Source organism: Miniopterus natalensis, chromosome 15 (genome assembly GCF_054644295.1).
Source record: "Miniopterus natalensis isolate mMinNat1 chromosome 15, mMinNat1.hap1, whole genome shotgun sequence".
In the NCBI taxonomy this organism is placed as follows: Eukaryota; Metazoa; Chordata; class Mammalia; order Chiroptera; family Miniopteridae; genus Miniopterus; species Miniopterus natalensis.
This window is the reverse complement of record NC_142095.1, coordinates 295910-438007: the sequence shown is the minus strand read 5'-3', so window position 1 is coordinate 438007 and position 142098 is coordinate 295910. Positions and strand designations below refer to the sequence as shown.

General features: G+C 52.1%; 1 protein-coding gene across 1 annotated transcript; it reads left to right on the top strand.

The window, feature by feature from the left end:
- Positions 1-47428: 47428 nt before the first annotated feature.
- CNTN3 (contactin 3) lies at positions 47429-117009 on the top strand. Its single transcript, XM_016202452.2, has 22 exons — positions 47429-47557; positions 50229-50355; positions 57603-57778; positions 69740-69835; positions 82196-82399; positions 84003-84105; positions 84581-84765; positions 87771-87907; positions 88879-89008; positions 89431-89581; positions 96798-96925; positions 97608-97783; positions 100620-100737; positions 101646-101804; positions 101904-102053; positions 103708-103778; positions 104708-104942; positions 108368-108483; positions 110634-110817; positions 113733-113845; positions 114829-114997; positions 115089-117009. The coding sequence occupies exons 1-22, from the start codon at positions 47503-47505 to the stop codon at positions 115187-115189; spliced, it is 3084 nt and encodes a 1027-aa protein (XP_016057938.2). The 5' UTR covers positions 47429-47502; the 3' UTR covers positions 115190-117009.
- The last annotated feature ends 25089 nt before the right edge of the window (positions 117010-142098 follow it).

Genomic DNA, 142098 nt, shown 5'->3' with positions numbered 1-142098 from the left:
TTTTTTAAAAAATACATTTTTTTATTGATTTTTAGAGAGAGAGGGAGGGAGAGAGATAGAGGGAAACATCGATGAGAGAGAATCATCCCTGATCGTCTGCCTCCCTCACGCCCCTGCTGGGGTCGGGGCCCACGGCCGGGAGGCGTCCCGACCCGGAATCAAACGGTGACCTCCCGGTTCACGGATCGACGCTCACCCACTGCGCCACGCCGGCAGGGTAAATTTAATAAGTAAATTGAATAAGTAAGTAAATAATAAGGAAGTCAATTTATGCCGCAATGAATAACGCCCCATAATGTAGTGACCACGTCGGGTCAGAGTTACGTCCCTACGATTTACCAAGGGCCAAGACTGCAGAGTTTTCTCCAGCATCCGAGGGAACCGCTGTGTGAATGTGAAGATGCCAGGCAGCCGTAGAACCATAGTCCTTCCTCGGCCCCTGTAAGTGTAAACAGGCCCCGTAACCCCCGGGCCTGGGTCTCCCCCCGGCGCCTGCTAATCGCCACCTCTGTGACCTCAATCAACAGCCTGGACCCCACGGAGCCCTCCTGCTCCATCTGTAAGACAAGTTACCCCAAAAGACACTGACGGTCACCAGCAAGCCCGAGTTTCTAAAAGTTGCTCTTTAATTATAACTATCACCTGAGCGCCGAGAAGGGCCAACACAGGGAAGCAATGAAGGGGGGGTTGTGAAGTCACTGAGGACGCCGACGTGGAACCGCGTGGCCACCAGACACGATTCAGCCTGTCCACCAGCCGTGGCCTCTGACCCTGACCTGGCTCCTTCACAGCCGTTGTTTGTGAAAAGCTGGTGTGATGAAGATTAAGTGATTTCAGTAGGGAAGAGACCGGGCGTGACACCTGGCACACGGCCACTGTTGTTACTGCCGTCAGCGTGAAATGGCGTCCGCCCGTCCGGTTGTCTGCTCACTCAAACACCCATCTCTTCCAGGAACACCCTCAGGCACGCCCAAAGTCCCGTGGCCTCTCGGTGACACGTAAATGAACCATCTTAGTAGGAATACGCTCCTGGGCCCTCCTGACGCTGCAGAAGTGACGTGGGTTGTCCCTCAGCCTAAGCAGTGTCCTCACCTGCTCCCCAGGGATTCACAGGGAACTAATTGAATGTTCATAGTTTAAGAGGTCCCAGTGGTGGGTCCCTGATGAACAGCCACGTGACCAGCAGGGACAACCATCGGCCACAGTAACGGTGGTGCCACGAGCTGTGCCCTGGCTCCGGGGCAGCAGGATGCTCGGGCCTGGACCATGCCTGTATTCAGTCCCCGGGGCGGCCCTGCGGTCATCCCGGGAGTCAGGAAACGGCTGCGAGGCTGCAGGGGGCCGACCAGACCAAACTCAATTCTCCCTGACGTCGGAGCCTCCGTTTCTAGTCGCTCCCCTCCCTTCCCCCCAAAATAGAGACTTGACAACCAAACTGTAACGACACCCCACTGACCTCCGCTTCTACGTGGGATGTAAAATTTTTTGAAATTTTTTTCGCGCTTTTCCGTGCTGATTCTGTAATTAACGACTTCAACCTATTGATGTGTTTCTAAGGTTGGATCCTCCTTGGATTTTCACGGAAGCCCACGATTGATTGAGAATCAATATTTGAAAACCAAATTACTTCAGTGCCCGTAGTCACAGTGAAAAGTTTTGGGCAGAGTGGGAAATAATGAACCCCTCCAGGCTCCACGGGGAATGCTGTTATCTATTTAAAGATACTCAAAGCTGGTGACATTCAGATTTCTATCTGCCACCAGTTTCAGTTAACTTCCAATAGTTAAAAATAAAATTCCAGGGGGAAAACACTATAGAACGTGCCCCAGAGAAGCACATTCAAGTTCTGTCTCAGCGACAGTGCAAGCGTCCACCTCCGACTTCTGTTCTCAGATCAGCTCAGTGCTGTATTCAATATCAGTGAAAACAATTAACTATCTTGCTGGAGACTTACCACAAAAATTATCGCTAGGAAAATAATAAACACACAATCAATTGTAAAGATTAAAATGTGAAAAAATTATAATATGGAAGAAACTAATCTGCCTGCAGTGCTCACAGCCAGTGAAAACTTGGGCGATCTTACTATACAGAATATTCTATCTGGTAAAGCAAATGTAGAAATATCACCTAAAAGAAGTTCTTACAAACTGCGGGGAAGTATGGTGCCATTAATATTACATAATGTCATCTTCTCAAAAAAATTAGAATCAATACATATATTCGTTTTGAAGAAAATTACACTCTTAATGAGTAAATATAGTAATGAAATTACTTTCCATATTAATCGGACAACCGTCTGTAGGTAAATATGGAAACGATTAAATTCGAAACGTTTCTTAGAAAACACTGTAAGAATTCAATAGTATTAAATTGAAAAATAACGGACAGTAGTTTATTTTAAAACCATAAGAGACATTGTATTATAACATAGTTTTCACTGTTACACTCTGTATCCTAATATCTACGAACATACAAGAAATTCAATATATTTTCATTCTATCAAATTCCCTCATTTACTGAAAGCACATTTTTATATCTAGTTTCAAAAGCTCTTCAATCTTCCTTGTATATTATTCTAATCAGATTTTGTTTTTATTTAAGAAGATTCAGCCTAAACACTGTTTTTAATCTCTTCCACATATCCCGCCTCTTATCAGAGCAACGCTGTATTGCTGAGGAAGGACCCGGAGAGAGACGGGAAAATCCTAACAGAATAGGAACCTGGTTGAAATCGATCCCATCTCACTTAGGCAACATCTAGAAAAATCAGTTGTGGTGGGACTAACCATGCTGATATGTCTTCCTACAGAATATAGCAGATAAAGTAGGCTTTATTGGATGAATATACTCACTTTGTAAAACACACATCCAATGTCTACTTCAAAACGACAGTGGGTTTCAGAAAACATTCCTCTAACACACCAGCAAAAACGTGTTGCAACCAGACTCTGGTTAAATCTCATCCAAAATACTCAAAGGGGACCCTCCATAAAGTAATGGGAAAATACATAAAGATGTTTCCAGAAAATAAAAACCCTCTGTCTATGTATTGCACCAATTGTTGCAATATGTTGTTGGAGAGAGTTTACATTTTTCTTTATGGCCGTTCTTTTCATCTTATCCTAAAATATTGCTTTGCAGTGAAAGTAAAAATGATCGCTTTTGTCAAGTACATGCCACATAAAAAGTTTATGGCCGTAACAGTGGCACGTGGCCCTCACCATGGAGCCAGCGAGTGTGGTGCAGACACTGGGGAAGGGGCCACCCCCCACATTCCTGACGCTGTGCTGGGGAGCTTCACTCCCAATTCGTTTTTTTTGTTTCCTTCTGCTTTTTATACTCTCTGTGTTTTCAGGTGAGGTTTTTTTTTTTTTTTTTAATGATTTGAAATCTATTTCTAAACTAAAACAGTCTGGCACAGAAAATAAAGAAATATTGGGGGTTTTTGGAGGAAAAGGAATTCATCACTAGAAAGCTATCATTAGTCTTGATTCTGATATAAAGAAATATTCACTTCTGATGCCTCCCCCAAAACAGTGTAACAGTGTGTGTGTGTGAACTCATTGTGTGTGAACTCATTGTGTGTGAACTCATTGTGGGTGTGTGAACCCATTGTGGGTGTGTGAACCCATTGTGGGTGTGTGAACCCATTGTGGGTGTGTGAACTTACTGTGTGTGTGAACCCATTGTGGGTGTGTGCTTACACAATGCAGCAAGTAAGTTTAAGATGTTTCAAATGAATAGGTTCAGATTATTTCCCACTTTATCTCTCAGTAATATCCTATCTTCCTAAAGATCTGACCACCTACATGTTTGCTCTCTTCTCCCAAAGCTCTCTGCACTCCTAGGATACAGAACATACACGCCCTCCCCGAGTGGCTTCCATTATTCTGTTAATCTCCTTGATTACCACCCCTCCTCCTGCCAAAATCAATTTGTCTCCCAGACCTCTCCAACTTTTAGATTCTTTCTAATTAACTCTTACATTGGACCTTCGACCAAATGTAATTTCTTTTCTTACTAGATGTGTTGCTCAATTATGGGAAGCAAAACTATGTCTCAGTCCTTTGGCTTTCCCTTTCTGTGGGGAACCCATGCCCTCGCTCCCTATATATACAATCATCGCACTCTGTCGTGACCTCAGGGCGGACCTAGTCTCTCCCTTCAACCAAGAGCAAGAGATCCGCGTCTGCCTAGGGCTCTGCTGTCAGACAGCCCTAAACTCCTGGCTGAAGCCCTAATCTTGGGAAATCAGAATATAGCCCTGATGTCATGACTGATTTCTCAGTATTCTCTGGATGTTTTCACCCTTGGATTATTCTCAGGACCACTGCCTTACTTCTACTATAAAACAATGCATTGGGTGCATTTTTAAACCATCACAATTCATTTCCAGAGTGAGATGCAATGAAAACAATGACACAAATTTAAAACAGAGGCCTGTGTCTTCCTCGCAGGCTCCCACAACGACTAAGCAGGACCACGTACAAGAATGGAAAACACAGAGCACGACATAAATAGTATGAAAATAGTCATATTCGTTCCCTCTTTCTAGAAAAGATGTGTAATTCCCCACTTTTCATAGCAGGCCCCCATCTACTCAATTGATCGATGAGGCTCATTTTGCCAAATGAATGATCTTGTTCACGTCGAATTTCTTTCAAACCACATGAGTTAGGAGAAGGGTATCGTATTTTACTGGCACAGTAAAGCACCCATCTGTGAAAAGCACACACACACACACACACACATGCACACACACACCAGCTTACATTCACTCTCATTCTGTCGTGGGCTGAAATCTATCCCCCAAAACTCCTAGGTTGAAGCCCAACCCCAGGAAACCAGAATATAACTCTATTTGGAAACAGGGTCTTTTAAAGGTAATTAAGTTACGTGAGGTACCTAGGGTGGCCCTAATGCAATAACACTGGAGTGTTTGTGAGAAGAGGAGACCTGGGCACAGACATGCCCACCGGGAATGGCCCTGGAGAAACCAGCCCCCTGCAGCCGGCACTGGACTCCTCTCAGAACCCTGGGAAAGCGCGTTGCTGGCTTTGAAGCTGCCCAGGAGGTGGTATCTGTTATTAATGCAGATCACCTGCTGTGCTTCAAGAACAGTGTCTCTTTGAAATCTCAGAGCAGGACTTTTGAAGTAGTCACACTAATTCCACCCTTTTTACAGAGGCCGAGACTCAAGTGTGGAGTGAGAGACCCCTGGTGCCAGGCAGGCTGTCTGACCCATCGACTCCTACTGACCTTGTACGTGTAGCTATCCACAGACCGACAAATACCCATTTGGCTTTCCAAAGGAAATTGTGGCAAACGACACATAAAATAAAACTGACAATCTTCATTCTTTCTGCGCACAGCTCAGGGGCGTTAAGTACATTCATGTTGCTTGAAGGCTGAGCAATACCCCCTTGCATGTGTATCTGCCTCTGCTTGTCCACCCTCTGTCCGTGGACACTGGGCTTCTCCCCCTCCGCTGCTGCGTGTAATGTGCGATGACCCTGGGTGTGCCGATATCCCTTTGAGACCCTGCTTTCAATTATTTTGGGTCTATGCCCAGAAGAGGGATTGCTGGATCCCCTGTTAATTCTGCCTTTAATTTCCGAGGAGCCCCCACACTGTTTTCCACAGCAGCTGCACCACTTTGCATCCCCACGCACGGTGCGCGAAGGCTCCGGTCTCTCCACCTCGTCTCCAACACCGATTCCTCCCTGTGGGCTTTAAGCCACCGTCCCAGTGTGTGTGAGGCACCGAGTTTGCACTTTAAAAATTAACATGATCAGAAGCTAAAACATATTTAAAATAGTAAAGTTAGTGAATAACTAATACAGAGTTACAAATTATTTACTTTGAAAGCAAACAATAAAGCCCTCCAAACTGCATCGTATCTTTACCAGCCATTTACAACCCCAGCTATTAAAAATGACAACTGTTAAAAGAAATGCGGTATCATAATCTCCAACCTTTCACATTAATGAAATAGAGTCCTTAGATATCTGTGTATTTTAATATATTATTATTATGAAAAATAAAAACTACAGACATTGTAGTGTCTTAGAAAGAAACCGATTTATGGTACAGCTACTTAAGCAAAAGAGAGAGACTGCCCGTAGGATATAACAAACTAGGGTGTTTATTTGTATTTCCACGTTATAAATTCAAGATGAAGTCCCCTAACACAGAACAGAAATTTTTTTTCCTAAAAGTGATGTATTATTACCCCTATGAAAGTAATCCAATGATATTTTTGCACCTCCTCACAGATGGTAGCCAAATATTAATAAATTTCTCATATGTTCTTAGTCATTAAAAATCACACTGAAAGTTAATTGTCTGCACTCAGGCAAATCTCTGGCTTAAACGCTTTCAGAGGCAAAGTCCTATCTTTCTGTCCCTCCCCCCATATTGTTGAGAAGTTAACAAACATATTTGCAGGTTGGGATTTGATTTTCACACTACTTGCCCCCCGGGTGACCTGTCACTGTGCCTGGGTGCTGAGGGAGACACGAGACTCCAGGGTCAGAGACACGTGACTACATCACTCGCAGCCCAGCCAACAGGACAAGCGTGTCTGCATTAGTTCTCCTGGTTTCCAGGTCCTCCTGGGGCCAACGTGCTGGGTGCCACCCACACAGCAGGGCTGTGTCACAGCTGAGGACACCGAGCTCGGAAAATCCAGCATTTTTTCAAACTGCTTTTTAAATTTTTTAAATTGATTTGAGAGAGAGAAAGGGAGAGGAGACAGAGATAGCAACGTCGATCGGCTGCCTCCTACACGCCCCCTAAATTTCACTCATGGGTTAATAGCTCGAACCATACGAAACTGCCACTCCGGTCAGTCAAACACAGGTAGATATCGGCATCTCCAAAGTCCAGTCATAAGTAACTGCATTCAAGTGGTGTAAAGCTGTTATTGACCTGCACCCTTCAAACTTACAAAGCCCGGGGGAGCTGTGTCAGTCTCACGCTTGGGCTGTTCAGGAGGCTTTTGAAATGCCTCCCGTTTTATAGGATCCTATAAATAAGCCCACACCTTCCAATACAGAGTAATGGCTTTGAACATGGGCACAGGACGCGTTTCAGGACGTGGTTCTCAGTGACTTGAGAACTGGGAAGAACTGCTATGCCTGTTATGGGATTCAGCACAGGAAACATGACAATTAAGAAGAGTAAAATCCACTTTAGTAAAAGAAAGAAATATATAAAACTGTCTCTGTGGCTCTAGTTAGAATGACTGGAACCGTTCAGGTGTTTAGAAGTAGAACCTGAGGTTTGAAAAGACCAGGTTTGTGTATTTTCATGACTTTAGTCTTCATACAATAAAGACCATATTATCGCCTTAAGTTACCGACAAGCACAGCGCTCTGAGGAGCCCGGGGAGGCACAGGCTCTAACCCGGGGCCTGCTCTGAAAGGCGGGCGAGAAAGTCGTGAAGGAAGCGGGATGCACGGGGCTCGCAGCACCGCCTGCCGGGCCTGCCGCTGAGGGAACCCGGCTCCGTCCCCTGCATCCGTCCACGGCAAGGTTCGGGCGGTCTGCACAGGCCACTTAAAGACCAGCAACAAAACAGTGATGTGCAATTTATCTACATTCCTATTTTATTTTTTAAAAATGTTTTTATTAATTTTTAGAGAGAGAGAAACAGGGATGAGAGAGAAACACTGATCAGCTGCCTCCTGCAAGCCCCCTTCTGGGGATCGAGCCCACAGCCCCAGCACGTGCCCGACCCGGAATCGAGCCGAGACCTCCTGCTGCACAGGATGACACCCAACCAACTGAGCCGTACCAACCAGGGCCGTATTGTTATTTTAATATATGGTTTTAATCATTTCTGTATGCGGCTTTAGGAGACAGAGAGGGGGAGAGCTATCAGAATTTACCATTTTGGCCTCCAGGCCCCCTCCCTGGGGGTAAACCATTCGCTTTTTCATTCAGCATCTGAGGATTCCCATTTTACTTATCAAACGACGTCAGACCAGCTTAGTGAGGGCTGGCAGATGGGATTCAGAGAGCAGCAGACAAGGTCTGCGGGAGCTGCTCCTGAACGGGGTGCTAGTCGCGGAGAAAATTGAAGTCGTAAAGATAGTGATCGATAGATGTGCCACCGTTCTAATTAACGACACCGGGGTCTGTCAGATGTTTGGAAATAGAATTGATGACCTGAAAAATAACCTCAGATTAGAAAACATCAGGCTTGGTGGCTGCGGAGGCGACCGGACAGCCTGGGGCTGACGTACACGTTCAGCAGGGGGGTTGCCAGTGTGGGGCTCGGAGAAGCCGACCGTGCTCCACACACACCCACCAGCACCGTCACCCGGCGCCCGGGCGTGCGTGAGCTGCTGGCAACGAGATTTGTTTCAGTCAAATACTCTTCCATTTAAAATGAAAACGTGTCACTCTCAGCGATGACTCCACGCTAAGGGAAGCGTCACCTGCTACGACTAAGAGAGGGAGAGTGTTATGAAAGCTACTTTCTTCCCCTGCGCAGACAGTCTGGGGACCAGATGTCGGTGACTCCTAAGGTCGCTTCACGCCGGGTTCTAGAGTCACGTGACCTTCGGTTGCTGGGGCCACCTGTGGTCACCGCCCATGACAGCCCGTGCCCGTGGGCACTGCCGGGCATGCTGTTTTTCTATGTTAATTCTCACCCAAGGATATTGTTTCCATTGCGTGTGTGTGGGAGGGAGGGAGGGAGGGAGGGAGAGAAACGTTGGTGTGAGAGACACACATCGATTGGTCGCCTCCCGCATGCGTCCCGACCGGGGCCGGGGATCAAACCTGCAACCCGGGTACATGCCCTCGACGGTCAGTCGAACCCGCGACCCTTTGGTGCACAGGCAGACACTCCAACCGCTGGGCCACACGGGCCAGGGCTGCCGGGGCACTCGCCACTCCCTGGAAGACGCTACGGCACTTACACTTACTGTTTAAACAAAAATACATTTGTTTTCTCACAATTCAAGCACCCACTGGGACGGCCTGAGAGGAATTTTTCAGACCTCCGCTCCCCATAACCGGTAGCCTGGGTATTGTTAGGTTAATGTGCGTGAATTTAAATTTCATAGTGGGTCGTCGATGCAGGAGTCACAGAAACGCTTTCTCACGATAACTGCGGAAGGAAAGACTTTGCGAGCCCAGTGCTCTTCCGCCTGAGGCTGTCCCAGGTCTCCCCCATCCCTCGGGCCGCGGCGTCTGCGGGAAGGTTCTGCGTTTCCCCCAGCAGAGGGCACAGGACATTAAACCTGGGACTGCGTGAGCTCCTATTAAAACCCTGCTCATTTACTAATTCAGAAAGCAGGCTTCCCGGCCTCCTGGAGTCGGGCTTGATTACGAGGAACGGGGCCCATAAGAGGACACGGCCTCTGCACGGGGGTCTCGGTCGTGGGTAATTATCGAGGACGAGGCTTCACCAGGAGGGTTTGCAGAGCCAGGGTCGCAGGGTGGACGATCTGGTCACGAAAGATTCAGCAGGCTTAGCACAGCAGCCTCTGACAGCCATAATGCGTGCAGCTTACATGGATAGATTGTTCATCTTGACCTGAGGATTTTTTTCCATTGCTTTTCAGAGAGAGTGGGGGGGGAAACGTCGACGTGAGGGAGACACATCGACTGGTGGCCTCCCTCATGGGCCCTGACAGGGTAGGGGGAGCGAACCCGCGACCCAGGTACGTGTCCTTGATCAGGAATTGAACCCGAGACCCTTCTGCGCACAGGCCGATGGTCTAACCACTGAGCGACACTGGCCAGGGCATAATTTACATTTTAAATGAGTAAAAAGACAACTCTGTGAGCATCCACTCAGGAGACCTTCCAATATGATTTAATGGACAGTTGCCCTTAGATGCCTCAGATGAAGAACGCAAGTTACAGGACAGCGACGCCTAATTCAACTCCCCGACTCCAGGGAGCTGCGTCTTTCCACATCCTCACTATCACCTGGCAGGGAGGGTCTCTCCACCCGTCTGCCGAGAGTTTTCCTCCTCACAGGCCCCTGACACTGAGAAGGAGACTGTTCTAAGACGGGGTTTTGGACTAAGGTCCGGTACAAAGATTCCCTGAGCATCCCGTGTGTCCATCAGCAGTGTCCCGGGGCGAGGTCTCTATCCCCCCAAACCATGGCTGAGACTCGCGAGCTGCCGTTCGGCACAGCACCCCCACCCCCATGCGGTGGCTGATCGCCCAGGGGGCCCCAACAGCAGGTTGTCCTAGGGGAACAGGAGAGAAGACGAGACGTGTAGACGGGCTTCTGCTGTCTCCTGCCCAGACTCGGCTCCATTCTGTGGGCTGCGGGCCCTTCCTCTCCTACGAGGATCACAGTCCACGCCGTTCGGGGGCTGACTCGAGGCCGCGCTCCAAGCTGGGAGTAGGACTCAGGTCTGTGGGTCACAGCCTCCCCACGTGGGTCCAGGTCCTGGCTCAGGGGTGAGCGGGGAGGCCGGGGAGCGCAGTGGGACTTCACCCTGGGACTTCTGCTGGAGCCATCGGGGGTAAGAGCAGGCTCACTGGGGCAGAGCCTGGAGCCGCCAGGGGTCACAGATGGTGAGAATGCGTCCGACACTGAGGTCAGCGTGAGGGGCCGCAGAGGCCGGAGGGAGGAGAGGCTGAGCGCTCCCGAGGCGACCGAGGCCTGCGCCCCGTGTGCCCGAGCCAGCGCCTGAGCAATCGCACTTCCCTCTGTTTGGGTGTCTGTCGTCAGGTCCCCAGCCCACCCCGACTCCGGTGGAGTCCTAACGGGCACACGAGAACGGAAAGCTGAGGAACCCGTGTTCCGTGTCAGAGGCTGTGGCACGTCCTGAGCTGGAGGAAGGGAGCGGGTCACAGGGAGGCGACAGGCTGTGAAATGAATTTGCTGCAAGTCAACTACAATCTCCTTCAAAAAAACAGGGAGGGACGCCAGCCGGTGCGGCTCAGCGGCTGAGCGTCGCCCTAGGGTCCAGAAGGTCAAGGTTCGATTCCCGGTCAGGCACAGGCCCGGGTTGTGGGCTCGATCCCCAGCAGGGGGCGCGCAGGAGGCAGCCGGCCAATGTCTCGCTCATCACTGATGTTTCTCTCTCTCCCTCTCCCTTCCTCTCTCTGAAATCCATAAAAACATATTAAAAAAAAAAAACAAGGAGGGGCGGGTAGAAGAGTTTTAAGTGGGTAAGTGGTGAGGTTCCCTGTGAACTATTCCGGGTACACATGCAAACACTTGGGGGTCCCCTGGTCTCTGCTCTGGGCGGTTCAATCCCGCAGGCGAGGGTGGGTGTGACGGGGCAGGCTGACGGCACCAGCGAGGCGTCCTGCTCAGAGCACAAACCTAAGATCATGTTTAATTGCATGGGTTTAGCACGGGTTTAGAGCCGAGCACATTGAAGACAGATTCAGAAAGACAAGGGCGCCTTCCAAATATCTCATCTGCGAATCGCTGCGACAGATGCGGGGGCCGGAGGCTTTTGCGGCTCCGCTCAGCGAGCAGTAAAGGCAGAAATAAGGCAGGAGAGGCGCGTCTCCTCCGCGTGCCCAGATTTCACGCCCAGAACGCTTCCTGACTCATTGGAGCCCATATGCCTCTACCCACTTTATGTTTAAGCCCAAATATTTTATTCTCAAGTGGGGGGTAATCCAATGAAGTGGTTTTCCAGCTGAAACGTTCCAGCACAAGCCACAGAACATTTCAGAATCACCGCCTGCCTCCCCACGAGTTCTGCGAGCACACATATGTGCCGTCGGGGAAAACGCACGGATCTTATCGCCTCGGTGGGCGTGAGCACAGCATCCAAGCAGAACCGGAGGCATATCAGGGAAGCCGGGCTATAAAACAGACGTGTCTGAAAACCCACAGGCCATCCGGGAGGAAGAGAAATGAGACGTGGGGCGTAAGGGAAACATTTCCGAAGCGAAATGACGTTCTCGCCATGCTCCCCTCCGCCTGCGTTTCACGGTTTCCTGTCGGAAATGGGTCCTGTTTTGGCATCGACGAGCCTCAGGCAGCGATGGGGCCCCTGTGACGATTCCCTGCTCGTCCAGCCAAGTCTCGGGCGAGGCGTGACCGTCCACGGCACTGCTCCCCCTGTGCCTGGCTCTGACCCTGGTGGCCTCACTAAGGACGGGGGCTTCGGGGGATCCGCGCTCCGGGAAGCGGGCCACACACCAAACCCGGGGCAGAGCTGCCTCGTTTTCGATCAGAGCGGCCCCTGAGAGGGTTAGGACTTGGAAGCGTGTGTAGCCCGGCTCTTCCCATACCGTATGCCAGTTTTGAGATTCTGCCATTTCTTGTTTAAAGTTGATCTAAATTTTACAGGCAAGTACCCTCTAAAAAAAGAGCGATGGGAAAAGCAGAGGAACCGTGGGGAAGGGGCATGCGTGAGCCACAAGGCCGTTTGTCTGAGAACCCTGACATCCCTCCTTGAACACATAAGAGTTACGCTCTAAGACAAAGACACCACAATACATGCGAACACTAATTAAAAACAAAAAACAAAAACAAAAACCCTAAATGCATAGAAATGTCTGCAAAAGAGGCAGGTTGTGACCCCTGTCAAGTCTCACTGTTCCGTAGTAAATCCTAATTGCCCATCGCACGTGAGCCACCTTTGGGATCTGGACTATAGACTGTGAGTGGTTTCCAATAGTGGATTTATAGCAGGAATCAAAGAAAGAACAGTGGGAAAGGACAATATAAAAATATACTCAGGGACACTGTGCTCATCCATTTCATATAAGAAAAAAAATCGATTTTACTGAGTCAAAATTGGAATAGGATATCTAAAAAATGTAAGCACCATTTTTAAAATATGTGTCAAGTAAACTATTAGATTTACTGTCTAGGTATCGCCCGAAAATGTGCATCGAAGCCCGGAATGTTGTGCGTTGGTGGAAAGGCAGACTTACAGGTGAAAATAATAATTATAGGCTTGTAAGGGCTCTGCCCAGGGCGGCACCGTGACCTGCGCGGTCACCCAGGTCTGGGTTTAACGCTACAGAGTCACGGTCCAGCAGGCGGCTCGGTGCCGCCCTCGGTAGACTATCCCGTTGACCTGTCCGAAGGCCACTGAACGTATAATCCTGCTGAGCAGCCAGTCCCCCAATAGAAAGTGGGGTACAAAGACCTGCCCTTGACCTAGAAGGATCCCCGAAGCCGCCGGTGCCTGCCTCCCAGCAGCCATGGCCTCGGGGGAGACAGGCTCTGGTGTCCGTGAGGCTGACAGGCCGCCCGCCTCTTCTAGAAATGGGGACTTGGCGACAGACATCCCAATCCACTCTCTTACCTGAGAAGGTGAGTCTGCGGGCTCGGCAGGTGTTTGTCTTCATTCCTCAGCTGCCCCATAAACAGGCCAACAGACACCAGCCGCCTGCTGTCGGCCGCAGGAAATAACTCGGGTGTTAACACACAGGTGGGGCATCTCAGGGCCGGGAGGGTGATCGCACACTTTAAGTGCTTTCGTATAAAAGGTGCCACATAAAAGGGAAGTTATTATTCTTAGTTGTAATACCCTAAAAGGAGGGCTTGCCATCTAAACGGTCGCTGAACCTTGATTGCAGAGCGGCTTATAATGCTTGTCAGCTGAGGCCAGATTCAATAAAACTCCATCCAGCATCCACGCTGAGGAGACCCACTTGTGCCTTTAATTTTTTTTTTTTTTTTTTAATTTCCTGGGCTTCTGGCCCAGAAATTGAATGGAAATTTTATTTAAACCTGCTCTTGTGTATCAACTTTTGGTAAATATCAGGTTTTCAGCTGACTCAAATTATGTTCTCTGTTCTGAGCAGAGGGAGGAAATAAAATGATGCCTTTCTCTCTCTCTATATATATATACATCTATTTACACAGCTCTCACCTGTTTTATCTGTTCTGATGATGAAGCTGTGGCTCACACTAAATGCCCATCTCCACGCCTACAAATTTAGGGTGTTCCCTCCCCCCATCACCCCACTGCAACCACAGACTCAAAGTCCGTTAAATCCCTTCCCAGCACTAATCAGCTTTCACCAGCCCAGGCAACGCAATATGAGTTTGGAAATGACTGATGACTTGGCGGGGGTGCCGGGGGTGGGGGGTGGCCGGGGGTCGGTCTAGGTTTTTCTCGAATGCGAAGCCGCGTCTGTCCTGTCTTTCCCTGTAGTTCTGCTGCCCGAGGCCAGCTTCCCGCCTTGATGAAAAGGCTCTTCCTTCCCACCAGACAGGGCATGGATGGATGTCTTGGAAGAAAATGCATGGCGACCTGGTCCTGGGAACACTGGGGAGACGCACCTGTGATGGATGTGGGCAGGGCTGTAATTGCAGCCTCGAGGTGCAGGCACCGCAGGTGCATAATTTGCATGTAGTCCCCTCAGCTCCTTCCAGAATTCACCAGTTCTGCCCAATAAAACATCCTGTCACCCTGGGGGGGGGGGTGCCAACACATTCCCAGGCGGCAAGCAAAGGATTATTTACAGTAACCAATAACTAGGGAAACGACCATAAACAACCTCCGTACCTATCCCTGTGTTTCCTTTGGCTCAGTACAGGGACCTTAAGGAGCCCAAATTTACTGCAATTTAATTCTGATGGGAAAAAGCACTTTATTTTTATTTATAGCAGCGAGCTCTACCTATCCTTGTTCCCCCCTTAAAACCTAAATCACCCCAGCTATTTTTTTAATGCAGCCATTCTTTCTTCAAGGAAGAACAGTTTCTTGACAAAGCGAGAGGACAGGACATAAGTGGCCAACGTGGGACAAAGTTGCCCCCAGTGTATCCCAGGCCGGGCCACCTGCTCACGGGACAGATTGATCGCTGCCCGGTGACACCCCGGCCCTCGCAGCTAGACCTTCCCGCCAGCAGGGGGCCTGGCCTGTCCCTGCAGCGCCCCCTGCAGCAGGGGCGGAGCACCCTGCAACCCTCCGGCCTGGGCTCTGCCTCTTGTCTTTTAACCCCCCCAGGAGAAAACTCCAGGTCGCTCCTAGTTGCAGGAACGCGACAGGAGCCCGAGTTCCGGCAGCTGTGACAAAGAGAAGGGACGGTGGAAACGGCCGGTTCCCTTCCCCGCCCTCTGGGTGCCCTGTGCGGGGGTTGCTGCCCGCTGGGGGCTGTGTCCCTCCTGCCCGAGGACTCCGAGGGAGGAGAGGGCACAGGGCTGGAAACTCCCTCTTGGTCTAATTAAACCAGCGAGTAGACTTCTGCTATGAATTGATGATCGGCTTTAAAAGGTGGGCCCCAGAGCCCGGCTGGTGCGGCGCAGCGGTGAGCGGCGGCCTAGGATGCAGGAGACGCGGCTGGAATCGGGGTCAGGGCCCAGGCCCGGCCGCGGGCTCGGTGCCCGCAGGGGCCGCAGGAGGCCCGGATCCATGACTATTGTCATCGACGTTTCTCTCCCTCTCCCTCCCTCTCTCTGAAATCAATAGAAACATTAAAAACGTGGACCCTGAGAAAGAATGTACCTGCCCAGGTGGGCTCCTCGTGGTTCCCTGGCCCAGACCCCGGCGCAGAGTCCAGCGCCCCCTGCTGACCAGACCTCCCGCGCCCTGCGCCAGCCTCCTGCTGGTCCCGGGCTGAGCGACCCTCACCAAGGCGGGTCTCGGGCAGCGTCTCAGCCGCGGGTCCGAGGCCCGCGGGTCCAGCCACATCCTCGTTGGCACCTTTACCGCGCGATCGGAGCAGGTGCATAGCGACCAATCAGAACCTGCGACCCCGATCAGGACGGTGCTGTTTGGGCCCCTCCGTGCAAATTCGGATCCCTCATTTGCATAATGGACCAATTGGGGGGGGGCGCGCTCTCTCCGTGCCAGAGATCTCCCCTCTGCCTCCAGAGGCTGGCCCCCTGCTGGCACGCTGTCCCCCCGAACAGTTTCTCCCTTTACCGCACCCCGGGGGGGACTTGCGTTCTCACCGGATCGGGGTAGTCACCTTTGTTGACCAAAAGCACCGTCGGAGTGATGACGCTCAGCTCCAGTTTGGGTTTTACTTACAAGGACCATTGTTAGGCCCTGCGCCGCCCTTCTAGAAGCGGAGAGCGCAGGAGTGCAGACGCGCACAGGCCTGGGCACAGGCCCTGCCTCCCCCGGCCGGCCCCCTCCTCGGACCGAGACCCCTGAAGGTCACCTCCGGCCCGTGCCAGTCCCTGCGTCTGCCTGGCCGCCCCTAACATCCCAGTGCCCGTCTCCAGGGCGCTTTAATTCCCCCCCAGTGCCGGACAGACAGCCCGTCTCCTGTGGAGGCTCCGTCACCGCGAACGCCTTGGCACAGGCGCCCTTAGGCCCTCGATGCTCAAAGCCAGGCCCGAGCCTCCGCAGGTCAGGCTCGGCCACCAGCCCCACCTGGAGGTGCGGCGGCGAATGAAGGTGGAAACCCTACCGCACCGCCCAGGGTCCTGGAAGGAAGAACCCCACTGTGCTTGGTCTCCTAAGGGGCTCCTGGAAGCCGGAGGCAGGTTAACTTCCTCCTCGCTAAATCGGGGAGCGGCTCCCCGGGGAGCAGCCCAGGACGGGTCCGCGAGCCGGTGCCCAGCGCACCCGCGGCAGCGCCCGGCCGTCGCCCACCCTGCGGCCCGGGACGCAGGGGGCGCAGCTCCAGCCTTCGCTCCGCGCCCCCGATGCGCGCACAGGAGGCCCCGGCGCCCCGCGCTCTCCCCGCGCTCCCGCGCCACCCGGGCCTGCGGGCCGGACCCGCCTGGGCGCGCAGAGCGTGGGCGAGGCGGGGCGCGGGGCGAGGCGGGGCGCGGGCGCGGGCCGTGCCTGGGGAGTGGGCGCACGGGGGCGGGGCGTGGGCACGGGGTCCGGTTGGCTGCTCGTCAGCGGCTCCGCGCCCGCCCTGCGCGCCCCGCCCCGGTCCCGCCCCCAGCCGCGCGGAGCGGCGGAGGCGCCGGCAGTAGGACCGCGGCGGCCGCGGACGCACAGCCGGGCTGGCGGGTGGCGCTGCGGGCCCGGGACGGCGCGCACCGGGCAGGCTCGCGGAGGCCGCGGGACCAGGTAGGTCCGGATGTGCCTGCTCGAGGCGCTGGCTGCATGGCGCCTGGGCTCCAAAGTTTGGGGAAATCGAGGCTTGTCTGGCCGGTGTGCTTTGGGGCGCTTGTGCTCCGTTCCAGGCGAGGGCTGTTTCGGGGCTGAAAGACTGGCACCGGGCTCCAGCGGGGAACATGCCCCCCGCCCCTTAGCGCTGAAAGTTGAGGGGGAAAGTTGCGAACCCTTGGGACGCAGAGGGGGAGCCCCGGGTCCCTGGTCAGGGTGGCAGCGTGACGGCCCATAAGCCCCAAAGCCCCTCCCGCCGGGCCCCGGGGACGCCAGGCGCAGGTTGCTCCCTAGGGATCAAGTTTTCCGAGCGGCCTCTCCAGTTCCAGGTCTGCGGCGGGGGACGGAACCCCTGTCCCATTCATTCGCCAGGTTTTCGCTGACGGACTTGTGGTCTGGGTTTTCTGAGCTGGGACCCGGGGGTCTCGGCTGCTTCTCTTTCTCTAAGGAAACCCCGCAAAGCCCCCCAAGCGCGCAGGTCACCGAATCCCAGCCAGGGGCGGCCGGGCCCCGGTCACAGCGCCCGGGGACTGGCTGCGGTGCCGGCGACGCACGGACAGGTTCGGGCATCGCCCGTGCGGAGCCCCGCAGGGCCGCGGGTCCCGTGCCCTTCCAGTATTGCGTTGGCTTAGTGCTCTGCATTCGGGAGATGCGCCCACAGCGATGATTTAATAATAAATGGTGCCGCTCCGGCCAGGAGAGCCAGTCCCTCTTCTGAGCCCCGGGAAGGGTGGCCATTCTGGTCACCCGCACCCGAGATTGGGGAAAACAAGCAGGAGAAAGGCAGACAGGGAATATCTGAGGCGCAGGAGAGGTCAGAAACCCGGCTCATGGGGCCAGTGGGTAAATCTAGAAATCAGTTAAAATGATTAACCGAGAAAAACTAAAAATAATAGGAGGGCTGTGCCTGCCGTGGCTTCTGTCTGCCCCCACAGAGATGAATATCGCACTTGCTGCAAAGACTCCTGATCTGTAAATAGATTAAAACCAGGAATTAATGAGAACAGTGAGTCAGAGCCCTTCAGAGATTGAAAGGAGGGATAATTGCCTTTGAAAGAGCTATTATGTCTCAATATCAAGTCAAATGTGTTGCCTCTGCTTTGCTAGCTGTTTGGTAACAGTAGCGACTCTGGCTCAGAGAGCCTGGCGCATGAGTTTGTGGTTTTAACCCTTCTCCGGTCATGGGACCAGGGAGGAAGTCGCAGGTGAATCGTCAAAACCATGGGAGCAACATTTGCAAAATGCCTAATGCGTGCCAGGGACTGGTGGCAGTGGGACAGGTTCTCTGCCTGCTGGTGAAGGTCGGCCAGTGCGGCTCAGCCTCGCTAATGGGAAGGTGCTTGTGTGCAAGTTATGAAAATAGTGGCTTCAGGAACTGCTGTTTGAAGTCAGTTGAGAGTGGACGTGTGGTTTGAGGCCCCCTGAACCGTTCAGTACCCACTAGGGACCTAGAGCACGTGGCTGCTCTGTTTCCAGGTGAAGGCCAGGTGACTGCATGTGTGTGGGCCTCCTGCCTGGAGCTGGGATGACTGAGTCTTTGATTTGCAGGCGGATGGATTCCCGCAGCCGGGACCTCAGAATCATCCTGTCGCATGTCCCCTTCGCTGTCTGGTGTCCTTAACGTCAGCCTCAACACACGGAGGCTTTAAGTTCACTTCTCAGAGAAGTCTAACTTTTAAATACTCTTCATAACGCAACCCCAGAGCCTGAGTGGTCCTTAAAATTGCCACAAAACTGGCCCAGCCAGTGTGGCACAGTGGTTGAGCATCGACCCATGAACCAGGAGGTCACTGGTTTGATTCCCAGTCAGGGCACATGCCTGGGTTTCCAGTTTGACCCCCAGTAGGGGGCGTGCAGGAGAGAGCCGATCAATGACTCTCATGATTGATGTTTCTCTCTCTTCCTCTCTATGGAATCAATAAAAACATATTTTAAAAAATATATATGTATTATATATATTTCTAAATGTCCACAAAACCCTTAATAGGACTGAAGTGCTGAGCAGTTCCAGCTGGAGCCAGGACTGGCGGTGGACCACGAGCTGTAGCCTTCCCATGGCTGATTCGTGCTCGATTTTATCACCGACACATCTCATCACGCTCCTTGTTGCAGACTAAAAGCCTCTTCTCTTTGCTGGCAAAATAGGTCCTTCTCACTTATAGGTTCCCAGCTCCGTCTCCCACATTCGCTGCACATCTTTCAGCGTCATTCTCTCTGTGTATTCTAAGCGTCCAACTTGAAGTTTGCATCAGCTGCTAATATGCTTTGCACTGAAATCGTGCAGAGATATAATCGCACCTTTTCAAGCCGCCCTGTCTGTGTGTCACTGTGTTGCAGCAATGCCACTAGGCAGAGCAGCAACAATCTGTTTTCCTCTCCCCCGTTTAGTAAGTTATTAGTAGTGAAACAATGTTGCTTTTTGCTCTGGGAGATAATCAGAGGGCGGGGTATTTAATGATGCTGTGGGTGTGGCCTGCCTTCTGGCTCAGTCATCCCAGGGGCCCACCTTGAAGCCCTCTGATTGAAGGGAGTTACTTTCTCTTTATTTTATTTTATTATTTTTTTTAATTGATTTCAGAGAGAGGAAGGGAGAGGGAGAAAGAGATGGAAACGTTAATGATGAGAGAGAAACATGGATCGGCTGCCTCCTGCACGCCCCCTACTGGGGATCGAGCCTGCAACCCCGGCATGTGCCCCGACCCGGAATTGAACCACGATCTCCTGGTCTGTGGCTTGACACTCAACCACTGAGCCACACCGGCCGGGTGTACTTTGTCTCTTTGACGGTAAGCATTTCTGAGGGACTCCCTGGTTTTAATACGCACATTTAAGTCACTTAATGCTGGCGGGCCATTCCCTTTCTTAGGCTTGATAATGATGCATCTGGCAGCATCCGTTTTTGCAGAGACGTTTGGCAGTGATGGGTGTGTTGGGCCACCGTAGAGCTGACGGTACCAGATTTCTTTGAAATGAAGGGGTAACATCTCAGTTTCAGATCTGATTGGAATAAAAATTTCAGAGATTATCAAGGGTGCTAAGCTGGTTTTGGGTTTTGGTCCTTACTCTACCCCCTACCCCCACCCCCTGCGGCATTGTCTCCTACGCACAGTGGCGCATGTCTTCTGAAAATTTGCTGCAGGAGATGCGCACCCCCTGGTTGAGACTCTGCGGGCCAAGGCTGAGCCCATAGTTCCTTTTATCCCCTCTTTCATGTGCATGGAGTAAACAAGACATAGGGGTCTGTAACGGAACTGCTGGCAGGGCCTGACGGCATCTCAACAGCTCTGCCACTTGGAATGTAAATATTTGTGGAATCTTTACTGAGCAAGAGGCTGCCTTGCAGAAAGTGAGGGGAAAAAACGACTGTTTTATTAAGTAGGATAAAATAATTCCTACCGTATGCCTATTCCTCATCGCGGACACTGGCGTTGTGAGAAATCGGTTCTGTATGTCACGGTGATCCCCCAGCGGCCTCTCAGGTGCCTCTGATTCAGAGTGTAAATCTGTGGACTGAAACAGGAGAACAGATTTGCCCCATTTGTTTTCCTAACTCGCCTGACTTGAATTGCCTCTCGAATGTCAAGACGAGATCTGTAATTCAGAAACAACTTTGATTGCATTGCTGATCAGTGAGCCTGTCCCTGCCCTGTTTTCACTGGGATAACGAATTCTGGGGCTCATTGCAATACTTCAGATGCTCTTATTTGGGGAACTAGAACAGTCAGATCTCGTGTGTCGTTTCGAGTCTAAGTCTGAAATATTCTCAAAGTTGCCCACTTTCCTCCATCTGTCTCCACTCACATCCCCCCTCTCAGAGTTGCCACCCTCTCGCCCGGCCCATGTGCTGGCTCCCTGCCTTTCCTCTGGCTTCCTCCCCCGGGCTATTCTCTGATAGCAGTCACTGCGGATAATTTTTTTAAATGTAAGTTAAATGAATGCCGCCTCGCTGGTGTGGCTCAGTGGTTGTGCATCAGCCCATGAGCCAGGAGGCCGCTGGTTCAATTCCCGGTCAGGGCACTGCCCGGGTTTCCGGCTCGATCCCCAGTCGGGGGCGTGCGGGAGGCAGCCGATCGATGACTCTCATCATTGATGTTTCTATTTCTCTCCCTCTCCCTTCCTCTCTCTGAAATCAATAAAAACATATTTTAAAGTCTGACTTTTGTTTAAATTTTACCAGCACTTTGTCCCATGTGAATATCAATGGATATTGAATTTAACTCAACAAGTTGATTAAAAATAACTTTAGTTGGGGTAGAAAAGAAAAAACAGCCATAGAAAAGGAGACGTATCACATGGGCCAAATCACACACCCCCATCGCCCCTCATCGCCCCCATCGCCCCTCGGCCCACCTCCCCTCAGCTCATGGCTACTTCTGCCAGGAAAGCTCCTTCCTTCCAGTGCTGCCGTTTGTCCCGTGACCCGGCCTCCGGGCTCCTCCCAGTCCCGGCCTGAGCCCTGTGCCGTCTGCTCTGGGCTATCTTAACCTTTCCTCCGTCGGGGGAGCATGGGTTGGATTTAATTAACGGTGTTCGGTTGTCAGTCCCTGCCTCTGCTGATAGCCTGTGGGTGGAGTGGCACACACAGGTCAGGGTTTTGTTAAATATCAGTAGAAAGAAAGATGTTCTAATCTCTTCTATTCACGTGAGATTCCACTGTAGTTATGTTACTGCTTAAAATTATTTTAGTGTCTAATTGGAAGATTTTATTTTGTTTTGCACACTTTCTGGGTGACATATTCCTTGAAAACAGATAATTATCTTGATATTGTCCGAGTCTAGACAGTCCTGTGACAGACACAGGTGCCCTGAAGGTGGTCGGTATGGAGGACCAGTCCTTGATGTAACTCGCTTACTTGAGCACTAAGGGGGTTATTTGGAATTCTCAAAATTCACTATTTTATTAGCGTAAAACAGTGGCATGTAGGAAATGTAACGAAATGACTGAAAAGCAACAAACCGAAGCACATCTTCCTAAACGATAATTTCCTATAAACGGCACCTTGTGAGCATTGCAGTCTCACGTCACCCCAAACACAGAGCCCCTCTGAAGGCCCCCAGAACGCTCATTTCCCTCCCACGCCCCCCCCCCCAATTTATGAACTTTCTAGGACCATCCACTGACCTGTTGAAATAATGGACACTCCTGGGCCCTCACAGGACTTTCTGAGTTATCTCGGGGGTCAGACTTGGTAAGTTCCATTGTTAAACTTTTTATTTTAAAATAGTGACACAGGAAGTCACAAAAATAGGGTGGCGAGTTCTGTGTGCCCTTCCCCCGCTGCCCGCGGTGACCGCCTGTGGTCATAGCATCACCTCTGAGCCAAGAGTGACCTTGGCAAGTTACTGCCAGCCAGACGCAGGCTTCTTCACGTGTCGCCGTTTTATAACCCGGCTGTGTGTATAGCTCCACGTGGGTTTAGTCCATGCACAGATTCAGGTATCTAGGGCTTAATGTAAAGAATAAATGCCCCGGAGCTGGAGTTTCCGTGCCGACGGACGCTGATGCTGTATTTATGCAGGTGTCTTCCAGGCTTCAGGATGCCACGCCGTAGGCCTTTCTCCATGCAGATATTTGCCGGTGGTTCCTGAGCAGTGCCGTCCACTCCTCCTTGGACGTGCCCGCGTGGACGTTGCCATGGAGATGGGAGTGTGGCATTTTACAAACCAGATGTGACATTTGGGTGCTCTCTGGCCGTCGGGAGTTGGTGCTGACTTTCCGAACTGCCTTTTAAAGGTTCTGCAGGGACGTGTGTTTATCTTTTAGTCGGACCCGGTTGGGGATTTCATGCCGCTCAGGCGAAGACCCAACTGAGCGCTTCTCATGCAGTCTCACTGACCCGCAGCCCAGCCCTGTTTCTTACGTGGAAACAGTCGCTCTTTAAAATACCTTCACGTGCTGCGGGAGGTGGTAATGACTCTTTTCAGGCAACTAAAACCAGCCGGAACCGTCGAGCTGCGGCCCAGGCCTTGCTGCTCCTGGCCGGGAGGCGGCCTCGGCGCACGGGGAGAGTGGGGCCACTGGTCCCAGAGCTGCGGTGAATTCGTGAGCATCTGAAGGCTCCGGAACACAGGCGGGCGCAGCTCCCCAGGCAGGCGGGGCCGCGGGGACGGTGCCCCCCGGCACCCCCATTGGCTTCACCCGCAGGAGCATCCACATCAGCCTGTGCCGGGCAGCTTGTCATTTTCTGTCACTCTTTTTTGTCGTTAATCTTCACCTGAGGATGTTTTCTCCATTGATGTTTAGAGAGAAACAATGATGTGAGAGGGAGACACCCTATCAAACCTGCAACCCAGGTACATGCCCTTGACCGGGAATTGAACCCACGACTCCTAAGTGCCTGGGCCGGTGCTCTAACCACTGAGCCACCGGCCAGGCCTCACTTGTCCGTAGTAAAGCTTTACTGATGCTTTTTATGTTGCTGAGTAGGGCCGACCAGGACCTGTGTGCACCGGTTGTGCAATTTTCAAATTTGAGCCTCACGGGTCAAAGGTTTTCCCTTTTTCTCACTTTCTCCTACCATTAAGTGAATTTTTTTCTCCTACACAATGAAAGAATGCACATGTTTACATTTAAACAACATTATTGGACTGTTCCATGAATATAAACAGGGATCCACCCTGTGGAGCTGGATCTCTGGGGCTGGGGAGCATTTAGTTTCTGAAAACAGTGAAGGGTCTCAGTCTGTGGTTTTGGGCCATCAGGGAACCAACCGCGTAGTCTGGGAGGCGCGTGTAAGTGGACGGCGTTTCCACGTAGACTCGGGCATAGAATTAACACCAAATCGTGCAGCGTGGAAGGTAAGGCGCGCAGACGCTTCGTAAGCCTTCAAGCAAGAGAATAAAAGTGGGGGGGGCACTTCGGGGTGCCCGTGGGACCCATGTTCCCGTGTCATTTAAAGCCAGCTTTTCCCTCCTCTCTCCTCCGGTCCTGAGTTTTCTTTCTGAGTCAGAGTCCTCTGTACTGACCCCTAGTGGGTAAGTGTTTTCCGTCGTGTCTAATCGAAAAGATGACATATCTTTGTTTGCAGGATGATTTGGGGGGTCAGGGGAGGCAGCTGTACAATTTATCAAGTTTGACCTTCAGAAAAGAATAACTTTAGAAGAAGACGAAGCTCCGGTCAGCCCTGCGGGAGACAGTTTGCAGAGGCGGCTGCAGCAGCCCCTTCCTGGCTCAGCCTGGTGACTTCCCTTCCCTTTAAGCCTGGCTCTCTCGCCGGCCTTGCGCCCACGGTCACAGGCCAGCAGGGCTCGGGGCCGCTGGGCTGGCTGGTCAGGCGCCTCCAGGTCCTCTGGGGTGCAGGCCGAGGGGAGCTCCTGGTAGGAGCTGTCCTCACCCACATTGTAGGGGTGCAAAGCAGGTGGAAACTACAGGCTGGAATCCTATCGCATCTGCAGGGTTCTATAGGCCATAGCATCAGACACGGCCAAGCTCAAAGTCCCCGGCGGAGAGCCAGCCGCTGCCCCTTTAACGGGAGGAATGCGGAGCCACGTGGCCAAGGGCACAGAGGCAAGAGGAGTGACGCACAGATCAACCACGAAACCTCATGTCCATTAAGTGCTATAAGTGCCCTCTGGATTTTAGGTGCCTTTCGAATTAGAAACAGGAAATGCAAAATGTCACCGTGATGCCCATGAATGAATTATGACTCTAATTGCCGCCTGAGTGAAGGGGTCCCGTGTCAGGCCCGTGGACTCAGAGGCACTGACTAAAGAAAGCGCTTGAAGGAGGTTCCGTCCACTGCAGGATCCCACGTGTGTTCAGAATCTAGTGAGTGGTGCCGGGGAGCCATGGTGAGGATGCTACTTAATGTCGGAAAACCTGCAACTTTGTAACTGGCGACCTCGGACTCATTCAGAGTTGCAGTATTGGTTCCTACTGTAGAGATTTGCTGTAATAAACACATGAGGTAAGGCCAGGCCCTCAGGAGAACTTGCAGGAAAGTGAAACACTCGCTACATGTTGGTGTTTGTGGTTGTGCTAGTGCTGGTGTAGCTTATTCCTCCTATACAATATAGGATGATTAATATAATAATATATAATATAATATAATATAATATAATATAATATAATATATAATATTATATTATAATATAAAATATAATAAATATAATATAATATATAATATAATATAATATAATATAATATAATATAATATAATATAATATAAATATACATAATAGCCTCTGGTGATAACAGATAAGAGTTAGGAGGAATTGAAAGAACAGAGGAGACCCATGTGAACCTAAGGTCGAGCAGGACCCTCGAGGTCCTGGCTGGAGGAGGGAGCTCAGGGTGTCTGGTGGATGGACGCTGGCCTGGAAAGTCCTGGAACCAGGGAGTCCTGCCCATGCTGGTTGTAGTGGGGTCTGTCTAAGGGGGTACGTGTGCCTTGTAAGTTGCAGTAGTGGACGACCTTGCTCTGGGCTGAGGTGGCTACTGGGATGTTCTCAGAGCGTGGCCATAGCTCTGAGCCACACCCTGCTGTGCGTCTAAGGTACAGGAGACGGGCCTGGATCTAGGCAAAATCTGTCAACAGCTTTTATCTTTTGCGCCTAAATTATTATAAAGCACAGCATGTTACAATATATTTTACAGGGAGGTCGAACACATTCGTAGAGGCCTCAAGTCAGATAATAGGTTAATGGCCCGACTGGAAATGTGACCCACGTTCCCATGTCCGGAAGCAAAGGTTTTTCATCCCAGAACAGGCTCCACTTTGAAGAAGGATTTGTGTCGCTGTGAACGGAACTATCGCCTGCTCCTCCATAGTGGTTGGGGTGAACTTTTCTACTCATCTCAGACCCCAGGTGCACCCGCTTGTCTCTGTCTGGATTTCATCTCTGGGCCCAAGTTGGGTCACCTTCCCTGTCCAGCTTCCCTGTCCCCCCCTCCTTGAGGCTGCCCCCTGCGCTCTTGGTCCTGGAGGCTTTGGAGGAGCAGCACCACGGACAGAGGCAGAGGCCCGGCTGCCATGGTCACCGCAGGCCTCCGCTCTAAGGGAGCGCCCTACCAGTGGCTAAATTTTCTTCTAGAGGTTTCCCAGGAACCCTGAATGAGTTTGGGGTGTAGAAAGTCTAACCTGCTCAGTCCAGTGCCTTGTGATTTGGGAAAGGTTAGTCTGGTACTTTGTAGCCCTGAAGTCATTCCTGAGGCTCACACATGACTCACGCATCCTGTGTTCCTCTCACGTAGATTTTTCATTTCACTAGTTATCTCATTTCTGTGATTAAAAACAATGAACAGAATTAATCTTGATGAGTGAATTAGGATCCAAAGTGTCACCTGAGAAGATGGCTTTGAACCGGGTAAGCTCGTCTTAAATATGTTCTGATGGTACTTGGTTGGTTTCTAAATTTATGTGCAGAGTGAGAAAGGAAGGCCGGGCCCACGGAAAGGCTGGGCCGCGAGAGGCCCTCTCCCATGTGCTGCTCTAACTCGGTCTGTTCTTAAAAATAAATATGCTGGTCGATATCCTGAATAATTGAGTGAAGGCAGCTGTGGGACTCGGGCTGTTTTCTTCTTAGTAATTGCACCTTCCATTTCACGGAGCCCCGGCTCACCAGCTGGGAGGAACAAAGATGGGCTACTCCCCATTCATTAAAAAATCTGCCTGATGAATTGTGGTTCTAGCCGGGTTTTTGCTCAGAGTGTAGAGATTTTTCATGTCTGGTATTAAATCATGTGGAGAGGTTTATCTATCTAATGAAATCATTATTCCAAGAGTAATGATCAGCATTTCCCGAAATGGTTACAGAGCGTCGTTCTCTGGTTCGGGACCAAGCCTAGAATCTGTGTGATTTAGGGAACCTTGTGCACAGTCACCTCTGACCCTGAGGGACAGTGAACGGAGCCCCCCCATTCCTGGGCCTTAGAGTACTGTGTGTGGGAACATTGACTCAGTTTTCACCTTCATTTACAGTTTAGGAAGCTACGTTTATTTTAAAGCTATATTTGGGCCTAAAACATACTCGCCACTCAGTAGCTGCTAGTTTTATGAAGTAACTAAAGGTCACAATTGTTGACTTAGTAAATGGCCCCCATTTGTATTCTGTAACGTTACCCAAAAAAGAGATTTCCTAGAGAGAATTTATGGTCACTGAGACATGTAAACCCAGCGTCTTGCCTAAGCTCTTTAAAAAATAAGTTTGTTAAGAATATTCAAGGGAACTGCGGTCAGATGTGACTCAGTCATTTGCTGAGAAGGAAATTGCTGGTGAGAAGCTTTACCCTCATTTGCCTCTGGGAAACGTGGCCAGAACACCAGCCCCATGGCCATGTCATGTGGCCAAGCCACGTGGGGCAACCACGTCCTGCAGGCTGAGGGCTCGGACAGGGCTGGACAGTAAGAGTCGCTGGATACAGTTTATCTATATACTTTGTTTCTCACTCTCGCTAAGTGATATTTTGGGGTGGGTGCCTTTTCCCACGGTTCCTGATTCTGGTGTGAAATCAACTGCGCTTTTCTGTTCTTCATGGAAACAGGGCCTTGACCTGAGGTTGCTCTGTTTCCCTCTCCCCCACGGAGCTTCCAGAAGGGGGCCTCTTAGCCCCCGATTTCCTTTCCTCCCTTCCTTTAGATGGTCTTCCATCCACTCTCCGATCCCCCCCAGACGTGGCCTCCCTGAGGTCACAGGCAGCTGTTCAGTGTGGCGTTCAGGGACCACGTCCCAGTCGGTTCTCCTCTCCAAGCTCAGCGCCCCCCGCACTGCCCCCCCCGACTGCCACACCTCGGAGCCCGGGCTCTTCTCTGTAAGACTCTCATCCTCTCTGGGCTCGACTGCAGGGGTCTGAGCTTCAGCCGGGGACCCGCTTTCCCTGGGCCCTTCCAGGGAGCCGTCCGTCACCTCCACGCTGTCACTCCTGGTCCCGCTCAGTGTCCGCAGCCTGCGATCCTCCCTCGCGCTGAGTCCCAGGTTCACAGCCGCACTTTCCATCTGAATGTCTTGCTGTCGATTTGAACTCCAGGTGTTTGGGAGCCCATCTCTCTCCCCAGATGAGGCTGATCTCTCTCCCCTGACGTGGCTCATCTCTCTCTCCCCTGACGTGGCTGGTCTTTCTCCCCTGACGTGGCTGGTCTTTCTCCCCTGACGTGGCTCATCTCTCTCCCCAGACGTGGCTGGTCTTTCTACCCTGACGTGGCTGGTCTTTCTTCCCTGACGTGGCTGGTCTTTCTCTCCTGACGTGGCTCATCTCTCTCCCCTGATGTGGCTCATCTCTCTCCCCTGACGTGGCTCATCTCTCTCCCCAGACGTGGCTGGTCTTTCTACCCTGACGTGGCTGGTCTTTCTCTCCTGACATGGCTCTCGTCTCACGCTCCCCGTGTCTGTCTTGGGACCATTCATCTTGCTTCAGGGAAACCACGGCCCTGGGGTTCCCACCACTCGATATAGTTTCTTAACACATTTTGCCTCTCACTTTGCGGTGTGGCCACCACCGTTCATGCACCTGGAGGAAAGAGAGGGTGCCTGGGATCGGGTGAAAATGTCCTGGTCACTGCAGGTGAGGATATTACGGTGGACGTAGATGTTAGCATTCTCCCTCAGCTTTCCATTTTATTAATGATGTTCAGGGGTTTTCGTGATGAGATATTGATCACGCTGATCAGCTGGAAACCTTCTCTGTCGTCACAGAGGGACCGAAGTCTGACCGGTGGTGGTCTCGGGCCGGGAGTCTGTCCAGGGGAGCTGGTGCCCGAGGCTCGTGCCCCGCTGTCCATCCTGTGCCAGCCCAGATGAGAATATTTAGCTTCTCTTTGTACCTTGGAGACATCCAGCAGCTTGTCACAGCTTCAGAAATCTCTGAGGAAATGAAGTCTGAGTGCCAGGGCAGTGATTTCACCATTATCCCAGCAGGGCTGATTCCTGCTGGATGCACTGTCGTGCTAACAAGGAAGTTACAAGGAAAGGGCCCCCACGGTGCCTCTGACAAAGGTGAAACACAACAGAGCGAGGCCCCCATCTGCTCCGGCAGCTCGTTCCGACAGCCGGGGAAACCCTGCCACGGGTAGACCCCTTTTAATCTGTGCTTATCCGACATCACAATTACATTTTCAGTTGTGTCTGTTTGAAATGGAAAAATCATTAGACTTTAAGACAGCCGTTCAAGATGATAGAAATAAAGGGTTCCAGATTGCAGTGAGAGCTTTAATTTCATAGGGGACCTTAATGTGGACTTGTTTTTAACATACTTAATATTTAATGATGAAGTCAGTGTGCCGTTTCTTAGGTATGTCCTACAAAAGGTCGAGAGTTGTCGGGTGATGTGCAAATATAAAATCTAAGTCGGCTCATTACTATCTGTAGGGATGGCCACTGATTTATTTGGCCCTGTGGTTAACGGATGCCAGACAGGTTCCAGAATAAGAAAGTGAATGCAGTCTGAGCCACAAAGGTCCGTGCACAGTTAATTCAGAAGTAGGTTCCGTTGTCTGCATTTTTAGGGGACAAAGCTGAGGCTTGGAAAGGAAGGTGCCTTGGTGAAAAAGTCACAGATTTGGGCACGAGAAGCAGGGACAGGAGCTGGGACTCACGCCAAGGCTGTGTCTACAAAGCCCGTTTGCAGAGACGGCGTTTAACCGCGTCTCGGGCTCTGAGTGGCTGGTAAACCTGGAAAGTAAGCAGAAAAGACTGAGCGATCCTGTGCTTCGTGGGTATAATCTCCCCTAACAGTGGTTTTCCATTTAGAGAATTGAAGCCTAATTACTATACAATCACGTGCTCAGATCCTAGGTGCTGACTTGATGCCTGTGAGGGTTGTTGACACGGGGCGGCCGCAGACGGGCCGCACCAGGTGTGAGACACTTCTCCTGCCCAGACAGCCCGTGGCCCTTTCGGGCCAGTCCCACCCGGGCCCCTGGGGCAGCCGCTTCTCACTCACACAACACAACACGCTTCGTGCACCTGGGAACACGCGTGTTCTCCAGAGTCTGCCTGTTTGCGCTGGGCCTTGCTTTGCAGATTCAGGTTCGTGATGTTACGTCTGTAAGTCTTTCTAGCTTCTGGGCCACTTGCTGCTGTGGGGACCCACCGCACACGGTGTGTTTCACGCTGACGCACACCGGTTTGTCTTCCCTCCCCGGGCTCTCCTGGTCCTAACTGTGATCTCTTAGATTCTGGGTTTGTCTGTCTCGCATCCATCAATCACAGGGCCAGTGGCCAGAGTCCTCTGTGTCTCCCTGGGATCAGACCCCATGGTCTTGTTGTGGGTGGAGGGAACGGCACCAGGTGTTAGGCCCCTGGGGTTGGACCAGACCTGGGTTCAGCAACCTGGGTACTTGGGTTCTGGCTGGGAAAGAACTCAGAGCCAAGACCCAAACTGCAAGAGGACATTTATTTGGTAAATCACAGAGGTAGAAGAAGTGATTCCTGGAAGAAATGGGCTTAGGAAACAAGTTATAGAGGCAGAGGAAGGGCCTTTGGGGATTGGGGTGAGTGAGGTAATGCTAACATGCCTGGGAGGGGGGGAGCGCTGGGTCCTGGCCTGATGGTTTTCTCTTAGGGGAGGTCCCAGGGAAAGGCCTCATTGTAATAGTCAGCAGCTCTCCAGGTGAGTCCTTTCAGGGTCTCCCCTGAGTGATTGGTCGGCCCCAGGGCAGGGCCATCACTGGGTGCAGCTGGTTTGAGGTCAGCTGTGGCTGGTTTTGCTGCCTCTCTGGGCCGGGCCCATCACCCTTGCTCGGCTCATGTCCATCTGGCTGCGGGTCACAGTCTGACCCAGGTCCTAGACAGCTGGGCGCACACAGCCTCGGGCCTAAAGCCCCAACGATCCTTCAGACTAGCTGGTGACAGCTCCACCCCTGCCCACCCGCCCCAGGGACGGCCGTGCCTGTCCCTCTGCTTCCTTCCACAGCCCTCCCTTCCCCACGTGGCCCCGGGGCCGTGGCATGCCCCTCGTCTGGGGAAGTCAGTCATACATCTCCCAGTGGCACGAACCTCTCTGGTCACTCAGTCATCTCCATCCATTAAAATCCCATGGCTACAAGTGAGATTTGTAAACACAGGCCTTGTAAACACTGAGCACCTTCATTCTGTGGACGCCTTTGTCTCTGGGGTAAATGGCTGGGAGTAGGAGTCTGTGTCTCGGTCACATGCACACGGTACAGGAGCATCAGTTGGGGTCCCTGCTCCCACCTTCCTGCCAGCGTTCGCCAGTCTTTATTGCAGCGGTTATTAAATGAGGGAGTATATCCTACTGTGGCTTTAATTTGCATGACTAATGCTGTTAAACATCTTTTCATATGCTAATTTATCACTTTTATGTCTTCTTCTGGGGAGTGTTTGTTCAAGTCTATTGCCCATTTTTATTGGGCTTTTTATCTTTTCACCATTTACTTGTATATTCAGTGTACAAGTGAGCAGCTCATTCTGTCCTAGACTATTAATTAATTTTCTTAATGATTAATTTCCTTAATGATATTAATTTTTTTAAATTCTCACCCGAGGATATTTTTTTCCATTGCTGTTCAGAGAGAGTGGAAGGAGAGAGAGGGAGAGAAACTCTGCTGTAAGAGAGGCACATAGATTGGTTGCCTCCCACACAGGCCCTGCCCCCCTCACTGGGGCCTGGGGTCTAGCCCGAAACCAAGGTACATGCCCTCGGTCAGAATTGAACACAGGACTCTTCAGTCCTCAGGGTGATGCTCTAACCGCTGAGCAAACCCAGCTCAGGCAATGATATTAATTTTTAATGATACTATTTATGGCAAGACATTTTTAATCTTAAAGAAATCCAGTTTATCATTTTTTGGAATTGCAGATGGTGTGTGTCCGGGGCACGGTCACAGAGCTGCCTTCCGGAAGCTTCCTGGTTTGCTGTTTCACCTGAGACCCGTGTCCACGTCAGCTGTGTGGTGCGGATGGAGGCTGGGGATTGCATTATATAGATTCTCACTTTTGCAGGGACACTTGTTAAACACACTTCCCTACATGAACAGCCTTGGTGCCTTGATTTAAAAACAGAAAATATCCACCTAATACTTGGGGCCTGTTTCTGAGCTATGTTCCCTCCATGGATTTATCTGCAAATTCAATACTGAATCATCTCAGGTGGAGGTCGGTCTGTGTTACATCTTTTACATTTGTTGTTCTCTCCAGTCTGTGTTGTCTTTTCTGGATCCCGTGTGGCTCCACGTAAATTTCAGTTTCCTCTGTTTCATCCGAGGGGCCTGACTCTGTGAGGTAACTTAGGGAGGAAGGACGTCAGCAGAGCCAAGTCTTTCAGGCAGCGCACATCCCTTCTCTCCCCTTCACTTGCCTCGTCTTTAATTCCTCTCAGCCGCGTTTGTGGTTTTCGTGTACCGTGTTGTGCACACTTGTCAGATTTCTTCTTGGATATTTGATGTTTTTATAGGACACTAAAAATGACCTTTAAACTTTCACTTTCCAGTTTTTCATGGTCACATTTAGAAATGCAGTTGATTTTAGTATATTGGCCTTGCATTCTGCAACATTGCTGGATCACATTGTAATTCCAGGCGGGTTTTTGCTTTCATACATTTTATGGGCTTTTCTTATATATCGTCTGTGAATAATGAGCTTTATATTTTTCCCATCCGCACGCCTTTTATTTTCCTTGCCTGCCTTATTGCATTGTCCACCATCTCCGGTGCATGTGTGAACACATGGAGGGACGACCGCCTTGTCTTTTTTATGCAGTTGGATAGTCTCAGCTGTTGATTTCAGCAAGAGGTCTGTTTGCACTTGGTAAGACTGTTGACATTTTAGGTCCAGGTGTCAGGTATCGGTAAAAATGAGTTCACGCTCGACCCCTGTTGAAGAAGAGGGCACATTCACAGGGTTTTAATTTTTATTTATTTTTTTCCAGCTGTAGGGAGACATGATTGACAAAGAACTTATAATGAACAAAAATCAAAGATAGTTAAAGCTTTTAGATCTTTTGCAGCTAGGGATGGAAACCCCATGGTTCCAGCCCCTTCCCTGGGTCCTTTCCAAGCCCATGGAAAATGCCACGTGAGCCCACTATCCTCCTGATTTCTGGATGGACTCACCCAGGTTCCTGACTGTGCTGTGATCGGGTCTGCAGAACAGGCTGTGGCATGGAGATGTCCACGCTGCGGGACTGGGAAGGGCAGCCTGTCCTTGCCCTCAGCTAGCCTGGCCGTGCTCACAGTGGGGGTGATGCACTGGAGGCTCCTCGAGTCGCTGGCTATTTGTAAGTTTTTACATTAATTTCCAACAGTGGGAAACTCGGACTTGGGCATCTGCTAATAAATTGCTGGATTTTAGTTTATGTCTTCTTTCCTGTAGTAACTTTATAGTTTTAACTTTTTCTCTTAAAATTTATAACCAGAGTTTGGTCAAGTGGTTGTTTAATATTCTTCCCTGTTGATAACTTGCTGAACAAAAATGTGGATTTTAAGTTTTACAATCATTTAGGCTTTGCTTAACAGGGAGTTAATAAGTGACATTACCTTCACTTTATAAGGATGTGGGTATTTTCAGTATTTACTTTGCAGATTGGTAAGGATTTATTGGACATTAATTATAATGAAAATGTGGAACATTTAAAATAAGAGTATTATGCTGAGTGAAATAAGCCGGTCAGAGAAAGACAAGTATCACATGATCTCACTCATATGTGGAATTTAAAGAACAAAAAAAACTGATGAACAAAATAGATCCAGAGACATAGATCCAGAAGCAGGGAGCAGGCTGAGGGACCTCAGGGAGGGTGGGGAAGGGTTTAGCCAAAGGTCTTACATGCTCATCAGCATAGTCCACGGACACGAACGATGGTGTGGAGAAGGCCTGGGGAGGGGGGACCAGTGGAGGGGCCCATGGGGAGAAAAGGGGGCATCTGTAATACTTTCAACAATAAAGATAAATTTAAAACAAAAAAATAAAATGCCTTTTCTTTAAATTTAAACTTCCATAAGTTAGGCATTCACTTGTTCATTCAAAAACCACTGTGCCAGCATGCTTCAGGATTCTGCAAACGCGTGTCTGTCAGGAATATAATTAATATTAAAACATCTAATCATGGATTTCTGTCAGTCACATCCATCACTGGTCCAGGATAACACTTTCGGCTGAAATGAATGCTGCTGTGCGACCGAGTCTTTGGCTTTTTCCGGTGTTATAATGATGAGGTTTTGCGATGGCCTCTCTCCCTCGTGGAAGGAGAGGCGGCTGGGAAGGAGGGATCCTGGCAGGAAAAATGACGTGTGTGCTGGTTCATGGGGGAGGGCGCTGCTGTTTGGGTTCGAGGTCATTTCAGTGACGTGCGGGTGCTGTAATTCTTCCTCCTCCACCCTGGGCAACGTGTAACAGCCTAAGTAATGCTGGAGGCCAGGCGCACTTTAGTGCAATCACCGGGAAGGTGGGGCGGTTGGAACTCACAGCTTCTAACAAAGAAACTGCCCACGTCACGTGGATTAACCATCTGGTTCAGTCAAGTATCTTTATTTTTTATGCGCAGGGAAGCAGTGATACTCCCTGGATACAGTGTATCCATTCACCTGAGACATCCCGAGTTTGGGCGGCGATGCCTCCACGTTGTTCCAGGTGTGGCACCTGGGCTCTCCCTGGGGAGGGGACACAGGACACTCGGGGGTGTTTGCTCAGGTCACCCCGAGGCTCAGTGAGAGGCCTCTGCTACGGCTGCAAGGCTGCCTCTCCTCAGAAGGTCAGGGGCCCGCACTAGATTCTGCAGGAATCAGGGATTAAGCCGAGAAAGAAAATAAGCTTAAAATTGGGAGTTTGAGCCCAAACAATAAACACTACTTGTTTCCAGTAGGAAATCAGGATTTAAGGTTTTACTTGAATGCTTTTTTAAAAACATGTGCTTTATAAAAAGAAGTATAGAGTGATACTTTTTCTTTCCTAAATAGAAAAATAAACATCAGGGCATGTGTTTTCCCCCTTTTTCTTTCACTTAGTAAAAATTACAACTCAATGACCAAAAAACAATCCAATTAAAAAACATGGGCAGAGGACCTGAATAGACACTTCTCCAAAGAGGACACACAGATGGCCAGAGACCTGAAAACATGCTCAGCGTCCCTAATCGTCAGAGATGCAGATTAGAACCACAACGAGGTCTCACCTCACACCTGTCAGAACGGCTCCATCAACACATCAACGAGCAACACGCGCTGGCGAGGGTGCGGGAAAGGGGGGAAAGGGGGGCCTGGTGCGCGGCTGGGGGGATGCAGACCGGGGCAGCCACTGTGGGAAACAGTGTGCAGGTTCCTCAAAAAATCAAAAGGGGAGCTGCGTTCTGACCCAGTGAACCCACTTCTAGGAATGTACCCTAAGAATCCTGAGACACTCATCAGAAAGGATCTGTGCGCCCCGATGTTCACAGCAGCGCAGTTTACAGTAGCCAAGATCTGCAACAGCCCCAGTGCCCATCAGTGGCTGAGTGGATACAAAGCTGTGGGACAGTCACACCGTGGACACTACGCAGCTGTGAAGAAGGAAACCTCACCTTTTTCAACAGCGTGGATGCATATGGGGAGCGGGATGCTGAGTGAAATAAGCCAGGCAGGGGAGACAAACGTCCCGTGATCTCACCCGTATGTGGAATCGAGTGAACAAACAGACTCAGACACAGACACAGAGAACAGACTGAGAGCTGTCGAGGGGAGGGTTTCGGGGGGGGGGTGAAAAAGGTGAAGGGATTAAGCAAAAAAACCCCCCAAAACTCATAGACACAACAGTGTGGTGATGACCAGAGGGAAGGGGTGGGAGGTGGGAGGGTGAAGGGGGGCAAATGGTGCCCAAAGGAGACTCGACTTGGGGTGGGGAGCACACAACACAATATACAGATGATGTTTCATAGAGTTGTAGCCCTGACACCTATATAATTTTATTAACCAATGTCACCCCAGTAAATTCAGTAAAAAAGAAAAAAATATATAATGTGAGAAACACAAGCTTTTCTGAAGAATAGGTACAATTTAAGGGCATTTTAATAGAATAATGTACTGTGACTGGTTTTTATCTGGGCCATAAAAAGAACTTTCTGCTTTACATATAAATGATTAATGTAATTTCAGTTTTCATCGATTTATGAAATTGTTTCCTCCTTGCTTGTGGCGAGGTTAAGAATTATTTTTTCTGCACTCGGAGACGGTGTGCAGTCTGGTCTGGTTTGGGGAGTGAGCTTCTCTTGTTCCATTTCAAGGAGACATTATGTATGCTGTTGATTTTGAATTTTTTAAGTGGAGAGGAAGAAGCTGTGCAGACTCGCTGTCCGGCTTGTCTGGTCTGTTGGTGAGAAGGTGGGAATTTATTGGAGAGGCTCTGACCGGAGAGCCGAGTGTGTGCCACACGCGGGTGGGGCTGGGGCCTTTCTGAGGCACAAATCTGCGTGATTTCCCACTGTGTCCCTTTGCACGGTCTCCCAGGAGAAGACGGGGGCTGTGGGCCTGAGGGAGGCGACGGAGGGATGGGGAGAGGAGAGGAAGGGGGCTGTGAGTGTTGGGCGGAGGCAGGCGGGCCTGGTGCTGGGGGGGCCTGGTGGCCGCAGTGTGGGGGTGGGACCTTGGGGGCTGCGCGGGGAGCGGGAGGTGCCCCGGGCCCAGGGGGTCGGGCTCTGGGCACCGTGATGTTCCGGCCCAGGAGGTCACCTGGCGTCCCGGCTCTGAGAGTCGAGGCCCTGGACTCCCAGGAACCCTGGGAGGGGACGCTGGGCCTGTGCCCAGCCCCTGCCGGCGGAGAAGCCTCCCGGGAAGATCGAAGGTGTCGGCAGGAGCCCAAGGGGAAGCCCGGTGTTGACAAGTTCTCCCCTGAATCGGAGACCGCAGACGACAACCGGAAGCAATGAATGTCAACCGAGAATCTCAAAAACTACCTAATGCCTTATGTTTAATGGCCAGAAAATGCCTCTGACAGAAGCGTGGGAGTCCGTCGCCGCGAGCCCTTCGCTCTGACATCACGGTGCCCTGCACCAGCCACGCTGGCTCTCTCAGGGAGGCCACAGGGTCCGCGGAGGGAACCCGCACCCTCCGGAACCGGCCCGATGGACCGGAGCTCAGGTTCACGCGGCCTAGTGACACCCGAGTCCTGCGCCGTCGGGGCCACTGGAGGGGCTGAAACTCAGGTGACGCTGGAAAGGAGGCGAAGGTTGTCAGAGGGAAAGAACCGGACTCCGTGAAAGCGACCCTCCGTGGCTTCGGCAGAGTCACTGAGCCCGACCAGGAGTTTCAGAGGTGAGATTTCAGTTTCCAGAAATGTTCTAAGTCATTTTTCTCTTGAAATATAAATCGCACGTCGTTTCATTCACCATTTAAAGGTGTTCAGTGGGTTTGGATATAATCTCGGGGTTGTGCAGCTATAACCACTGTCTGATCGTGGAACATGGGAGCCCCTGGCGGAGCCCTGTGACCATTAGCGGTCCCCCCGCCCTCCTGGAAGCTCAGCGCCGGCCCCGTGTCCCCACGGCTCTCGGTTGCACCGAGACTCAAGTGATCGGCTCTAAGGGCAAAGACTGTACTTTTTCCCTTCTGCTTGGAAGGCAAGGATTGGAGAAGCTGACCATCCAGGAGGGACAGTGCCTCTGGCTTGAGTGACAGCCGGGGCGTGGCCGGGCAGGGAAGGGCGCGGCCGGGCAGGGAAGGGCATGGCCAGGCAGGGAAGGGCAGGGAAGGGCATGGCCAGGCAGGGAAGGGCAGGGAAGGGCATGGCCAGGCAGGGAAGGGCAGGGAAGGGCATGGCCAGGCAGGGAAGGTCACGGCCGGGCAGGGAAGGGCGCGGCCGGGCAGGGAAGGGCACAGCAGCTCCCCAGGAGCACAGCCACCTGCCCAGGCCCCGGGGACTCACCCTGGAGCAGGACTCACCCTCAGGGCCGGCGACCGCCCTCGGAGTTGATTGCCTGAGGGGTCTGTGTCCGTGCCTAAGGCCTAATTATTTCCAGTCCTCCTTTTCTGGACGCTGTTTCCATAGCACCCGATTCTTTGGCAAACAGAAGAACCAGCAGCGACCTGTGTTTCGTGTGCTTTTTCTTTAAGTTTTTCAAGCAGATTCCAAAAGGGATATTTTAAAAAGGAAGAAAACGATTCAGAATGAGAAGTTTAAAACGGAGGAGAGCCGGGTATTTGGGAGATCGTGAGAACAGCGCCGGCCGCGGCGGGCGCAGGCACGGGCGGGCCCTTCCTCGGACCTGCTGCGAGTGCGCAGCCCGGCACCTGCCCTCTGCTCGGTCGCTGTTCCCCCCGCGCGCGAGAATTGGAAACGGCTCGTGTGGCGCAGACACGGGGAAGTGCCCAGAGCTTCGGGACCTGGGTCGCGGGATTCGGGTGAGTTCCTGGCCTGGACGCGTCGGGTTCGTGAGGCCCACTCACCTCCCGTCTCCTGGAATTGCCTTTGAAGTCACGGACATCTGCACTTGGAGGCTAACCCCACCTCAGCCTTTCTAGTCTGGAAAATAGGTGGTCACTCGGAAGAAAAATACAACATATAACGAACCGTGACCTCTGGGTCACAGGTCGGCGCTCAACCACTGAGCCACACCGGCCGGGCTAGAAAGTCTTTTCAATCTCAAAGGTTTTCAAAGTCAGGCGTGTTGGGCTCTGAGCTGTTCAGCGTCTGTCGTCTTATCAGGAGGTCGTGCGTTCACGTCATTTGTCGAGAAGGAATCCCCACAGTGCCGTCCCCCCAGCGCCACCCTGACCTCGTCCCCGCCACCCCCGTTGTGTCTGCCGTGGTCTCTGATCGCTGCAGAAGCACCAGCCTTCGTTCTTTCTCAGCCTTCCCGCAGTTTCTGACGAATTTATCCTCAACGACTACAAACTCCGCCGTGGCGAAGAGAGAGTTTAACTTGAACTTGCCGGTCAAACATGATTAAAAACGATTTGCAGAGAAATAATAAAGATGTTCTGTGTTCGTTTAGCTTCTCTAACCCTGGTCGCCAGTGGCTGCTCTGCTCCGTCCGGCCTCTTCTCCCCGGTGGTCTCGGGCTCTCCCCCGCCGCCGGCACCTGTGAGCTTCGCGTTGGAAAAGCGGGGCCCTGAGATCTTGGTCCAGTTAACCCCAGGCCCCTGCCGGCCCGCTCGTGCGCCGCCGTGGCTGTGATGATAGTGTCCCTTAGGGAGGGGAGGGAGATACGAGATTAATATCTGTACGTAAAATACGAATAGTAAGAACGTCTTGAGGGTAAAATTAGAAAAACAGTATTGAAGGTCTAATGTGAGGTCCTTTTTATGTCTGATTTTTCAGATATAATCTAATTCCATGTGTATCTGGAACGTATTTTGGCTCCTACACATTTATTCCTGTTTCCCCTGAATGCATGTCTTTATCCATGTGAATCTCACGGCATTTTCACCTTAATACCCTTTTTGTAGAAAAACAGTGACAAGTGTTAAAACCAGCTCTTTGCCTGGAGCAGTAAATCTCAGAGCTGTAGCTGGGCTCCGTCCTCCCAGAGACGGTCACCCCCGAGCAGCACGTTATATGCTCCCCCTAGACCTTACTTTCCTGGCCTTGCTGTCGTAGTAAATGCCTGTGTTCACTTGCACGTGCACTGTCTGCCTGTTGGGAGCCCTGTAACTAAACGCACTGTTTAACTGTGAGGTCACTGGGCTGGCAGGTATTTTTTTCTTTAAAGAAGAAAAACTGAAAATTTACTCTTTTAATCAGTACTTTTTAAGTTATAAAGAAAATAGAAACTCATACCTTTTTCAGTCGCAAACGTTGGAAGACGTGGCCCTGGGCGGCGGGCTCAGTGGGTTGAGCTTCGCCTGGGCCTGTGGACACTTGGAGAGAAACATTTCTCAGCACCACCCGGTTCTCAGTAGTCGTAATACATCGAATCCCTAAATTTCCACATGACCTTCCAGAAGAGCACATTACACAGCTGGATCTGTTTGTCACCATCCATCCTGGGCTAGATATGGGCCCATTTGGTCAGACCCATGTCCATGGGGAACTAGCTCAGCTCACACTGAAATCTCCTTTTATTAGAAGAAGACCATTTACATGCCCCTCTGCCCTGGAAAAACCCACTGGAGTGTTTGTTACGCGCCAAGGGCGACACTGAAACACTCACGGGGGTGCATGGACCCGCCCGCTGAGAATGAGGGCAGGGGGCCTCCTGCGCCTGACCTGCGTGGAGCCCGAGCCTGACCTGCGCGGAGCCCGAGCCTGACCTGCGCGGAGCCGGAGCCTGACCTGCACGGAGCCCGAGCCTGACCTGCGCGGAGCCCGAGCTGGCAGAGACGGGCTGGGTCGGGCCACAGATACAGCAGGCTCCTGACTTTGAGACACTTTTAAAGTCAGCAGCTTCGTTGTTTACTCATTTCTTCCATTCCTGCCTCAGGGAAGCTCATTTCGCAGAAAAACACGCCACCTGCCAGCCTAGCCGGTGTGGCCCAGTGGGTTGGGCTTTGTCTTGTGCACCAAAGGGCACCGGCCGGGTTGTGGGCTCGACGCCCAGCAGGGGGCGTGCAGGAGGCAGCGTGCCCCGTGTTCTGCTCTCGCATGGATGTTTCTCTCTCGCTCTCCCTCTAAAAATCAATAAAAATACTTAAAAAACAAAAACAAAAAGAAACACCACCTACCAAGGACTCGAATGCCACACCCCTTTAAGCCCTTCATATCCTGAAACGTCTGGGATTTCCCAGTGCCCAGGCGATAGCAAGCGTCCCGTGCTCCTGTGCCCACGCCAGGGACCTGCCGCATCTACAACTCCAACAGGAAGATTTTCATGACAGTAAGTGAGGATCCATCTCTTCGTTGGTCCCTGAAAATACGCTTTAAAGCACCGGATTTGCTAAATGAAATAATGGTCGACTAACCTGCAGATAACTGGGCTCGGGAGGAGCTGGTGGGCAGAGTGTTAACTGGAGACCTGAGTTCTCAGCTTTTTTGGCTGCGATGAAACCTCAGTCACTCTGCTTCCAAACTGGAAAATCAGCAATTATACAACCAGAGTGAGAAGCTTTTTTTTTTTTTTTTGCACTGACCACAGTGTTTCACAAACAGTTGCTAATTAATCTGCCCAAAATCTTTCAAGTAAGAATTACCCCATAGCTCCCATCCAAAGCCTTACCGTGGACGGTGTGAGGGCTGCGAGCTCACCCCACGCTCTGAGGCGCGTGAGACCCGCTTCCTGTATTTCTGTGACTCAGTTCGGGTTGTTTTTCATGGCAAACTCCTCACTCTGGCTCCCTGGCTTTCCTGCTGTGGTTCCTGAGTCTTCATGGAGCCAGAACTGTGAAATGTAAGGACGAGCAGTGTTTGGAAAGAGGGGTCTCCGTCGGCCCTGTCCTTCCACGGGTCCCTTCCTGCCAGGCGAGGGCCTCCTCTGTCCACCTGTGTACTCCCAGAGCCCCGGGCCCGCAACTGGGGAATCTCTTCCGTCTGGAGGGAGATTCTTCCTCTCTGTTAACGTGTTTCCAGCTGAGTCCTTTGTTGAATCTTCTCAGTGGGGTTTGGAAGCATCTCCTGCTCTTGGAATCAACTCATCTGAGCACAACTTGAGCTCTCCCTTCCGCCCCCAACTCCTGGCGAGAAGGGATCTCAGAGCCCACAGGCAAGCCCAAGTGGAGAGGGCGGGACAGCGGGGGGTGGGGGGGAGGCCGAGCGGTCGCCCACTGACAGCCGGGCTGGATTTGGAAGCTCGGCCGCGTCCTGGGAGCACCGAGCCCCTGCAGCAGGATTCCTTAGGGAAGTTTTAAAAGCAGCAACAACAGTTCTAGGCCCGATGCCTGGAGATGGCAAGGCAGCGAGACCAGGGGACCAGCGTCTTTGCGCAGCTCCCCAGATGGTCTGATTCAGGGCCAACTCCAGCCCTAAGCCTGACGTCGGTTAACTCCGTACATATTGTGTGAGTGTCCACTTTGGGCCCAGCTCAGGATGGGCTGCAGGCCGATGGTGGGTGCCAGGGAAATGGCCATTGGGAAGTGAGCACAGCTGGCTCATCATCATTTGAACAAGTCTCCAAAGAGTTTTTTTAAAAATATGTTTTTATTGATTTTAGAGAGGAAGGGAGAGGAATAGAGAGAGAGAAACATCAATGATGAGAGACAGTCATTGATCGGCTGCCTCCCGCACGCCCCCGACTGGGGATGGCGCCCGCGACCCGGGCATGTGCCCTGACCTGGAATTGAACTGTGACCTCCTGGTTAATAGGCTGATGCTCAACCACGGAGCTATGCCAGCCGGGCTCCAAAGAGGGTTTCATTACTGTTGCTGATTTTTGGTTTCTCCCCCTATCCCTATGTGTTTAGAAACCACAAACTCCTGGCCTGCAGGCCACATCCTGTCTAGTTGTGTTAGGCCAGCCCTGTGTTAAAAAAAAAAAAAAAAAATTGCCAAGATGAAAAATGAAAGACAAGGGAGCAGCTGCTGTCTGAAACTGCAAGGCAGCTGCCCTGTGTTCTGCCGGCACCTGCTGCTCCCGGCCTCCCCACCTGGCACTTCCCACAAACTTACCATGTCTGCCGGTTCTTCAGTGTCCTCACGTTCCGAATGCATCTGGGAAATGGGATGTGTGTTTGTGGCCACTGTCGCTTGTCTTTGTTTTTCTGAAATGGGGAGGCACCGGGGTCTGATTCTACAGAATGAAGCTCGTGTGTGTGTTCAGATGTGCCCGTATCGGTACATCATCTGGAGGCTCTGGGGAAGTGCGGAGAGGTAGGATCTGTGTCCTGGACATGCCAGCATCCAGAGTCCGTTCCAGACACACATTTATCATCAAATTATTCCCTGGGTGGAGTCAAGGGGCTGGAGAAGCCGCTGCTCTTCAGAGCTGGGCCTGGCCCTGCAGGTCTGCAGGTTGCATTGTTTCGGTAAATGAGTGTTCATGACTGTGGGGCGATGAGGCCCTACTGATGCTGTTTTGTGAACTGAGATGTGAAGCCTCTTTGCCTCTTCGTTACCCCTCCAATCTTTATTCAGGTCTTGACTTTTCCTGCCAGTACCTACAAATGCTTTCCTCACCTTTCCCATGGGCAGGTTGAGATGTCTGTATCTGTATGGCTCCTGGGGGCGAGGGTGGCTCCTGCGGCTGAGGCAGCCTGTGTACAGAGCCCAGCGAATTCCCATCTGGGCACAGTCCTTGGGACCCGCTGAACTTGGGCTGCAGAGCTTTGGTTCTTAGATCTGAGCTCATCAGAGGGTGAATGAGAACCACCTCGTTGAGAGAAATGCGTTCCTTTCTACGTCACAGATGTCCTCCATGGTCACACTTCACTACAGAAGTGATTTAAATTGTATTCCTGATTGGAAACAATGTTGCAGTGATTGTAATACTTAGTGTTAAACAATGTTGCAGTGTTTGTAATGCTTGGTGTTAAACAATGTTGCAGTGTTTCTCTTACACACTGTGGTGTATTTGTCCAGGGGCTTGCAGGGTGATCAGTTACAGGGCTCAGACTTTTTTAAGCAGGAAAATGCATTTGGTCAGATGCTTCAAGATGGATGGCGTCTGGGTTGCAGACATACTTTGTTTGGTCTACACACATGTTTTGAAGCTGTGGTTTAACTGGGTTGCTTGCTAACATTTGAAAACTGGGACGTCTCATACGAAACTCTGCGTGTCTGGGGTCTTCTGAAAAGCTGGAGTGTCCGGCGGCCCTGGGCTCCCTGGGCTCCCTGGGCTCCCTGGGCTCCCAGTGCTCCCAGGGGACAACCCGAGGTGGAGTTAAGTGGACACACCTGTCTGTTCTCATTCCCCCCCTGTGGTTTTGTGTCTCTGCCTTGTTCCAGGTCACTCCACCCAGACAGGCAGTTTGCCCCCCCCCCCATGTGGTTTAGAGGTTTATCTGAACCATTGCTTGTTTGCATGAAAACAGTCAGAGGTGTGTTGCTGTGTGTGTGTGTGTGTGTGTGGGGGGGGGGGTGATGTTATACTTTTCCCCTCTCGATCTCCTCCCCTGAAATCCGTACTGAGTATAAACTCACAGTTTGCCTCAATTTAGATTCACGCTTCTGCTTCTGTGTTGATGGAGTGGATGTTTTATACACCTAGATGCAGCTCCTAATAGGTGTGAATTCCAAGCAGATTAGCATTTCTAAAGGTGTCAAAATCACTCCATTCATTGTGATAAAAAGCAACTTTTAAAAACACAGTTAAGCAGGAGGAGTGTTGTGTTCCCTCCGCTGATGTCTCTTTAAGATGAGAGATCCACATTCAAGTTCCTATTTCATTTAAGTCTTTGATTTATCCCCAGCCGGGGTGCCAGTCATATTTAATTTCTGTGTAATAGTGGTGGTAACTGTCAGGTGCTGAGTACCAGCGCACAGGCGCAGTCCTACCTCTCACATTAAACCAGTTACTGAGGGCAAAAGAGGCCTAGGTAACAAGTAACTTGCCCGAGGTTATACAGCTGTGCGTGTACATCTATATTTATGCCACATGTACATGTACACACATATACATGTATGTACCATGCTTGACTGCAATTTATTCTGCCTCTCTTGGTTTTTATACTGCTTTTTTTTTTTTAAGAGTACAAGTTATTTTTTATTAAAATTCTCACCCTGGGATATGTTTTTTTATTGATTTTTAGAGAAAGGAGGAGAGACATTGATTTGAGAGAGACGCTGGCAAAGCAGGGAGCCCCGGCGTGTGGGCGTAGGAACAGTGTATATTCAGAAGTGGAATTTCTTTCTCAGATACGGAAGTTGGAGGTGACTTTCTGGGGTGTGGGACATGTTTAGCAACCCTTCTGAAGGGAGGTGCTATAGTTAGTGTTTGTCTCTGAAAAGGAGACTCTCCCTAGGTGCCTGTCAGTCTGATAGAAATGAAGCCAAACTCAGGGGAAGTTCTGAACCAAGCCCCCCATCCCGCAGAGGAGGCTGCCCTGGGCGTGGGCCAAGGCTGCATCCAGCGTTGTCTACGCACGTTTAATGTTACAAATGCATATCAATATTTCATGACCGATAATCTTAGCAGCATTTTATAATGCATGGGACAAAAGCCGCAAATGGTCTCTCAGAGCAAAACCCAGGAACTATTTAGAGCATTTTTTTCGTTTGGGGGTCTAAGGTCTAACATTTCTTTGAGCTCAGCTGACTGATATTAAGAATAAATAATACAATTGTCAATAGGCACTGTATTTGGGAGCTATTTAAAGACAGCTGTGAGAAGCGTGCTGTGAATATATTAAGCTTTGTCCGTTAGCAGAGAAAATTCGGAGGGTTATCTGTTTTTCCTTTGCTTTAGAGCACTCCCGTCAGTACGAGACTGTTCTCTCTGAGCAGGTGGCATTTCAGTTCGTGTTTGTCCTGCTTCCGGGGCTTCCTTTGTAGTTTGTTTAGTTCGGTGATTTCCAGAAGTGGGACGAGTTGTCACGCTTCCCTCTCTCAGTCCTCGGCAACTCGGAGACGTCAGGTCCTGATTGTATTAATTGCCTTCGTTATTTATAAAGTCAGTGCCCTACTTAGCACTGATGAAAATGAGCAACATAATTTAATTTTTAAATATAACATTCCTGAATGAGTTATTTTTTGTCTTCAGATCTCATGCAGTGCATGCCTACGTGAGCACAGGTGGGAATTTAGAATATACGTATTTCTCATATCAGACAGTTTGCCTAATATTTTCTTTTTTTTTTAAATATATCTTTATTGATTTCAGAGAGAGGAGAGGAGAGGGAGAGAGAGAGATAGAAACATCAATGATGAGAGAGTCATTGATCGAGCCCGCAACCTGGGCCTGTGTCCTGACCGGGAATCGAACCCCGATCACCTGGATCCCAGGTCGACGCTCAACCGCTGAGCCAAGCCCGGCCAGGCAATATTTTCTAGCCTGTGATTCTGTGAACTTGAAGGGAAGGGTGAGAGGGGGGTACTGGACGTGTTTTCTTTTTACCCTTTTAAGCCTGAATCGCATTAGAGCATGTCTGATTTGAACGCCCATTGCAAATCGATCGTGTCAACTCCTGCTTAGAACTGCTCCCCCCTTCCAAGGCCCGTTCCCTGTGCCCGCGCCCCACTCGCGTCCCCTGCCTTAGTCCCTTCAGTGGCCACCCTGGGCGTCTTTACCTAAAGTCACTGTGTGGCTTCTGGGCCACCTGCCGCCCGTGGACGGCCGAATGTGCCGGGCAGTGAGTGCCCCCGAGCAGCCTGCCAACTGAGACTAACGGGAGTGGCCGGTGACTCCCCGGCCCCTTGCCCCTGGACAATGGTAACACTGGGCCGCTCCAGGACAACCGTGGGCGACTGGACCAAGCCGGAGCCACACAGTTTGGCAGCTTTCTGTCTCACCCAGATCGGCCGCCTTCCTCCCCTCACCTCCCTGACCCTGCTTGTCCTTCACCTGCCGAGTCAACGCCTTGCACTTGAATTCATTTCGCGGCGTTTGCATGAACAGGAACCCAAACTAAGACGCGGGCTCTTTGCCATAGCGGGTGGGGAGGAGTGGCCTCGGATCCCAGTTCCAGGGACAGGGGTTGTCACTCACCTGCGGTTCCAGGTTCGTGGGCGGAGTCAGAGCTGCGCCGTCCTGGCGTTGCGGCCGCAGCGACGCCTCCGACCTGCCCGAGATCGCAGTGAACAAACAGCATCACTGCAGGAACGGCTCGCTTAGCGTATTAGTTCGAGAACGTCACTTGGCTGTTGTCCCACTTTCACTTTTGAAATGATCGCTTGGGACCCGGCTCTGATTGGCCACATTGCATCGTGTGTCAGATCCCAAGTGAAGCTGAGATTTCTCTCCCTGGCTCAGCAACAGCAGGTCCAGCCCAGTCCACAGCCACTGCCCAGTCCGCGTGGTGCGTCTTCCCGCGACGTGTGGACCCCGCTGGTCAGCGACTGGAACCGGCCTCCCGGTTTCCGTGTGCGGTCGGTCTGCTTGACCACTAGCCGCACAGGGTAACGAGTGGCCTTGGCCACTGAAAATGATGCAGGATGTTCACATAAGTATTTCCTCTCAACCAGCTCCTTTAATTTGGTGAAAATTAAAGAAAATAAAACAAAATTGTTTCACTTGCAAGACCCTCAGACTGAGCAGTTTCCACCATGAGCATTTTTTGTCTGTTTTGGGCAGCTGTGTGGTTGGGAGATCTCTGCCCTCGTCTCTGAAAACACTAAGCTGGGGGTGAGCCTTGGTCCTGCCGTTTATAATCGATGCCCCTTGTCAGGGGCTCAGGGACCAGAGAGCTGGTGCTTCAAGACGTCTGCTCATGGGACTCTTAGTTTTACCAAAATGTCATCATTAGAGAAAACGAGAGAAGTTAGAATGCCAGAGTTGTCATTTACTTGCTGTAATTATTGTCTAGCCAAAGTTTTTATTAATATTTAATATTTCTGTTTTATTGAACATTTCTTTCTGACTTTGTGAAGCCACTTCCATCTGCTCTCAGTTACACAGAGTGTTTTTAAGTATCGACACTTCACACGTCTTCTCTTTTGCATCCAAAAGGATTCATTTCATTTGGGGATTTTGAGTAGCATCCAATTTTAGGAAAGGAAGAAAATCTATTTTTTAAGGCGACTCATTTTTTCAAGCCTAACTTCTCCGTGCGTGTGTTTTACAGATTAAGGATTTACCTGGAGACAAAGCATCCTGCTCACCAGAGACTGGACCGGAGTTCCTGGCGCTGGGCCACTGAAGATGCTGTTGTCATGGGAACGGCTGATCCTGCTGCCTTTCATTGGCTGCCTGGGAGGTAAAAACACGCTGCATTTTCCAAGTTGAGGTTAGAGCTACATGTGAGTCAGATATTCAGTGGTTTGGGATGTTGGAGCTATACTCCTCCAGTAGCAAAGAAAACAGTTTTATTTTGTTTTTTCCAGAAAGAAAACCTGAATTCTCTCTTCTGACTGTGAGCCTCATTTCAGCCCCTAATTTGGGGGCACAGTTTTGTTTCCATATCAAGCACAAGGGCTGCTTTTTCTAATCATCACCTGAGGACATTTTTTGCCACTGCTTTTCAGAGAGTGGGAGGGAGACGCACACATTGGTTGGTTGCCTCCCGCACGCATCCCGGCCGGGGCAGGGCATCGAGCCTGCAACCCAGGGACCTGTCCTTGGCCGGGATCAAACCCGGGACCCTCAGTCCACAGACCGACGCTCTAACCACTGAGAAAACCCACTAGGGCACAATAGCGTCTTATGTCACAGGTCTCCTGCAGCAGATGAAACAACAGTTAATCATAATTTGAGGACGTTAGTTCATGACTGTTTTTTCCCAAACGGGGCTAAAAGTTCGAATCCCGACTGTGGAGAGAGGATCTAAACTGTAAAGGGTGTCGGTATTTTCATATCTTATCTTGAAAACAACACTGTTTTCCTTTTAGCAAATAAATTATTTAAAGGAGCAAAAAAAAAAAAAAAACCCATAGGCTTTTTATATGTTAATTTGGAAAATTTGAAGTTTAGAACAAAATAGAAGGAAAAAGGAATCACTTTCCAGATGTCTACCAGACAGAAGCAGCGCTTGTAGGTCGCTCGATGTGTTTCCTTCTGTTCACGTAGCTTTGTTTTCTGGAGGAGTGGATAAGTAAGAGGAGGGTTATTAAAAATAAAGTCGTATGTGCACAACACTTAGGTTTTTGTTTATTTTACTTTTCTTCTTTTTATTGCAAAAATTCTCCAGCCTAAAAAGTTGAAGGAATCATATAACGAACACCCACACGTGCACCGTTTAGATTGAGCTGTTTCACTGTCTTTCTTCTATTTGTGTACATAGTGGATGTAGTTTCCCCATTGATCGATTCACTGATGGATTGGCTAAGCCATTTAAAAGTAAGCTTGTTTGCTTCAGCGGTTGAGCATCGCCCCAAGAACCAAGAGGTCCCCGGTTCGATTCCTGGTCAGGGCACACGCCTGGGTTTCAGGCTCAGTCCCCAGCAGGGGGCGTGCAGGAGGCAACTGATCAATGACTCTGTCATCATTGATGTTTCTACCTCTCCCTCTTCCTTCCTCTCTCTGAAATCAATAATAAAAAATAAATAGGCTGTCTTGTTAATGTGATATTCTGATAACCAATATTGGGTCATTTTTTATGTATTAAATTTAAAAATCTGTCCATAATGTAGGGATAGTGTCATCATAAATGGCAAGTGAAATGTGTTGTGTAAATCCATTTGTTTGTAGAGTTTAGCCAAAGCTATAAACTCTGTAAATGCAGCAAATGCTTGATAATTTGTGTTTTACCTTCTCGGATGTAAGCTTTGTTTTCCATTACTCACTGCATTTTTCTCTTCCATTTTCTTCTGTTGTTCTGTCTCTGCACTTTCCTCCCTGCAGCTGAGGCAAATCGTAATTTCTGGCCAGGAATTTTCCCTGAGATGAACCCCAGTGAGCTTTTTCTCAGAAGTGCTAGGCTAGGCTCCCTTTATTCTTAAACAAACAGGTGACAAGCATCTGTTACGCAGGACACATTGTTTCTGGTGGAGAAAGTGGAGGGAGATCCTTGTGCCCGTGGGGTTTACATTGTATCACGTTGGGGTAGGAAAGGACCTTGAATGAGACATAGTTGCTGCCTGAGATGAAAAGCAAGTTAGGGTGCGAGTGTGGGGTTGGGAGGTGGCTCCCGTTTTAAGGGTGACCATCAGGTTGGGCCTCACGGAGAGGAGGCCATTGAGCAAAGACTTGGAGGTGAGCAAGGTGACCCTGTGGACGTTCAGAGACAGGAGCCCGGCAGAGCCAGCAGCCCCTGGAGGTTTCTGTCCATGATGCGTTGGGTGTTCTAGAGACAGGGCAGCTCTGTGGTCGGAGCAGGCGAGCTGCGGGGAGGAAGCAGGAGCCCAGAGCCGAGAGGTAGAGGGGTGATCGGTGCTGCAGAAGGTGGGGGACCTTGTCAGTCATGGAAGATATCCCGGCTTTTACTCTGAATGCCCTCAGGAGCCTCGGTGTGGTCTGAGCAGAGACATGATGGGAACAGGCTTATTTTCATAAGGCTCTCGCTGGGCGTTGTGCTGTCTCACGGGGTGGCCGGGCTGCTAGTGGTCAAGGACGCCCTTGACCAGAGCTGCACCTGCAGAGGGTGTTGGTCTGTGGGCAGCAAGTGTCTTTGCTTTTTTGATTATTTGTTTGTTTGTTAAAAAATTTATTATTTAAGGTCTTTATAGAGCATCATCCAGACTCCAGATCCGGCTGCCAAGGAGACCCTGTCATGCTGTGGGCACTGGCTGGGTGTGGCAGGGGCTCTGGCTTCCCCCTTTCTGCTCTGAGATGGGGGCGGTGGGCAGTGTGTCATCTCGGGGCCCACGGTGCTCACATGGTCAGCCAGGGGCTTCTCAGGGCAGACGAGAGTCCCCGGCTTCTCTTCGGTTCTGAACGCAGCTTTCACCACCTCCCACTACCACGGTTCCTCTCGATGTCTCCACCCGCAGGCGAGCTTCTCTTCCACGGCCCCGTGTTCGTCAGTGAGCCCAGCAACAGCATGGTCCCCGTCGGCTCCGAGGACAAAAGAGTCACTTTAAGTTGTGAAGCGAGAGGCAACCCTGCACCTCGTTACAGGTACGGGGCAAAGTCTGACACTCGCGTTGAGAGAGGAGGAGGTGGCGACGGGGAATTTTTTGAGTCAGTGTGTTTACGCCGTCGGGAAGAAATACGCGTGGAGCTGTGGTTGCACCTGGTGCTCAGCAGGCCCGATGTCTGAACGCTGGGCCCAGCGGCTTCTTTTTTTTTTTAATTTATCTCAATTGTTGAAAGTATTACAGATGCCCCCCTCTCCACCCATTGACCCTCCTCCCCACTTCGTCCCCTCCCCAGGCCTTCAACACACTCCTCTCTGTGCCCATGGGTTATGCACATACATGTATAGCCCCCACCTTCCCTCTGAGACCCCTCAGTCTGCTCCCTGCTTCCATGTCTCTGGATCTATTTTGTTCAAAAGTTTATTTTGTTTATTAGATTCCACATATGAGTGAGACCGTGTGTTTCTTGCCTTTCTCTGCCTGGCTTATTCCGCTCAGCATGATACTCCCCAGGCCTCCTCCATGCCGCGTCACGGGGTAAAGGGTCCTTTTCCACAGCTGCGTCGTGCTCCGCGGTGTAAACGGACTCAGCTTACTGACGTGCAGTCCAGTTAACGTGCAAACCTGCATGGACATGCCGACCCTGGGGTCACATCCTCTGTGGGGACGGAACTAACTGTGTCCAAGGCGTCGGACGTCCTAGAAGAGAACCTTCAGCCTCTGACCTTCCTTTACCGTTTTCCTGGGGTGCGTTTGAAGGCTCATTAAGTACGGAATAAAATACATTCTTACTACAATCACTTATTCTGGAAGAGAAATACATATTTATTAGATTTTTTTTCCTCTGAAAGTCTATATTTTCCAGATTATAGGAATGACACCTGTTCACTGAAAAACTTCAAACACCACAGAAAGGTACAAGGAGAGAAAATAAAAACCTGATCTCCAGTCACCTTAAGATAAAAATATACATGAGCACTGGGGGGACGACAGTGGCTGGCTTGGACCGGGGGGGTGTTTACTTTATTAAATAACAGAGATTAGCATTTTTACTCCTAGGGGTGCTTAGGGGACCCAGTTTCATGCAGAAGCGAATTATTTATAAACAGCATATGCTGCTTCTGTGAGGGGCTGCGAGAAAGTGCCGGAGGCTCCGTGAAAACACGGTTTTTAGTACTGAGAGCGTTTGTCTCCAGAACTCTGTTTACAGAATCAGTCTGCTTGGCAGACCTTTCCCGAGACCCACAGAGCAAGTAGACTTCAGCCCATATTAACAAACCCCTCACTGTGTCGATCCCCGAGCATCTGCTGTTTGTTTAAACCATGGAGCCGTCGACGTCGGCCGCCATAGGCCACCAGTCGGCGCGGGGTCGGGGGCCGACCTCTGTATTTTTGCATCTGGAAGCTTTGCAAGGCCAGTGATTCCAGCAGCCTGTTTGTTGAGCACCGACTGTGGACTCTCCCCAGCACAAGTCCAGGTTCCTGGTCAGAACTGGCAGAGGGGACAAACTTTCCCCTCTGCCTCTTCCTCTCCCTATAGAAATACGAAAAGTATAATACAGGGCGTCCCAAAAAATGTGCACACACTTTCTCAGCTGATCACTCACTTAACTTTCACTCCTTTTCTGGTTTAACTGATTTGAAATAGTGGGTGAAGGCAGACTAAGCTTTGAACAAAGAAAATTCATCCTAAAGTACCATTCGACTTTTTTTTTATGGGGACACATGAAAGATAAAGTTTTCAGTACAAAACCGGTGACAGTCAAGGCATTAGAGGTGCACAAATGCCGCACAAAATGATCCCCAATGTTGGCGATTCCATTGCTTCGCGTTATCAGCAGGGCCTGGAACAGAAAGGTCGTCGGTTTGAAAACAGGCGTCGGCAAAAAAATTATTCATTTCTGTAGATTCTTTTGAATTTTGAAAATGAACCTATGTTAATAAACACTGACTTCATAATCATTCAAAGTGTGTATACTTTTTGGGGGGACACCCTATGTATGATTAAAATACAAAGAACTGCCCGGCCGGGCGTGGCTCAGCGGTTGAGCGTCGACCTAGGATCCAGGCGATCGGGGTTCAATTCCCGGTCAGGGCACAGGCCCGGTTGCGGGCTTGATCAGTGACTCTCTCATCATTGATGTTTCTGTCTCTCTCTCTCCCTCTCCTTTCCTCTCTCTGAAATCAATAAAGATATATTAAAAAAATAAAAAATAATAAAATACAAGGAACTGCATTTTACAAGCTGGATTCATTATCCAGACTTCTGCAAGTATTTTCTCCTCTCGGGGAAAGATGAACATATCCACTTAACAAGACTTGATTCTGGAATAAATTTTTCCAGCATTTTCATAGGACGTTCTAATCCATTTAAAACACCCCCTTTTGCGTCTCCCGGAGATGGAGAAGATGCTGTTAGGCTGTGAACATGAGAAAGACTCCGGGACAGGCTGGCTCGTGGGTGGGCTGTTTCTCTATTGTCAGTTAAGTTTTATTTCCTGGCATTTACCTTCTGAATAATTTGATGATAAATGTGTTCAGCTGAAAAATTGTCAAGATAAGAGATTTAGTCATACAGGAGTGTGTTTCTAAATGGATAGATTAGTTAGGTTTGTAAAGTTTTATCAAACAGCAAGAAGTATTGAGTCAAAAATTCAGACATAGCCTGTTGTCATTATTTCTTTGTAGACCAGATATTTATTGCAATACCAGAAAGCAAGCTTTTAAATATATTGATATTGTGTATAAATGTTTGTGAAAAGTTTCTGCCATTTGCAAAGTATTTCTTATATTTTATTATGTGGCCTGGGATGTTATATGTTGAAGTGTAAACAAAATTCATAACTGAGGCTGGGGACGTGTGACTTAAATTGGTTTATCGGTTTTACGTCTTATGTGGAAGGAATTTAAAGTGCAGGTGTTGTTGAACCAGCAGGTATTGTTTATTTTTTAAATTTATCTAATTTATTTTTTTCATTATACGGTTTAAATTCTTGGTTAGTAGACAGAGAGAGCCAACGCTTTAATTGTAGCTGTAAGGTTTTCTAAAGTTAAGACTTCTAACCAGTATACAATTTCACTTGAACAGAAGGTTTATCCTCACTAGAAATGAAGACCTTAACACAGCACAGGGAACCTCTGTTTGCTGTGAAGATATTAGGCTTCCCTGGAACAAGCGAGGATGGCCTGTTACCTGTTATCTGCATAGGTTTTGTGACGGAGACACTGGGTGTATAGAGTCTACGGCTCGTAATTATAACTTTACTCACACAACACCTTCATCTACGGCCCGACCTTCTCCCAAGCTTTTGACCTTAGCGGTCACCCAGGTAGTTTTCTACATTATGTTTCAAATGTTCCTGAAGAAAATATGCTTAGTTGTTCTTAGGTTTCTTACTATCCCTCAAAAGGTACAGAAAAGTACTATAAATATGCAATGACATTAAGGACATAAGAAGAGGACACAGGGAATTTTATTTATGAAGAGAAAGAATATGTTTTTATAAGTATAAATCTAAGCAGATAGGTAGGTAGGTAGTAGATAAGTTGATAGATACATGATACATACATACATACATCATACAGACAGACATATACAAACATAGGTATGTAGGTAGATAGGTAGGTAAGTAGATAGGTGAATAGATACGTAGATACATAGACACATAGAGAGGTAGGTATGTAGGTGGGTAGGTAGAAATAGAGATACCTAGATACCTAGATAGATACATAGCCGCCAAGGAGGAAGATTGGGGGGCCCTGTGAAACCCGCGTGAGCTGTGGCCTCCTAGGAGGAGCATGAGGGACCTGCCGCCAGGAAAAGCTCACCGGGTGCAGGAAACGCAGGACTAGCCCAGGCCCAGCTTCTGCGGCTCCCCTCGGGGTAACTAAGACAGTCGCTGACCAGTTGGGACGCGGCCGTAACTATGGAGACGGAACTCTTGTTTTCAATCCCAGTGATGCTCTAATCTCTGTTAGTTTTTTTTAAATATATATGTTTGAATTTACCAGTGAAGGACAAATGGGAATCTGTGTCATAAAACACGTTCTAAAAACTCAGTTTTTAAAACACAGCATCACGATGAAGCTCATTTATATCTCCAGCAATTACTGCAGAAGACTAGTTATTTTTGGATAAATTATTGAAAATGCAAATCCAGACGTTCGTGCTCCCAAGGACGGCAATTACTCTCATCACTCCGGTAAACATATTAACAAACGTTGCATTTGAACACAGACGCATTTGCTTATTAACTCGAAGCCGCATCTCAAACCACAAATTGCTTCTGTGATTAAATTCCCAATTTTCCTCTCGAGCCCCAGAGAAAGTACTGCCTGTTGATTTAACAAGTGTTTGGTGTCGGCCAATATCCCAAACCCAGCCCAGCCCCCCAAAGAGGTTAGAACTTTTTTTTGTTCTTTTTGCTTTGTTTCATGTTGAAGTCCAAGGTGACATTTCTTGTTCTCTGAATGTGGCTTTTATTTCCATTTTCCCGACAGATTTTGTGCGATCGCGTGGTTTTGCTTTGGGATGACAGCTTTATTCCATCTGCTGGGGGTGAATTGTACCCTGGGATTGTTTTCAAACTACCTGAAGTTGCTCGATTTATTTTCAGCTGTTAGTTTCGGCTTCCAGGGGTGACCTTCTCTAACCTTGTGGCCGAGTTCTAGCGGAAGACAGGGCCTAGGACCTGGGGCCCTAAACTGCACTGCAGACAAGACCTGTCGCTATTTATTACTGTTATTCTGTCCTCGGGGGTTTTAGGCAAGAGGTTGCCCTGTGCGGTAATAACCAGCCTGGTAAATAAATGCCTAGGGCAGTAAATGAAAGTAATTACGCGTCATTCCCCTTCCGGAGATGCGTGTAGATCGTGCGGGTGGTGCGTCCGTTACGTCCAGGCTGGAGGGTGGGCGAGTCGCTTCCTCAGGAGGCACCTGTGGGCTGCGCCCGCCTCTCAGGGCTTCAGGCTGGGATCAGCGGATGCCACAGCCGCATTGGGGGACGGGCTCTGCTTCGAGACGCACCCTCCCGCCGGGAATCCGGGCTCTCACACGCGCTTAGCTCGTCATATCAGTTTGTGCTGGGAAGGCAGTGACCCGGGCTCCCCACCTTCGGCGTTTGACTTCATGTCTCGGGCGCGGCGATAGGCTTGGCCCCGTTCAGGAGGCATTTCCACCAGTTTAAATGTCTCCTAAGTGAGGCACTTAATGCTTTACATTCAAAGTTCAAAACCCCAGAAACGTTTACAGATCCGGCGGAAATGGGACCCCCTTGCAGGAGGGACCTGGAAATATTTTCTCAGGATACGCCCCGGCCTGGAGGGTCCTTACGCATCTCAGTTTAAGCAAAGCCCACTCCTGAATTCACATCTTCTCAGCAGGAGGAAAAACGATCGATATTTAACACGAGATTGAGAATCCGCCAGCCCCCTGGGGACGGCTCCGCCGGAGGACTCGCGCTGGAAGGGGGGACACAACGCTGTGGCTCTGCTGCAAGGAGACGGTGGGTCTTCGCGGCGCCTCCAGTGCGCCCGCTGCGGAGAGTCTGCTCCCGGCCGTGGAGGGAGGACGTTTGAAAGGGAACCTTTCCGCCTCCGCAGCCGTGAACTAACGTGTGGCTGAGTCAGGCCACAAACATCCTGACTCTAGAGCTGAACCCCCCACTTAACTTCTGCAGGTCCGCTTGGGTTAATGTCCACGTCGCACCTCTATATGTTTCCACAGGACGTAATATGTCCAAGTGAAATGTTCATATGTTAACGAGGCAACTTCAGATGGCCCGTGACACGAGTGCAGAACTCGGCGAGAATTAAAATGGGCGTCGCTTCTGTGGGTGCCACTTGATACCCTGGGACCGTGGCCGAGTCGCCTCAGAAATGGCCTTTGTGTCGCCCATTTTCTCAGAAGTACCGTAAAGAGCCTTGGAGATGGTTGTCCCCTTAGGCCAGGCCACGGCGGGGGTGCAGTGTGGCGTTGCTGTTAGAGCGGGTCGTCCAGGAGGCGGGGGCACGCACGCCGTGGGGCGCGCTCTGCCGGGGAGGGTCGGCGCCTCAGCCTCTGCGACCGGGTGACCTGCGGGTGTGGCCCTGAGCGAAACAAGCCGGTCAGGGAAAGACAAGCGCCCTGCGGTTTCGCGCATATGTGGAACCTAAGGGACAAACAACTACCGAGCAAAATAGAGACAGACTCATGGACGCGGGGGGGGGGGGGGGGGGGCAGACGGCTCGGGGGCGTCACGGACAACGGTCTGGTGACTTGGGGGAGGGAGGGAGGCGGGCGGAGCTGGAAGAGGGCCTCGAGGGGAGAAATGGTGGAAGAATAAAATAAATAACAAGTAATTACAGGTGCCGTTTACCTTGACGCGTCAGGTGTGCTCCCTGCTGACGCTCCGGGCCTCCCCCTGGAAGGCCCTTGCTGACCAACCGGCTTCTTCCTTTCTTGTGTTTCGGTTGGGCTTCCGGTCGGTAAATATGGCCCTGGGGTTCCTGCCTTCTCTGGTCCGACCCCCTCCGGGTCTCTTACCACCGAGTGCTGTTTCGTAAGCCGCACCCTGATGGCTCAGAAGAGCGGAGGTGCCTCGGGGACGAGCATTTACCCAGACAGACGGGAATGGAGAGCTGAGCTCTCACCATTAATGTGTTAAATGTGCCCAGTCGGTCTGGATAAATCAGAGAAATGTGCTCGTCCTGCCCCTGGCCAGCAGGGGATCCGATGCTGCGAGCCCGGTAATGGCCTCAGCGTTCCACCTCTCTGCCCACACAGGCCGAGCCCGATGTCCCCCGGACACGCCGAGCCGTCCCCCCGTCCCTGCCCATGTCCCCTGAACACGCCGATCTGTCCCCCCGTCCCTGCCCGATGTCCCCCGGACATGCCGAGCCGTCCCCCCGTCCCTGCCCGATGTCCCCCGGACACGCCGAGCCGTCCCCCCGTCCCTGCCCATGTCCCCTGAACACGCCGAGCTGTCCCCCCGTTCCTGCCCGATGTCCCCCGGACATGCCGAGCCGTCCCCCCGTCCCTGCCCATGTCCCCTGAACACGCCGAGCCGTCCCCCCGTCCCCGGGAGATCCTGGGGCATCTCTAACTTCCAGATGCCGCACTGCTGTGGTTTCCACTGTATGTTGACCTGTGGCTGCTGACATGTAACATGGGCGTGCTTACCCTTCAGCTGAGAGCCTTGGCGCAGTGTCTTCATTGCCTCTGGTTTCTAGGAGAGATGGTGTTCGGAGTGGGCAATAATGCTGATTTAAATATACACCCTAAGAGGGAACATCCTTGCGTTTCCTCCAGATGGCAGCTGAACGGGAGTGACGTTGACCTGGGCCTGGAGCATCGTTACGAGCTGCACGGCGGAGACCTCGTGGTCATCAACCCCGACAGGGACCGGGACGCCGGGAGTTACCAGTGTTTCGCAACAAACTCGGTGGGAACCGTCGTCAGCAGAGAAGCCCGACTCCAGTTTGCCTGTAAGTTCTGGGTCACGCGTCTGCGTCGGGCGTCTCGTCCGTGGGGTCGGGTGGGCTGCCGAAGCAACGTGTGGCTTCACTGATCTCGGGCGTAGGTGGGTGCGATGTGATTGTTCTGACCTCCGAGTAGAACTGGGCCGAGACCCAGTGGATTTCTCTCTCCCCATTTGTCCTCGGACTGCTTTGCTCTTCCTGTTTCCTCTTTCTAGCCTCTGTTCCCGTGTGTCAGATGTGTGCTTTGTATACGACGTCCGTCAGGATGGGGACCTGCCTCGGGAGAGGCTCGGGCTGCAGGCAGGGGGCTCCGAGGGCCTTTTCTGCGGGCAGAGGGCAGTGAAGTGTGGTCACCGAGTAGCGTCCCCTCTCGCTGTCCCCTCTGGCCATCCCACTCCGGGCTGTGCGACGCTTAGCGACGCTTCCTTGACCCGTGGAGATGAACCTAAAATGTGCTTCAGGGGAAAATGAGTTGGTGAAGCTAAGTCGGGGCCCCGCTGGAGCAGGCGCCTGCTCGGCGTCACGGCGCTGGTCCCAGGCGGCCCCAGGTGCGTGCGTTTCCATGTCACAGGAGCTGTGCTTTGTGGCCTCACTCCGGGGACACAGGCCCGGTTAGGTTCCCGCAGCCTCCGGCCGGGACAGTCCCATCGGCCTTGCTGCACCCGGCGGCTTCTCCGTGAGGGAGGCCTCGCCCGGCGCGGTGGGCGGCTGCTGGGCAGAGGCCTGTGCAGAGCTGGGGCTGAGCTCGACCCTCAGTCTCCGGGAGGACAGCATCAGGGGGGGGGGGGGTCACCGGGGACCGGGTAAATCTGCAGTGTTCTGCTGCACCAGCTCCCTAAAAATACTCTGTAATTTCTCCTTCCGTGGGGAGCACCTCCTTAATTGAGCCCCCCGTAATGGGCATCCATTATACTGCTGTGATCCTATTTTGCGGATGTTGGAAAATGTCCTTCAAGTTGCACCTGAAATCCTGTGATTTTCACAGCGATGATGTCTTTCTCAGGACTACTTCTCCCCCTCCCCCTTACTTTTGTCCAATTTGCAGTTCTGTTCTTAAAAATAAAAATAGCTCTGCGAAGCACATACTTCACTGTGCATCGTTTCATAATTCTGCATTCGACGAGGCGCCTCTTGTTTGTCAGTTTCAGGGTGATCTGATTTGCAGGCGACGCGCTAACATCACTTGTTTTCTATTTTTCTTCTGCGGATTGTCTGCCCAAGTCCTTCCGTGACAGAGCAAAGAATAAGCTTCTCCAGGGTATAGTACATCTTCTTTAAAAATTCTCTTTCCTGTAAATTATACCTCAGGACTTTAATTTCAAAATCTCAGAGGACAGTATTTTATGAAATAGAATATACCATCACCTAAGTTATTTGATTTGGTGAAGTAACTGATGGCAGTTCCCTGGGGCGAGGGTGGGGGCTGGGCTGACCGCTGACGCAGTCCCCCGCTGAGCCCTGTCCACGGCTCAGCAGCACTGACGTGGCGGCCCGGAGGCCACAGAGGCGTCATTTCCTTCACATTCCTGTAGTCCCAGTATCTTGATTGTGACTTTTTATTGATCTCTAGAGAGAGAGGAAGGGAGGGGGAGAGAGAAACATGGCCCAGCTGCCTCCTGCACACACCCTCCTGGGGACCGAGCCTGCAGCCAGGCCTGGGCCCTGACCGGGCATCGAACCGGCGACCTTTTGGCGCAAGGGGCTGGTGCTCAGCCAACTGGGCCACACCTGCCAGGGCTTGATTATCAAGTTCAAAAATTTTAGAATAACTACCTTTCCAAATTATTAAGTGTATTTTCATTGCACATGCTGAAAATGTTCCTTAAATATCTGTATTTAGTTCCATTTTGTCCAGTAAACAACTAGTTCGTGAAAAGTCCCTTCCAGTTTGTTTTCCCATTACAACCTTTTACGGTCCAGGTGGGGGGGGTGTTCCCTTAAATAAGGTGCCCGTCCCCCCACCTCTCAGAGGCTGTGAGTGTAACTAATGTTAGGGGCCTGTGCGTGTCTTTTGCCCCCTGCCCGTCTGCACATCGCTTGCCGCTCTGTGGGGCGATGCTCTGCGCTGTGTCCCCGGACGGTGCACCGGGCGCGCCTGGCGCTCACTTTGGAAGCGAGCTGGGTTCCCGAGGCCTACTGTGTGCCAGCCCTTTCCTGCGTACCGTGGGAGATTTCACCCGCTAGGTTCCATCGGGAACCGCACTGGGAAGGAGGGGGCTCCGGGAAGTGCCAGCTTACAGGTTTCAACAGGATCCGTGCAGTAGGAACTGTAGAACCCGGTACATGGTCTCTCCGCTGGAACCACCCTCTCTTCCCGGTGGGTTGTCCGATTCAGCCGTGTGCACTGCGGATGGATTTCAGATGCTTGTGGACAAGACAGACGATTATTTGGACAACAGCACCTTTCATGAGGGAGCCAGTGAAGGTCTGAAGGACGACTCGCTGGCCCTCAGCAGGCCGCTGTGGGGGCAAAGCAACCGCATGAGACGAGTTTCTAGGTTTCCTGAAGGGACTGACTGGTGTACACTGGAAACAGATGGCGTTCCCGAGGTCGTCTTGTCCCTGCTTGAGGTCTGTGTGCGGGAAGTGCAGGCTCATTTGGCATCTCTTTAGGAAAACTGAAGTCCAGAAATCCAAATAGTTCCTCCTGGCAGCCTCCAGGAAGCGCCTGGCTTCCTGATGAGAGAAGGCGCCCCGACTCTGTCGCCGGCGTCTCGGGCACGTCAGCCTCGCTCCTCCCCTCTGCCCAGACTCCAGCACCCACAGAGCTGGGGCGCAATCTCCCACGTTTCCTTACAGCCCAAATCCGTGTCTGTTCGGGCCAACTTTATCTCCCAATATTTACAGGTATTTGTAGAGATTAAGCTCTAGGTGGACACAAAGGGGACATGACCCAGACTCTTGGGGTCGCCAGACTCATGGGGTCTCCAGACTCGTGGGGTCTCCAGACTCATGGGGTCTCCAGTCTTATTGCAGAAAAGAAACACAAAATGCAAATTAGCTAAATCTAGTCGTCGTAGGGACCAAACACCTCACAGATCCTCCTCGAGCCGATGATCACTGAGCTCCCTGATGCTTTATTTAAATTTAAAACCTTTATTGAGCAAGTCTGACGGGCCAGTCGCTTTGCTAAGTGTGGGGCTGTGGAGACAGGCTCCATGCTCTCGAGTGAGCCCTGGGTTACCAGGAAAGACGAACTAAATAAATACAGGGTGGGCTTGATTGTAGGGGTCGCGAGGGCACCAGAGATGAGGCAGAGCCTGGCGGGCGGGGATCGGCTGGTTCGTCGCCTGCGCGGAGAGGCCGCCGGTTCCATTCCCGGTCAGGGCACATGCCTGGGTTTGGGGCTCAATGCAGGAGGCAGCCAGTGGGTGTTTCTCTCTCTTTGAAGTTTCTGTCTCTCTCTCCCTCTCCCTTCCCCTCTCTGAAATCAATGAAACCATATTTAAAAAAAGATGAATTGGAGTTGTCCGAGCCTCGGAAGCTTGAGCTGGAAGGGGAAACTACTCAGGCTCTCGCTCTCGGAGAGCAAAGGATGTGACCTTTACTTCAACATCTGTAGGAGACGGGGGGCCGGGGGAGTCCCTGAGATGCTGTCGAAGTGGCCGGACGTGGTTCCCTGAGCAGGGCTCCGGCTCCGCAGCAGGACGGCTCTGAACGGTCGCCCACCAGTGGCTCTCAGGGCCGATGGCTGATCTAGTTAGTTGGTGGACACACAGAGCTGGGGGTGAGATGTGCTCGTGGACGACTGTTCGGCCCTCAGATAGGTGGGTTGACGATGGCGGCCGGGGAGTGAGGAGGAAATAGTAAGAGGCGTCCGGGGGTAGAAGTCCCAGGCGTGGGGACAGATTGGGTGGGAGGAAGGCTGAGTGACGGATGACAGCGAGGTCCCTCTGGGCCTGGGAGGGTGCGCAGGGGGAGCAGGGGCAATGCGGAGGAAAGAGAGCGAGCCCCGCGAAGGGAACTCTGCTCAAAGACGCTGGTGCCGGCGCCGGTGAGGATGCGGGGGCCACGGGGAGGCTCGTGCGGGCGGTGAGGGTCGGGCACGCGGAGGAGCCGAGAGAGGCCTTGGCTGACGTCCACACGAGGCAGATGCGTGTCATCCAACCAAACACAATTAGCCGCTGTGCCGAGAGAGCTGAGCGGAGACTGGGCCTCGCAGCTGGAAGACGACAGACCTGGAAAGAGAACCGTGTCCTGCTGGGTCTGCACAGCTGTGGGGTTTGGAACCAGCCGGTCAGTTTTCCCCTTAATTACGCAGTTAAATTCACGCCATTTGGTGTATGGGTCTGTGGGTGTTCACAGTGGCGACGGGACACAAGTCAGAGATGTTTGCAGCTGCCCCCCTGGAGTCAGATGTCGCTGTCCTTTGCCTCTGGGGACCACTGATCTCTGCCCGTAGCTGTGCCCTTTCCAGAAGGTCACGGACATGGGACCACTTGGCGGGTCAGTTTGCATCTGGCTTCCCCAGGGCCATGTGGCCTCCGTGGCGGGGCCCAGCCCCACCTTTGTAGGAGGTGAGCAGCGAACAGCCGCAGAAAAGGCGGAGGCGAGCGGGCGTGGCCTTGTTCCAGTCGAACTTTGTCTGTGGCCCTGAGAATTTTGTTTCACGTAGTTTCCACGTGTCATGAAAGCAGTCTCCTCCTTTTGACTATTTTCAACTAAATGTAAGGGCCATTCTTAGCTCCCAGGCTGAACGAAGACAGACGGCGGGATGGGTCTGGCCTCAGACAGACACAGTTTGCCAGCTGCTCGCGCCACTGGCCCCGGGCGCGTAGGAAGCCCTGGGAAACGGAGCTCCGTGCGCCACAGTGGCCCTGGGTTGCCTGGATCTGCACTCGGGTTGGAAAGGAGCAGGCACATCCCCCAGCAGGATGCTGCGTCCCTGGACCTACTCGTCAGTCTCTAGGGAATTGCTTTCATCGCGGGTTCAGCGAGGGTGGCCACCTGTCCCGATGTGTCTGGGACACGTTACTTGCACCTGTTTTCCCTGCTAGTTATTGTGCTTCGTGTTCAGCGTTGTCTTGATGTGGACGTTGCGTTACGTGGTCAACCAGAGCGAGCCCTCAGCCGCCCAGGAGGCGCTGTGGGGAGCGGCCCTGGACCCCTCCCGCCCGCACCCCCATGGGCCCGGCCACAGATCCTCTGTGGGAACCTGTAGGAACCCTTCATTCCATCCTGGCATCGGTTGTGTTTCACCTGGGGAATTAAAAACACACAGACACACACTTTCTGGACATTGGCAATTATTTATCCAACCAAATATCTGTCTTCTTGAAAATTGTTAGAAAGTCAGGATGAAATTTGTGACCTGAACATAAGTAAGTAGGACTTTCTAACGGTTCCTGACTATTATGTAGTTCTTTCAAATCCCTGCTTAAACGTTTTTAGTTGCTTAGATTCTTCTAATTGTTTGTCGTATGTTATCTGTCCTTCTGAGCCACACTAAATACTTTCTTAAACACGTCACAGCATTAAAAATGCAAACCCAGACTTACAGTTTCGTGAAGGATGTGTTTTCTGCATGTCAGGTGGACCCCCCTGAGTGGGGAATTTCCGTGGGGGTGGCCCGCGATCACTACCCGCCCCCCCACACCCCACCCACACAGGCAGAATCCTCAGGGCGGGGCCCGGGAGCTTCGCTGGAAACCAGCTCCCCGGAGGATTATCATAAAACCAACGTGGTTTCTATGCTTCTCTCTATTAAAAATGATGGCTGGTGTTCTTCTTAATTGAGCAAAGACGATTAAAGAGATTAGTGCTCTGAAAGAGTATATAAATAATTCAGATTTCAACTCTTTACTGCAATGGTGTGATTTACTCACGACTCAGGACCTCGCCTAAGCGTAATTAATCTGATTTTCCTTCCTTTTACTTGTCCTTCCTGCGGCGAGGCCGGTGGCCAGCGAGCGGTCCTGGGCGGGCACAGGGAGAGACCACAGAGACTCTACATTAATTTTATGACATGATGCATGGACAGTTATGATTTATACTTGGCTTATAGAAGGAAATTAACATAAAATCGGACAAGCACAGATAACACTGGGAGGCCACCATCTGAAAGGGTTGGAGGCACGTGGAAGATGTTTATTCTAACAGCCGGGAATTATCCTGACAGCCGCCACCGAAACGAAAGTTTATAAACTTTCCTCCTTGGGCGTGGGACGCATATGAAGCTGCCAGAGGAGGCCGACTCGTCCCGCATCCAGGCAGAGGGGACCGTGGGGTGGACAGCGGTGGATATTGTTTAACAGATAACAAGGAACGTTTTGCAAAAGATGCAGCAACCTGGCTGTGAGGTGCAGCATTCGGTGGACGTGAGGGCCTTTCAGGAACAGGAGTGTCCACGGAGGACACTGCGTGGCCTGGGGCCCGTGGTAACGGGCGACACTTCCTTCCTTCCCGCCGCTGCGTGTGACGTCCGATGCCCACCTCCCAGTGCCCGGCGTCTGTGTCACGTTGTCCCAGATTCTCAGCTGGGAAGCTCGGGTGTGGGGCGGGGACCCCCCGGAGCTGCTCAGTCAGCGGGCGGCTCCTGAGCTCAGCACCTTGCACTCGGCATACCTGTCAGGTTCCCCACGTGGCTTCCTGGTGCCACAGTGAGCGACAAATGGCCCGTGCGGGGAGGAAGATGACTAGGGTATTGGAATTCAGGCATCACGGTCATCATTTTCCAGGCGGCGTCAAACCTCAGATCCCTCTCACGGGTGCCCGAGGCGTGACCAGTATCTGGAGTTTCTGTGGTTCCCGGGGCGTTGGTTAGAAAAGCCTGTGGGTACCAACCCGTGTGGCTCAGTGGTTGGGGTCGTCCATCCCCTGCAGAAAGAGGTCACCGGCTCGATTCCTGGTCAGGGCACATGCCCGGGGTGCGGGCTCGACCCCCAGTGGGGGGCCTGCAGGAGGCGGCCGATCGATGACTCATCACTGATGTTTCTCTCTCTCCCTTCCTCTCCCTCTCTTAGAAAAAATCAATAAAATCGTATTTAAAAACATTTTTAAGCTCTAGCCAGTTTTGTTCAGTGGTTAGGGAGTCGGCCTGCAGACTGAAGGGTCCCGGGTTCGATTCTGGCCAAGGGCATGTGCCTCGGTGGCAGACTCGATCCCCAGCCCTGGTCGGGGTGCATGTGGAATGCAACCAACCGATGTCTCTCTCAATCCATGTTTCTCTCTCTCCCCCTTCCCCTCTCTCTGAAAAGCAATGGAAATAAAATATCCTCGGTAAAGATTAAAAAAAATTTTGTAAACATTTAAAAATAAATAAATAAAGCTACTTAGCTTCTTTCTATGTCACAAAGGTGGTCTTTGAATGCGAGACCGTAGGGCTCCTCTCCCGTGAGCCAGGCTGCTAGCCTGCAAATGGGCTGTTGAGAGGCTCCCGCTAAATAATAAATATTTGTGAACAAGGGTAAGGATTCCATGCTTGACACTGTTTCCTGTAGTGTTGGGAGAGTCGTTGCTTTGCTAATGTATTTTTACTTTTCACATTCCTGAGGCGGAGAGAAGTGAGCATATAATGCAACAACGGATATTCATCGCTAAAACCACGTGTCTTGAAGGCAGCCATCCCGTGAAATTTATAAACGGTCCCCATGACTGATACACTCAGCTGTCCCCAGAGTGCAAAGATCAGGAGCTTTTAAACTCATGTTGAGCGTGGAATTCAACAAATATTACTTAGCAACTGCTCTGCTAATTGCAGGGCAAAACCAGGAGAAAAGCTGATGTTCCCGGGGAGAGAGACCTGCCCGTCAAATGCACGAGGCTAAATATAGATAAAAGGAGTCACTGAAGCCTGGAGGGGGGACCTTGCGGGGGTGTGAGTGACCGGCGTCTGTACGCAAGGACGGAGGGGACCCCGTCACCCCGGCCTGGAAGCCCCCAGGCTGCGAGTCCCCCTGAGCACCTGTGTTCCCGCCTCTCGCCCTCCCGCAGGCCTCGCACAGGCTGTGGGACCTGCATTTTCAGAAGAAGAAGCGTATCCCGGGGCCTGAGACATTTGTACAAAATCCCAGGGCTGGTTTTAGAAACCGGCACAGCTGCAGGCCGCCCGGCTTCCATTTCTCTCCCGAAGACGCCGCTGCGACATTTCCATCTAGGCTGCTAAAAGCTTTTTAAAAAATGTTTGAGACCATAATTAAGATAACTGCAGCGAAGCGGTGTGATCGGCTCCCCTGCTCGGAACGCGGCTGTTTTATGAGCTGTTTCCGCGCTGGCCGTGGCCGTGGCCGTGGCCGTGGCCGTGGCCGAGGGGAGGGCTCGGCCCGTGTGCGCGAGCGATCGCTGGGCTCCTCTGCTGCCTGCCTGACCCCACAGGCAGGTTTTGAAACATAGTGTTTCGAGGTCCTGAGAACACGGCTCTATTCAAATAGTGGTGTTTTGTCTGAAGACACTGGCTCTTCCTTCGGCCCCGTTAAAATGAAGTTGGCTTTTAAAATATGGCTTTCGCGCAGGTGACCTGAATGATCTCAAACCCCCGGTACCTGGAGACCTTTGTTTCAAGGAGAAGGGAGGTGATCCGTGGAACTGCCACGTACATCGTTTAAAATGTGTGTGGTTTTGAGGACAAAGTGAGGCTTTTATACATACACGTGAAATATAAAAAGAAACGACTTTTCAGAAAGTAGAGATGTATTTTACTCTTCACTTGGATGAACTGTCCACGACTTAAACTTCAGTGTTACAGGTGAAGTTAACACTCATCATCAGATGCGTAGAGTTATTCCTTTGTTTCTTCTTTCTAGATTTCACAGACTAGAGAAGCAAAACTGTCAGTAGCAGAAACAAAGTATCCTTAATTTGTGTTGTTGGATTTAAAAGCCCAGCAGTTACCTTCTTCTAAATAAATAGAGGTTTTCTTATTGGATACAGTCGGGACCAGTCGTTGGACTGTTCATTGAAACATTCTTTTAAAACAGGTATTCGTGAGGGAAAGTACATGTATATGTTCAAATTCTACTGTTGCTTTAACATGTAACCGCCCTGTGTTTTGCTTTATTTTTTCATGTGGTGCCAGGCGTGTTCCTCCACAGGTGGTGGCAGTTTATGGATAAACCACGCCCCTTAGGACTCTTCTGTGATTTCCAACTATTGTTTTTCTTTGAATTTAAATGATTTAAAAATATATTTCTGATGCAGCCTGGGTGCACAAATAGTCTGCAGATTTCTATCCTGTATTTTCAGGCTTCTGTGGTCATCGGGTTCCATCCAATTTGTGTCTCCATTCTTGGGACAGGGAACATCTCCCTTTCATATTCCTATTTCATGAACTTCTAAAAAGTATTTATTAACTTAATTCATATTTCATGAATTTCTAAAAAGAAGTATTTATGTATTAATTTCAACAAAAAATGACCCCGGTGTGATCAGCCTGTAGACAAGCGCAGCAGGTTCGGGAAGGCCAGGGAAGGCTCCCTGGAGAGGGGCCCGGCCCGGCCGCAGGGTCTCCGTGGGGGGCGGGGGGACCCGAGGTCACCGGGTGGCAAGAAGGGCCGTGTCCAGTCCAGCGGACGCCTCCTTCGCACAGGATGGAATCCTTTAGACCCTGAGACGCAGACTTGGCGTAAGTTGAAAGAAAGTAAAGCTGGGGCTCACGTGAAGTTCCAGAGCAGGAAACCGCGTTTATGTTTCACACCTGCTGACGCCCAAGGTGATTAAGACTCAACCAGGTCTTAGCGTCAGGAGTGGGAGATCTTCCAGTAGCTTCCGCCTGTGTCAGGAAAAGCAGGAAAAGCCGTGGCATCCCCTGGACCACCGCTTTCTCTCCTTGCAGTGGGGCGTGGCTTCCTGGGATTTTCAACTAATTGAAATTTTAGCGCTTGAGTGAGGACGCGGAACGGTTGCCTGGGCTGCTTTACCTGCGAGCCCGGTGCCGTGGAGCGGGGGGCGGAAACCTACCCCCCTGCAGCCTTGAATTTGGCCTTCGCCTTGGGGGTGCTGGCTGAGTTTTGTCCTGGCTTTTGTTCAGAGGGACACAGCTTATGTTTCGTTCCAGGCTCGCCATGTGCTCTGTTCTGTTCTGATGTCCTTGGTTCCCACCAACCACGAAGCCTTTCAACATTGGACACTGAAGACGTTTAAGGCACGAGGCACAAGAGTGTGACGTTGCAACACCTGTATTCCTGTCACAGTTTATTTACCTGTCACGCCTGGAGACAGTTTGCATTTTACTGGAAGAGGCAGCTCCACCTCGGACCAGACGGGACCGTGGCCCCGAGCCTGGCGCCCACTCGCCCGACGTCCTCGGGGAGACGCTTTTCTTGGCTCCTCGCGCTCTGCTCACAGGTGGTCAGCAGGCGTTTTGAGGCAGAGCCTGAAATTTTTAGACTTTAGGACCATTTGCTCAGCTGGCCACGATTTCAGACACACTGCCGCTTTTACGGTCCATTTTAATCCTGTTTGGCGGAAAACAGCTTGTTTGGCTCTGCAGTGTAATGTCTCCTGTTCTGTGTCCGCGTGCCCGGGGGCATGTGTGTGGACGGCACTGGACATAAGGCCTCAGCAGCATTGCCCACAAAACGCTCTACACAGAATTCCTTGTTGGGATACATTTAGGACACTGGCGTGTGGGTCCCGCCGAGGGGGACCTCTCCCTGCAGGTTTTCTTACACTCTCTGACTCGTTTCCCATAAAGAAACCCACCCACTGGCTCAACAGTGTTTCCCGCTGACTTGTGGGGAAACGTCGTCACCCTGTGGCTGACGTTTGTAATCCTGCCGAGGAATCCGGCCACTGTCACCTGCAGGTGTCCCAGGGACACGTCGCCCACTCTGCGGGGTGCTGACCACGAGGCAAACGCTTTTAATTTTGACCAAATCCGGTCTATCAGTCTTTCCTTTAATGCCAAGCAGACATTAACATTCAATTTTTGCCCGGCCGGGCGTGGCTCAGCGGTTGAGCGTCGACCTAGGATCCAGGCGATTGGGGTTCGATTCCCGGTCAGGGCACATGCCCGGGTTGCGGGCTCGATCAATGACTCTCTCATCATTGATGTTTCTTTCTCTCTCTCCCTCTCCTTTCCTCTCTCTGAAATCAATAAAGATATATTTAAAAAAAAAAAAACAACATTCAATTTTCTCCCCGGTATCTTGCCATTTTCAGCACATAGGTCTTCGGCCTGTGTTATGATCTTTATACCTAAGGATTTCATTTTTCAAATGATTGCAAGTGATTTTGAGTGTTAAATTTTATTTCTTGCACGTTTATTGTTAGTATATAGAAATTGCACCGTGTGATGTATCTAATTTGCTTTTTTGTAGTAGGAGTTTTGGGGTTTTTTTTTAGTAGATTCCTCCTTAATTACACTTTAGACACATCTTTTGCAAATAAGGGTAGTTTCTTCTTTCCAAGCCATAACCTTTTTATTTTTTTCTTTCTGTACTGAATGGTTAGACTGTCTCGTGTGGTACCAGGAGTGGTGGGAATGGACAGGCCGCCCGTGCTCCTGGCCTGGGGGGAGCGTTCGGTATTTCACCCCCCGAGACGATGCTCTCGGAGTCGGCATAGATGAAGCTCCTTCGTTTTTTTAAGTCTAATTATAGCCCCAGAATAGCTTCCGAGGTGGCTTTCATCGAAGGAGAAGCTGCGCGTCCTCGTGATTTGGGCGATCGTGGCGACAGTTGTGGGTTCCAGGCCGCGTGTAGATTCGGCTGAAGACATTAACTCCCTCCTCTGGGCCACGCTCCCTGGGCACCCAACTCTCACACACGCCTGCTTGGGTTCTGGGGTGCCCGTGACAACTCTGACGTGATTGTGGAGACACAGGGCTGGCGGGTTTGTCTTTTCACTGTGTTGCCGGATTCCTGGGAGCCTGATAGAGAAATCGGAATCGCACTTTCCTCCTCAAAACGCGCGTCTCCCGAGATTCCCGAGAAGGGTTTAAACACCGCCCCACAGAAGCAAGGAGAGTCTGGGAGAGCATTTTAATTTTGTTCTTTCTAAAATTTGTGTTTTGTTTTGTTTTCAAATCAGACCTTGAACATTTTAAGACCAAGACGAGGAACACGGTGTCCGTGCGGGAAGGCCAGGGTGTCGTCCTGCTCTGCGGGCCCCCGCCCCACTCCGGAGGTAAGAGGCTCCCGCTCGTGCTCTTTGTATTGACCGAGTTTCTGGGCAGGACCCACGGCCTTTGTGCTGTTACCACGTCTGTAAAGGTCCGAGCGGCTTGCTAACCTGAGCTCCGGACTCTGCCCTCGAGGTGGAATATCAGAGACTACGAACGGCCGTCCATCCAGAGACGTTTATAGTCATAATCCGTCTACTCACTCGGCAGGAGTCCTGCGGCGGCGAGGTCACATCCGTCCCGGTGACCCGAGGGGCCTAACAGCTTTATCTTCCCCTGTCCCCGTTGGTCACTGAGTTTTAGGCCATGACGTCCGTGGCAGTCTTTCTGTCCCTCCCTCCCTCTCCCTCCCCCCCAACTCACTTGCTTGTTAACAAACGCCGTTGGACATTTGGTTTTTGTACTATGTGGACATGATATGTGTGGATATTCACAGCATTTTTACTCAGGTGTTGGAATTGCAGGGTTTTTGCTGCTTTGGTATAAATCGAACTTCAGCAGGTGGGAGGGTAACTGGACAAGCGCGGCCCCAGGGGAGCCCCGGCCTGGGCTCCTGGCTCCCTCACCCCCACACTCACTCCCACACTTGGTCCTTGGGGGACGGAGGGGGTGTTATTAGTGTAAAAGTCACTGTCCTAGAGAAGCGAACACATCCTGGGACTGAGCGTGAGAGCTGCTGACGGGGACAGATCAGAGGGAACCTCTCCGCCCGAGGCGTCTCCCTCCCACCCTGGTAAAGCCGATTTATATGGAACTGTGCCGGACTTTGTTCTGTGGCGTGCGGGGTGGGCACCTCAGGGTGGGGTTAAGGCAGCCTTAGTCTTCGCATTACTGAACCAGTGCGGAGCGGGGTCCCGGGTCCTGGGGGCCTGGACGTTGCGAGCATCTCGGCAGGAGTGTCAGTGGAGGCGCGTGCTCCGCGCTGCGAGGCTTTGCTGAGAATCCCCGCGAGACGAGGACACGCCGCTGTGCTAAACCGGGTCGCCGCGTCGAGGCGTCACAACACCGAGGAGTTCGCCGGGAGGTAAAGGCGTGAAGGCGAGGACAGCCCCGGACTCGGGGGGCCCGCCCCATCCTGTCGGCCACCTGGACACCGGGCGGGTCAGCGCGGCCCTGTTCAGAGGAGGCGAGCCCTGCACGGCCCGGGGACTCGGCCGGAAGGATTCTGTGGAGAAAGTGTGGAGCCAAAGCTGTAAGTGTTCTGCCCAAAGGTGAGACACTCGTAGGGAGGGGCTCGGCTCCAGGACCCACCCACGGACGCCGGGACCCACAGACGCCCGAGCTCCTCATAGGAAACGGTGCCATGTTTGCTTACAAGCGACACACCCGCCCGTCTGCCTTCAGTCGCCTCCGGATTCCTTATGACCCCTGAGACGACACGCACGCCGTGGGAGTGGCTGTGTGTCCTTCGGGGAGCAGTAAGGACAGTGTCTGTCCTGTTCACCGCAGACACCGCCGCCCGGGCCCCGACCCTCGGGACCGTCGGCGGCCTGGAACCTCAGTATTTTCTCCCGCGGCTGGTTGGGTCCGCGGTGCAGAGGGCGGACTGAATCTCCCAACGCGCTTCCCCTGAAGTGCCCGGCTCGCGCCTTCGAGTTTCTGCGACGCTTGTAAACACCGTTACGGGACCGTGGAGATAATCCCGGGTGAGACCTGCGCGGCACGAACCTTTTATTAGAGGCCGACGGCGTGTTCTGGAGAGTTGTGTTTTCTTCCCTTAAATGCTAGTTAGATCAGATTTTCAAAAGCACGCAGGAAATACTCCTGGTCTTAAACCCGGGGATTTATAAAGCAGGAGCGGTGAGACCAGCGGGAGACCAATTTCCTTTAGGGCGCGTTGGCTTGTGGTCTGCGGCCTCCCACAGCAGAGCGGGATTTGCTCGAGCTCTGCGGAGACCTTGGGTCCTCGTACACTGACAGCGGGAAGCCGGCGATTTTCCGGGCCATTCTGGCTCCGTCGGACACACCAGGTCACCGGCAGGTTCATGGGAGGCGCGTGCGTTGCTCGCGACCACCAGCCGCCACGGGGGAACCTCCTGCACGAACACGCGGCTTCTGAAACGCTTCCCTGTGCAAACAGGAGGGGAAGCGGCTCCTGTAAATGCCAACAAGGGGTTTCCCCCGCCCAACCCGCGACACCGGCGAATGGATGTTGTTGTATATAGTCTCCCACAAATACTTACTTCCCAGGGTATTTCACACTTGCTCTTTAAGAATGTTCTGGGCCCGGCCGGGCGTGGCTCAGTGGTTGAGCGTCGACCTAGGATCCAGGCGATCAGGGTTCGATTCTGGTCAGGGCACAGGCCCGGGTCGTGGGCTGCAGCCGATCAATGACTCTCATCATTGATGTTTCTCTCTCTCTCTCCCTCTCCTTTCCTCTCTCTGAAATCAATAAAGATGTAATTAAAAAAAACAAAACAAGAATGTTCTGGAGGTTGACTGGTGGCTCGGCTCTGGTTGAGCGTCGACCTATGAACCAGGCGGTCATGGGTTCGATTCCCGGTCAGGGCGATGCCCGGGTTTCGGGCTCGAAGCAGCCGATCGGTGCCTCTCATCCTTGCTGTTTCCCTCCCTCTCTAAAAAATCAGGAAAGACCTACTTTTTAAGAAACGAATGTCCTGGTCAGGGGCACAAGTTCACCGTCCTATAGGGGCAGCTGTGGTTCCCCAGCAATTACAGTGGTCACATCAAAGGTCGCTGGCCACAGGCCACTGTAGCAAAGAGAATAATGACAGAGCCTGACATCGTGCAACAGTCACCAAAATGTGACAAAGTGAGCAGATGCTGCCGGGAAAAGGGTGCCACAGACGAGCCCCACGCAGGTTGCCACACACCTTCAACTTGCAAAAAACTCGGCATCCGCAACCGCGAGGAAGCGAGCTGGGCCGTGCGTGTCCCTCGGTCCCGGCGTCTCTGAGGCTCCGCGTCACCGTATCCTGTGCGCTCCCTGGAGAAACAGCTCGGATCCCAGTTTAGTGCCGAGATGTGGAGCAGGATCCGGCGCTTGGCTGTCGTCTGGCTCGACCGCGCCGTTCGTCACCCGGCCCCGAGAACTGCCGCTTAAAACAGAACTTCCATTTCTCTTTTATTTCCTCCTCAACGAGATACAGTGTAACAAACAAAGTGGGGTTGTCATTTTCGGCCTGAAGAGAATTAATAAGCGCATGTTCGCCACTCAAACTCTCCTATATATCTTTGCTTTATTGCTTTCCTCCTCTGGCAGAAACAAAATAATTACCAGCAACGAGAAATCCTGTCGCTGTTACGGTTTAGCTATTTATTTCCCTCCAGCGCGCACTTGAGTACACGGAGTTTCTTTTCCTTTCGGCAAAATTATAGATGTGCTGAGGGAGATTTGTCTGTCTCGAGGAAGAAAATCGCACACAGAGAAAGCAGGCGTTTGTTTCTGCAGCTCGTTATAACTCGAAGGCTATACCCATTCAATCCTGTCACATTTTAATAACTTGGAGGGCGTTTCCCCCATTCATACAACTTATTTTGCCCCCTAACTTACACATTCATTCTTCTAAAAGCACATCGGAATCATCACATTAAAAAAACACCTTAAAAAAAAAACACAAAAAACACCTCAAGATCTTGATTGGAATTATCTGATATTTGCCTGTTATTTTGGGAAAATCGGCAACTGCAACACTGGGATTTCACACTCAGGAATACGACACGTATCTGCAGCATTAAAGTCACAGTGTCCCGCAGCAAACTGCTGTTTCTCGCCCTGGCCGCCATGGCTGTGCACCCAAGGGTCTCGGGTTCGATTCCGGGTCAAGGGCACGTGCCTGGGTTTCGGGTTCCATCCCCGGCCCCCCGGTTGGGGCTCGTGTGGAGGAAACCAACTGATGGGTCTCTCTCTGTCTCTCTCCCTCCCCCTCCTTTCCTCCCTCTGTCTCTAAAAATCAATGGAAAATAAAACAAACAAAAAGCTCTTTCTACATAAACTGCAGATATCTTTTTCTGCATAAACTGCTACACAGATCTAGCCCGAGTGTGACCTTATTTGGAAATCCAAGGTACAGGGCCTCCTTTGCTTTGATCGCATAGCTGATATTAAACACTGACCCACAGACTTACGCAAATATAAATGCTGTGCTCCAGTTTCCCTGGGTGTGCAAACCAGCCCTTAAAATGCCATAGTTATTGCTGGGATCTTATAGGAGGTTCCCAGGAGCCCAGCATCCGCGTGCACCTGTGTGACCCCCGGTCACCACCAGCACTGCTTTGTGACACTGGGGACACAGAGCTTCGATTTTATTCTTTGTAAAGGTCTCCTGGTCAGGTCTGAATGGGAATCTTGATTTTTTAATAGTCTCTAATTCCTTAAGCGTAAACATCTGGAAGAGGGCACTTGTGTTGCCATGGCTACAGGGCATTTTTTTAATTGAATTTAAAAGAGGAAGGGGGAGAGAGAGAGAAACAGAAACCAACCGGCTGCCTCCTGCATGCAACCCGACCCAGGCTCGAACCCGCCACCTTTCGGTGTACCAGACTATGCTCCAACCCACTGAGAGCCCGGCCAGGGCACGGAATTAGCGATCCCAATTATACTTTTCAATCTAAAACGGTGCAATGATTGTCACAATTGGCCTGCAATTGCAATTTCTTATAAAACTTTCTAAAATAAGTCTTCCTCAAATAGAAATTTTCCACACTGGAGCTCTACAAAGACGACTATTTTGCAGGCTACAGGAATGTGCTAATTACTTGGCAGCAGATTCTAATTGAAAGAGCAGCAGAGACGGCGGGCTTCCTGCGACCCCAGCTGGACGGCCCGCGGCTCTGAGCCTCAGTGTTCCCATGGCGGCTAAATGGCGGCTCTTAGGACACCTTCTGTTTGAAGATAAACAAGTGGGAAGTTAAAAGGAAAAGTAATGGGGCCTTTGAAGGCGGGAGGAAGAGCCTTATGTTATTTGGAGATTCTTCTCTTGGTATAACATTTACTGACACTTTTTAATTAGACACACCATCCAGAAGCTTACTTTTAACTATTTTAAAACCCAGGTGTAAATCTCTAAAACAGTCTAACCTTTTTATTTCCACGGTACGGTCACAACTTTCTGAGATCCCTCCAGGCCCCTGGTTCATCTAACCAGGCATTTGTTTCATACCCACTCTGAGCTGGGCTCCAAGGATACAGAAATAAATGAGACACCATTGTCGACTTCGTGCCGCTCAGAGTCTGGTGAGGGGACATGTAACAAAGACACTAGAAGGCGTGTGACAAGCAATACATTGAGACCTACGTGTCTGTGCCCTGGGGGTGAGCAGGTGGGGTCCCAGGTGGGGAAGCTGCCCCTGCTCCGCCCCCAGCCGACCCCTTGCACTACCTCCCCCGTCATCACTGAAGCTCAGTAGCCCAGGATCCACTGTTTAAGACCAGAGTTTAATGTGCACATGAAACAGTTGAGCTAAATCAGCTTTAGAAGTTTAGACAAAGCAGTGGAGGGAAGGCAGAAATGTTTTTGAGGTGCTGATGCTGAGCAGGACTCATGCTGCGTGCCACCCACAGCAGATACTTACTGTCCACGGAATGTCCACAACCCACAGAAGATCCTGTCCACGGAATGTCCACAACCCACAGCAGGTACTGTCCACAGAATGTCCACAACCCACAGCAGATCCTGTCCACGGAATGTCCATAACCCACAGCAGATCCTATCCACAGAATGTCCACAACCCACATAAGATCCTGTCCACGGAATGTCCACAACCCACAGCAGGTACTGTCCACAGAATGTCCACACTCCTGACAAACTCCTGTCTTTTCGACGGTGTGGCGCTTCCTGTCTTTCACCTGAGGCAGCATCAGCCCCGGGAGGAAGCACACAGCAGACCGAGCAGAGACCGTGCGGATGTGGCTGACGTCAGCACGGATCCCACGGGTCGTGGTTTATGGGGCTGCCAAACCCCAGTCACTAGAACACCCTCGTTCCTGTTACAGGCTGTTACGTGCGTAATTCCTCTCTAGGACACGTCTCCTGTGAGTCACGGCCAGGATCGGATTCTCACTGTAACTTGATAAATGGGTGGTGGCGGAGAAACTAATACCTGTGGGAGAAAATACTTTCAGAGACACCTTTGTAAATCTCTGCCTGGCTCACTGGGCCCGTGTCGTCCCCTGCGGCCCTGTCCGCTTACCGTTGCCTGAGCACTGAGGCCTGAGCTGACGGTGAGCTCACGACCAGCCTCCTAAGGGGTGGTTCACGATGGCCAGGGTCCGCTCCCTGTGGAGGTTTGCAGAGCACCTGGTGGGGGTCCTGCCCCGGGGGGGCTGGGCCTGAGGGTGGGCTGGCAGGGCTGCCCAGAGCTGGATTGCCAGCGACAGTGACAAGTGCTCGGATGGAGGCCCCTGTCCTCTGTGGCTTTTGCTTTGCTCGCCACTGAAGCTTCCAGACGGACTGAGTCTCCTTTTTCATTTTTCCCCCAACGCTGCTCAAAGTGTTGGGGCCTCATGGAAGAAAGAACATCGGCAGAGAGAACTGTGGAATCTGAACCAATTATTCGGACACAAATCAGCCTTTTCTTCCGAAAGAACAGACCCTCGGCAGAGAGATGCAGTAGGAGACGCTGGCTGTTAGGGCTGCTTAACATTTTCCTCCCGTTTAATCAAAGCCATGACCAAAAGCTGCCTCCGGGCCTCGGTCCTGCCGGGTCGGGTGGTGGGTTTGGGGATCAGCTCTGTCAGAGCCCGGGGTGGGCCCTGGAGTGATGGCCCTTAGTGACACAGCGGCTAACAAATGACATGTCTCTTCTTAATAGTTCAGCCCCTTTTGAAGGCGGTTGCCTGGGGCTCCCTGTGCCATTAGCTGCAGCAAGACATTGGGCGTGTGGACAGGGACCCACTTAAAGGCTCAGATCTGAACAAAGGGGGGGGACTTTGCCTCCTCCAAGCTGTTATCATGCCTGTTCCCAGAATCTTAATTACGTCTTGCAGGAGCCCGAATGTATTTCAGAGACTAGTCGGCTTCCTTCCTCGTGTGGGCGGGGGGTCTACGCGCAGGCCTTCGGCTTCTCTCTCTGATCCCGGCCAGGGGCCCAGAGCTGGGCCTGAGGAGTCAGCGTGGCCAGCCGGGCGCGTCTGAGTGACCAGGGACAGGGCGTGCAGGCCCCCAGGCCCTCCCCGGCCCCGTGTGAGCTCCCAGGGAGCCTCGTGGCCGCGGGAGTCCTGTTGGTAAAACAGGGTGACCCCCCGACCTCATGATGGGGTGATGACAGGAGGGGACATCCGTGTGCAGGGACAGGCCTGGCACAGAGCCGGCCCTCAGTCAATAGCCGTTACTGCCACCGCCGTCCCTTCACTGCTGTGGTCGTTATGTATTAAATGCTTCGTTAATGCTCACCGGAGGGTATTTTTCCATTTATTTTTAGAGAGAGGACGGGAGGGAGGGAGGGGGAGAAACAGAAACATCCATGTGGGGGAGACACACCAATTGGTTGCCTTGGTTGGCCCCAGCAAGCGCCCCCGCGACGGGCTGGGCATTGAACCCTTGACCGGGAATCTAACCCTCGACCCTCCGGTGCTCGGGCCGGTGCTCTGCCCTGAGCCGCATTGGCCCGGGCGGCTGTTGGAGTCACTGTTACGGGATCCTCTCTCGGTACATGTAACACTTCTCAAAGCATCGCAGAGAAGCACAAAAATAACGCCTTGGCCCTCCTGTGAGCTGTGTTTATCGTGTTTGTATAAAATGGATTTTAAATAGACTGTATAGGAGTCAGATATATGCTTCCATGGAAAGGGGGACACCTGTGTTCTCTCTCGTGACTAGAAAACCGACTCTGGCGCAGTGAGCTAAAATAATTCCCGAACTGACCCTTCGACTCAGCGTCACTATCAGGGTGATTAATTTAATTTAGCCTTTCCACAGATATAAAAGCCAATGTCGTTCCGTAAAGTGCGTCCATAAATATCTCCTCCAGCACCTGCTATTGAGAGGGAAGGGTCAATAATTTTAATAATTAAACCATATTGTAAACACCTTCATTTCTCCTGTCAGCCTCTCGCGCGCAGAGTTGGCGGACGCTGCGTGTTGACACCGTGAGTCCGAACTGGAAAATTAATCAATGGCGGGGGACAGACTCCGAGAGTTCACGTATTGATCCCCAGTGTGGGAATTAGCTTCAATAGTCAGACCAAAACTTGGATAAAACAGAAGAGATTAAAATGATCGTTAAATCCGAGCTCCCTGATTTCATCGGGGCTGCATGTCAGACGATTCGATTTTAGGTAAATACAGACTTGACTTTGATGAGGGCGGAACCCAGTGCCCCGAGCGTCCTGGGGGGAGAGGCCTTCATCCTGTGGCCGCAAGAGACGGACCCGAGGCTGTGCCTGCTCGTCCGGAACCTGTCTCACCGCAGGTGCCGCCTGTGGAACCAGCTGGGTCGGAGCCGCTGGGCGCCCTGCGTTGCTCCCTGTTGTTCCAGGTAAATACATTTGGAGCCAAAAATAAAGGTAAAAAAAGAGCCAGTGCTCTTACAACTTTAATCATCGTGGGTTTTGCCTGAAGATTGTAGAAGTAAGAAATTCATTGAAGGGACAGTGAACTTGATGGCATATTAGGGACAACGCACTGTAGAGCCTTGTGCCGATTCTATGAAGTGTTCGAGTTGGGTGAAAAGGCTGAAGCCCCTTTTTTTCTAACAGGATTATGGCATGAGCTTTTTTTATTATTGAATTTATTGGGGTGACAGTGGTTAATAAAATTACACAGGTTTCAGGTGTACAGCTTTGAACCAGTCCTCAAGGGGTGAAAACGAACTCGGTACCAACTTTAAGTTAAATTAGGGAGCATTGCCTTTTGGTTACCTCGCCTGCCTCCGTGGACTCCTACAATTTGGAAAGTCACACTGAAACCACTGTTCGCCCAGGGTTTCTGTATTAGAGCAAGAATCAGGTTAGAGCAGTGGTCTGTTTAAAAATAACTGGCTGCAGAAGCGTGAGCCCACCTCGGCCTGGAGCACAGCTCAGGGACTCGGGGTGACAATGCCCCTTGGCCCCCTGCACCTCAGAGCTGCCCTTTGTTCCTGGTGTCTGCTTTTAGGGACCAGTTCAACGCACCTCGTTAGTTAAATGGTAGTTTGTAAACAGACACACTGGGGTCAGGAAAATCCCCTTAGGGAACACGGGTGAGGCCTCGACTAGAAATTCATTAGATCAAGTTCTTTGTAAAAGTTAGAGACTCTCCCCCAGGATATAATCAGTCACCACTTCAAGGGGCTCTACTTACCAGAGAAAACAGGCATTTTACTCTCCTTAGAAATAATCACCCGCTTGGCGAGGAGAGACAGGCCAGGACCCAGGACCTTCCTTAAGGAACAAGTTTTATTTTCATGAGCGAAACGAGACCCGGTGAGGAGAGGACGGTCAGGGGTGCGGCCCCTTTGTCCACCAGGCCGCATTTCTCCAGCCGTTCGTTGCCATGTCCCATCTACCAGTTATCTGTAGCCTTTGCGGCCCCGGGAAGCCTGGTCTGTAATTAGCGCTGAGAGTTGACATGAGGATTATAACCCTAAAAGCACCACCCTGGGTCTGTTAGGGGAGCTTCCCCTTGGAGCTGGTGCTGAAGGAAATTTCCATTTTGCAGGCTTGTGAATTCTGCATATCCTTTCAATAGCCAGGCAGGGCAATCAAATCGTAATTGGCTGCGATTAGCACTCCCGTGGGCTGTGAGGTTCTTTACCTTCTCCTGGGCTGCACTTAAAAGGAAAATGTTATTTACTGATGCTGAGGCATAAAAATGCGCTTTGTTCCGTGTCAGTGAGGAGGAACCGCGTCTGGGCAGGGGCCCAGGACTGAAGACCTGCCCCCGCCCCACCTGGGCCTGAGGGAGGTTCTCAAAAACAGAAAGGAAACAGTTCCGAGTGAGGAAAAGCAGGACAGACGGAACTGCAACAAAGTAGCCTCCGGAGGCCTCTCCTGGGCTCTGCATCGGAAGGTGTGGAGGGACCGCTCCCAGGGGCACCCGTGGGGCAGCCACCTGATGCCAGGACAGGGGGCCCCCTAGGAGAGGAGCTTCGCACAAGCTTGACAGTGACGACCAGGGAGGGCGATGCCACGAGTCCAAATGTGCCAGGGACTCGGGCACCCACGGAACAGACTCCAGGTCGGAAAGGAAATGGGGGAACCAGAAATGGGGCACAGAGCGAGGACACTGCCTGGTCTCAGACATGGACATGGACGTGGACGTGGACGTGGCTCGGAGCTGCTCCCTCAGGCAGGAGACACGGGGTGGAGTCTGAAGGCCTCAGGGACCCGCACCTGAGCTTGGGAAGCCTCCTGGGGTCTGGACAGCAGGCGGCCCCACAGAGAAGAGGGAGCGGAGGGGAGACACGATGTCGCCCCCGTGGCTGGTCTGTGGGGACACTGACCTACCGCAGGCTCACACAGCTTGTCTGACAAGGCCCGAGACTTAGGGTTTATGGGCTTACAGCGGGTGTCGCCGTCTCTCAGCAGCGCCCAGGTGAACAGGTGAATTGCAGGTATTGAGGCCACAGCTCAGGCATCAGGGCCTCGAGTGGTCCTCAAGCATGAAAGGAGGGAGAGAAGTCACCTTCCTCGCTCGGTGTGAGGACCCTCAGCGGTCAGGCCCCTTAGTGTGGAGCGTGGACGTCGCCATGGATGAGGCAGCCGCTGAGGCTAGAGCAGGAGGCCTGGGTGTGTGGAAATGTCGCCCCACGTAGCTCCCCGGAAACAGCTCCTGAAAGACCTCACGCGGATGCCAGACGTACACAGGTGCCTCCGCTTTAGGTACGGACGTCAGAACCCTCGCCACGGACCATTTATTCTTCCAGACTTAAATGATCTTCAACTTGCCACGTTGTCTCAGGTTTTTGAACAAGTCCTATGTCCTGGACCCTCCACCCAGGTGGCGTCGTCTGCAAGCTTCACGGCAAAGGTCTCCTCCCAGCCCGTGACTTGCTGGTAACAGTCTAAGTGCCCCGCGGGAGCCGCCCCACCCCTTAAACACTCATTTCAGAGCAGCTCAGCCTGCCCCCCGGCACCACAGCAAATGGCCGAAGCTTCCTTTACAGTTTTGCCCGGGTGTCGTTTCCTCTGACAGAATTTCTTCTAGAAAACGCGCGTGCGAAAGACTAAATCTCCCCCGTAATGGAATTTTCTCGGGAAGTGGCTGTGCACCCCCGTGGCAGTGCCACGGATATTGACGTGTCCCCAGGTAAACACTCGAGGGACACAGCTCCTGTTAAATGACCAGCCTTGAGGGCAAGTGACCGGGAAGGGGTGTGGCCCGGGAACGGCGTGTCCATCGCGCATTGCTCTGTAGAAGCCACCTTTCGGTAGCTCATTCTGTTCATTTATGGCTTGGATGGTAAAACCCCTTGTTCTTGAATCAAAAACGTTTCCGGTTCCTAATGTACCTGTAGCATTTTACTCAAGAGCCCGGCGGCCAGGGCCTTGGGCGTAACTTTTGTGATTTACACAAGAGGTTGCGGGAGGGTTTGCAAAGTCTAGCGTGTCTGAGTAATAAAATTATCATTTTTATTGTAGTGTTTTATTTATCACCATACATAAAATTATATTGAAAAGCCTCCAAAGAAAGCTGACTTGATGTATGTTCCACGGGCGGGATACAGTTGATGTTCATCACAAATGCAGATGTTTATGTGCCTGGTAGTAGGACAGCAGGTGCTTTGCTTTATCCAGAATGCAGTAAACCCCATGATGTCTAAGGCTCCCCGTCGGGGAGAGTCCCTGTGTCGGTGACACCGTCGTGGGGGCGCCTGCAGCGGGGTGGAGGCGTGAGCACGTCTCCCTCTCCCCCTTGTTCCATGGGTGAGATTTAGGGCTCCTGCCCCCTGACTCAGCCCCCTTGGCACCTCCTTTCTCCTCCGTGGTGGGGTCTCCGTCGGTTGCCCCGATCGGCTCTGGGATGCTGACTTGCCTGGGCCTCTGGGGGGGGGGGGGCAGGTACTAAGAACCGAGGGGGAAGGTTTGCATGTTCGAAGATCCTGGGTCCAGGTGGGGCGACCAGCCCGTGGAAGTTGGGGAGACAGTTCTGTGAAGGAAGGTCATGGAAACGGACACTTCCTCCTGGCCCAAGGGGAGGCACGATTTGTTTTTTTAAATATGTTTTTACTGATATTTTTAGAGAGAGAGGGAGGGAGAGACGATGTGAGACTGAAACATGGATCGGCTGCCTCCCGCACGCCCGCTGCTGGGGGTCGAGCCTGCGGCCCGGGCCTGCGCCCTGACGGGAATCGAACCCGAGACCCCTCCGTGTGCAGGACGACGCCCGACCACTGAGCCACACGGGCCAGGGCGGTTAGTACATTTTTAATGTGGAAAACTTTCCCTAATAACGGAATTTCCTTCTCTCCAAAACTTTTATTAGAACTCTCTTATGCCTGGATCTTCAACGAGTATCCATCGTTTGTGGAAGAAGACAGCCGGAGGTTCATCTCGCAGGAGACGGGCCACCTGTACATAGCCAAGGTGGAGCCGTCCGACGTGGGGAACTACACGTGCGTGGTGACCAGCACGGTGACGGCCGCCCGGGTGCTGGGCGCCCCGACGCCCCTGACGCTGCGAGCGGACGGTAGGAAACAGTGGGAGTGTTGTGGGAAAAGTGAAACCCATGGGGACAGTGAGGGGAGTCTCTTGAAGAATCATCGCTTCATTTGTTTTAGATCAAGAATATTTACGAGGGGGGCACTGAAAGGATTCCTTAAGCCACGGGTCCCTGGGCACAGCCCCCGCACAGGACCAGCTTCACAATCTGCGGGGAGCGGCACAGAAGGAAAACGAGGGGCCCGTGGTCACACAATGAGTGGGCAGTGCCCGCCGGCGTGGCTCAGTGGTTGAGCATTGACCCAGGAACCAAGAGGTCACCGGTTCATTCCTGGCTGTGCCTGGGCTGCCGGCTTGATCCCCAATATGGGGCGTCCAAGAGGCCGCCGATCGATGATGTTTCTTTCGCATCGATGTTTCTCTCTCTCACCCTCTCCCTTCCTCTCTCTCTCTCAAAATCAGTAAAAACAAATTTTTAAAAAATGAGTAAGCATTTCCAATGGTGACCCCATTAAACCAGGCACAGGGCCCGTTGAGCCTGGGGCCGCGTGCTCCCCGTGAAGTCACCTGTCCTGACCTTCATCGGCTTGAGGGGCTTTGTTTCAAGCTAAAAGTTATCTCTATAAAAAACAAAGGATACATGTGAACCTTAGATGCTCAGAGCATATGCATCTTATAATGGAAAGTTTGTACCTTTGACTAATGTGAAATATGGTGCTTGTATTTCTCAATACTCTGCTGTATCCTCGAAGTTGCTAAGAGAGCAGACGATCAGTGTTCTCACCACACACACAAAAATTAACAATTAATTAAAAGCAGTGTCTACGTGAGGGCCTGTGTGTGCCAAGCTGATTGAGATAATCATTTCACAACGTGTACCTAATATATTAAATCATCACAATGTACACTGAAAAACCTAAATAGATACAATATATTTACAATGCAGCCTAAACCTATACAGTATTTATGTGTCCATCGCACGTCAGTAAAGCTGGGGAAAGTGTGTTTCATTTTCCCCTTCATGGCTGTTTCAAGGGAGCCCACGAGCTGCAGGGCAGCAGGTCTGTAAGCCTGAGAAACCGCCCACGTGCACAGGACCGTCTCTGATGCGGGTGCTGGGCCTCAGGGACCTGAGCCCCCTTCCCAGTCGGCGATGGTTGGGTTTGGCCTGTCCCGCTTTTTCCATTACTGTGTCTTGTCACTGGGGAGCCATCTACTAAGCCCGAGATGGACTCCTGTGCTACGAGGGTACCGTTAAGTCGATTTCCTCCCATAATGTTTGCTCTTCAGGGTGTTTCGAGAAGTCATAATGCATTGTACATTTCAGTTTGACCAGAAATGTCCAAACTGGACAGAGAATTCCAAAGCCTCCCGCTTAATGTAACGGAAGAAGCACGGCGGTTTCCCGGAACTGCTCTGTAGACGGCCCTTTATTAACCTCGGAATCCCAGAGCGTGTATTAATGTTGCCCGTTTGGCCCAAGTCCCAGCTCGGCTCCTGAACGCACCTACCGGGCGGGAGGGGCGGGATCACGTCATCGGAGTAGCTGGTCCCACCTGCAGCATTTGAGGAGAAAGGGCCAGTTTTGAAGGAAACGGTGAAACTGTGAACTTTGCCTTGTGGATTTACAGGCGTGATGGGTGAATATGAACCGAAAATAGAAGTTCAGTTTCCGGAAACCCTCCCAGCCGCGAAGGGCTCCACCGTGAGGCTGGAATGCTTTGCCCTTGGAAAGTAAGTTCCGTGGCTCTCGCTCCCACGTGCCGGGTGGCAGGTGCCATAAGGCAGCGAGCGAGACGGTTCTCCACAGACTCTTCTTTTTTTATTTTCTAATTTTTTTCACTTAGAAGCCGAGGAGGAGTCAAGTCCGGGGGAAATGCACGTATGTAATTTAGTTGGAAACATTAAAGGCATTTGCTGAAATTGCTTCCACCTGATTTCGTGAACTAAACTCGTTTTTCTTTTCCTTGTTTCCTACGAAAGTGCAGTGGGCACGTTAGACCTTTTACACTAAATCATGAATTTACTCGAGAAAGTGCAGCGTTTATTGTATTGCACTGTGAACGTAGAGAGGTGGGTCTTGGCGTGAGGGCCGTGTCCTTGACAATTGACACGCAAAGCTGCGTCTTTTTCTCAATCCAAACCCAACGCTTCACTTGGTTCCAGACTTCAGTTTACAATAGCAAATAACGCGACGTTTTCTCCGCAGCCCTATACCCCGGATCACCTGGAAAAGAAGCGATGGGCGGCCTCTCCCCGGTAAAGTTAAACTGCGGGAGTTCAACGGCGTGCTTGAAATCCCCAGCTTCCAGCAAGACGATGCCGGCTCCTACGAGTGCGTCGCCGAGAACTCCCGCGGGAGGAACGTGGCCAGAGGGCGGCTCACCTACTACGGTCGGTGTCCCCGTGGCCGTGGGAGCGGGAGCGTTTCTCTTATCAGACGCCGCCATGGTTGGGGCGGGAGGTCACGGCAGAACCCAATGCCCCACGGGGTCTACGCGTGGTTAAATAGGATAAATATCCTAGGGGGAGTTGACAAGAAATGCAGCTCTGCGGGCGGAGGCCTGCTTTTTAAATGATTCATATGGTGATGAAACATTTCACTGTCTCTTCTGAGAATAACCGTTTAGACACTTAACCATGTCAAGGGGAGACGTCTCTTCTGGAAAATGTGGTTTGATGTGTTTATTACGGTTACGAAGCAGAGGAACTTCCGCTGGAAACGCGCGTCACCGCAGCAGAGGGGCCGCTGGCCGGTGGCGTCCTGACCCTCGCTGGCAGCTGTCCCGGGGACAGGGCCGCCCGCGTGCCGCCGGGGACCTGTGATGACATTTACGTGATGCACTGCTCAATTCCGGAAAGGACAGGGCGACGCTGTTGCCGTCACTTAGAGTCTATTTGTAGGGAAATTAGATTGTCTTTTTAGTCTAGGTCTGTTTCCAAATAACCTTTTATTAAAAACATGCAGTTTTTTTTATGGCAGCCTGATTTAAAATGGGTGATTTTATAAAGTGTGCTGTAAAAATGTGAGCATGGGGGGAGTGAAGATGTAGTTGCAGTGTAATCACTAGAAATGTTACAAAACTCGCGGGAACTGGCCACTTCTGTGCGGAGAAAATTACATTATGGTCCAGTCCCCTGGGCAGCTGGGAACTGGAGCCGGTTGCCGGGCTCGCTGGGAGGGCCACGTAAATGTCGCAGGGGAGAAAGCGTTTGCAGACACACGGCCCTGACTTGCGGACAGGCGGGAGGGACTCGGACGCGCATGTGACCCGCCTCTCCCTGCCGGCCCCGGGGAGAAGGCAGGACACCAACCTGCAGGCACCCGGCGTCCCCGGCTGCGTGCTGGTGGCCGATGCAGCAGTGGGCCCGGCTGACAGCTCTAAGGCCGCCCCGAAACATCGTTTATTCGCAGGTCTTGGGTTAGTTGCTCCTTTCCACGCAGGTTAGAAGCCCTGGCTCGGCTTTTCTAGGACTTCTTGTTTTTCTGTTTTCATCCATCTGTCTCTCCCCTTCTCTGCATGCGAGTTCACAGCCGTCACACAGTGGCTGCACCCGTCGGCGCGCCCGTCCCTGTTCACGCTTCCTTCCTCCCAAACACCTCGAGTCCCCTTCTCCAGTCCCGCGGTCCCCGTGCCGATGGCTGACCCAACCCCACCAGGGAGACTTGCTCAGACAAGTTCAGAGAGTCTGTTTGGAGCAGGGAACAAATCAGGTTTTCCTGGATTTTGTGGGCAAAGTGAGGTGATGGGAGAGAGGATGGCTCCGTGAAAACTGGGGTTGTTTTAGGAATAAAGAAGGGGGGAAGCGAGCACGATAGGCAACCTCCATCATCCGCTGAGACTGGCAAAGGAGACAGACCACGGCCGGGGTCCATGCGCAAGGTCTGTGTCTCAGAAATCAACGAGACAGTTTCATGAAAGTTACTCCAGTTACCTGGTTACCGGCCCTAATAGTTCATGTAAAAGATGGTCTGATAGGATATTTGGGTCTCACCTGACGGAACAAGGGGGTGTCCCAACTAAAGCGGCAGTTGTAGCTCCCAGGACTGGCCCAGATGGAAAATTATTTGGAGACGCAGCGGCGTGTGGGCGCCGGTGGAAAACCTTGCTGGAAACTCGAGTGGCGGCCACGGGCTCGTGGGTGAGGCCTGTTCGCAGCCTCGCCCCACTTAGGCCGGTAATTTCTGCAAGAAAAAAAGAAACTGTGTTTCAATAAAACGAAGTGATTTTGGCCTGAACTATACTTCGGCGTGGACAAGTGGTTTATATGAAACAATGAAATAAGGTAAAACGTAGGTCCAATTTCTTTAAAAGCTCAATAGTTCTATTTTCATTTCAATTTCATTTTTTTAGAAAGCAATTTTACGAGATAGAAATGGAGAGACCCATCTTCCCAGGGCTGCAATTAAGTAGAAATAGATAAACTGTCTCTCTCGATGTGGGCGATGCCGACGGGAGCCCCCGCCCACATCAGGTGTGGGGCTTGGAACCCGTGTGACACCCGCCTCCGGGTTTGGGGCCTGAGGCGGGAGCTGAGAGCCAGCTGAGCGCTGAGTGCTGAGCGGCTCCGCTGTGGGTGGTATATTGCTTTCATCTGTAAAAAGAACTTTCCAAAGAGCATCTTCTAAAACACAAGTGAAAATGATAAATCCGCTTGGCACAGCTGATCTGCATACTTAATTTAAGGCTGCCCAAGTTTCCCCTTTTTTCATAAAAACTCATACAATTCGGATGGAGCCCATTTACCCATCTTCCCTGCTTTCGTTTTAATTCACTCAGAGGCTCACAGGCTCCTCACTGGTTTGCATTTAATTAGAGTTTCTCTAACCTGAAGGAAGTATTCTCTCCTCGGCTGCAGAAGTGTCTCCCCTATGGATGTGAATTTTTAGTGCATAATTAAGACGGTACCTGCTGTCACTCACGGATTAAGTTCCCATCAGTTGTGACCTCATGATTCAAAAGTACACGTGGAAATGAAAATCTATCTGTGTACCTGCGTTACCGTCCACTAGCAGACACCAGACACTGAAGAATGTCCTAAGATGCACAGAATCTGAAAACAGACAAAGTGTGAGGACTTTGGCTCAGGAAACGACAGATGGCCACCTCCACCCTCAAGTCTAGAAATATTCACGGAGCCATGTGATAGAGACATTTAGGAATCCACGTGGTAGAAATGGTCACGAATCCACGTGAGAAATATTCAGGAATCCACATGGCAGAAAGGTTCAGGAATCCACAGGATCCACATGGTAGAGACATAGGGAATGAAATACCATCTCAGGCTCAGCGCTCACATCAGTCCGCTGCTCACAGTCTTGTATCAGTTTACATTTATGTGAAGAAAGTATTTACTTTTTCTTTGCTGGGAGGGTTGAAGAATTTCTTCCATTGCAGCAAAGCCTCACTGGGTTCAGCGCATCCAAGACGTGGAAGCCGCCGTGGAGGAGAGTCTCTACTGGGAATGCCGGGCGAGCGGGAGGCCCAAGCCCTCCTACCGGTGGCTGAGAAACGGGGAGGCCCTGGCGCTGGAGGTGAGGCCCTGTCCCCGGTGAGGTGCAGTGCGGGTGGAATTCCAGTCATGGGGGGAGAGGGTCTCCACATTGCATTTCAATGGGAATTTAGTGAATTTTTGTGAATTCAGCCTATGCAACTATATACCACTTTTTGGCTTTGAAGTTCGAGAAGGCCTGACTTTAGTCAAGTGCAGAAAGTAGCCCCTTTTTTCCTGGGTGACCCCTTGCAGGGCCTCTGGATTATAAATGCCTCTCTTACCTAATTGCCTGTCACAGGAGTGTGTGTTTTCTGTCACTTTCTTCTCAAGCCAGGTGATTTTTGTTCTCTTTAAATTGTGTACAGAGTCGATAATGTTCCTTCAGATTTCTATATGTAGCATTTCCTACTACCTACAAACCCTTAACAGGTGTGTTTCCCAGAACTTTTCTTTTTTTAAAGTGTTTTTATTGATTTTAGAGAGAGGAAGGGAGAGAGAGAAACGTCAATGATGAGAGTCATTGATGGGCTGCCTCGAGCCCGAAACCCGGGCATGTGCCCCGACCAGGAATCGAACCGCGATCTCCTGGATCCTAGTCGACGCTCGACAGCTGAGCCACACCAGCTGGGCCCAGAACCCTTTTTAATGCATGGAATTTATAACGTCTCTAATTGGCATGATTTTTAAAAAAATAGTGGAAACCTTTCCAGTTGGACAGCATGGGACGTTTTAAAGGTCTGCGATGGTGACCATGGGGGAAAATTATGTGGCTGCAGCATTTTACCTCTTCTTCTGTTACTTATCTCAGGGATACACTTTTGGACCAAAAGGTGTGTGTTAGTGTTTCCAGCATGTGGCTGTCGGGTTAAATCAGTCTCACATTTTCAAATGGGGAAGAGTTGAAGGTTCACCTGAGGAAACAGAGGATCGTGGGAGGAAACGTCAGTCAGAGGTTCCTCTGCCCTGAAACGGTGGCTGCGTTTACCCGAGAGACGTTCTGTCTCCGTCCAGGAGCGGGTGCAGCTGGAAAACGGCGCCCTGACCATCGCGAACCTGAGCGTGGGGGACTCGGGCATGTTCCAGTGCGTGGCAGAGAACAAACACGGCCTCGCCTACTCCAGCGCCGAGCTCAGGGTCCTGGGTGAGACTCCGTCTCTCTTGTCCTGTTATTTCCCCTAAATCTTCCATTTTCCAGAAGCAGAAAAATTTACTTTTTAAAAAATATGTCTTTATTGATTTGAGAGAGAGGATGGGAGAGACAGAAACATCAGTGATGAGTCATTGACGGCTGCCTCCTGTGCGCCCCCTGCTGGGGGCCATGCGCCCTGACCGGGAATCGAACCGCGACCTCCTGGTTCCTGGGTCGATGCGCAGCCCCTGAGCCACGCCAGCCCGGCAGAAATATTCTCTTTATATTCCCACATCTGATGAGGCCCACTTTTCCAGCAGAGTTGGTCGGGGTTTCCAGCCAGGGCCTAGCCTCCAGGGCGTCTGTTTTTTACGCCTCACCGGGGATTAGAAACGTCGAGCCCTTGTCCTCTCCTGTTCTTCCTTCCTCTGCAGCCTCGGCTCCGGATTTCTCCGAGGCCCCCATGAAGAAGCTGGTCCGGGCGCAGGTGGGCAGCGAGGTGGGCCTGGACTGCCGGCCCCGGGCCTCCCCCAGGGCCGCGGCCTCCTGGAAGAGAGGCGAGGCGGCCGTGCGGGACAGCGGAAGGTACCCGGGCTCACCCAGGTGGTGATTGCTTTCCCCCCACTCTCCGCAGGGATACCCGTTGGCCTTAGAAACAGTCAGAGAGCCAGTTATTTTACCAGCAAAACGGGTTTACTCGGGAACAGCAAGGAGACGCCGCTGGGGACAGCGGGCGGGTCACCCTCCTCGAGTCGAGGAGCGGCAGCTGGGCAGGGGCGGTTGGAAGAGCTCAGGGCCGGGGCGGTGGCAGCTTCTTGGGGGCTGGGTGTCGCCAGGAGCCCAGCCTGAAGGCCGCCAGCTAGAGGTTCGGTGACAGCTGACAAGCTGTGTGCGCAGCTGGCGAGGAGGAACCCTTCCTGCCCTGGTCTGCCCTGGTCTGTCCCCGTCGGGGTCCTGGGTGGCCGTGGCCGACAGCGCCCCCTGCAGGGCGTCCCCACGCCATTTTCAGCAGGGTTTCCTTTATTTTCAACACACGGAAATCAGCTTCAATAGGAAGCAGATGTGGTAGCATTTCAATAAACTGTGAGGCGTTTGGAGCCACACGTAGCAGTTTTTCCCTGTAATCGGCTCCTGGTGATAGTCGCCCATTCCTGAGCTCTCACCTGTTCCCACCGAGAGCACCTTATCTTAGGATATCCTCCCCTGTCCCGGTGAGCCTGGGATGATAAAGGAATTGCGGCCCGGTGACCCAGCGTCCCCCGGCAAAGAGGAGGTGACGTCCTGACAGCAGAGGACAGACAAGCACCAGGACTGCTGTGGCCCCAGATTAAGATAACTTAGCATCCCAGGTGTTAATTTAAGCAAAGGCTCGCTTGGTTTCCCGGTTATTGCAGCAACCTGTAAAACGAAGCGGCCGGCTAAGAGCCAGGATGCCTGGGTGGAACCACCCAGGAGCGACCTCCTGTCTCTGTCTTGTGTTGCCCTTGTTAATGGGGTGACGTGTTAGCACCCACTTCAGGTTAGAGGGTCGGCATGTGGATGCAACACAGATATCCATGGAGCAGTACCTGGCAGGGAAGGAAGGTTAGTATCTGCTGTTGATAGTCCTTACTGAGTGGCCTCCACGTGCCTGGCGTTATGATCAGAAGTAGTGACAAGCCGAACGGCCCAGAGGCGCCCACGTCCTTACGCTGGAAACCAGTGACCACGTTACAGGGCAGGACAAAGGACAGTTAACAGTGAAGATGGAATTTAGGTGGCTACCCGTAGACTTTATAATAGGAGATTATTCTGGGTCACCTGGGTGGGCTCCGGGAACCGCCTGAGCACTGAGAGGGGAAGAAGAAAGAGCCTTTGAAAGATGACTGATCATCGGGGAGCGAGTTCAGGAAGAGAGGGACCCCGGCTGGATCGCTGGCAGTGAAGAGGGTGGAGGGGGTCACTGAGAGAGGCATTTCCGACTGCTCCAGGGGGTAGGGACATCCCCCCGTCAACCTCCCGCAAGGAGCCCGGGAACTCAGTCCCGTAACCACAGCAACTGATTCCACCAGACTCAAAGGAGCAGGAAATGATTCCAGAACCTTCCGGAGGAACCCAGCTGGCAACACCTGAGTTTACCCAGTGAGACTGACTCTGGGCTTCGGACCCCAGAACTATAAGATGATAAATGTGCGCTGTTTTGGGCACCGAGTTTATAGTGTTTGTTATAGAAGGAGCCAGCCAATGCAGGGTCACACGCATGTGTCCGTGAACTGGCTCCGAGACCCTGGTGATAGTATCCTCTCCGTTTACGAGCGAGAAAACCAGAGCTTAGAGGAATCACGTCTGTGGCCAAAAGTCACGCGGTCAGGATCTGAATCTGTCCATTTAACTCAGGGGCCTGACCACCAAGTGTCTTCGGCGCCACGTTTTGCACAGGGACCCAGAATCTTAGAGGTGGTCGCAGCCTTTGAAGCGGAACCCAGGTGATTCTCTCTATTGAGGAAGAAACAGACTAAGACCTCGGCCCAGGAAATGTGGGTTTACCTTACGTGGTTGCACAGTCTGGCTGCAGACCACCAGGTTGACCTGCGTCTGGGGAACGGGCCCAGAGGTGTCTCCATGGCTGGTGATGGGCCTGCGGGCACCCAGGGTCATGGAGACGCCTCCATTAAGAAGGAAGATGGCAGAGCCTGTGGTTTAACAGGACCCTCGGTGCTCGAAGCACAGACCAGACCAGGCTCCTGGGGCAGGAAGCTACTCGGCTGTCTGGAGTTTAACTTCCCTGTGAGCCAGTTTAAACAAGGATGGGCTGTGGCACAGAATAGTTAATTCTGACTCTGCTGGAAGTTAAGCCTTCCTATATAAATGCTGATGTTTCTGTGGTCTAACTTATAAAAATAATTTTAATTGTTTCCGTGAATTCAATAGTGATGTGTCCCACAGACTTCAGAGCTTCACACAATGATAAACCCACAGTCCTCACAGGAGGGCCTATAGCAGGCAGAGGTTTTTCATCTTAACTTAAAGGGGGGATTAAACAGATTAAGAGATTTAGCTGAAAGTGTACAAGGAGAGATTTATTCCTACAGGTGGAGATGGCAGAATGCAGAAAAAATAGTCTGCGTTCAGAATCTCACCTGGGATTCCTCACCCGGCCACTGGCTACCTGGGTGTCCTTTAGCCGTAACACCTCGGAAGCTCACGTCATCCACAAAGTGGAAATAACTCCCACCTATTTCAGCACAATGCCAGCTTTGTAATTAGGCTTCGGCCGCAGTGATGTGCACGGAAGTCGGGAGACCCCTGAGGTGGGAACAGTGCTAAGGGAGTCAGTGCTGTCGCTTCCAGGTGGAGAGCATTTCAACCACGGTAATAAGGGGATTAGTCCCCAGCAGAGTCTCAGAAATGCTGCTCGGAGTAGATAACAGGCTTACGACGCAGAGACTCCTGAGCTCTCGACTGAAGTGCTCACTCATCCTTTGGAAATACTTCGAGTACCAACTACATGCTAGTCATAAGCATTTAATCTTTTTAAAATATGTTTTTATTGCTTTCAGAGACAGGGAGGGAGAGAGAGATAGAAACATCAGTGAGAGAGAAGCGTTGATCGGCTGCCTCCTGCATGCCCCCCGCTGGGGATCCTGACCCGGAATCGAACCCTGACCTCCTGGTTCATGGGTTGATGCTCAACCACTGAGCCACACCAACCGGGCAGATATTTAATCTTTATCGGAAACACCCATCCCGTTGTTCTCAGCATCTTGGGGTCTGAGAGGGTGACACAGGGCAGTCGCAGTGACACGTAGTTGGGGAAGTACAGGATGCTCGTGGTTTCCCGAGAAAGCCCCATCTCCTGGTGAGGGAGCCAGGCAGGCTTCCAGGAGAAGGCAGTGTCTGGGCGAGACGGGGGTGACGAGGGTTCCCTGGAGAAGCCGCCAGGCAGGAGGAGCAGCGGGTGTGGGGGCACAGAGGCCGGGGTGGCCGGGGTGTTGGAGTGACGAAGGCTCCTGCGCCTCGAGTGGACGGTGCCCTAGGAGGGGCGCAGAGGGGCGAGCAGGGGCCTTACTGGGAATGCCGAGTTTGCCAAATCGCAGAGTCTGGGCTTGATTCCAGGGGCACTGGGGAGCCACAGGATACGTCAAAGTAGCAACGTCAGAAGATGAAATATCTGCTTGAAAGCGTGGGAGTGGGGAGCGTGGGTTGGGGTGGAGAACCCCAGCTAGCAGCAGATTATAGCCGAGCTAAAGAAATGGAGATGAGAACAGAGAGAAGGGGGTTCCAATCAGCGGGACCTCGGAGCTGATCCAGTGAAAGATCTGAAGAGACCTGAAGAGACGAGAAGATGGGAAGGAGCTGAGGGTGAATCCTGTTTCCAGCTTCATCCCCAGGGAGGGCACGTGGGAGACCGGACGTGCCTGATGGAGCCGGACAGGGGCGCGCAGGTCAGGCTCTGTCTGGGGCTGGCTGGGTGCGAGGTGGTCGTTGGAGAACCGGCTGGAGGCACCTTGGCACCCAGAGGTTGACTGGATGCATCGGGGACTCGGCAGAGAGGCCTGAGCTGCAGACGAGAGTGTAGGTGCCGTGAGCAGGGGGATGGCAGCGAGAGCCGTGGATCGGCGTGGACCTGTCGGTACGTGGAAGGATCCACCTCTCGCCTCTGAAGCTGGTTGAAATGTAACTACTGAGGGGAGGATCCCTGTTTATAATCCCGTTGAAATGGCCAATGGTTACAATGTGTAAGTAATTTATTAAGTCAATTTACTTGGAAGATGAGTGTGACTCACCGGGTGGGCAAAGGCATCAGACTTTGAAATTACCGAATTGACACGGAGCGAGGTTGCCTTGTTTTGTTTGGGGATTTGGGCTCCTTTTCTCTGTTACCCATTGCTGAGCGGAGGAGGTGAGCCCCTCCTGCCTCCCGGAGCACGCGCCCGGAGCAGCGACATGCTCTTCCTGCTGCGCCCCCTGGGACCTCAGGACCTGCCGGCCTCGGGGCTGTTGCATTTATGCATTTCCGAAGATCCATGTGTTTTCAAGACTTGAACTAAGATGGAAGGATTTTTCTCCTTTCAACAAAGTAAACCTGAAAAAGACCCCGGAGGATGCAAACAGGCCCCGTCGGTGAGAAGGAATCTCCATTGGCACATTTTAAAGGATGCTTTGCTTTTCCGTATCGCTTAGTGTTTAAAATGCATTCACCAATTATTTTTTAAAATGGGGCTTTCACCTGAGTGCTGTTGCTTATCGTGGTGAATGTTTTATTGCAGTGGCCTTAATTCAGAAGAGAGTCGAAGGATGGCCTGTGACTTCTAATTAAACACATTAAAATTGTTTTATGTTCTGTGTGGCGTTTAATACTGTAGAAATTTAAATGCATTTTGGAGGAAATTGTAAACATTTCTTCCAAATATTAATAGCCGTGATGTAGACAATGTTTTTAAAATGTATTTACCAATCCTCTGTATTTTTTGCATGTAGTTAGAAGGTGGCTTTGGAGATGCCATCAACATTATACGCCGTGAGGTCTATTTCTGTGACATTCCTGAGAAGGGAACAGCTTTGGGGACAGAAAACAGCCCTCAGTGCTGGGCGGAGCCGGGACTAGGTGGAGAGGGTGCCCTCAGGCCATGGGTTTGGAGGGGGGACACACTCTTCTAGAGCTTGATCGTGACGTGGTTACATGGTGCCTGCCATTCATTTGTTAAAACTCAGAACTGTACACCAAAAAAAGTGACTTAGACTGCATGTAGATACCTTAATTTTTTAAAAGTATGTTTTTATTGATTTTTAAAGAGAAACATCTATAAGAGAGAAACACCCATTGGCTGCCTCCTGCACGCCCCCTACTAGGAATGGAGCCGAAACCTGGGCGTGTGCCCTGAGCAGGAACCAAACCGTGACCTGGTGCAGGGACGTTGCTCCACCAACTGGGCCACACCAGCTGGGCAACACCTGAATTTTTTTAAACAAAATTGTATGTGCAGTTTTACATTCATCTCATCCTGACTTCATGAGTAGCTTCATGTCCTTTAAAAGTTCAAGAAATGCTGCCGGCAGGTCACCTTTGCCTTTTGGGACGTGTTGAGTCATCCATCCGATGAGACCACGTCGGAGCAGAATCTCAGTCTGCCGGTTAACCGCAGGCTGCTTACGTTCCTGCGTGTGTGTATCGGTGTCGTTATTTCCATGAATTATTTATGCCTCGTTATTTGTGCAGTATGCTAATTACTGTGCACGTTAGTCGCTTTGTCAGATGAAGTTGACTGTGAGTTCCTCTGCTTCTTGGTTTAATTTTAGCCCAAAGAAGAGCGGAGGGAAGACAAAGACAGAAAGACAGGGGGTCAAGTTGTGGATCTGCCACTTACCCACCGCCCGGTGTGAGGGTGGACAAGTCACTCGGCCTCCAGGTTTCGGTTTCTTTGTTTGTGAAACGGGCCAGACAGACCTGCCTGCAGGGTTAGTCATTTTGTTCCATGGCATTTGCTGGCCACACATTCTTGGCATGAGTTTGGCCAAACATCTGGTCGACCCTGACAGGCGGCGAACGGATGGGCTTCCTTTGGTCAGCTTACTTCCGCCTCTGTCCCTGCCCCGTGTCCCTCCCAGCCTGGGTGCCGCTTCCTCGACCTCAGCGACTGCAGTTGCAGGAGTAGAAACAGAATCGTGTATGTGAGGCGTCTGCGGGGACAGCCTCTCCACGGGCTCTCCGACGGGGGCCCTGCTGCTGCTGTTGGGGGTTTTAATCCTCACGAGAGGGTGGTTTTTCCATCGCTTTTCAGAGAGAATGGGAGGGAGGGAGGAGGAGGGAGAGAGACGTTGACGAGAGACTCATCGATGGGTTGCCTCCCCCACACGCCCCGAGTGGGTCCAGGGATCGAGCCTGCACCTGAGGTCATGCCCTTGACCGGAATCGAGCGCGCTAGGCATCGATGGCATGGTATAGATAGTAGAGATATTAGGAATTAAAAAGGAGATAACTATGGAGAGCGCAGACCGGCAGTGAAGACTCTTGATGGGACTGAGGACAGGCCCACCCTTCCTCCCATTTCTCAACCCGAATGACACCTCTGAGAGGCTTTTCCGATGCAGCCGTCACTCTGTGGTATCATCGGGCCTGTGTCCTGCGGAGCACTTTCCAAAACTCCAAACTGACATGTTTACGTACATGACGACTGACTCTGTGCCACCAGAGCCCGTCACCCAGGAGAGGCCCCTGTCTTGCGCCCACAGGAGCCCAGAGACACTCACGGTGCCCGGCTCACGGGAGGCACGCGGTGGTTTCATCCCGTGTTAATTAGACGCTGGAGCTGCGGGAATGTGGAGCCTGTGCTCAGAAACCCGGTGTCTGTGCTGCTCAGATCCAGTGCCGCGGCGCATGGGTGACCGTCAGATGTCCTCTTGTGGAATCTGGGTTCTCCTGGGTCGAATGCACCTCCGCCCGGGTGCACAGTGAAAGGCCAGCGGGTTCCTTATTTCTCAGACCCTCTTCCAGACCGAAGGGAAATCTTGGGCCAACGTTTTATTCTCTCCAGGCTGGAAAGGCTGAGCCACGAGTGACCGGCCTTACCGTGTGTTTTTGGAAAATATTTCCCACTTATTTGATGATGGAATCTCCCAAATTAGGTGTGATGTCTACGCAGATAAGTCACCCTGAGTGAGGTCCTGGGGGGGGGGGGCAAAATTTCCTCTCATTTTCTTTATTCTCACGAAGGCCTTAGAAGTACTAGCTTAAGGTAACACTTCTGTTAGAAAATTGCTCTTTGTTTGGGGGGAAATGGGACTACTGTGCCTTTATTTGTCTAATTTGTATTTCCTTTAGAATTTCTTTTCTAAAAGACGGAGGGCTCAAAATAGCCAACGTGACTAAAGCCGACGCTGGGACCTACACCTGCTTCGCGGAAAACCAGTTCGGGAGGGCGAACGACTCCACGCACCTGGTGGTCACAGGTGGGTCTCCAGGCGGGCGGCTGGGCCTGTGCCTGCGGTCGGAGCAGGACGACCTCGGAGTGTAAGGCGTGCGTGTCTGCACCCGCCCTGTTAACGCGTGAAAGTGAACATTCCTCACAGACCCACGGACATCGGCCACTGTGCTGAGCGCCCGCCCGGTGGCGCTGTCCTGCTGGCAGGTCTTTGTCGTTTTCTACATCCTAGATGATGCTGGAGACGTTTAAGTCCAGGGAGGACCCTTGATGTCAGCAAAAGTAGAGTCTGTTTGAGTCTGTTTCGGTGTCGCCATAATCCCTTCTCCCGTCGTTCGGAGTTAGAGAGACAGTGTTGCTGTGTCTGCCTCTGCGCCCCACAGAGCAATAAATCTCCGTAGAAATCGATTTCGTGGGGGCGTCATAACTCTCATTTACAGGTGGCTTCAGTTTTTAAATTTATACATCCTGTAAATTCAGATGCAATTATTTTAACAAAAATTTGCGGGTCCAAGGAAATATGCTGTAGAAATGCATAAAAATGTCTCCTTCATCTTGAAGAGTTTTCATTGTACAGACCTATGTGTCCACACGTACGCACATCCAAACGGGCACGCTCCGGGTTAGATTAGCAATCTGCCTGCGAAAGCCGCTTTCTTCTACCTCAGGAGCTGACGTTTTGCCTAAAACCCTATTATCGCCGCCCCCAGAGCCCACGAGGATCACGGTGGCGCCCTCCAGCCTGGACGTGGCCGTGGGCGAGAGCGTCATCCTGCCCTGCCAGGTGCGGCACGACCCCCTGCTGGACATTGCCTTTGCCTGGTACTTCAACGGGGTGCTCACCGACTTCCAGAGGGACGGGTCCCACCTGGAGAAGGCCGGCGGGGTGAGTCCGCCCCCTCCCCCCGCTCTGTAGACGGGGCTCTGCGCGGTGACCCCCGTGGAGAGAAACAGGCACGAGCCCGACGCTGAGCACACCTGGGCTCTCAGCTCTGTCCGGATCTGATGGAATTATTTTAACTGCCCTTTATCGTGTCCTTGATAATAAACTGGTGAATGTAAGTAAACGTTTCCCTCAGTTCTGTGAGCCAGTCTAGCAAATTATTGAACCCAAGGAGGAGAGTCACAGGACCCGGATTTATAGCCGGTGGGTCAGAAGCACCGGTGACAGCAGAGGCGTGGGACTGGTGTCAGCGGGCGTCCTGCGGGACTGAGCCCTTAGCTAACCTGTGGCTGTGGTGCTCACTCCGGGAGGCACGCGCGTCTGGTCGTGTCGGCTGCTGTTTTCTGAGTGTGGGTATCGCCGTGGACAGCAGCAGAGACGGTCCTTTCTCACACTCGCGTGTCAGAATGTGGCCTCGTTTGGAAGCAGGCTCGTGGCGGACGGAGCTCAGTTACCTCGAGGTCCACTGGATAGGACGGGCCCTAGTTCAATACGACCAACAGCCTCACAGGAGGAGGGAAATCTCACGGAGAGGAGGAACCGTGACAGACACAGACACAGGGAAACGGGCCACGTGGAGATGGGCAGAAGCTGACGCCACGCTTCCACAGCCACGGGAAGCCACAGAGACCGGGAAGGCGCAAAGGGGGTCCTACGCTGCAGGCTGGGGAGACCTCGATTCAGGCTCCTGGTCCTGGAGCTGCAGGAGACTCGAGCTCTGTTGGCTTAAGCCGCCCCATCCGTGCTGCTTGTTCCGGCAGCTGTGGAACCTAATACAGACCGTCTGTATTTACTGAATGTTTGAGTGACACTGGCAAGTAAGATTATTCAGGTTTCAAGTGCAGGCTTCTGATACGTCGCCTGTGTGTGGCACTGTGGGCCCACCGCCCAGGCCAGACCTTCTAATGTCACCGTACGTTTGACCCCCTTGCCCTTCCCTAGCCCCCCACCCCTCCCTCTGGTCACCACCGTGCTGAGGGGTTTTGTTTGTTTTTAGTTTGTTCATTTGCTGCTTCGGCCTCACATCCCGGGTCTGAGCGAAGTCCTGTGGGTCATGACCTCTTCTGTTGCGGTGAAACCGTCCTTAACGGAGGCTCGGTTTCCAAACATCTCCACTTTTTTTTCCTTTAAAAGCCCATCTGCTTAGGACCGAGCGTGAGACTGTCAGGCTGAGCAGATGGGCTTTTAAAGGGAAAGGGCATGAGGGTGTTTGGAAAACGAGCCTCCATGCAGAACGAGGCTCCAGGCTCCGCCGCCTCTGGTTTCCGTCATCTGGCTGATTCCATCGTGGCCGTTCGGGCTCCTCGTGAATTGTTCTGAGGGACCGGGGCTGCTGAGAACTTTACCAGTGGCTACAGCCCGTTGGCGTTTCTCCCACTGTCGCTTTGGATGCCCCTTTTTATTTTAAAGTCACTAATTTCTTCTATCCCAGCCGGGAGGGGCACCCGCCGGTGTTCTCCGCTCCTACCCCACACCCAGGGTCCATGCTTCCCTGTCCTGGGGGAGAAGGTGGAATCTCACCTTCAGAAAGGCCGCTGTCCGGGGTGCTGAAGACCTGGCCTCCGACCCACCTCTTGTCTTAACTTTAATTCTTAGATACAGAATTTGATTTGAGCCCTGGCCGGCGTGGTTCAGTGGTTAGAGCGTCGGAGATCGTAGGAAATTTCCTAAAAGCGAGAGAGTAGAATCCACCTTCCCACAGACACAAGGAAAACAGAGTCAGATCCTCCTTTTAATACACAAGATAAACACGGTGGCCCCTCCTCTGAGCCAGCGCAGAGGAGTTGCTGTCGGGGACCGTTTTCAGAGGGCTTTGCTTTCTGAATCGTTTTATTTCGATCTGTATTTTTACTAGTGCGTGAAACTGGCCTGCAGTTAGTAGTTTTATGGGCATAATTTTACATTCTCTTAAAACAAGGACCATTTGCAGTTGAGCCTCCAGAAATACATTTGCTCCATTAATTGGCACCAGGGGCAAGGTGCCAGCCAGTGTCTTCATGGACAGCTGTTATCTTTAGAGTTTAAATGTTTAATCTCACCCTGGCCGGTGTGGCTCAGTTGGCGGGCGTCGTTCGTGCACTGAACAGTTGCCGGTTGATTCCCGGTCAGGGCACGTGCCCAGGCTTTGGGCCTGATCCTCGGTTGGGGTGCACGTGGGAGGCCGCTGATGGATGTTTCTCTCTCACATCCACGTTTGTCTCTCTCCCTCTCCTTCCTCTCCCTCTAAAAGTCAATAAAAACATTTTTTTAAAAGTTTTAATTTCTTCTTGTTGAGAGGTTTCTATTGGCAGTCCCTCTATTCTGTAGAGAAGTTGAATTAAGTGGCTTTTGGAATTTAAGCTCCAGTGTGATTGGACCACGGGGACCCCCTGCCCTGCTGCCTGTATCTCCCCCAGAGGCCTACACGCTTCCCTCTTCTCGGGAGATTTGACAGAGGTGGGGACCGGAGAAGCGAGCGAGCGGGTGCCGAGGGTGGATATAAAGAGAAGTGTCACCAGGCAGGAGGAAATGGCCTCTGAGACTGTAATTTCTGCCCTTATTTATTTTGAAACCATAAATGCAGGGAGGAAAGCTGGTCATTTAGCCACGGAAGTCTGTCCGTGGTCCTGCGTGGTCTCACGCGTTCCTTTTTCCACATCCTAGCGTGTCGTCTTCCTCTCCCCGCCGTGGTCTCCTCTCTGGAAACAGGCTTCCTCCCGAGGGCGGTGGTGGCCACGGCCTTCTCGATTCTGTGCGTCTGCAACATGAAAGTGCGCTCACCACGTGTTTTTTCCAGCAGAGCTCGTCAGGCGACTTAATGATCAGGAACATTCAGCTGAAGCACAGCGGGAGGTACGTCTGCGTGGTGCAGAGCGGGGTGGACAGCGTCTCGTCGGCCGCTGACCTGGTGGTGAGAGGTAAACGTCGATGCCGCCTGGTGCTTCTAATTTAACATCTCACCTGGGCCCTTCCTCCTGCAGGGAAATCCAGGACGAGTTAGCACACACACGTGATTTTAATACTGATCCCCCACCCGAGAATGTGACAGGAAGGATGGGTGCAAATTCAGAGAAATAAAAGTCTCAGCTCCAACCCCATACGGCTCTCGCGGGAGTGAGCTTTCCCAGCAGCTGCTCCGCTGATGTGCTGGGAGCATGTCGTTAACTCAGCGATCGTGTTTGCTACCAGGGGGAATAGTGACTGTACATGCGTGTGTGTGCATGCATGTATGTGTGCATGTATGTGTATGCATGTGTGTGCATGTATGCGTGTGTGCGTGTATGTGTGCGTGTGCATGTATGTGTGTATGCATGTATGTGTGTGCGCATGTATGCGTGTGTGCTTGCGTGTGGAAACTCCAAAAGAGTCAGCATCACCCAGGATGCCTGAGACAATCTGAACTGCTGACCAAGGTACTGATTTGCTTCTGGGCTGAAAAACAGCCCCAGTGCCTCAGAGTATAACAGCCCCAGACGATACACTGGGGACGACGGAGGAGATGCCAGTGGATGGGCGGAGTGGGCATCACGCCCAGAGCAAAGGATGTGGAACGTGGCAAGGTGCGGGAATCCTTCTGAGCGGAGGCCTCAGGAGGGGGCATCACGCAGAGCCGTGGAGCGTCCTGATGTGGGAATCGCTGCCTCGCTTCAGCTCTAAGAGATGCGTGTGTGTGGAGGGAGGGCAGTGTAGGACGGGCGAATGGCCTTTTCCCTCAGTGCTTTTGAAATTGGGACCCGCTGCGGTATGAAGGTGGTCCTGGGACACGTCCTTCCCTCCGGTAGGAGGGGCTGTTTGTGGTACAGCCGCCCATTCTCGCCTTCCCCAGGCTCCCCGGGGCCACCACAGAACGTGAAGGTGAATGAGATTACGGACACAACGGCCCAGCTGTCTTGGACAGAAGGTACAGACAACCACAGCCCAGTCACGTCCTACTCCGTCCAGGCGCGGACGCCTTTCTCCGTGGGCTGGCAAACCGCCACGACAGGTAAAGGGGGGCAGACAGGTGCCGCCGGCTCCCCGCAGCGGGTTTCAATCCAGAGCTGAGACCCACGGCCTCGGACCTCTCGGCCTCGCTCCCCTGCAGTGCCCGAGGTCATCGACGGGAGCACGCGCACCGCGACCGTAGTCGAGTTAAACCCGTGGGTGGAGTACGAATTCCGGGTCGTAGCCAGCAACCGAATCGGAGGTGGAGAGCCCAGCTTGCCCTCAGAAAAAGTAAGAACTGAAGAGGCAGGTTAGTGTTTCGCTTCCTGAGTAAACGGGTTGGCAGGTGTCCTGGGTGTGAGTTTGCATTTCCCTCGGTCGTGGTCTCCAGGCCAGCAGGAGACCCATCGGTGCCATGATCCCCCATCAGTGGCAGGACTGGCCGCGTGGCATTTGTCAGAGGCCCCGGTGAAAGTGACCGATGCAGTGTGACAATTCTGAGCATCCAGCATGTCACTGGGGCTCATTAGTGCGTGTTGAGTGGATCTGGTTTTGTCACTTAAAGTGATAATTGCTCTCTGGCACAGTCACCCTGCTGGCAGGGGAACTGCTGTTTTCATTTGTAAGGAGCCCTGGCAAATTGGGGGATCATGGTGTTTGGGAGTCGGCGGCCAGGGACCCCCCACTGCCCCCGGCTCCTGAACGAGGTCAAGCAGTTGAGAAGTTGTACATTTTGGCCCCTTGAGTATTAAATTAGAAGAGAACTGTGGCTAAAATTTTCCACGTGGGGAAACGACCATGTGAACCAGAAGGCTTTTATAATTCTAAAAATATCCTAACGTCACAGCTGAAAATTAGAAAAGTGCACAATGTCACATTACCGAGGCATCCCGGGGACCTAATGGTTTTCCTCACGGAATCTATAATATTAAATGGTGTTCAGTAAAGTGATGTTTTACATGGAGCTGGTGTGTTGATTTAGGTCCTGAGCCAAACATGCCTCGTGGCACGTGGTTCAGTAACTTGAGCAATGCTGTTTCACGCGACAATGCAGAGAACACTGGTGCCGGGTATTGTGAGAAATGGGGACCACGTCTGCCATGGTGCTTGTTCGTGGACTCACGTGGCATATTTGAGGAGTATCCACTATGGGCTGAGCACCTTCTATATGCAGTGGGGACAGCTGTGAACAAGGCCAGCCTGCGGGGCCCCCGTGTCCCAGCCGTGTCCCAGCCGTGTCCCAGCTGTGACCAGGCTTCCTCAGCGTGGTCTCACGTACCTGAGGAAGCTGACACCTGTGCGAGGCAGTAAGAGCATCTCGTCTTGGACTCTAGGCTTCGAGTCTGGGCATTTTTACGTAAAGCCACTGTTGATTCGAGAATTAAATCATCCTTCTATCGTTCCTGGTGAAACAGTGTCTTGTTTTATTTCCCTTCAGACTGAACCATTTTTCCTTATTGTTTGAATCTGATAATTTCATAGAAGTTACGTAATGATTTCCCCAAAGGTATATGTGGTTTACCCTTGGACAACATGGGGGGCAGGGGCACTGACCCCCATGTCGTTGACAATACCTGCAGAACTTCTGACTCTCTGTAGACTTAAGCTGTACCCACAGGGGGTTGGTTCCGGGACCCCTGTGGATTAAAAACTCCCAGGTGTTCAAGCCCCTGTGTAACATGTTGAGGACCCAGGTGTACAGCTGTCTCTCGGCATCCGAGGAGTCCAGGCTGCAGGTGAAACACCGTGCAGGTGTTTACTGAGAAAAGTCCATGTATACGTGTTGCTCAAGGGTCAGCTGTGTACATACGTGAAGATATATGTTGCATATATGCACACATGCACGTAGAATGTGCCGATGATCAAACTATTTCAAATGTGAAAAACAAGCAACATTGTATCTTCTTTCAGATACACGTTAGCACATGCAGGTCGTTTTCACCTCTGTCTCTCCCCCCTCGCAGTTCCAGAGGTGCCTCCTTCCGAGGTCAGCGGAGGAGGCGGGAGCCGGTCCGAGCTGGTCATAACCTGGGACGTAAGTGTCTGGGCAGCGTCCTCCCCTCGGCCCTCCAGCCTTCAGGGGGGTTGCTGGGGGGGCGGGTGCTGGGGTCTTGCTAGCATCTAACGCTTCTAACGCTCAGGCTGTGCCAATCCCTGTTCCTAGCACTTTGCACATTTTTAAATTTGCATCCTTGGGGCATTTTATACACGAGGCTCCTAAGGCATGAAGCTATTAAGCGATTTGCCCCCAGTCACCTGGCTGGTGAACCTAGGGTGAGAGCCGGGTCCCGGCTGCTGACCCTCGGGCTGCCCTTGGCGTCCCGAGCAGCTGCGTGCTCACCGGCCACGGACCCCGGCGGCGACAGCCCCTCCACCGACCCCGCAGGTGCCGGCCTCCTGGCCGGCCTCCCTGCTGTTGCTTTATGTCATAATTAGGAGCAGTTTTAATGACCCCAGTTAAAGCCAGAAGGCACTAGACTGGTCTGTGTTATTTGAAGATGTTGAAAAAAATAAGTCGTGAGATCCTGATGGAACGTCAGTGGAAATTTTTAACGGTGATGCAGACACAGCTTTGAGTTGAATTTGTGGTTTTTATTTGTTTTTCTAGTTTTACTTTTTTGTACTTATATCAAGGTGTCATTTTTTCCATAAAGTCAACGGTAGGGATTAGATGGTTTTTATTTGGCATAAGAGATGAGTTATTCAGCTTGTTATTACCATCATCATCATCATCAATCGGAACTCAGGTGGGGCTCCAAGATGCTCCCGCCCCTGAGCAGCTTTAGCAAACCCCAGGCTGGCGTGACCGTGCCCACGTCTGTCCCCGAGCTCCCCTTCGGTTATGACCCAGTTAACAGAATGTCGGTTCCCCCTGAGGCGCCCCCAGCAGGCTGAGCCGGTAACTGCACCCCCCCCCCCCCCCCGCCTCCCCTGGGGCGCTCCCGAGCCCTCTCTCCCTCGCAGCCCGTCCCGGAGGAGCTGCAGAACGGCGAGGGCTTCGGCTACGTCGTCGCCTTCCGCCCCCTGGGGGTCACCACCTGGATCCAGACGGTGGTCACGTCTCCCGACGCCCCGAGATACGTGTTCAGGAACGAGAGCATCGTGCCGTTTTCACTGTACGAAGTTAAAGTGGGCGTTTACAACAACAAGGGGGAAGGGCCCTTCAGCCCGGTGACCACCGTGTTCTCTGCAGAGGAAGGTACGGACCCTGGGATCGTCCGTCAGTCCCAACCCGACCCACCAGCCCTGGCCCTGCCCCTGGCCCTGCCCCTGCCCCTGCCCCTGCCCCTGGCCCTGGCCCTGCCCCTGCCCTGCCCTGCCCCTGCCCCTGGCCCTGGCCCTGCCCCTGCCCCTGCCCCTGCCCCGCCCCTGCCCCTGGCCCTGCCCCTGCCCCTGGCCCTGCCCCTGCCCCTGGCCCTGCCCCTGGCCCTGCCCCTGCCCCTGCCCCTGCCCCTGGCCCTGCCCCTGGCCCTGCCCCTGCCCCTGGCCCTGCCCCTGCCCCTGCCCCTGGCCCTGCCCCTGGCCCTGCCCCTGCCCCTGGCCCTGCCCCTGCCCCGCCCCTGCCCCTGGCCCTGCCCCTGCTCCTGCCCCTGCCCCTGCCCTGCCCCTGCCCCTGCCCCTGCCCCTGCCCCTGGCCCTGCCCCTGGCCCTGCTCCTGCCCCTGCCCCTGCCCTGCCCCTGCCCCTGCCCCTGCCCCTGCCCCTGGCCCTGCCCCTGCCCCTGCCCCTGCCCCTGGCCCTGCCCCTGCCCCTGGCCCTGCCCCTGCCCCTGGCCCTGCCCCTGCCCCTGGCCCTGCCCCTGCCCCTGCCCCTGCCCCTGGCCCTGCCCCTGCCCCTGGCCCTGCCCCTGCCCCTGGCCCTGCCCCTGGCCCTGGCCCTGCCCCTGCCCCTGGCCCTGCCCCTGCCCCTGGCCCTGCCCCTGCCCCTGCCCCTGCCCCTGCCTCTGCCCCTGGCCCTGCCCCTGCCCCTGCCCCTGGCCCTGCCCCTGCCCCTGCCCCTGCCCCTGCCCCTGGCCCTGCCCCTGCCCCTGCCCCTGGCCCTGCCCCTGCCCTGCCCCTGCCCCTGGCCCTGCCCCTGCCCCTGCCCCTGCCCCTGCCCCTGCCCCTGGCCCTGCCCCTGGCCCTGCTCCTGCCCCTGCCCCTGCCCTGCCCCTGCCCCTGCCCCTGCCCCTGCCCCTGGCCCTGCCCCTGGCCCTGCCCCTGGCCCTGCCCCTGCCCCTGCCCCTGCCCCTGGCCCTGCCCCTGCCCCTGGCCCTGCCCCTGGCCCTGCCCCTGCCCCTGGCCCTGCCCCTGGCCCTGGCCCTGGCCCTGGCCCTGGCCCTGCCCCTGCCCCTGCCCCTGCCCTGCCCCTGCCCCGCCCCTGCCCCGCTGTGGAGGTTCTTAGTGACCTCAGATGCATTTCGTCCCGGAGCAATGGGCAGAGTCACAGTCAGGTTCCCAAGCGGCTGGTCAAGGTCACGGTGCCCAAGTGAAGGGGCGACTGGGGGTAGTGAGAGGCCGTCACGGTCGGTCACAGGCCTGTCTGTGGGGACATCCTGAGTCCCCGCTGGGGCAGCTTTCTCTCCTGGGGTAAGACTAAGATGTTCTCCTGCCCTGACCGGGTGGCGAGGTTGGTTGGAGTGTCCTCGTGTTCGCCAAAAGGCTGCCGCTTCAGTTCCCAGTCAGGGCACGTACCTAGGTTACGGGTCTGTCCCTGTTTGGGGCAAGGACGAGAGCCAACCAGTCCATGCTTCTCCCTCTCATTGATGTTTCTCTCCCTTCCCCCCCCTCCTCTCTCTAAAGTCAGTAAACATATCCTCAGGTGAGGATTTTTAAAAAAAAGATAAAGGTAATTTAAGGTGTTCTCTTGGAGGTCCCCTGGTCTCAAGTGTCACAGGTTCCCGTGACCGAACGTGGATCAGCAGGAGTGAGGGTGACCCTGGGGAGGGGGGGCAGGTGCAGCTCTGAGCCTGGCCCCAGTGCGTACACACTCCGCTCGGGCCCACCCCGCTGCTCGGCCGTTCTTCACTCCCCCAGACATTGTACCTCTTTAGAAATAACGCTGGCGTAGGTGGTGCCTGTGACATTGGCGGTTTGTGGTCCGGAGCAGCTGAGCACTGTCTCCGAGGGCCCACCTGACAAGAGCAGCGGGAGCTGACAGGTACTGAGCCCTGCCCTGGGCCAGACGTTACCTCACTGCAGTTTCCGAGGAGGAAAGGCCTGTGGGTGCTGCTCTTATTTCTCATTTACGCATGAGCAAAGGGAAGCTTGATGAAAGACATTAATAAACTTGCCAAATCCGTGCGGACTCACTGAGCTGGGATTCTGACCCAGGGCCTTTGCTCGGAGCCGTCTGAGCTCAGGAAACAGACTCGCACCGTCTCCTCCGAGGCCCTGCGGTCGATACAGAGGCGCCAAGCTGTCATTCCCAAAGCAGCAAGTAACTTGGTTTTTCTTAGGGCCCCACCCCTGCTATTCTCTCTCTACCGAGCAGGAAAACAAACGTGCATTACCAACATCTCTGCAAAAAAAGAATTTTTATATTCACGCCCAGACCCCATTTCGGGCGGTGCTGGGGTTTTCCGTAGGAGGGCAGGTCAGGCCGGGGAAGGATGCGGTGAACCTGGCGCTCCCGCCCTGCCCCCCTGCCCCCCTGCCCGCCCTGCACCCCGGGCGGCAGCTGCAGGGCCAGACACTGCCTTTGCCCTTCCCCCTCCCGCTCGTCTCCTGTTCCCACCCTGGTCCCCACTGATGATTTGGTTAAAGGCCTTTCTGTCCCAGGTGTCAGGAGCGGATGGCACTTGTCTGTGACACAGGTGAGGGGTTTATGGGACGTACACTGGGGTCTCGCCCTGAGACAAAGGAAAAGTTAACGGAAACCCTCCTGCAGAGCCGTAGCTGGGGAATCCCTGGGGCCCCGACCGCTGCCTCCAGGGCACCGGGACTTATCGACAGGCCCCGTGCACCCCTATGTTTCCAAACCAAGTCTGGAAAATCTAGGAGGCGCCACGTTGGGCCCCGAATCTGTCTCAGTATCCGTCAGCCATGGTGGGAGTGGGATCGGTTAACAAAGGTTCTGGGGGGGAGAGTCTCTGCTCAGAGCTGTGCCTGAGAGGGGAGGGTCCCTGTGACCCGTGACGTCCCCGGAGCTGCCTGTTCCGGACGGGACCTTTGGGCGTCTACGCCGTCCCGGGGGCGCTCCCTCCATGTCAGCGTGCGAGGGGCTGGGTCGGAGAGGGTGCTCACCAGATGCTTATTGGATGAACGAACTCCGTAGGCTGTGGCCTTTGGCGAGTTACCGAATAACACTCAGCAGCATTTGTGGGTGTAGGAGCCCCCAAGTGGGAGCTGGGGAGGACCGGAGGGGGGGTGGGGGCGGGGAGAGAACCCAGGGATTGGGGGAGGCGGGGCCAGGCCCTGTGGCCTCTGAGCAAGGGGATGCCCGTGGTCCTGGTGTCATCTCTTCCTGAGGAATGGAAGGTGGCCAGTGTCTGTTTTCATGACGTGGTTTATGTTGTCAAATATTTTTACTGAATATTCCATAAATTTTCAAATATATTAAAATGCTCTCTAAAAATAGGGACTTCAGTCCATTTTTTAAATTTAGCACTAACATGTGTCACTGTGTTTTCGTGTGTCCCACACAGAGCCTATGGTCGCTCCCTCTCGGGTCTCGGCCAGCAGCCTGTCTTCCTCCGAAATCGAGGTTTCCTGGAGCGTGATCCCGTGGAAGCTGAGCAATGGACACCTGCTCGGCTACGAGGTAACTTCTGAAGCTCCTCTGGGTGTTGCCGTGCTCCCTCGCTCCGGCCATGGGAGCCTTTTAACAGTGACGTCCTTGCTAATGTCCCACTTTTCCCACCCAGCCAGCGTGGCTCAGCGTTTGAGGGTCAACCCACAAACCGGGAGGTCACGGTGCGACCCCGGGTCAGGACGCGTGCCCCAGTTGTGGACTTGACCCCAGTGGGGGGCGAGCAGGAGGCAGCCGGTCAATGACTCCCTCTCGTGGTCTTTCTCTCTCTCCCCCTCACTTCCTCTTTCTGAAATCAATAAAAAAAACATATTTTAAAGTCTGACTTTTGTTGAAGTTTTACCAGCACATTGTCCCATGTGACTCTCAATGGCTATAGAATTTAACTGGACGAGTTGAATGAACTTTAGTTGGGGTAGAAAAGAAAGAAGGAAAACCCTAGAAAGGGAAACGTACCACATGGGCCAAGTTTTCCAGAGGCTTGACCAAGGCAGGAGTGAGATGGGCCTTCGTGGCCCAGTTTCTGGGGTGCTCGTGCCAGTAGGATCCCCCCCTCCGGCTCTTTGTCTGACTCGGTGGCTTGTCGCCTGTGAGACTCTCCTGGGCTTGGAGGCGCCAGCTGTCTATCACGTGATTGTTGCCCTCAGAGAACCCCCTTTGGTGAAATAAGATGAAAATATGGAACAGAAGGTAACAGGAGACCAGGTGTAGTGACGATGGGACATCAACAGAAGGAGCAGCCGGTGCAGCTTGGGGAAGCCTTCTTCACGCCCAGATAAGAGGCGTGTTTCCGTAGCTTCGGTAACGATTTAAACACTCACCCGGGAAACTCAGTGACTTAGCCGAGAGCTTAATTTCCAGCCGCGAGGCTGACGTTCTGGGTGCAGATTCTCCCACGTGGCCGGGGCTTTGTTCCGGCGTCTCCGTGAGGGCAGAGCACACGCAGCCGGTGGCATCCGGACGAGTTCTCTCTCCGATGGGACGGAGCCCGTCCGTTCCCTGGGCTGCAGCTGATTTCGGGCTGAGCTGGAGGACTCGGCGTTGGGTGTCTCCTTGTGCCCCGTGGTCAGGACGAGGTGCCGAGTGACAAAGGGAGGGCAGAGCCTTGAGGCTCACGGGTGGCGGGCGCCGGGGGCCCGGGAGCCAGGGCTCCTGCAGGGTGCCTGCCGCCCATCCTTAAAGTCATTCTGTGCCTTGAAAGAACAAAAGGTGGGAGAGCTAAATTGAAATATTTGTCTCTGAAAATCTGTATGTATGAACAAAATTATTTTAATCTATTAAATAGCATTTTTGACTCAATACCTGAACTTTAATGGCTAAAAAGGGTGCCATTTTTCTATAGCTTATTTTTATAAACTGCACCTCATTTTAAGTTTAAGTGAAGTGAGATCTCAGATGCAGGGGTATTTCTCTCAGCGGGGCCATTAGTTTTTGGAATAACCAATACTTGCAGAAATAGAGATCGAGTTTTAAATCCCGACACCCTCCCGTTTGTTTCTGTTCACTCACCCATACAAAGGTGCATTGTCTTGTGAAGTGGTTTCAGGGTTCTGAAGAGACAATTATCTCATCAAGAAATCGGGGTTCCAGTCTGCCACAGATGCACAGAGGATTAGGTCTCGAGTTCACCAGTCCCCCCGTTATCCTCGGTTCCCCTTCCCACGGCTTCCGGCACCCACGGTCAGCTGCGCTCGAGCCTGCAACCCCGGCAGGTGCCCTGACCGGGAATCGCACCCTGACCTCCTGGGGCCTGGGTGGAGGCTCAGCCGCTGAGCCACGCCAGCCGGGCTTTATTTCATTCTCGATTCCTTTTTCCTTTAATTATGTAGCCTTATATAAATATTTTTGAGCAAAATTGCATAGAACATAATTGATTAATTCCTTATAGAAATTGGGAATCTTAATGTCACTGCTTTGTCCGCTAAGTGGTGAGATAGACGCACCGCAGCACCCAGTTAGTGAGACTCGCCGAGCATGAGGCCGCACCTGTCCTGTTTCTGCCCCCAGTTAGTGAGACTCGCCGAGCATGAGGCCGCACCTGTCCTGTTTCTGCCCCCAGTTAGTGAGACTCGCCGAGCATGAGGCCACACCTGTCCTGTTTCTGCCCCCAGTTAGTGAGACTCGCCGAGCATGAGGCCGCACCTGTCCTGTTTCTGCCCCAGGTGCGGTACTGGAGCAGCGGGGAGGAGGGCTCGCCACGCAGAGTGACCGTGGCGGCGGGGGAGACCTCCGCCCAGCTCCGTGGCCTGAGGAGCCACCTGCTGTACCACGCCGCTGTCCGGGCCTACAACAGCGCCGGCGCCGGGCCCTTCAGCGCCACCGTGAATGCCACCACCGAGAAGACACGTACGTACCTTGGGTGTTGCGGGTGGGGCGGCGGCTTCTGTGTGTTTGGACGGACGGGCCACCCAGCCGGCCCCGCTCAGCCCTGGCGAACGCAGAGCCACACGCGTTTTCCCCAGCTCCCCAGACCTTCAGGGGGACACCCCCGGGACCGGGAAAGCCACACCCTTGGAAGAGCTTAGTGTGAGGTGTTCGCTCAAGTCCGTCCGCTTTCCTCTTGAAACGTGACCAACGTGCTTGGCTTGAGGGTCTCTGAGAAAGTTCATGCCAGAGAGTCAGGGGCGGCTTTTCCCCTTTCTCCTGCGTCGTCTGAAAGACGGCAGCAATGTACAGGGAAAGGTCGCCCCCAGACGTGGGTGCAGGCGAGTGTGTTGGTGCTTTAAACCCGAGCGGGACGTCCGGCTGCCGTGAGCCCAGCCTCTGAGCTGTGCCCGCGGGACACTCACAGGCGCCGGCGTGAGGTCCCCGCTGACAGAGGCCCAGGAAGCGGCGACGTGCGGCCCCGTGGGTCCCCGTGCGGTCTGACGAGACGGAGCGCCTGTGCATCTAATCACTGTATTGCGTGGCTCCTTTCTCACCACGCGGCCACTTGAATGGACATCGTCCTTGTCACTGTCACCGCCGTTAGCCACTGAGAACGCCCGGTGTCCCCATGGTCCTCACACATCCCCTCGCTCGAACCTCAGAGCTGCCGCGAGGGGGCCCGTTACTGCCTCTCTGCTGCCCCCGAGGACGGTGTGGGTGGGAGGCCGGAGCTCACACAGCCGTGCACTCCTTGCCCTTGCAGAAACTGTCTTTAAATTTATTTTCAAAGTGTATTAACTCAGTAAAAGCGTTGTCTCTGCTGGCTTTCTGTGGGAAGGAGACCGTCGTTTCGCTTGTTGCATTTGTTTTCACATAGAATTCCCAGGTTTTATGAGAACATGTATCTGTTGGCTAAAATTGCTAAGGACACCGTTCGTATAAAACTGAGTATCGTTGGCTAGTGTTGTGGATAAAGTAAAATATAGACAAAGCATCCTCCTGCCCCTTTGGGTTTTAAATTAATTAACTTTTGCTCATTTGACCAGGGCTGTTCAGATGTTTAACTTTGAGTTTTCTACAGAAAAGAGAGTCTGGCGACCAACTTGCTTGGATAATGAAATTGCAGAAATGCAGCAACAAACCATGTTCGTCCCTGGAGTAGCAAACACTTATCAGCAACCAGCTTAGGTGGCGATTAAATCTTACCCCCCACAATTAGGGAAAACGCGACCCAGCCTCATTCCCAGCCCAGGGTCGGGGTTCGGCCTGGGAGCATGTGGGTCTGCAGATGGACTGGAAAAGCCCAGGCTGTGTGGTTTGGTGGCCCCAGTGTCAATCCTGAGCCAGTAAGATTTAAATACACATCTTTCCACATTCAAAGCACAGCCTCCATCCAAAGTTCTGATACAGAAACAGTCGCAAACAAGTTTATCCGGCCCTTTCCCTGGCTTGGTGATTGATGCGAGTACCTGGGAGGAAATTCTGGATGTAAAACCCAGTGTGGCTCAGTGGCTGAGCCGCAGCCTATGAGCCGGGAGGTCACGGTTCGGGTCCCGGCCAGGGCACACGCCCGGCTGTGGGCTCCATCCCCAGTAGGAACCCCACGCACCACCCCGGCCTGGCAAACCTAGTTAATTTTAAGTTTTGTGTTAATAAGTTTTCAAATATACCAAGACACCCGTAAGACGGAATCTCTTAAAGCTGCTCCTGGCAGCCCTCAACCGTCACCCTCACCTCTGAGGGGGCTTTAGCGCCAGGCCCGACCTGCGGGTTTGGGGAAGGCGTTTGTGATTATCGCTAGGAAGAGAACTATCGTCACGCTTCCGGCATAAAGAGCTAAAATAACGGCTTTGGTGACTCGCTTGCCCTCGGCCCTCCCTCTGGACCGTAAACCTCACGGGGACAGAATCCTTGTGTCTTGTCCACCCCGCCCTGTGCCCAGCGTGGCCGTGGGAGCCACTCAGTAAACACCGGGGGGGGGGGGGGCTAAGTGGATAAATAAAACCTACAGAAGCAGGTCAGCCTGGAGTATTCAATGAATCAGATTTGGTTCCTTTGGACTGAAACTGTGAATTGACAACACTGTGGCCTCACCATCCTGCGCTAACTGTGCAAGCGCCCTGTCCCCAAAAACACGGATTCTGTGTCCGTGGCTTTGTGTCCTATAGATCGTGGACGGTATTTTTGATTAGTGTAAAATAATCCGGGGATTAAGTATTGCAGCGTCCACCGAACACTTAGTTTTTTAGACCCAAATACTTGTGCTTTCAGAGAGCGTTTCCGTTAAACACTAATTGGCCTCTTTCATCTCAGACGTGTTTCTCTTACTCGCAACCCAAGAGCCAGTCCTCAGAGCACCTCTGCCTGAAGGCGCTGATGAGGGAAATTGCAGATAACGGGCAGATAAATGCCGACAAGACATGTTGGCTTCTGAAAGGAAACACGGAGACCTTTATGTTCGGAGGTTGTAAGAAAGAACGTGCAGGGCCAATGTCCTGCGCTGTCCCCCCGCACAGTCGGCCAGCGATTCCCGCTCCCAGAGGGAGGGCCCAGCGCTCGGACGGCGTCCTCAGGAACCGTCTCGGGAGATCTCGGACCGAACGTTCCTAAAACTAAGCCCCTTCCACACCTGCTCGGCTCAGTAAACTCAACCCGTGTTTCCGCGTCTCAGCCGCAGAATCTCCGCGTTTCCCTGGTACCCACAGCTGCTGGAGAACCCACCCTCCGCCGCCGCGGAACCCCGCACGCCCCTCCCGCGGGCCGGGGCTGCCTCTGGTCCTGCCCAGCCTGTTCTCGCCCTGGCGCCCTTGGGCCCGGCCTCTGCTGGCCTCTGTGACGGCAGGGACAGTCCCCCCGCGCTCACGTCTGAGTTGACGTCTCATTTCACCTTCCAGCTCCCAGCCGGCCGCCGGGGAATGTGGTCTGGAACGCGACGGACACGAAGGTGCTCCTGAGCTGGGAGCGGGTCCGAGCCCTCGAGAACGAGTCGGAGGTGACGGGGTACAAGGTGAGGGGCTGTCCCGGGGGCGGGGCTTGGTTTTCTCAGTGTGGGCGGTGGGGCTTCTGTCCACAGCCTCGTTTCGACACGCAGACGTCACGCCTTTCATTAAAAGGGCGTTTTCCCCAAATGTCTGACTCCTTAAGTAGAAATAAAGTGAAATAGTTCTGCTCACGTGGGCATTTTGGACACAGTGTTTGTAAAGTATTTGTGTAGGTCTGTTACTTCCGGTGCTATCCATGTGCGACTTTAAAACAACACGCAGCACTGGCCCGGCCCCTTGAGTGATGCTCGCCCTTGGTGCGGAAGGGCTCCGTCCCCCCAGACGCCGGCCCCGTCCCCCCCAGACGCCGGCCCCGTCCCCCCAGACGCCGGCCCCGTCCCCCCCAGACGCCGGCCCCGTCCCCCCAGACGCCGGCCCCGTCCCCCCCAGACGCCGGCCCCGTCCCCCCCAGACACCGGCCCCGTCCCTCCCCATATGCCAGCCCCATCCCCCCAGACGCCGGCCCGTCCCCCCAGACGCCGGCCCAGCTCAGCTCTCCGACGGCCACAGCTCCCAGCCTCCTTGGTCTGGGGAACCTGGCGAACCTGCCGGGCGCCAGCCCCCAGTCTCAGGCCCTGGATAGAGCTGCAAGGGTGACTTATATTCCGGTGGCGGGAGATTGACAAAGCAAAGCCAGAGCAGCCGGGCCCATGAAAAACATAAAAGCCGGCAACGTAAATACACGTGTGTGGCCCTGGCCCCTGCGGCTCGGTTAGAGCTTCCGCCCCCACCCCAGAGGGTCACAGGCTCGATTCCCGCTCAGGACACGCACCTGGTTTGCAGGTTCGATCCCCGGCCTTGGTTGGGGCGCACGTGGGGGGCGACCAGTCGGGGTGTCTCTCTCACATCGATGATTCTCTCCCTTCACCCTCTGTAAAAAATCAATGGAAAAAATACCCTCGGTGAGGGTTAACAAAAAACAATAAACATATGTGCTTGAACGTTTCAGGTTTTCTACAGGACTAGCGGCCAGGACAAGGCGCAGGTGCTGAGCACGAACCGCACGTCGGCAGAACTGCGGCTGCCCGTGAAGGAGGGATACATCGTCCACGTCAGGGCCACCACGGCCGGCGGGGACGGCACCAGCAGCGAGCCCGTCAGGATCCCGCGGATAACCAGTAAGCGGCCGCGCCCACACAGCCCGCGCTGAGCCGCCCCCGGCGGGTGGTGTGGGACCCTCATTAACCGGCTGTTCCTCCTGCTCCACAGGTTCGGGCGCGAGGGGCTCCACGCCGGCCACCTTGCACGCCCGCCCCGTGACAACCTGCCTACCCGCGGTCCTGCTCCTGGCACACGCCCTGTGGCGATAGTAACTCCTTTGTACTATTTACTGGAAAGTTAATTGGTTACAAAAAAGTGCTTTCATGAAATGCGGTGATTATGCATGTTTTTTTCCAACTCTGTATTTTTAACTTTCTACGTAGGTGAAATATGGATATAATTATTTAAAAAAAAAACACACAACACAGTACATCCTTTTAGGAGAATCTGAAATGCCTTAATACTTGATAAACCAAAGGACTTTACCTATTCTGTACTTCAGACGTTTGATATCCAGGGTGTCCCAAAAATGTGTACACACACTTTGAGTAATTATGAATTCCAACGAGTTAAATCTGAAAAGGAAGAAACATCAGTTGAGCTCTCGGCTGCTGAAGTGTGTGTACGTTTTGGGGGACACCCTGGAGATGTTTGTAAGCTATGGTTTCGAGCACTGCCTGTGGATAAAGACTCACAGCCTCCCACGTGGACACACACATATTTGTTGTCTTTTATATTACTATAGAAAAGCTCATTTAATCCAAATGTTATTGTCCCCATCGTTCGGGGGACTTCATCAGTATTATTTTGGGTCAAAAACGCATTTAAAAACTACCCTGTTTGGAAGAGGGTGAGTGGGATTTGAAGGCGGCTTGGAAAACGCCGCCCTGGGCCCGAGGGTGCTCTGCGCCCCATTCTTACCTCTCCCCCCGTCCGTGACTCAGACGAGGGGACGGTCACACCCACCTCACCTGCCTCTGCCCCGAGAGTGACTGGAGGGAACCCTGAGTGTCCTCGCCTAACCCTAACCCTGGACCTGTGCAAATGTATTTACACAGGGCGCCGGGACGAGCTGGTGAGTAATTCCTGTGCGTTCCTGTGCTTTTCATTTTCGACACGATTTTCAAAGCTTTCCTTCCATTCCGGACAGGCTTTTATTCCATTCGATGATATTATGGAATCGAAATGACCACACTCTATCCGTTCTCAAACATTTAAAAATAATAATAATAAAAATGAATTGTTTCCTTCCCACCGATGAGCTTTCAGGTTTTATTAAAACATAGTGGAGGAAATAAGGAAGGACCTGAATCCCAGCCCACGTGCTCAACAAAACTCACACGGTTTTTCATTTCCAATTTCTGGTTCCATTAAGGGACCCGCTCTTCTCTGGGCGTCAGAGATGGCTTTTTAATGGAATCCAGCCGCGTCTCTGAGCGCCTGGCAGGCTTTGTGGCTCCCGAGTTAAACTTGGGATGGAGCCGGGCGCTGCTGCTGACTTTGATGTGTGGGGCTCGCCGCTCCGTGCCCGGTGTTCAAAGGCTTGCCAAGGACAGGACTTCAGAGCACTATATAAAGAACACGGGAAACCGGCAGATTGAGTGTTAGACGTTGGGAAATCAATTTTTCCCTCTTTTACCAGTTTCACGTTTTGCAGAAACTTGTTCTTTTCTGCAAAATTATCAGAATTTGAAGGCAACAGTTCGTGTACGGAAAATAGAGCATTGCTTTACGTTTAGAGATGACGTTTAAGACGAAGTCGCTTTTCACAGAGAAGAACGATATTTATAACTTTCTCTGCGAGGTCTGTATATTCTGTAAATACCTAGGAAAGTCTAACCGTTGCTCCTTAGTGAGAAGCGCCCTGGAAGGGAGCCGCGCCGCGTTGTTGCTCAGTAATCCCGCTAGTTCCCGGGCTGTCCATCTCCAACAGGATCGCTGAGTCGTGGCGTTTCCCGCCATATATCTCCGTGAGATTGTATTTTGTTTCATATTGAAAAGTACACAAAGTACCCTTAAATTTCCGTGTGTGTATCCTATGGTTATCTGTATGTATGATTTTCTATTATGCTAATAAAATTTATAGCAATCCATTGCCCATGCGTGATTAATTGCTGTATGGTCAAAAGGAACGCTTCAGCGGACCCAGGATACTTACATTTTTGGCCCAACTTTTACTCTTTCCATCCTTTAAGAGGATCCCTTAGGAATGACTTGTATGCCCCGCTGACTGAGTGAAGCCAGCGCTGAGACAGTGCCGTCCCTAGAAAGGCGCTTGGCGGGGGGGGGAGGGGGCGGAGGGGAAGCAGAAAACGCACTTTGTGGAATTACGGTGTCGCGTTTGTTCTGTTTGGCTGACGGCAGCCACTTCCACATTTTTGACAGGTATTAAGATTGACATCCATCTGCCGGGGGCTTCACAGACTTTCTCATGGGTGCCTGAGTCAGAGCCTTGTTTTTAAACAATCCTCATGATATAAAAGATTCTAAATATTTGAAAAAAGACTCTAGAAAAAGATTAGTTTCTAGTTAGTAGAGAGTTTTCAATGTTACTGTTGACGTCAGGAAAATCAGAGCAGTCACGAAATTGGCAATTAGTAAACTGTCCCTCCTTTAGAAGGAAAAGATGTCAGGGGACAGGAATACGCTTCTGCAGAGGAGACGCTCAGTGCCACAGACTCGCAAAGGAAATGCTAGGAGCGGGGGCCAGGGCTCGGGAGGTCCATGCGCAGCACGGCAGGTTCCCGCAGAGAGAGCGGTGGTCGTGGATCAGCCTGAATCCGGAGCTGCTGCTTTCCCAGGGTGACGCTCATTGAAACTCTACAATCCTGTGTTCGCGAGGTTCGCCGTCACTGAGAAGCCAGGCGATACCCCCAAGAGCGTTTTCTTTCATTCTTTCATTACTTTTTATTTTTTTGTTAATCCTTAGCAGACGATATTTTTTCCATTGCTTTTCAGAGGAAACGGGAGGGGCCGGGGAGGGAGAAGCATGGATGTGAGAGAGACACGTCGATTGGTTGCCTCCCGCATGTTCCCCGACTGGGGCTGGGGTGCAAGCCGGCAACCGAGGTCCCTGCCCTTGACCAGAATCAAACCCAAGACACTGTGGTGCTCAGGCCGACCTCTAACCACTGAGCAGCCGGCCCCACCTGCCAGGACAGCGGGGACGGGAAGCTTTGGAAGCTGCTGCAGTGACTTGCCCGAGGGGTCTCTAGATCTGAGGGTACCCACAGGCCCGGCGTCATGCCCAGCTGTGAGCTGAGCGGTCCCCTGGTAGGTCCACCTGAGTTATATCTTCGACGGGAAGACAGGGCGGGTGAGGGGTGGCTGACGTGCTTTGGAACCCACAGCCCGGGGATCCTACCTCCCTGCCCACGTGCTCGGCACCCCGAGTGAAATACTTGACCCCTCAAAACTCTCGTCCTCACCTGTGGGCGGGAGCGAGCCCAGCTGCCTCCACTGGGTGCTAATTCCCCCCAACAATCCCTATAACCTGGGCCTCGCACCTGAGACACAGGCCTCCGCTCTCCAGGCTCAGAGCCCACGGCCACCGTCTCCTTCCAGGATCTGCCAGGAGGTCAGTGCTCACTTCTCAACACTCGGCGCTCTCGGCGCGTTTCGTTCCCGGGTTTGTGTCACCGTCGTTGATCCCCTCGGTGGTCGTGCTTGCGGCTCGAGGTGAAAAGTTTCGGGAAACGCCCACAGCTTCTCAGGTCGAAAGGGAGGCAGAGGAGAGGCCTTCAGTCCTCCCCTGGCCTGAGCAACTTCCCCAACAGTCACGGGTAAATCACTCCAGGGCCGCAGTCCCTGAGCATTCGGCTTTAATCACCCTTCCTTGAGGCTGGAATTTTAAAGAAAAAAATGCACTGAAAAACATTAACGTTTTCTCCGTTTTCTCTAACAGAATATTCGCTCTCAGGGTTTCCGCTCTTTCAGAGCTTTTCTTTAAAAAGGGTGCCCCTGACCCTCAGAGGCCTCCCACCCTCAGGCGAGAAACGCACGTGAGCCGTGGAAACCCTGCGCATGTGAGTTAGGCTGACGTGGCCTTGACGTTGTGATTTTAAGAAGAAAAGTTTCTTAATGAAACATTGATCTGGGTTCTTTCTTTTCATGGACAATCCAGGTCATGCGTCACCTAAAAGATGAATCATGTTCCCACAAGCAGAAAAAAAACGGGAAACGTTTCGGCCACAGAACGTGGGCTGGGACGTCTTTGAGGCCTCCCCAGCAGCTTCTGCTGGCTCTTTACTGGGCTGTTTCTCGAAAGCCCCGTGTTTCCGGGGCCCTGAGCAGCACTGTGCTCGCCAGTTGTGGTGCGTGGATTCTCTGATGTCACAGAATGTTCCGGAATGTTTCTGTGGCCCATGATGCTGGCGTGGAGACGTCAGCGGGTAGGACCACAATTCCGAGACGTGGTGCAGAGGGAGCTCGTGGAGAAGCCGTGTCCTGACAGCTGTCCTTATAGAAGGAGGTTTGGGGATCTTTTCTCTGTATGAGTGTTTTCCAAACCTCCCAGCATTTTCAAAATTTAAACGAATCTACAGAAATGAATAATTTTTTTGTCAATGCCTGTCCTCAAACTGATGACTGTTCTGGCCCAGGCCCTGCCGATAACGGGAAGCAACGGAATCGCCAACATCAGGAATCATTTTGTTCGGTATTTGTGCGCCTTTGTCAGCTGTTGTTTATATACTTTTACAATAAAATAAACTGCACTTACAGAAAAGCCCCCACAACACCAAAGTAGACTTAATTAATTATTCCAGGGCAGCCGTTTCTAACCACCCTCAGGCTGAGAACCGCTCCTTCCCCTCCCTGCTCCCTGAGTAGCCGTTACCCTGACTTTACAGTAACTGGTTTTATCACCCAAATACGCATCCCCAGACACGTCAGCCTCACCCCCTATTTAAACCTGACATATCTTTTTAAGTTTCTCTTAATCTACAGGCTCTCTCTCCATCCTTTATTTTTAACTCCCAGTTTTTCAGCACAATAGGACCCATCACTCCTGGTGGTGACGGGCCGGCCCTGCCTGTGAATAAATTCAGCTGCTGCGCACCAGTAGCTATTGTCTGTTCAAAGACTCATGAACCACCTTTCAACGACAACAAATCACTTCGATTTGGATATTCCTCAGTCTTTATGTATTTTAATATTCCTTGGGGGACAGAAATTGTTTGGAAATAAAATTTGACATTTACTTAAACAAATTGATTGAATAGGTACAGGGGGGCTGTGTGGTGTCTCCCAGGAGCAGAAGCAGAAGCCCCGAGGTCAGCTCAAGGGCAGAGGGGTGCTGGTTACCGTGAGCCAGTGTTGCCGGGAGTTAAATGCTCTGGCTGAGCGGCCACCCCTCTGTGTAGAGCACTCTAGGGCCACTTGTCATCAACTAATGTGCATTTCAGGAAAAGCCGGGTTCTGATCTAGTGGGTGTCGGGCAGGGCCTGGCGCATGCTCCCTGAGTGACTCCCAGGTGAGTCCACACGGCTGGCCCATGGAGCCCCTCTGGAAAATGCGGGGCCCCCACCAACTGGCCAGCTGGGCGGTGCCATGTATCTTGCTGTGGAGGCTCCCGCTGTATTCACAGGTCAGTGTGCGTGCAGTGGGGTGCTGGCACCTGAGGCTGCGGTGACCCTGCAGGGCGCCCTGGCGGAAACCCTGAAGACACTGCTTGTGTTGAGCACAGAGAATCGGGCCACTGGGCCTCGGGAGAAGTCACACCTGGACGTGATGGGCCCTCCCCTCCTGAGTCCACCTAAGGACTTTCCATTTCCTGTGGCCATTCTCGGGTGTGAAGTTCCTAATGGTGATGGATTGGCCTGGATCGGCCTTGACGGAGCACAGACATCCGTTCCATTGCTTTCCTCGTAAACGGAATTATCATTCCTTAGATCCTTGCATGAGGTAGAAAGCAGAACACAGAAAGTATGCTGGCTGTCGGGGCTTATTAGTTAACTGCGCCGGTCTCCTAATTAAGCGTGGACTGTTAAATGGAGCAGCACCAGGCTTAGGACTCAGGGAGCAGGTGTGCGAAAGGCCTCGGTAAGCATTCCTGCCACAGTCTAATTAGCGCTCGGCTGCGTTCTGCAGAGCAGTCATCGTTATTTCTCCTTCATTAGCTGCTGATACATTGTATAAAGCATCTTATGAAAATGTTCCGACCAACTCTCAGAAACGTGAGTATACCCAAGGAAGAAATGCTGCAAATGTGTTCCTTTAAACATGCAAATTTTTTTTTTTTTAAAGACAGCTTGTAATCTAGGCTGAATGTGTATTTGTATATGATAAATGTAAATATTTATATTTGTGCAAATTCCTTTACTTGGAGTTGCAAACAGTGCCTTACATGGGGGAAGAATGAGTCCTGGTTATTGTCATTTCTGTGTCAGGAAGCTACTCAGCAATTAAAATGAGGGGTCCAGCCAGGATGGGGTGGCTCCGTGGTCGAGCGTTGTCTCCTGCACCAACACGTCACTGGTTCAACTCCTGGTCAGGGCACATGCCCAGGTTGCCAGCTCGATGCCAAGCGGGGGGCGTGCAGGAGGCAGCCAATGGATGTTTCCCTCTCATCGACGTTTCTCTCCCTCTCCCTTTCTCTCTCTAAGTTCAATAAAAACATATTTTTAAAAATGAGCACATGTGTAATCACACCTACATGGAGGTGCAGATTCAGGTGAGGCCACCTGGACAGATCAATAACCTCATCGAGGGCCTCGGCTGTTCCATCTTCCTGTCTTTCATGAGGGCTCGTTGTTTTAATTCTGTAAATTCTGTTCCATGATACAGATTAATTGCAAGCATGTGAACAGCCGCGAGTTTATTTGTCCCTGACAAATACCAATCAAGCTTGTGAGTTTGGCGTTTGTTGGTTGATCTCACGTTTGCTGCTGATGCCCAGATACCGTAGCAGAGGCAGGAGGCCTCACCTTTCCCCAGGTCTCTTAACAGAAAACACCTGTGGCAAAGGCCCCGCAGCCCCGGAGCCCTCCCCGGGTTACCTCACCAGGAGCGGGTCTCGCCCTCCTCTAGGGCGATCACCTTCAGAGTGGGGTTTCCAAAATCGAATTAAACAAACCATCTCACAGATGATCTCTCTTCTGAGCAGCTTATAATGTGATGTGATAAACCTAGTGAGTTGGATCAGCAGGTTTACATACAAAAAATTATATAAGGAAAATGTTTGAGAATTTACCAAATAAATTCTGCAACGCATGGGTTATAGTTATCACCCAAAGAAGTAATCAACAAAAACAGCAAATGCTTTAGGTGACTCACAGGGAGTGTGCATGAAAAATCTCAGATTATATAAGCAATAAAAGCAAAAGGCACTAGAAAAATGAACCTGCATTTACATATCTTTAAAAATTTTGGTTGGTTTTTTTCCCCAGCTTGTGAAATAAAGTGCTTTAACAAATGCCTAATAATTTAATAAAGGGACCAGCAAACTGAAAATAGTGGAAATTCCAAAATTGGTGGGATTTAAAGGATGGCCAAAAATTTTAGTTTAAGAATGTTCTCTAGGACTGAAATATATCTTCTCTCTTCTGACCACGTTACCCACCTGCAAAAATAATACATAAGAAATATGGGAAAGGCGAAGACTCCACAACACAGGGGAAATGGTAACATCTTTTAAGGAAAACAGTGGTGCAGCTGAGTATCTGCCGCATTAACATCACCAAGTGCCCTGGAGGGGAATAAACGGACACAAACATTTGGACCGAATGGGTGAAGCCTTTTGGAATCAGCCACCGTGACTCTGGCCCTGAGGACGTGTGCCCGGCACCAGCCCGTCTCGCTCAGCTTTAGGACTCGTCCTTCAGAAGCCTCAACCGCGTCTCTAAAACAATTTACAAGGACAACCTTTAAATAATCCCAATTAGTTAAGATCATCCCTAGACAGGATCTCGTCAATGTGCGTCAACACTTCAGAAACGTGTAGATACGGTGAAAAAAAATATTGCAAAGAAATATCACCTGAGCTTGAAGTCAGGGCCCAGTCTCAGCACCGGGCGTGCAGATGGTGGCGAAGCGATTTGGTGGATGAGGCCTGGCTACATCTCAGGACACTGTGTGGAACAGAGCTCTGGGCCTGACAGCTTGTTAAAAACAAGCTGGGGAACAGCAGAGCTCATACTTGGTCTCGTGGCTCATCGCTCCAGGAAACTAACTAAAAGCAGGACCCAGAGAAAGGTCGCCCGGGGAAGGCGAGAGCCGAACTGGCCGTTCCTCCCGACGTGGTTGGAGCCTGCGGAGGGGCTCGCTCCTGGGAGACGTCAAACTAATTTCAGGGTCGCAGGCAGCGGACCTCTCGACAGACGTCTGATTGTCGGGAAGGATCAAGCGCACTTGTGCTGCGCAGCTTGTCTTTTTAAAAAAGAGCCATGTTGCCATGAAACTAAAGAAATACTGGGCCATGGGCAGCAGGAAAACTGCCCAGACGGTGAGTGTGGCACAGCAAGAATCAGCTCCCGCCATGAAAACACGGGGCTGCCCGGCCGGCGGGGCCCAGCGGTGGAGCGGCGACCTGGGGTCCAGGCGACCGGGGCTCGATTCCCGCTCAGGGCACAGGCCCGGGTTTGGGCTCGATCAATGACTGTCATCATGGATGTTTCTCTCTCTCTCCCTCTCCTTTCCTCTCTCTGAAATCAATAAAGACATATTTAAAAAGACAAAACACGGGGATGAAGCTCTAACTTGTCAGATATGCAAAACTGTGTTCCGCACCCTCCCTGTTTTCCTGAATGAAAGCAGCACTGCCGGTCGGCGTGGCTCCGCCGTTGAGCATCGACCCACGAGCCAGGTCACAGCCCAGTTCCCGGTCAGGGCACACGCGGGGGCTGGATCCCCAGTCGGGGGCGTGCGGGAGGCAGCCAATCCGTGACACTCTCTCATCACTGGTGTTTCTCTCTCTCCCTCTCTGTCTCTGAAATCAATAAAATCATATTTTAAAAAATAAATGAATGGAGTGCTGAGGTGCCCTGACAGGGGCATGGTGACATAGGGGCAGCCTCAGGCCACGGACAGTCTCCCACGCGGGCATCGTCTTTGCACTGACCGTTGGTCATCCCACGTGTGACTAGTTGTGTGAGTTTCCAGCCGAGCTCACCTGCACTGGTGTTGACTTTGTGAAGGGAGCTGACTGACCGATTCATCAGCTGCATGTAGGAAAGCGATTGTCTTTATGACCTCTGCAGTTATTTGTACCCACGTTAATGAACCGTGAAGGTAGGTTTACAAACCCATTAAGACAGCGGTGCCTTGCATACCTGACCGTCCTGAGTGACAGGCGACCCAGGAATCAATGTCTAAGACCCTGAGTGTCGAAGACTCCTTTCCCATCCACAGGCCGCAAGGCTCGAAGATGCAGTTCAGCATCACCCACAGCCAAGTTCAAATCCGGAGCTCATTCCTGACAAATTATCCCACCAAATATTTGAATATGTTTTGTTTTGTTTTTTATTTGAGAGAGAGGGAGAGAGAAGGAGAGAGAGATAGAAACCAATGATGAGAGAGTCATGGATCAGCTGCCTCCTGCACCCCCTCCTGGGGATCGAGCCCGAAACCTGGGCACGTGCCCTGATCGGGAATTGAACCGAGACCTCCTGGTTTTTAAGTCGATGCTCAACCGCTGAGCCACGCCAGCTGGGCTTACCAAATATTTGGAACTGCACATTTCCAGAGCTACGGGTTGTCTGGTTAAAACCCATTAATTTTATAAAATTAAGAATCAGAGAGTGGAGCAACTTCCTAGAGGGGGACGTGCCCCGACCCTCTCTCCTGGGTGGGAGCCTCCGTCAGTCACTACTCAGACTCTGAAAGTCAGCTGCGACCTACTCGTGAGACATGTGGCATGGAAGGTGCTGATTTAAGTCCCATTTCAAAAATCATTATTCAGATGACACATCAAAAATGACCCCCTATAAAAAGAAAGGTTCTCTCTTATGACCTCTGAAAGTCCATTGCACGTACCTAAAAATGCATTTATTAGAAAATCGGCCAAACGGCACCCAGTCTGGCAAATGACCACCGTCTGGGCCCAGTTTTGCTCTCTGATGTTTTTGGTTACAGCCTTCTCTGTGCGTGGCCATTTCTCCTGAGAATCAATTATCAGACGCCCGTTCAGCTTATTTCGTAAGAATAATTAAATACACATTTCCCCTTAAAAGACAAATTTAACATTGTTTTGCTTATGATTTTCCTGAAAGACCCCTCTTCCCTGGTGGAGCTGTTTGACTTTAAAAACCAGAGTCATCAGTATCTCAGAACCTAATAAAGATTCCGTCAGCGCAACATTGTTACCCTTCGGCAGAGGGAACCAATTCAATTACGATGCTGGCTGAAAAATTGAAAGGCTTTTTAACTCGAGGGTGGAAAAGTTGTAGTACACGTTAAAACGGTTAGTGCAGAATTCCTGCACCCAGGCTAACAAATGCTAATACGTTCCTTTGTTACCCTCTAATTTATATGATTCATGGAAGGCTCCAGCCAGCGAAACTTGTACTAAATTTCATGTGCATTAAAAAACAGCAGAGCGATGAATTGTGAAGCTATTAACACCCGTGTCTGCTTGCATTGTGACGCCGCGCACATCAAACCCGGCGTACAGCGGCACTTAATCAGAAGGCTCGCTAAAGGTCGTCGGGGCGTCCTGGGGCGCCCACCCGCGCATAGCGGCGTCTGAGAACACACGCCCGCCGGGACACCCTGACAGTACCTTTAATATCAACTGTCCTGGGGCCCCTACTGCTGAGGAACGGATTTACCGTCCTCACGCTGCAGGTAAGACCGACACTGGTCCCAGGTCCCACGTGCGGCTCCTAAATTAATTACGGATTAACGGGGAGCCGGGGGGAAGTAACAGGAGCCGAGATCCGTCTGCTTGTTCACCTCCCACCCGCGAGCAGGCAGCTGGGGCTCCCACCACGGAAAGGGCCACGCGACGCCCTCAGCCACGCGACGCCCTCAGCCACGCGACGCCCTCAGCCACGCGACGCCCTCAGCCACGCGGCGCCCTCAGCTCGGAGCCACGGGCAGCACGATTTGAGTGGCCAGTAATACATTAGTGTTTTCTTACTTGTGATGGTGGGTTTTGTTTGGGGTTGGTTTGGTTTTTTAATTGACTTTTAGAGAGAAAGGGAGAGGGCGAGGGAGAGAAACACCGATGTGAGAGACACATCGATCGGCTGCCTCCTGCTCGCCCCCGACTGGGGTTCGAGCCCACAGCCTGGGCCTGGGCCCTGACCTCCTGGTTCCTAGGTCGACGCTCAACCACTGGGCCAACAGGCTGGGCTGTGGAGGCGTTTTAAGTGCTGCAGGACAGGCCCTCACATTCTCAGACTTAAAAGCTGCAACGCTGGGCCCTCTGGATTCTTCACAGCAATGTTTTGGGGACCACAGGCTGCCCCCCGGGCCGGGGGTTCAGTGAGAAGAACCCACAGCTGAGGCAGGCACGTATCTAACCTTTAGCCTTCAGAGGTTTTGCAGTGGCTTTAAAGGCAGTTATAGTTTATGTGGTTGGAAAGACCGACAGGGGAACTGAACAATTTCAGACAGTTGCCGTGGATCTGGACCCACCGTCCACCGTGGCTTCATCGCTGCCCCACAGTTGAATTTAATTTATCCATGCAGCCCTGTCCCCAAAAAGAAAGATTTAGATTTTGCCAGTTGTGCTGTTTTTTTAAAAATTCTTCTTCAGCTTTAAAATTGTGCAAAAAGCAGATAGAGTTCCCTCAACATACTCCTGAATGCCTGGTATGAGAGGCAACGTCCGGGTGCTGAGAAAACACAGGCAAGATATTATTCCATGTGAAATAAACGATCATAACATAAGGTTTCTGGACTCAAAGATTTTACATACTCAATAACAGTCTAAATTTCAAAATAAAACTGTGTTCATACAGAAAAATATCTATCATTGATTATGATACGACATCCCGTTTTCCCAAGAAATGGAAGGTCGGCGGTGGAGTGAGGCCACCGGTAACACAGGTCAGCTTTCAGCACGTACAGGCTATTTTCTAAATAGGTGTAAAAGAAACTGTGCCTTTAGAATTTTGAATTCTCTGTCTAGTAGAGGCAAAACTGTTGTGAGGGGATATTCTTAAGTCCGTGCCTGAGGTGAGAATGATGCCCAGTTGTGTCTAGTTAAATTTACCGTTGAAAGCTCCTTGTATTTCCCATCCATTGTGGGATTCCTGCTGCAAGTTTCCTGAGGCTGCTGGAACGCAATGCCTCAAACTCGGTTATTTAAACACAGACATTTGTCTCCTTGCAGCTCTAGGGACTGGAAGTCAGAACCAAGGTGTGTGGACCAGGCTCCCCCTGCAGGTCCTCGGGCAGGTTCTCCTTGCTCTGCGCGGGTCCCAGCAGTCGTGGTGTTTCCCGGCTCCTGGCTGCATAGCTCCGGCCTCCGCCACCATCTCCACGTGGCCTCCTCTCTGTTCCTACGTCTGTGAGTCGTCACCACCTCCCAGGACGCCGGGTGTTGTTAATGGGGGACCGTGCGTCTGCAGAGGCCTATGGGAAACCTCTGTACTGTCCTCTCAATTTTGCTGTGAGCCTAAAACTTCTCGCTAAAAAAATTAAAATCTTAAAAACAGAACAGAACACAGAGCATTCAAAACATCAAGGAGCTCTGGCCGGTTTGGCTCAGTGGTAAGAGCGTCGGCCTGCAGACGGAAGGGTCTTGGGTTCAAGTCCCGCCAAGGGCACGTACCTCGGTTGCAGGCTCGATCCCAGGCCTCGACCGGGCCCCTGTGGGAGGCAACCCATCCGTGCGTCTCTCTCCCATCGATGTGTTTCTCTCTCTCCCTCCCCCCTTCCACTCTCTCTGAAAAGCAATGGAAAAAATATCCTGGGCTGAGAATAGGAAAAAAAAAGGCAAGAAGTGACCCGTGAACTGCGAGAGATGGTCAGTGAGTTTGATCCTGGACGTCTCGTCAGAAAGCCAGGGAGCCAAGAGGGCTGCTTCTGACATCAGGAGCTACGGAGACGAAAGGGGGTAAAAGTCGGTTTCTGGCTGAAGTTACGGGAACCAGGATCCGCTTTTCTGGGCCCCTGAGATGCCAGGGTCGGACCAGACGCTCTCACCACCGAGCCCCAGCGGCCAGGGCTGAAGCCTTTTTTATAAATTCTGACCTGGGCCCCCTGATGGCACCACCTGTCAGTGGGCGGCGTTCAAAGGGCTCCCTGTCACCTTTCCTTGTGTGACCTGGTTCCACCCTTGGGACCCCCATCCTGCCTCCACTCACGTCTGTCTTTCATCATCGCCTGCTAGTGATTTAGGACCCCTCCCACCCAGACACCCACGCGAGCAGCCACACGAGCACGGAGGGGTCCTCACTTCCGCGCGTTTCTCCTTCGCTGGCTTCACACCTGTCGTTCTGAGCAGGACGGACGGCCAGGTGAGGCCGGGGCTGCCTTCTTCTCGGTTCCTCCAGCGCCCAGCGCAGCTGGTGCACAGAAGGTGCTCGACATTGGCCTGAGTGAGTGAAGGGCTTGTGCTTTGTATGGAAAGAAAATCTCTTGTTTTAGGAAATCGGGCTCTCTTTTTAGGGCTGTAATTTCTCGTTTGCCACACACACGTTAGAGCCAATTTCCCGTAAGCGTTCGATACCCACTCTGAAATTTGAAAGTAAGTGGCTCACTCCCTCGTCTTTAAATGGAATTAAAATAGTACTTACCTCTTCGGCTATTAAAGGGACTAAATAATTTAGCGCAGGGAAAGTGCGGGCACATTAATCCATTCGTTCTTTGGGCCAGAGTGAGGGCTCAGAGCCAGAGACCCGCTTCCGTGGGCGAGGCAGCTGGACCTGCCCCCTCCTGTGGCACGAACAGCCTCTAGCGACACGACCGCGTGCACCTGCGTGTTCAGGTGACCTCGCCACCGGGCCAGACAACGTCTGCGCACACTTGGGAAAGGTGTGGCTGGCCCCTTAAGCTGACCGGAGAGTCAATAAAACATTTCACGGGGGACTCGGTGCAACCTCAATACATTTCCGAGGCCAGCAAACTATAAAACGACGCGTGTGACGACCCGCTCCCGAGCCCGAGCGTTCCAGCCGCGCCGATACGGGAAGGCGCGGGGGCCTCAGACACCTCACGCAGGAGCCTTCGGGAGTTTCACTGACCACAAGATCAATGTGAGGAAATAGTACGACGTGATTACCAATAGGAGCAATTTCGTTTTAATTCGAAGGCTCCCGTAGAAGCGCGTATTCCAGGGCGAGTTCGGGAGGCCCTGGCTCCGGCCTGTGCTAAGCGCGTACGACTGTGCTGTTCTCTCCTGCACTGAGTCCTGGCCGTGGGCGCGGCTGTGCTGGGTCCTCCTGCCGAGGCATCACCCTGGGGCGGTCGGGGGCCCGGGACCAGCACAGTCTTCTAGTTCCTTCCCCTCGCCTTCAAAGGTGAGCGTGTGTGGCCAAGGCATTTATCTTCCGTGGACATTCACTGAGCACCTACTATGCGATGGGCACCGTGCCCGAGTCTGGAATAAATCTTTGAATTAGACCACATGGCGCCTGCTTCCGTGGAGCTTGGATCCAACCGGGGTTTACACAGATGACGACAAGGGCCCGCTTATTTTCAGCGTGTGTGTGCCCCCACCCCGGAGGAAAACATGCCAACTAGTTACAGACGTGAGTAGAGGACTGGCCCTTCGACAGCGCGGCCCCCGGCAGCTTCGGGCGTGACTTACCTGTTTTCCATGGAAAAAAATTAATTATGTTGTTATGGGCAGCAGAGGATTTTAAAAGGCGATAAAGACGAAGGCCTTTGTACGTTCGTGTCGTGTGGAGGCTGGTGCGCGAGTGGGTGCTGTGCATCCTCCTAAGCAGGTTCCCCAGGCCCCCGGAGCCCGTCCGTGAGAGGGAAGACAGACGTCACCCTCCCGCTGCAGCTGGAGGCCCTGCTGCTGTGAGCTCGGACGGCACGTTCCGGTAATGAATCTGTGAGTGGAAACAAAACACGCCGGGGATTGTAATTGATTTTTCAAAGCGGCTTCAACGCTCTTGAAATAATGAGGTCAGACGTAACATTTGAGATGTAAGCGTGGGTCTCGGAAGACGTCCCATGATGAGGTGAAACTGCAGCGTGAGCTCCCCTTTGGAATTTAAAAATAATTGTAGCTGCATATTGGAAATGGAAATGGCTTGCCTGCTTCTGCCGCTTTCTGCACAGATTTTCGGGGCGATTCAGCCTCCGGCGTCTATTTTGAGATGTGCCTGGAGCGTATCAGCCCGACTCCATCAGCTTCCGTCTGTCGGACAGCGTGGGGAGGGTTCTGTGCCCCGACCAGCACATGCTTCCTCCTCACACCAGCTTGTGCCGGGAGACGGGGAGACCGGACGGGACAGAAGACACCACCGCGAGCTAATTTCTGCCGGTGACTCGGTTTCCTGGAGCCTGTGTGTCCTGTTTCACGGACGCCCACTCGTCTCCGGTGCTTGGCTGCCTTTGAAGTCCTATCATCAGCCATGTAGGAGAAGATCACTTCTTCAGACGCAGGAGCCCGGGACTGGCTCGAGCTGCCGGTACACCTGGGCCCTGGTGTTTGTCAGGGCTCATCCGTGCCCGTGATTTAATAGATGTTTGCACCATAAATCTGGCTTTGATTTTTAGGCATTTGACAGGCTGAGCTAATCTTGCATGAACGTAAGTAAAATGCAGTGTTGGCTCGCTTTCATCTCCCGCGCAGGAGTCCGTCAGGTGCGATCGTCTGAGCCCAGGGCTGCGGTAAATTCACAGCTGTTTCGAATGAGACTTGAATGTGTGTGTTGCCCAAAATCTTGAACAGAAAAAAACCATCACGAGAGATTGAAAAACCATTGAATTAAGAAGCACTGAACACATTAAATTTAGTGGGAAAGAACGTGAGTTTGACATCCGGAGGCTCTGGGTTCAGACTCCTGGGTTCTTTACGTTGCAGACACGTGGACGGCAGGTCAACCTTCAGGAACTCGCTTCTATATTTCTAACATGAGGCTGAAAACAGGCCTTGTCTCCTAAAGTTGTTTTCAGTTTTAAATGGCGTAACCCTTGGCCCGGCTGGTGGTGTTCAGTGGTTGAGTGTCGACCCATGAACCAGGAGGCTGCCAGTTCCATTCCTGCTCAGGGCACAGGCCCGGGCTGTGGGCCGGGTCCCCAGTGGGGGGCGTGCAGGAGGCGGCCCATCAATGACTCTCATCACTGATGTTTCTGTCTCCCTCTCCCTTCCTCTCTCTGAAATCAAAATAAACACATTTAAATGGCATGGCCATTGGAAGATTATTACCTCAGTAGCTCAATAAATAATACCAATGAAGCATAATGTAAAGTTTTGTAGTTTAACATCCATGAGGACACAAGCCTAACAAGATAGCTCAGTAAATTCTCAAAAAACATAGAGTGAGATCAAGAAACATGTTCCTTCTGGAAACTGCCGAGTGCTGGCAGCTCAGGCTAACTTTTCAATGCGTGTGCCCAGCGCAGGTGAGCTCGGGGAGTTTGAAATGTGTTTTGTGGATTCTGAGACCAAATGTCCATGGACAGGACGTGAGGTGTGCCGAGTGCTGCACTGTTCCTTTGCCAATCTTCCTTTTTCATAATTTTCTGTCTTTGAAGATCAGAACAAGAATGAATGAAATGTGTTCCTGTCAGCATCTAAACAGTCCTGATAATATCGATTGTAGCCAAGGATTGTATCTTGAATAGTAGAAGGAAAGGTTTTGTTTTCACGTTTAACTTGTCCTCTAGGAGCCAGAAGCGAGGCTGTTTCGGAACCTGGGCTGTTGGCCGGGGCCGTGTGAGTGTGTGTGAGTGTGTGTGTCTGTGTGGGAGTGTGTGTGTGTATCTGTGTGTGGGTCTGTGAGTGTGAGTGTGTCTGAGAGTGTGAGTGTGTGAGTGTGTGTGTGTCTGTGTGGGAGTGGGTATGAGTGTGTGTGTGTGTGAGTGTGTGTATCTGTGTGTGGGTCTGTGAGTGTGAGTGTGTCTGAGAGTGTGAGTGTGTGAGTGTGTGTGTGTCTGTGTGGGAGTGGGTATGAGTGTGTGTGTGTATCTGTGTGTGGGTCTGTGAGTGTGAGTGTGAGTGTGTCTGAGTGAGTGCGGGAGTGTGTGTGTGTCTGTGTGGGAGTGGGTATGAGTGTGTGTGTCTGTGTATGAGTGTGTGCGTGTGAGTGTGAGTGTGTGCATGAGTGTGACAGTGTGTGAGTGTGTGTATCTGTGTGTGTGAATGTGTGAGTGTGAGTGTGTGAGAGTGTGTGTGTCTGTGTGGGAGTGGGTATGATTGTGTGTGTGTGTGAGTGTGTGCATGAGTGTGTGAGAATGTGTGTGATGAGCCCTGTGGGAAGGAGCCATGGACGCCTCCCATGACTCCACTTTTAATACTTGGAAACTTTGGGTTGAGATTGGCAGAATTGATATTGATTATAAACGGGATTTTAGTCTAAATTTTGCTTTTATTTTTTCTGATTTTGTGACTGAAGGGCTTGTATTACTTTCTGGACCATTGTATCTTACAGTGAATGTTTTCTGTCCATTCTTTCCCAAAGCCAGGGGCACTTTAATAGTCAGAGATAAACTGTCAGGTTCCCATCAAAGAAAAGACGCTTAACATGCAAAGACACCAGAACACAGAACCGCATCCTTGATCTTAAAAGAATTATTTTGAGTGCACAGCATAGCATTGGACAAGCTTTATATTTTTTAGTTTATTTATTCTGGAAATGCTATGACTGATATTCCTTCTGCATATATTAGAAAAGGTGAATTAAATAGAATGCTCTTTACAATTCTTCACAATGTGGCGAAGGCTTGTGTTTTAAGCATTAGCTACTTTGTCTTTCTCCCGTAAGGTAAAACTCAAAGAAAAAAGGCAAATACGGGGGTCGGCAAAAGTAGGTTTACAGTTGTTCCTATGGAAAATAATACAATGATTCATAAGAATAAACTGATCTCTGTGTACTCACGATTGTAAACCTACTCCTGTGTGTTAAAATTAGGGGGGAAATCCCTAATTATGTGCTACTTTATTTTCCAAATAAATTTTATATCAGACAGGATGTCAAGGCCAGACATCACAATTCCCGCGTGGACTTTCACCTTATACCTCGTATGCTCTAAATCGTGGCAGGTGAGGAGGGTCATTAAAGGAACTGATTTGTTTTCAATTAAATCCTGTGCCTACTGGTATTAGGTTCATGCATGTTTTCATTCTGGAATCTCTACAGCTTTGGATTCCTTATTTCCTATTAAAAATGCACAGAACAGCTGACATAAGATTTTATTAACATTCTTTCATAACAATCTTTTAAAAAAATCCTAGGTAACAAATTACTATACCAATGACACTTTGGGCTTTTTTCCTAGCTCAATATAATAAATAATATGCATTTAAATTTTTTTTAATTATTTTAATTTTTTTAAAATGAATTCTACAATGAAAAGCAATATATGGAATCCTTCCAGTGCCTTTTTAAAACTGCGATAAGATGCATGAGAGCTTTCCCATTTGAGCATTTTAGGGTGCGTTCCGTGGCCTTGGGTACGTTCACAGTGGTGCTCAGCACTCAGGCCCCACTCGCCCCCTGCCCGGCACCCTCTGTTCCACTTCCTCCTCCGGCCTTGCCTGCTCTGGACACATCCCATTTCCATGGCTCGTCCGTGCTGCGGCAGGTGCTAGAATTCCCTTCCCATCTGAGGCTGAGCGATGCCCCGTTGCATGTACAGACTGTTTTGTTTATCTGTTCGTCTGGGGGGTCCCTGTTGCCTCTCACCGTCAGAACAACGTTGCTGTGGGCATCGGTGTACAAGGATCTTTTTAAGTCCCTGCCTTGGCTCTGAGGGTGTGTGCCTACGGGTGGGATTGCTGGATCCCATGACAATTCTGTTTAACTGCTCAAAGAACCGTCAGACTGTTTTCCACAGTGGCTGCACCATTTTACATTCCCTCCGACAATGCACAAGTTCCCAGTTTTTCCACGTCTTCACCGACGTTTGCTATTTTCTGTCTTTTTTCAAAATAATAGCTATTCTAATGGATGTGAGGTGCTGTCCCATTGTGGATTTGACTTGTGTTTCTCTAATAACTGGCGATATTAAGCATCTTTCCACATGTTTGTTGGTCACTTGTGTTTGTTCTTCGAGATGACGTCTGTTCATGTTCATGGATATACCCGAAGCCAAGAAGACTCTGGGGAGACAGCGCCTTTGAGCCTCTCCTGTCATTCTCTTTAAAAAGGAGATGTTTTCTCTTTTTGCCTGCTTCCCACATGCATTCATTAGGGGACACAGATTATACAATGGGATTCAACTTGTTGCTTAAATGAAAATCCCATAGGCCAAATTCTCAGCTGGAGAGCACCTGTTGGGGGAGCTGGCCTCAGACCCCGCACTGGACCCTGATCTGTGTCTGTGCTTGAATCTCTTCTACGCGAAGGCTGAGGGTGTCTGTCTTTACCCCAAGTATTGTGTTCTCAGGATGCTGTTGATTTCCCAGTGGTTAGAGACAAATGAGATTAGAGAGATGGATTCACTGGCTGTCGAAATGTTATTTGCCACTGTTTTCTCTCTACATCACAAAATAAAAATGAATCAAAGTGAGAGCTACAGCAGAACACGGCAAAGGGCAGGGCTGTAAATGGACCTCCTCATACAAACCAAAAAAATGCCACAGAATAAAGGTGTCGAAGATCCTTTCACCAAAATTATTTCTAAAGTTCTGTTGTAAGAGGCCTGGACATTTTACAATCTTGTTGCCGTGGCCCACGTTTGTTGAACGTGCACTTGGGCCAGGCCCTCTTTAAAGGTGTGTATCTGCACACATGTGAGCATGTGCCAGACTCAGAAACCCTCGTCTTAGCATCTATTAAGAAGCATAAATAGTCTGGCCAGATGGCTCAGTGACTGAGCATCGACCTATGAACCAGGAGGTCACAGTTTGATTCTGGGTCGGGACACTTGACCGGGTTGTGGGCTCCTCGATCCCCAGCAGGGGGCGAGCAGGAGGCAGCCAATGGATGTTAATCTCATCAATGTTTCTCTCCTCTTCCTCTCTCTGAAATCAATAAAAACATCTTTTTAAAAAGATTTACTATATGGTGTTTTTTTTTAAAAAAAAAAGAAGCATAATTAACAGAAAAAGCTTTGAAATGATAATTTATTGGTATTTAGGTCACGTAAGTGGAGTGTAAATTATTACATTCAAAAGCGACAAGTTGGAGCATTTATTGAAAAATAGCTATTTAGAACCTTAAAAGATGTTGATTAGGGTTATTTCAGCACAAATTGGATCTAAAACCATGTTGTTTGCCTTCATTCTTTACTACTACAGACAGCTTTGCCCCGAATAAATTTAAGAAGAAGTTTCCGTGGAGGGTAATTCTATCTGTAAACTTCTAGGCTCAGGGCAGGTAACGCGGGGCCCTTTCAGGGGGTTATTTCTGCCCCCGCAGCGTCCATAGCACCTTGTCGGACATCGAGCCTGACTGTTGCCTGGGAGCCTCCCGTCCTGCTCAGGCCCGGCAGCCTCAGCAGGGCTGGCCCGTGTCCAGCTCCCCGGGGCGAGCCCAGGGCCCAGGCGTGGTGGCCAAGGAGCCTGTCCTGCACCCCGAGTCTGCCTGGGCGCTGGGCAGCTGGACAGGCCAGGCCAACGAGACACAGACTGGGGTCTGCTGGAGACAATTTTTCACTGTCTGGTGAAAAGTAATAAAAGTGGAGGCAGCGGAGAAAAGCTCCCGTGGAGGCCGAGGGGGACCCACCCCTGCAACCTGAGCCTTGGCACTCGGCCGCCCGAGGTGGGTCCCTGGATCCCTTCCTCACCTGCGCCAACACCATCTTTTTAAGTCTGTTTGACTCCGTTTTCTGCTGCTCATAACCCGAAGTGCTAGATGTGTAAGGGAGAAAATTGAAATAGGAAACAGCTGAAAATCTGGAGAGATTTGTGTCTCAAAAAACGACGTATTTATTCTTTTATCTTCCCTTTAATACATAAACTTAACTTTAAGAGGTTGTTTCAGCCAATTCAGCCAATTTGTTTCCCATCAGACACTTTTTTCCCCTAATGGATGCGCTGCGTTTGGGACAATTGACACTGGTTTCGTGCAGCGTTGGCTCTTTGTCCTTAATATCACAAAACCACCTTCCAACGAATAGAAGGAGATTTTCTCTCAGTGTTACCCTTTGTGCAGTGAAAATTATGGGCTCACGGAACACAAACCGCGGTACCAGCCAATCTTGTTGATTCAACAAAAGTGTCTCCTGCCCTCGGGAAATGTCTCTGCTCCCGGAGACACTAGTAAACCGTCTGTAATAACCGTGTCTGGAGATGCAGAGCACAGTTAGGGGTCTTTATCTCCCCTATTAAGTCACGATTTGAGAAATGAGAAAGGAAATCATTCCGTTGGAAAAGCAACCTTGAACTACAAACACTTTTGAAACAATGGATCGTTAACATCCCCGGTGGAAACGCTCAGCAGCCTTTCTGGATTCCTCCAGCCAGTTGTCAGTTATGGATCTGCTGCAAATTAGAATGAATGTCATCAGCATTTTAGAAACGTCACAGTATCAGAATGTGGAACTTGAAGCCTTACGTTTAGGTGATAGGCTGTATTGATATTTTTAACTCTCGGTTACCAGTGGACCTGGCCCAGAAGGTTGAGGGCACAGCCAGTCTCCAAGCCTGAGGTGCGGGGCCGCTGTCCCCGTGGTTCACACAGGAGCCCCTGGGCACCACCCCGGGTACAGCAACATCCCCGGCATTTAAGGCGAAGCAGCCAGCCTGGCCCCTTCCTAAGGAAGCCGGCCGCCCGGTGTGGACAGCGTGCTGCTCTCGGGGTTTCTCGGCCCGAGGAAGCAGCCCCCTCGGGGTGAAGGAGGAGCCGGCAGCCTGGCCTCGCTCAGGGGAGGGCAGGCACTGCCCAGGCCTGTCTCTGTGGCCAGGTCTGCTCTTCCTGTCCTGTCCTCAGCGCCAGACCCCAGCGTTCCCCCTGAAACCCGTCGCCTGCTGGGCCAGCCCCCGCCAGCCCTCAAGGGAAAGAGCTCCATAAACTCTCATCTGGGAGGTCGGAGTGCCGGGGGCTCTTGAAAAGACAGCAGGCACACCTGGCTTTATTGCCTGTCACAGGTGATGCCTGTCACAGGTGATGCGTTCCCCACAACCAAGGCCAGACCCTCCGCCCATAGAAAGCTCAGGACCAGCCCCCTGTGGTGGCGGCTGCAGCAGGCTGGTCCCAGGGCCCGCACCCTTCAGCTGCGGGTGACGTGCCTTCAGTGAGCCCCACCCTGCGCCTGGGTGCTGGGCGGCCACGGAGACCCAGACACTGGCTCGCGTTCCAGGTAGGCCGCCCCTCTCCTCCCTCCTTCCACGCAGATTTCCGAGCGGCTCCCCTGCCCTCTGTCCGCCTGAGGGGCGGCTGATTTCTGAGTGGCCCGTCCCAGAGGTGACTGTCCCCAGTGGCTCTCTGACTCTCAGGTCAGGGTTCACAGACCTTTAAAAACAGGCTTCCGGGGGATGGTGTGCTGTTTTCTCTCGTGAAATGTTATTTTTGTTCGTTTGAGGAGGTGTTCGTGGGTCTCTGGCTTTGGTCCTTTCTGAAATTTCTTGCAATGGTATTTGAGTTGCTTAGGACGTTTGATAGCTGGTCGGGAGCTTACCTTGCCTGGGTTGTCCTGTGGACCAACCTGGCATTCTAGCCAAGTCCGTTTTTTAAAGTTTTATTGACAATGAGCTGTGGTGGGGTCAGGACCCGCTGCCCACAAAATGGGACGTGGTGTGTTGAAGGCTCAGCTGACGGAGTTTCAGAGGCAGAAGCAGGAAAGTCAAGTGGACGACCCCCCTTCTCTGAAACAGGTCGTAAATGTCCCCTGTGAACGGGGCCTCCCTTCACAGGGGGAGGGGCGACGCTCCTGTGACCGGGGCTGGGAGCCTGGGACTGAGAAATCTGTACAGACAACCTTGATGAAGTCACGCGTCTCCCCGGTCACCCCCTCACGGCTGCGGCCCCGCCCGGCCCTGTCTTCTCAGCGCCTCGCAGATCCACTGCTTCTCCGAGCAGAGGTGTGAGAGCCCCTGCTCTGGCCCCTCCTTGGGGTCCTCCCTCTCCTGGGAGGGCTCGGAGGTCTGTAACGATCTGATAAAATGTGTAGATGCTCTTCTGCTCCTTCCTGTGGTTTAATGTCCAGCCCCAGCCAGGACCCTTAAGAGGGTCCAGGAAATTTTTTCCCCTACAGCTGGAAATGATGGGCTCGTTGCAATACAGCAATATTGCAGTCACACGTTTATCCTTAAAAATCCTTGAGTAGGAAAATCTTTGTTTTTTTTAAAAAAAAAAAAAGCCCTGAGGAGTGCAGGGTGGCCCTGGCCTGTGTGGCTCCAGGGCCCGAGCACCAAAGGGTCATGGGTTCGATTCCCCATCAAGGGCTCCTACCTGGGTTGCAGGATCGATCACTGGCCCCAGTTGGGGCACGTGTGGGAGGCAACCGATTGATGTTTCTGTCTCTCCCCCTCCCTTCCACTCTCTCCAAAAACCAATGGGAAAAATATCCTTGGCTGAGGGTTAACAAACAAACAAACAAAAACTCCCCAAAGCGTGCAGGGCGCACACAGCCCAGAACTTAAAGTTAATTGGAAGTCAGGTGTCAGAGGAGAGCTTTTTGCTCCAACCTCAGTTTGAACTTGAAAATAACAATAAAACGTGCCGGTTGAAAGGAATGGTTTTCCTTCCCTCTCTCTTTTTAATGAGTCATCCTGGTTTTAAACACGAGGTACAAGGCATCGGTTTCACAGTGACTTCGCAATTTGTTCACACGGCCTCACCGCCTCGCGCACTCACAGCTGCGTGCTGGGCTCGATGAAACGTCGTTATCCACGCAACTCGCTTTCTGCGGCTCCAACAAGGTGTTCAGGTGTCGGGGCTCCCCTTTGAGGCCAAAATTGAATTGGAAACTCATGGGCAGGCTCCAGGGCCGAGGCAATTCTGACCATCGGGAAAGTGTCAATTAAATTTACGCTGCAGCCTCGGGCGGGAGAGCCCGCTCCAGGGGCCGCGAAAGTCGCCTCATTATCATATCGAGGGGAGGCAACAAAGTAGCTCCCACCTGAGGTGAGCATCACTCATGCCCAGATGCTTGCAGTAAATTCCCGGCATGTTTCATATACTTGGCACAGTAAGTTTAGTCCAAGTTATTAACGTTCGCCATCAGGATTTATTGGTGCATTATGGGCAATCCTCACTTATTAAAGATGTTATTGACGGAGCTGAAATTAACAATTCCTATTAATTCACAGGGCTGAGCCATAAAATCAGACAAAGTTGTGTTGGCTGTAAATTAATGTACAAACAGATACAAACGTAGAAATAAGACAGAACAGCTGTTTTCTCACCGGTACCAAGTACCTTCGCACCAGGGAAAAAAATTTGAATAGAAAAAAAAAAAATCACTCTTTTCCCCACAACAGTTTTCTGTTACTTAGAGAAATGGAAGCAATTTGCTCAAGTCTGAGGCAAAATAAATAAAAATCCACCCTCACAGTCTGTGAAAGCCCAATATCAAGTTCTTTAGAAGATGTTTACATTTTAGATGGTTTTCCAATATTATAAATGGAAAATTTCTTTCCCTTTTTTTAGAACATGTCATTGAGTGAAGAGTCCCCAAAAAGAAATGTTCAGACTCTTCACTGGGAAATCTTATAGATCTTAGTTCCAAATTAAAAATCCCATCTCTGCCCTGGCCAGTGTGGCTCAGTGGTTAGAGGGTCGGCCCAGTCACTGAAGTGTCCCTGGTTCAATTCTCGGTCAAGGGCACGTACCCGGGTTTCAGGTTCTATCCGCGGCCCTGTCAGGGCTCGTGCAGGGGGCAGCCAGTCAGTGTGTCTCTCACATCGATGTCTCTCGCTCCCGCTCTCTCCCCTTCCCTCCTCCGTCCCTCCCACTCTCTCTAAAAAGGAAGCAATGGAAAAAATATCCTATGGTGAGGGTTAAAAATTTTAATTTTTTTAAATCCCATCTTCTTGTGTTTTTAAAAATGGGGGTGCAGGAGGCTGAGGGAAGCAAGGAGGGCTTTCATTTTCCAGGTTTTGCTGAAAACCTGTTATCAGCTGTGGAATGTATCCTGCTTTGGGCTAAACGCTGCTCATTGAGGTCAGCGAATGTACCCAAATGCCCACATGCAAGTCCACGGAACAGCAGTAACGACCCCAGGGAAGGGGCTCAGCGCGTTAGCAGAAGCGATGAGGGTGAAGACACGGCCCTTCCCCCAGGACCAGGCGCCCTCGGGCTTACATTCCCATGGGGGGAGTTCAGCCCGAGAGCAACTGAGGGAGGAGACGATTGTGACGCACTCGAGAAACATGCCCGTGGCCTAAAGATCGGGAAACCATTGAACTCGATGCTGTAGAGCATGAAGCTGGGGTGTCTGTCGCTGACTCATCTCCCGAAACCTGCTCTCAGGGGGAGAGGTCTAATGGTGGCCCTGATGAGAAATACGAACTCAGGAAAGCTTAACTGTTTTTGGCCAAACTGTGCTCATGTGGCAGACGCTGGGTGTAGGAAGGTGAGTGAGATCCAGATGACACCCGCCTGACTGGAGCCTAACACGTGCTTAACTACTTAGCTCTTAACTTAGACTCACGGGGGAGTTTATAACAAACAACAACAACTAGCGTTTCCCTCGAATGTAGTCAGTATAACTTCCCCTTTTTCTAAGGGGAGATGACCATGACATTCTGAAAAATTCTTTAGTGCTGACAACTTGGTCTTTTCTTTTAAAATTCTAAAGTGAGACAGGTATACAGACAGCTTTAAATTTCATAAAAATAGAAGTCATTTATTTATTCATCCGCCACGGGCTTACTGAGTGCCGCGGCGACGTCGGTGCTGTTTTGGGTGTGGAGATACAGCCTTGAGCAGGTGGCTCTACGGTGCAGACGATGAAGGAATAACTATGGTGGTCGCTAGTCTGTGGAGAAAACTTAAGCAGAGAAAGGTGGTTCTGCAGGATGGCGAGGTGCCTCGTCTACGTGGGATGGGCCCGGAAGCCCCCCCTGCTATGGTGACTCTCGAGCCTGGAAGACGGAGCGAGCCTGGCCTGAAGGTGAAAACCCACCTGACCCCGAGGACCATGCGGGGGACAGGGAGCCGGCAGGTGACACGAGTATTTGATGAGCCTGTGGGTGGACTGAACGTGTGGTGTGAACAAGACATGGGGTGGGGATGGCTCCAGATTGGGGGCCTGAGCAGCAAAGCGTGAAGCTGCCCTTTGCTGAGATGCAGGAACCACAGAAAAGTGGCTGGTGTGTTTACGAGGTTCATCGTGTATAAAACCTGAGGCTCTAAATTTGTGCCGTGAAACCAAAGAGCCCAGTCAGGTTCCCGCACCCCAGGCCCAGGGCGCGTGGCCCTGGAAAGGAGGGGTGGGCAGAGAGGCCCACGGGTCCGGCCTGGCTGTCCTGCGTAGGCGAGGGGTGTGTCGGCGCCTGCGGGGGTGGTCGGCCTCCGGAATTTTACCATGGGGAAAGAGAACCTCCTCCTCGCCCCTCCTAATCAGCCCAAAGCAGAGAGGAGCTGGTTTGGGAAGTTATGTGTTCCAGGATTTTCCTTAACAAGTCAGGGTTTGAAGTGATGTGTTTGGACAGTGTTTGCAGAGCTGTGACTTACTCAAGTAAAACATTTCTTTTCCAATGCTTTGTGTTACGCAGCTGTCAGACCCGAGACAGTTTAAATGTTTAAAAAAACAACCGTGACACGGAAGAGGTTGAAAGGTTTTTGTCTCATAGCGAAATGGCTGAAAACCTGCAGGCTCAAGGCCGTGTTCGTGGATGGAGATGACTCATAATAATTAGTGTTTTCTCAACAGACCCATCATCTCGTACATGAGGCTCCCTCCTGAAGGACCTTCTGTCCAGTAGGACCCAGCAGTCAGTAAACACAGTTGAGTGTAATGGTTGCTGTGGTTACCATGAGGCCAGGGTGTGTGGGTGCAGGGTCACCCGTCTGTCTGGTGCAGGAGGACTTGGACAGACTGCTGTCTACGCTGAGAGAAATAACCGGGAGTCGGGGAGGCGTGGGGCCGTGGACAGGAGTGTCTCCACCCAGAAAACACCAAGTGCAAAGTCCCTCAAATGAGAGGGAGCAGGGGACCCTCTCAGAGAGTCGCCCAACCTCCGTGCACTGTGGAGCTTGGGGTTGGGGAGGGCACCTGGGGT

What these genes read in the sequence shown, in the direction of transcription:
- CNTN3 (XM_016202452.2), top strand. Translation starts at nt 47,503, where the DNA reads ATGCTGTTGTCATGGGAACGGCTGATCCTGCTGCCTTTCATTGGCTGC. An exon ending in GGGAGGCCCTGGCGCTGGAG is followed by an intron (nt 87,908 to 88,878) that starts GTGAGGCCCTGT and finishes GTCTCCGTCCAG; the next exon opens with GAGCGGGTGCAGCTGGAAAA. An exon ending in CGGAGGTGACGGGGTACAAG is followed by an intron (nt 113,846 to 114,828) that starts GTGAGGGGCTGT and finishes TGAACGTTTCAG; the next exon opens with GTTTTCTACAGGACTAGCGG.